The 125,386-nt window shown below is 43.2% G+C and overlaps 3 protein-coding genes across 5 annotated transcripts in view; 2 read left to right on the top strand and 1 right to left on the bottom strand.

The window, feature by feature from the left end:
• The first annotated feature begins 581 nt into the window (after nucleotides 1–581).
• LITAFD (LITAF domain containing) lies at nucleotides 582–4,633 on the top strand. The gene is made up of 4 exons (XM_041401371.1): nucleotides 582–684; nucleotides 2,709–2,774; nucleotides 3,895–4,054; nucleotides 4,525–4,633. The coding sequence occupies exons 1-4, from the start codon at nucleotides 582–584 to the stop codon at nucleotides 4,631–4,633; spliced, it is 438 nt and encodes a 145-aa protein (XP_041257305.1).
• Nucleotides 4,634–9,282: 4,649 nt separating this feature from the next.
• USP7 (ubiquitin specific peptidase 7) lies at nucleotides 9,283–80,448 on the bottom strand. Of its 2 annotated transcripts, XM_041401424.1 has the most exons (32): nucleotides 79,912–80,448; nucleotides 49,433–49,537; nucleotides 49,009–49,041; nucleotides 43,597–43,795; nucleotides 42,105–42,243; nucleotides 41,315–41,403; nucleotides 40,490–40,598; nucleotides 34,680–34,810; nucleotides 32,273–32,327; nucleotides 31,651–31,731; nucleotides 31,454–31,544; nucleotides 30,589–30,671; nucleotides 29,530–29,639; nucleotides 28,518–28,674; nucleotides 27,499–27,643; nucleotides 26,792–26,922; nucleotides 25,570–25,704; nucleotides 25,263–25,364; nucleotides 24,479–24,584; nucleotides 24,041–24,133; nucleotides 23,181–23,248; nucleotides 22,180–22,280; nucleotides 20,679–20,832; nucleotides 19,227–19,294; nucleotides 18,062–18,170; nucleotides 17,891–17,968; nucleotides 17,455–17,555; nucleotides 16,770–16,869; nucleotides 15,792–15,911; nucleotides 14,488–14,559; nucleotides 13,418–13,508; nucleotides 9,283–10,666 (listed from the first exon to the last, which is right to left on the bottom strand). In XM_041401424.1, the coding sequence occupies exons 1-32, from the start codon at nucleotides 79,991–79,993 to the stop codon at nucleotides 10,560–10,562; spliced, it is 3,345 nt and encodes a 1,114-aa protein (XP_041257358.1). In that variant the 5' UTR covers nucleotides 79,994–80,448; the 3' UTR covers nucleotides 9,283–10,559. The 2 variants fall into 2 exon arrangements, with proteins under 2 accessions (XP_041257358.1, XP_041257359.1); XM_041401425.1 differs by lacking the exon at nucleotides 49,009–49,041.
• Nucleotides 80,449–124,685: 44,237 nt separating this feature from the next.
• Nucleotides 124,686–125,386, top strand: part of CUNH16orf72 (chromosome unknown C16orf72 homolog) — a 16,601-nt gene continuing 15,900 nt past the window's right edge. Inside the window, exon 1 of one of the 2 annotated variants that reach the window (XM_041401430.1) lies at nucleotides 124,686–125,068. In XM_041401430.1, coding sequence (XP_041257364.1) covers nucleotides 124,849–125,068 — 220 coding nt within the window. In that variant the 5' untranslated portion in view covers nucleotides 124,686–124,848. The remainder of the gene's footprint in view (nucleotides 125,069–125,386) is intronic. The other variant, XM_041401429.1, reaches the window with a different exon arrangement.

Genomic DNA, 125,386 nt, shown 5'->3' on the forward strand with positions numbered 1-125,386 from the left:
GCAGCGCAGTCACCCGCAATAAGGATGTTTCCCAACAAAAGCCTGTCACCTACCGATGAGACAATAGTTTCACAGGACAAAACTGGTCACGATAACAATGCTGATAAGTTTGCACAATAACCCGAAGAAAGACAGGTCCGAATTGCCGCTGATTGCACTGACTTAATCACAGGGGAAGGTTTTTCACAGGGGCTCCAAGTGTGCTCTTCCTTTCTTTGATTACTTTGAAAACACATAGGAAAAAAAAAAAATTGTACAGTTAACTCTTTCAGTCCCGAGTTTGCACACTTTGAATAGTGTTTTTGTCTGGGGAAACACCTTTAGCTTCCCAGCACAAAGAAATACCGGTATTTCTTTTATTAAGATGGTATTTTCTGCCCTCCACCTTCCTCATCATGAAGTGTGACAGGAACTGACTGCTCTCCGCCCTACAAAAACCAACGTGAGAACTGCTGATTTCCCTCTGAGCACCACCCGAGCGTGAGAAGCAGGAGCTCCAGAAGCTCCGGCAAGTTCAGGGCAGGGAGAGTCATGCAGGGAAGGTTTTACTTTGCCCTTCTTTCGGCAGGCGAGCCGCGGAGATGTCCGGGGAGAAGCAGCGGCCGCAGGTGCCCATGGTGATGTACGAGCCGCGCCAGGAGCGGCCCCGGGCCGAGCCCTCGGCGCCGCCGCTGGGCCAGGACGGTGAGCGGGGCTCGGGGGCTGCACATCACCGAGCACATTTGGGGCCCAGCCTTGCCAGGATGTGATGGGTTTAGAAAGCGTCTGTGCCAGCATATAAACCTAGGGTTGGGATGGGATCTCCTCATAGAAACGTCATTAAAATGTTTAAAATTCTCAGCATCCACTACAATAATAATAATAATAATAATAATAATAATAATAATAATAATAATAATAATAATAATAATAATAATAATAAAAATAATTGTGTTGGTTTAGTTAATATATTTTTTTTTTAAAACCACCTGCTTTATTGTAGCTGTATCGCTACAATAACTTCATATTCCTAACGTGCAAGTGTTCAGCCAGCAAAGTCTGTAGGTGGATGGGCTATGTCCTGCTTAAATTGTCATCTCGTTTTAGAGTTCTGCCTTTTCCTACCGTCCCTGCTGGCCAAGCTGCCCGCCCCAGGCTCCTGCAGGGATGAGTGTCCCCTGCCCACAGTTCAGCTCCAGGGCTGCCGGAGGGTGCCAGGAGCTGCTGCTCTCCTGGGAGGGCTTTTCCTTCTGGACCCAGGCACTGCTCTCACACTACACAAGCACCCCACAGCACCTCACCTCCCTGTTTTCAGTGGCTGTACCTCTGTTACCTGCCTGCTGCTGAGGAAATTGCCATTTACCGGACAGGGCTGGAGAAAAAACCCAAAAGGAAGATCAGGCGGTAACTAACAGCTCGATGTGTCAGCCGTGGGCCTCTAAACCTGACTCATTTCAGAGCACTTCGCTCTGATCAGCTCTCTCTGTAAATATTTTTGTCCTCAAAGATCTCTCTGGGCTCTTTGTGAGTTCAGCAGAGCTTGCAAGAGGCTGTGGAGAAGGAGTCTCGCTTGGAGCCCCCCAGGCAAGGCACTGCCCACACCCACACTGAGCTGCAGGGTCCTGTCCTTGTGTGGGAGCTCACTTGTTCCAAGCACATTCCTTTTCTAAACCAGAAGGAAATTATTTCAGTTTTAATTATTTTACAATTTTCCCCCTTCAAGTAACACCCCCTAAAAACCAAACTGAAAAGTCTTCAAAACCAAAAACAAAGCACCAGCCCACCACCACGAAACCCAAATGCCATTGCAAAGCTCTACCACTTCTGGCAAGCCATTCAAGAAAATATTGCTAACATTTATTTCACCTTTGCCACTGTATTTTATCCCACTCTGGAAAATTCTGGGTTTATATCCCATTTGTATCCCTGTGTGCTCATTCCCTGGTTGCACCCACATAGTTTGTGAAAGGCTTGAGCACAGGCTGGACTCCCAGCTCGGGGCTAAGGGTTTCTCCAATGCTGTCCAGGCTTGACCAACCAAGATTTCCCTTAGGGACTGTCCTTCTGTCCCAGAGCAGCCCTGTGCTTGGTACCACATCCCCCCAGCTGGCTGTAAAGCTTTTTACATGGATTTGCTTTGAATGTATTCATGAATGTATTTTTTTTTTTAATACAGTCATTTATTTCACCTCAGGTAGGCTGATTGCATTCTTAATTTGAAAGATTAGCAAAAGAACTGAAAAGCTTGAGGTGTCTTAGTCACCAGCTTCCCTTCTCCCAAAGCAAAAGGAAAAAGATATTTAAACTTTTTTTTTTTCCTTTCTAGAACAGAGTGGGGTGAAATATCTTTGTTGAAAGCTGATAAAGTTTAAACCAGTAAAAAGACTCTAAATACTAAATAGTAAGGGTAATTACCACTGAAGGTAGAAGTGCTGTGGGTCCTTTATCTGTGAAGTCCTGAAATTAAGATTGAATATCATGGCAGTGTGATGCTGGAATGATGGAGTTACTGCCATTCCTAAGAAATGATTTGGTTTCTCAGCTTTTATAAAAGCGAGACCAGCCAGTCACTGCAGCTCTTCTGGCTTTGGAACCCCATGAATCAGTTCCTGCTTCTCCCTGTGCTGGACCTGGCACTCCCTGCAGGCTCCTCTCGTCTCACTCATGGGGTTTTTGGGAGCCAGGAGCTGTTGGCACTCACACATTTTGCCCTGTTTTTCTTTGCACAGGGGGCTATGAGTATCCTTCTCCCCCACCTTACTCGTACAGAGAAACCACCATCATCGAGGAGCCGGGTAAGCTCCTGGGGCTGCAGGGGGGACACGGGTCTGGTTCTGCCACCACACAGGGGGCGGGGGTTTCTGACCCAATCACAATCTCATCAACCAGAAAATTTCCACAGAAATGTCAGAAGATAAACTAAGACAAGGAACTCAGATTTGATTTTCCAGCATTAGCCAATCTACAGAAGTATCCATTTGAAAAAAACAAAACAAAACAAAACAAAACAAAACAAAAACAAACCAAACCAAAAAGGCCAGATGCCAGGGCTTTCAGAACAAATCATTTTAAGGCCAGTGTTCCTGTTCTAGTCACCTTTATGAAGTGGAGAAGCTCAAAGGATTTTCTGAGGAAAGGCTTTGAAGAACAATCAGTAACACCTCACACAGCAGGAAAGGAGACATACATTTTTAAATATCCCTGAAGCCAGAAGGCACTTGAACTCAGACGTGCTTTATCCTATCTATCTAACAGATACCTTCCCACTCCTCAAGTTTTGCCTCAGGCTACAGTGTGAAGTTGTACCCGAAACATGTTTTAGGATCATTAAAATGGTATTTTTTTACTGAAAACATTTCTGAAAAAAATATCCTTCGTGTGCCTACAAGGGGTGTGCCCCTCAGGGAATAAGACAGTCAAGTCTAGACTGCAAAAACATGAGCTAGAGACTAACTGAGGACAGCACCAGCAGCTGTTTGATGGCATTTAGGTGTAAGAATAACTGCTTTGATGAATTTCTCATAACTACTGAAAAGTTGATCCAGAAAGTTCCCCAAGCTCCTTCAAATCTCTTCTTCAGGGAGAACAAGGATTTTCATATCATTTTAGATATCAGAAAACAAACCCTCAGTGTCAGAGCACATCCAGCAGAGGGTGGTGGGACTGCCTGCCTGGGGGTTATCCCACAGACAATTCCCTGTGTGTGTCTTTATCCAAGTAAAGGCTGGCTGGTTTAGGTGCAGTGTGTTGGGATACACAGAATCAGGACAGTGCTTCTCAGGAATACACCTGAAATCAACAATAATAACATGGGTGCCACGTTAAGAGCCACATTCTCCCAATTTAGGCTTTATAACTTGCAAAATATTTCCTGTGCTTCTAATCTGGCTGCTTCTCCTCTCCTCCTGAGCTCAGTTTATTTGGTGCCCCAGCCTCCCATCATCGTGGCAGGGATCTTCTCCAGCAAACCAACATCCACAATCTGTCCTTCCTGCCGCCAGCACATCACCACCCAGGTCACCTACAGACTGGGCAAGCTGTCCTACCTCCTGTGCACCAGCCTGTGCATGGTTGGGTAAGTTTTCATGGGCACTGTGCAGCTTCAGCACAGCAGAAGGTTAAAAATGAGTAATTAAAAATCAAAGTTCTAGTTAGTGCCTATAGACAGTTTGCCCTTCTCCACTTGATGAGAAGCCATCCTGTCCCTTCTAGATACAGTCATCATGGCTGCAGGGGATGCAAACTTGCTAAATTTAACTCAGTATGTTTCACTTTTCATAAGACAAGCAGAAATTAGTACAACGTTGTCTACTTCCCAAGTGTAATTTAGAATCAGGCTCAGGAACAGACTCATGCATGAGACATCAGAAGCGAAGAAGATTAATTTTTTGGAAGATACTTTAAACATTAATAGACTTGGGAAAGAAGTGGATTTGCACAGTGAAAAGGCAGACAGAACAAGGCAGGGGGAAATCACAGCTGTGGCCAGCAGAAAAGGGAAGCCAGAAATCATTCTGTGCATGTCCATCTCCCCTTTGGCTCTAGGTGCTGCTTCGGATGCTGTCTCGTCCCTCTCTTCATCAGGATCTTCAAGGATGCAGATCATTACTGTCCATGCTGCCAGTTTCACATTTATAGATACAAAAGACTATAGAAACAAACTTTATGCAACGAGATGATGTAAAGCCTCTACTTCCTAATGGCATAAGACTCTGCACATAAAACTACTGCTAGGAAACTCATAGGACTATGCTTGGGTTCTGCAGCTCCCTTGCTGGTGAACCCACTTGGTAAACTCCAGTTTAGCACCACATGGTTGGACTGGTTTTAAAACAAAAAACACTTCAAGACTAATTTGCACTATCATTTAATTTATGCTCTATTTGATTCGCTGCCCTGTGCTCTGAAGTTCCAGCTGGTAAGTTCTTCAGGTCCTCTCAAATCTCCCACCCAGCTGGGACACAGACTCCTCCGGACCTCTCAGCCCACCACTAACCAAGGTTTGGACATGGATGTTTCAGAGAAGCTCCTACTTTCTCTGCACTGGAACTGACAGGCTGGGATTTCATTTCTCTCTGCTCTTCTCCCTGCAGGATCTACCCCTGCAGGGCTGTGGGTGGTACAGTGTAGATGATTATTTATTAACAAAACACAAAGTTATGAGACTGTCTTTACTCTGTTATGTTTGAGGTAAGAAAATAAACGTGTTATTGTTCACAGTACTGGCAAATCTGCTGTGTGCATTGCTGCCATGCCCCGTTGCACCCAGAGCAGAGATGCAGGTCACTGGGACACCTCCTTTAGTTTAACAAGCTACAATCCAAAAGGCAAACACGCAAAGAAGAAAAATCAGCAAACACAGCTTGAAAAAGGTCACCACAACACAAGGCCTTTATTTTACCTCTCAGCCTTCTCACTGCAGTGCATCATCTCCCAAAGCAGGACTTATTAGACTTTACCTTCACAGGCACTTATCTTGTGCAATCAAATATCTGCAATTACAATGCCCAGGAGGTGCCCAGACCCTTCTCAACACTGACAGTGGCTGCTGCAGCTTATTGCTGGCTGGAAAAATAAACAGAGGAAGAGAAGAAACTCCTGTGTTTCCATGTTATAACATCACCAATGCCTTCACATGGGCACAAGGATTGCCGAGGGCAGGGGGCTGCAGAACCGGGCACTTAAAGAGATCCTTATCCAAACCCTGTGCCGTGGTGTGACCAGTGTCCCTGTCCCTGCAGCGTCCCTGTCCCTGTGCAGTGTCCCTGTGCAGTGTCCCTGTCCCTGGTGTGACCAGTGCCCTGTCCCTGCAGTGTCCCTGTCCCTGTGCAGTGTCCCTGTCCCTGTGCAGTATCCCTGTCCCTGTGCAGTGTCCCTGTCCCTGTGCAGTATCCCTGTCCCTGTGCAGTGTCCCTGTGCAGTGTCCCTGTCCCTGTCCCGTCACTCACTGACCGGGGTCGCAGCCGCCCTCCCGGGGCACCGCCCGCCACCGCCCCCTGCCGGGCACGGGGCGCACTGCGCGCTCCGCCCGCGGGGACACCGGGACGGGGACACCGGGACAGGGACACGGGCAGGGACACCGGGACAGGGACACCGGGACAGGGTCAGCGACAGGGACACGGGCAGAGACACCGGGACAGGGACACCGGGACAGGTCCGAGTCCCCAGCAGCTCCTCCGGCACGGCCGGGCCGTCGCGCTCTGGGCGGAAGGCGGCTGCAGGAAGGAGCCTCAGGAGCGGCGCTGCCCAGCAGCCCTGTGACCCCAAGCCGGCTGTCACAGTCTGCACCACAAACCCCTACTGGGCTGGTCCCAGTTCAGTTAAGCTAGGCTGGGCATATGCACTGATTTTTACTTCAACACCTACACCACTGCAGCCTTTAGACCACAGAAACCTCTCTTCAGACCGTGAGACATGAAAAACCACAATCAATACATGTAAAAACTGTTCAACAACCATTTTCCAAGGCCTACATGAAAGTCAGAGCCAACGCTCCACAGCCCCCTCAACAGCCAGGCCATGCCCAGAGCAGCTGCCCCAGCTTTCACTCCTCTGTACCAAGGTCAGTGACGTCCCCCCAGTCACCCAAGCTCCTGTGACCTAATGGAACAGACCACAAGGAGGAAAGGCACACAGATGGCAGCACAACAGGTTTTACCAATTCACACATTTTTTTAGGATGTTAAGATTTTTCTCTATTTTAAAATCTGGCTGTGAAACCACAAGTGTTGCTGTTAATTAGTGGTAAATAACGCACCAAGTCAGTGACATTATTCAGGAAAGGTGCAAAACCCAAATTCACACGAATATACACATAGCAAAGAAATTATATCGATATATGACTTGAGATGTGCAAGAGGTATTTAACAGAAGTAGTTAGGACATTTTACACCACTGTTTATAAGTACAATAGTTTTACACAATTATTTAATAAAAAATAAAGTCTTCCAGCCATAACAAATTTAATTTCCTGCTGTGCTTGGTATACAGCTAACTTCAACATCACCCAGGATAGAAATTAAATAGAATACAGATTTGGAGCCAGATTAGGACATATCACATGTGAACATTTCCCCCTTATTCTGACCCCAAAGACCAGGCAGGTTTAACAGCCAACAATAAACGATACTTGCTGCTCTCACATCAAACAGTAACACTCTCCACCTCAGTACCAAAATGCTTCAGGAAAAACAAGGGCTCAAAATGTGGAAGACGATGTAGAAGTCAGAATTCACCTTCTGGCCAGCACACCTTACATTATTAATGCCATTCCGAACACACAATTTGGCTGAATTTTGTGAACTTCATCTACTCAAAATCTCCCTGAGTTCAGAGTGACGCAAGAGCTGTAATTCCCAATCCTCTCCAAAATGAAGAGTCGAGACACCAGTGCAGTGTTTACCCTGGGCTATTTTATTTACAATATGTACAGTTCCTACAGAAAACGATTTCTCACAGAGGATATCAAACAGCAACCCCCCAGCGTGGCTCCGATGTGGGCGCTGCCGCCTGCAGCCAGCGCAGCGCCCGGGCGGTCCGGGCTCCGGAGGCCGGGTCGGGGACTGGCACGGGGACGCTGGCACGGGGACACTGGCATGGGAACACTGGCACGGGGACGCTGGAGGAGCTCCGGAGGGCAGCAGCTGAGGTAGATCCGGGATGCAGGATGTGGGAGGCACTGGCTCTGCTCGTCCTGCGGGTCGCTGCGCCAGCCTGGGCGGGTGAAGGGCTGGGGCTGGCTGTCACTCCCTAGTCAGCAACTATCACTGCTCAGATTTCACAGAATGCTTTGGACTCCTTTAGGATAAAAGGCACTATGTAAATCTACAGGAACCACGCTCTATTTTGGTAGGGAGAATTCGGATGGGCTGTTAACACGTTGCTCTGATGCTGTGTACCAAGAAATTACATCCTTATTGCTTAACACTTATATTACCATTACCTTAATTTAATGCATTCACTGTCTATTACCCAGATAATTCCAAAATCTAAATAAAGAAGTGGAAAGCATGGCAATTTTGAAGACTGTATTCTTGTAAATTTTTAAAAATGAACTGAACAAACATACTGCACCTGAGAAACCCTCCTGTCCTCCTCTTCATAGGTGTTTCCACATTTCAGCAACAAGTTACTGGAGCTCCAAAACATTTTTTTTTTTCAGACAATCCTTCAGTAATTGAAAACTGCATATGGAATGCCTCAAAGTGTGGACATCACCAAACTAGTGTGGGAATAACACATATACTGAAGCACATAAAATCCAGTCATCTAAAGCCCAAAAGGCACCCAAAATCTGCTGTTAGTGGCTTTTTCATCTGAAATAGGAAGGATTGTGTTTCTTGAGACAGTCCCTAAAAGCTGCCACCATCTCACAAATTAATGTGAAAACTTAGTGACACTCAGATACAAGCTGAATTTTGTATCAGTCTAAACAACACTAAATATAATTAGGGCTTACTACTGCTGACCAGAGCCTCTGATGCACAGGAACAGTTTGGAAACAAATCCTGACATTCACTGAAAGCCTGTAGAGACAATCCAAGTACCAGTAAAAACACCCCTGGGATGGTGCAGTCCTCACCAGCCTGATGGGAATGCAAAGCAAAGGAAAGCTTTCTCCACTTAAGGCATGCCAGTTAAGCACTTCTCTCTATGCTAACCTACACACACAGACAGCAAAACAAAAGTAAACAACTAGTTTGCCTTGACTGGAAATAAGAGACAGTTAAAAGCACTGCAAGATACAAACTAAAAAGAGAATCAAACATTCCTAGAACTTGCACCTTCTGTTTTGGTTATGAATACAGGGAACACATTACGGAGGGAATCTATTACTCTATGAAGAGACCTTACCTTTAGAGACTCCAGATTTCACTTTACACCATTTATAATATTAGACTTGAGAATCTGGACCACAAAATTTTGTACAGGCAGGCAGAGTCCAGTCTACCACAAAGACTCTACTACAAGCTTTACAAACAAACTAGTAAAATAATTTTTCCATTTGTCTTTTTTGTACACGGCTCCTTTCCTGGAAAACCTTTTATTTGTTAAGCTCAAATGCAACTAGTTAGGACGTAAAAAAACCAAACCCCGCAAAAACCTCCAAGCCCCAAAACTATTAAACAGAAACCCCCCACAAAGTTTCCCCAAAACAACGAATGAGGATTATACAATTGTCAACACTTAAGGAAAAAGAAAACCACACCTTCAGCAAAATCTCATGAATGAAAACGTTTCCCAAAACTCTATTTCCAAGGAGAGGAGAAATCTTCTTCAATGTCCATGTCATCACTCATCAAAAAAAATTTTATAGAAAATTTTATTCAACATACAACATTTTCCAGCAAAAAAAGGCAATATACAGGAAGAGGAGTTGTACACTGCGGCTACAGAAACAAAATAAAATACTGGAAAAGAATGTAAAATTAAGTGTGAATTGCTGATTCTATCTTTACTGCACTCAAAACTAGACACGCGGCTGGCATTAGCTCCAAAGAAAAGGAAGCAGTCTGGGGACTGAAATAAAACTACACACAATGAATATCAACATCAGTGAAATTCACTTGCAGACTCACCCAATAAAATTAACCTCCAAGTGTTAAATTGTACATGTTCATTCATTAAATATACAATTGCTTTTTTCGGTTTTTTTCTTCTTTTTTCGTTTTTTTTTCCTCCTTTTTTATACAAAGTCAACAGCTTACTAAACACTAGTGAGCATGCCCTCTGTGCTAAAAGGCTAGTTCTTGTGTTTTCCCCATCTCTTCCCATGGTAACTAAATTAATGATATTTATAATCTTTTCACTTGCTTTTGCCAACTTTTGAGTGTCATTCTATTTGCCAGAGGATGGCATAATCAATCACAACGGTATTTCTCAATGGTTGGAAATTTCATAAAAAGACCCAAATATCTCTTTTTAGGACTCGGGGCATCCACTTGGTAAAACGGGATGCAAAGTATTGACTAAATTAAATGAAAACTAGTTTATTAAAAAAGATTCTATGAAGCTGGAGGAGACAAAAATCCCGAATAAGTGCCAACAATGTACACAATAAAGTAGAGATTGCTATTTATTGATGATGTGAGTTTTTCTTTTGCATTTACAAATGCACAAAAATGTCATTTAAAGTATAACTGAAGGAAATAAATCTGATGTGAGTCTAAACATAAGACTTACTAGCTGCAGTGATGGTGAACACCACATGGGAAGGGCAGCCAGTCAGCTTATGCCATCTATAAACGTACTACAGACAAATAATTTTGCCAATGTCAACTGTTCTACTAAACTCTTCCCTCATTATGCTGACAATTGCCTTGCATTACGTTTACCATAAAATAACTCTCATTGGCATCCAAGCTTTTATAAAAACACCTTCATTTTGCTCAAAAAGGGCAGTCAATAGATACAGAGAAGCCAAACTGAACAGCCTCAACAAAATAAAATTAACATCAGCAGCAAATCCTCTTGCTGAAGACTTCAGATATAGTGCACGTGTACCAAAGTTCTACAGTTGTTAAAAAGGTGCACACACACACTTATTTTTGTCCCTTGCCTTGACAATCTGGTTAAGTAAGTCAGTTATGGATTTTAATAGCTTTTTCAAGGTAAGTGTAGCGACTTCTCTTTGGGGCTTTATTGAAATGGTCAAGCCCTAGCCATGGCCTGGGATGAGACATGTTGCCTAGAAAAGAAAAGAGAAAAAAAATAATGAACTTTTAAGATTAAATTGGAAAAATGCTTCCATTACACCAACTATTCCTGTGTGCCCTGCCCACAGTGTGCTGGGAATCACGGGGAGGGCAGAGGAGTGCAGAGCAGCCCCACAGCCAGAGGGGCAGGGCTTCCTTCCAACAGCACATTCCACAGCTCCTTCTGCAGCAGGTACCTGCTTTTGTGTTCTTCAGTCACCTACAGGACTTTACAGCAGTGGAGGGTGTGCTAAAGCAAGATAACCACTGTTATGGCCAGAGGCACATCACAGTACCAGCTTTCACCAAAGTGCTGAGCCTGTTTCAAACAGGGAGGATCTGCCATCGAAACATGACAACCAACAGTATTTGCCATAATCTCTGCTATCCCTATCATCTGGTTTAAGTTGAAATATCTGTTTAACTCATGCAAAATGCAAATAATGCTAATTAAGAAATCATGAAACTGACCCTCCTCTTTATTTTCTAAGAAAAAAACCCTAGTGACTTAGATTGCAAAGAAAATAAACAGAATTTTTTTCATTTGTTCAACCCAATATTATTTATTCTACTGCCAGTTTTAATGAAAAACCACAGTCCACATTCTTCTTGCAAATAGAAGTAATTCTCTTTTACGATGTTCTCAATGCAGAGCATCCAATGTTCTTTGAAATGAAATGATAAAGCAGAAACTAGAGAGGCCCCCAGCAAGGAAAGTACATTCTACATTCAAAGCTATCAGCTGCAACCACTAAAGTATAAAACATGTGGCCTTGTTGGTTGCCTGTATCTGCATTTTGTGATATATTTTCTTCAATCAAAATTATTTTGGTTTTGTTTTTGTCTAGTTTGACATAATGGTCAATATCAAATTAAAAGAGAACTGCCAATCTTAGTGGGAGAATTTGAATGTTTCTGGAGAAAGAAATGAGATCCTACATGGTTGGTGCCAGCACAGTCACAGCTACAGTTAGTGTACCTTGGCAAAAGCAGAGGGACACTACTGACATCAGCCATGCCAACCAAACTGGGCAATGCTCCAGCTTTGGTTCCAGTGTGTGCTAAAATTTGGCATTTGCAGAAAGCATATTCTATCACAGGGGTGAATTCCATGAACTCTCAAATGAAAACCTTTTGCTCTCACATTCCCTACAATTCCTACAAACAGTTCAAGTTCTCCCTTCTCCGCATACTGACACGTTCTGTCAGAACGTGGAGAAGGGAGAACTTGACCTGGTCTTTGACCCGGTCACCTGGTTAATTTTTCAAGCTGCTTTGGCACCACTGGCTCTGCCTTGCTCACCAAGCCCAGTGGTTAATTCCACAATATTGCCTTTCCCTTCCTGACCCAAGAGGGATGACTCCCAGAACAAAATGAGGATTCTGCCTGCTCTGACCACACAAGATGGAGTTTATGTGTCTGTGGAGAAATGTCCACCTCCAAGCTGACCACTCAGAGACCTTTCACCAGTAGTGCACAGAGGACCTGCAGTGACCTATCCTGGGCTCTGGGGTGACTTGTGCAGCTGCAGGCACTCAGCTCTGGCAAGCCAAAGCCTGCCTGTGCCACACACACAATAAAAGTACTGTCTGCTAGGCTCCTGCAAGGCCCAGTAATAACACAGCTCTAACTCTGCAGCTTTTGAAATAAATGGACAGGTACAGGATTTCTTTACAGCTGTTGCATCAATCCAGAGCACAGCTGGGAAAAATTGGAGAAAGCTTGACCCTAGCAAAACCTACCAATAAAAATCAGAATTCCTAATTGTCAGAAAAACAGAACTGCAGAGAGTCAGTGCAACTCACAGAGAGGAACACTCAGCTAAGCTGGGAGAAGAAACCCCAGTGAATTCAAGGGTTTCAGTGGATCCCTGACTGTGGATCCAAAGGTGCCATTCCCAAACAGAACTCTCCAGAGAGGAAAAGGAGAGATTTGGATTTAGAAGCACTGGTGCAGGTTGCTCAGAGGAGCTGTAGCTGTCCCACCCCTGGAAGTGTCCAAAGCCAGGATTGATGGGGCCCTGAGACACCAGTCTGGTGTGTGGCATCCATGGCAGCAGGGTGGAATGGGGTGATCTTTATAAGGCACCTCCCAGCCCAACCCATTCTATGGCTATGAAAACACTCCTGTGGTGGAACTCCTGAAGGATTAACCTGGTTTCTCCCATGTGTAAATGTCTAAGAAAATAGAGGTTTAAATGTCAGTCAAGTAAACAAGAGGGCAGCCCATCCAGAGACAAATTTAGATTGGAGCTGCATTTGTACCTTGGTGACTCATTTCTTATGGGGAAAAAGAAATGTAAACAGCATCTATTTGACATATTTAATGTTCTTGTTAGAATCTTCAGATTAATTGAAGATATAAAGAATTATCTTTCCACAAGAATCAAATATGCAAGGGGGTAGATGGAAAATAAACACGAGGCGCAAGTGACGCTGTAAAATTTGTTATACTGACAATGGACCCAGCTGGTCATTCACATGCAATCTTATAGCTCAAAAGGAAACAGATTATTTATCTATATGCCTATAAAATACATTTTTCTTGGACTAACACATTCATGTAACACTGCTCAGTGTGCACACTGGTATATATGAATACTTGCTTGGTCACTACATCTAATGTATGTCACATAAAAAGAACAAACTCTTTGCACATCCTGAGTGAAGGATGAACACATTATAACAACTGGCAGAGCAACTTCAGCAGACCAAAAGAAAAGGGAGGTTGTCCAACAACTTACCAGGTTGGGACTCAAAATCTTTCAAGTTCACTTCATACTCATCTTCGTTGAGATACTGGTGTCGGCCCATCATTACAATGGCAAATTTAAACTATGCAAAGAAAAAAAAATCTCAAAAACCAAGTGGTAGGATATTACATTAAAATTAAGTCTTCAAGCCTAAGTTCACAGTCTAACTTGCAGCTGGTTATAAGCAGAAAACTTGTAACTTCAACTTATAAGTTTCAACTTCAGGAATTGAAAAAGGCCAATCCTGGTTAAAACCCTCATCAACAACCTGTATAATGGGACAAAAGAAATGCTCAGGAAATCATGAACCCACATCCTGGAATACTGTGTCCAGGTTCAAGCCCTCCAGGGAAAAAGACAGGGCAACAAACTGCAGCAAGTGCAGCAACAGTCCTGTGAGACTGTGAGAGGACCTGGCATTCAGGAACCCCTGGAAAATGGATTCTGTTTAGCCCAGAGAAGAAAAGGCTGTCAGGGTATCTATAGTTTTCCACCACCTGACAGGGTATCTATAGTTTTCCACCACCTGAAGAATGGTGCACATTCTGCAATGGTGCACATGCTGCAATGCAGGCTCTTCTCAAAAAACTGCACAGAGGTGACCTCCACAAGTTGCAAAATGAAACATTCTGATTACGTGTAAGGAAAGCAAAGGCTTCCCAGAGATAGTGGAAATACTCTAAAACACAGTGTCCAGAACAGGGCAGAATTCCCACCCTTGGGAGTTCATAAATTGCAACTAAAAAACCCTGCACAACCTGACTGAGTCACGTTCTGCTCTGAACAGGAATGTGATGTGGGGGTGGCTTCTAAAGGTCCCACACCAGCTACTTATATGGGTTACTTTAATGTTTTGCAGAATATCTCTCTTGATGCAGTACAGAAATACTGATCCTACCCATTGTAACTAATTAGTCCTAGAAAAAGCATTATTTCAGTCAAGCAGCTGTTCTGTCACGCAAAACCTACACTTATCCCAAGTCTGTCGTGTTCCAACCTACTACAATTAACACATTTAGGGTTTACAGTCAGCAATAAAAACTCTCCCAATTCGAAATTACCTTCTCAAATTCTTTTTCTTGTATGTCCAGCATTGTCTGAATCCGCTTCATAACCTCTCTGAAGTGTTCACCCTAATAATTACAACAAGATTTTTAATGTCAAAAAGATCTAGGAAAAAGAAGGGAAGCTGTTAGTATTTCCTCCTTTAAGCTTCATTGAAATAGATTGCTTCAATGTCTCTGTTATTTACATAATTACACAAGTGTCAACATCATTCCCTACAATATGGAACAACAGCAGGCAACTTGCTCTACATTCAGGAACTTTTAAGTCTTATTGATTTATTTTTATGCCAACTGCCCCATAAACTGACCAGGCACCGCCACTGATATGTGCAAATTAGGTTGAAGTAAAGTAGCAAAATTAGAAAATTAGCAGCAAAAATAGGAATTTGTAAAAAAGCCCCATATTCTTGCAAAGCTTGGGAGTGTGTTTCTGCTCCCTGTCTATGTAAAGTGCCCAAAAAAGTGACAGATACTGTGAATTTAAAAATGAATAATATATATTAACTGTCATAACAAGGAAATGCAGAACAAATGGTTTCCACCAAAAATCACCAAACAAGTTTCACTCTTTGATCAAAAACATGGAAATTAGTAAAATTATAATTTTAGAGGTAGAGAGATACATTTCTCATTCCCCAATTTTTAAGTAGGTAATTTTCATACAAAGTAACATGCATGAACCAGAAAAAGCTTAGAAGCAAATGGCTAACTGCTCCCAGAAATACACTTTTATAATAAAAGAATCAGGGTGACATTCAGCTGGAGCAGCACCACAGGAAAAACTTGAGAATTTAAATTAAGCTTTCAAAATTAGCTTTTGTTCTTGTACCAACTTTCAGCCCTAGAAGATAAAGCACATCAAATTACGAAGGGATGAAATGCAAAGCCATCTCAGAAAGTGATGGAGAAAGCAACCCCATTTTCCATAATCCTGTCTCAGTGAGAGCAACCATGGCAGGGCCACTTTGGCAACACTGCACTGCAGTTACTCAAGTGCTGTTGGAAATAGGGTTCTGGTTTGTTGGGGGATTCTGCAGGGGGCAGGGGATGGCAGCTGCTGCCAAGTGACAGCTTTCTAGGTGTTGCACAGGCTCACTGAAACACTGAACAACCTGGATATGCAAAAGGAACTGAGCTGGGAAATGACTGAACCATAAAAAGGCACAAATGGGGCAGAGCTGTTGATACAAGAGCTGTGTTTTCCTACACACTTCTTACATTAATGCGTATCTTCAACAGTACTTAAAGAAAATATCATCAGTTTAATCCCACAGGAGAAAAAGGGAGGCATACTGCACCTGGTGTATCCTCAGCAAGAATGGAATTCCAAATGTCCCGAAAACCTCTTTGTGGAAATGTGCCACTGTGATTAGCATCTCATTTTCTTTATCTATATCTACCTGGTCCAGAGGAATTTCCTAGATCCAGACAGAGAATGGTGACTCCAATCAGCTAAACTTCCACAAAAAGAAACTGATGTTTTGAAGTTATTTTTCTAGTTATTAAGAAACTGAAAGCATTATTGATGTACTGTTACTGATTTCAAACAATTCTATTTAAGAACAATTATAAGAGCTATGTTGTTTGACAGAGTCTTTTACCAGAGTCCCTCATCCCTGGCATGACAGCACATCAGCTTCCCCTACTCAGGAAATATTCTCCTGGCTTCCCTGAATGGCTTTTTTGACAAGAAATCTTCTATCAGTGCAGAACTAGCTGAGAGTAACACAGGCTTCTTGCCAGCTCCTCATTACAGTTTACACTGGAAACTTTTTTTTTTTTCATTTCTGATCTTTGAGGCAAGTTAGCAGATCTAAATGATGAGATGTTTAGAAAAAAAATCACATGTTAAGTATCAAATTTGCTTCAAGAACCTCAAGTGTAACAGAAAAGGAAACAAAACCTTCTAGAACATTACAGTACAAAAGTGGGTTCTAAACATAAACATTTCTATCATCAATTCTCAAACAAACCTTGGAATTATTGCCAAGACATTAAATGTCCTTTGGACAGGCTCTTGCCAAGTCTTCATGTATTGTTACAGAACATATGTAAAAATGAAATATTGAAACCCTTATAGGGAAGCAGATGGAACAAAGGATAATTTATCTTTTTTAAAGCATTATCTTTAAAAATACATATAATATCATCAGGTAATCTTAATACAAATATCACAGTATTTGAAGCTCAGCACCCAGAAAAAGAAAATTACCAGTTGAAAGAGTTTCCTCTCTCCAAGTCAGGTTTCAAAGCTCTCTGAGACAAGCACAACTTACCTCTATTCGAAACGTCCGACTTGTTGCAGGTGACAAACACTCTAACAGCTCATCCTCCTGATGGACACCAATTATTTTGTAACTTACAATTTCTAGCAGCCTTAAAGATAAACAGGAAAAGCATTTTTAAGAAGAGAATGAAAAAAATTCAATGCAACATTTCTTTCTCAAATCTTGAGAGAGATTAGTGTAGAATGTGCACTGATGCTGCTATTGTATTTATAAATTCAATCTTTAGTAAAAATTAAGCAGTAAAGCCATAAGAGGTTAATTATTTCTGGCTCATGGCAAAAAGCCAGGATGTGCCATAACAAAATATAGGTTTCTAGTGGAGATTATTTTATATATCCTCTTTAAATGACCTCACTTTTAACCCTGTAACTCCTGAGAAGTGAATAGCATGAAATGCTTGGATTGGAAACAATTAATAAGTCATGACTAACAAATGCAATTGATGAAACTCAAGGATGTAACTTTGTTAAACACAAAATAAATAACTGTGTAAAAATTATATTTATAGCTAAGAAGAATCCTTAACAGTGGCAAGCTGGAAGCTTTTAACACAGTATCAGATTTTATCTGTTAATAATAGTTTCTACAGTATTTTAAATTCTACAGATACTTTGCTGCATAAAAATCTACATGATCACATAGAAGAAATCACAGTCTTTCAGCTTTACCTTACCTTAATTTCCCTGAACCTTTTTCAGAGAGTTCTACAACTTTTTTACATTCTTCTAACAGGTCCCGCACACACCCATGCTTATCTGGATATACTGTTATTTCCTGTGGAATTTGAAACACAAAAATCATTAGAAAATCTGAAAAAGTAAACAACCACATTAAAGCACAGAACACACTGGATGGTTCCCCTTAACCACCCATCTTGAAAAGATAACTTAAGTCAACACCTATGTAATCTTCAACATTTTTGTTAACAGAACTGATTTTTTTTTTACATTTTTGTGCTCTTTGGGGGTTTTTTGCTGTTGTTTTATTAGGTCTTTTTACATCACGTACACCTTTCTTCTAATCCTGTGCTACTCAGGGGCAGACCCATACCCACAGCCATACCAGCTCTGACACAGAAATGACAGCAAGTGTGTAATGGCTTCACTCACCTCTTCCCTAAACTGGCTATTTAGCCATATGCATTTAAAACTTCTTCTGTTTTCAAAATCAGTTATCTTCATTTTGAGCTTAACAAAGAAAAGAAAAACACTTTAGGCATACTTTGAATGGGGCAGAATTATTTTTTATAACTCACCCCAATAAAAAGAAAAGACTCTTACCTGTTGATAGTAGAGTTTTTTCGGTTGCCTAGGCTTGAAGAACTGCAGAAGATCTCTTAAAGTACCTTCATAATTATGTCTAAGAGGATTACCAGGGCCATCCCTATAACTACAGAAGGAAAGAAAACAAGTTCTTAAAATCCATCTCTTCAAAATCCATTACTGCTCAGCAAATTGAAGCACCAAGAACATTTTTATTACTGGCTTTCAGTTTCACATAATTGCTAGCACAGACTAAGCAGCACAACACACAGAACTTTAGTGATTTTTACACACAGCTGGGCTGTGGGAACAGAAAACCATTCAGGGTGTGTGTTAACTCTCCTGGATGTTTACAAGCTCACTGATGTCAGGGCTGCAGGCTGGCAGACCTACATTCCTCTGAAATTACTGGCATAGCAGCACGTGCTTTAGATTGTGAAATGTTAATTTGTGGAGCCATATGACACAGCAAATTCCACAGTGAGCACAGCACTGGAAACTACAAAGAGCTACTCAAATTCTCACTGATAATGAAGGGAGACAGCCTCAGGTAACTAAAGCGATCTACACTTCCATTAAGACAGAGAGCTCTAAGTTTTGTGTGTGCATTATTCCTGAAGCACATACACAGAGCTATAATACATTACTTTCTGCTCTAGTTTTATACAGATTCAAGTCTACTTTTATACAAACATGTGTAAAACCACCACTTTAACCAGAAATATCCCTCTGAGCACCTGTGAACTTGTTAGTTTGTCATCATCTTCATAAAACCTCATTTGCAGACTTTGAGGGAGGAGGGGGGAATTCAGTGAATTAACTCCTTCATTTAAACTTGTAAAATCAGCAAAAATACTGCTTTTATGTGCATTTGTTTCTCCTCTCCTCCATTCTAGAAATCTGCATTCACTGAAACAGCACTTCCATTAGCTTAGCAATTTATCCCACAGCATCAGGCTTTGAAGTAATTAATGATTTTTAAAATGACATTTACCAGAACTCTTCTAAAACATGCAATTCTTTGAGGCTCTAGAGACAGACATTGCAATACTTCAACTGTCAAAGCAACCTGCTGTGCTTGCCAGAAAGGTAGCAACTTACTGGTAGAGAATTAGTTAATGACCTGGAAAAGCTAATTTTTGAGGAACAGCTTAGACACAGAATACTAAGGAATTTGTCTTACCCTTGGGACTTGAAAAATTGTAATAGCATTGGATCCGTGTTAAGCCTCTGAGCGACTGTCTTTGCAACCTGAAAATAAATTTTTGGGTAAGTTCTGAATTGTTTCACTCAGTTATGACATTGCTCTACAATCATACAGTCATTCATTCCGTGACAGGAACATTATGCTACTGAAATTCTGAGAGAACCCACTATGCCTACCTCCCCAAGGCTAAATAAACTTGTATTGTTAGCTTCTGAACAGTTGACACAGAATAAGATATTCTAAGGAAAAAAAGAGGGAACTGTTTTATTACAGCAAGTTACTGTTGTCAAAAGGCCACTAAATCCATAGCAATTGTTCCATTCTTATTTTGCTTGTTTTTGTTTGGTTGCTTTTTACTGGGTTTTTTTTTTTAATTATACTATAAGTAAAGTATGCAATACTTACTCTGAAGAGTCCCACTCCTTTAAATCACTCCAAGTTAGTTAGTTTGCTGACTAATAACACCACATTATTCCCATGAGTACACTTCACATCACTGCCTCACAAAAGGCAGGGCCATTCTGGTTTTGCCTTACTAAAAAACCTCAAACCATACAGATCTAACACTTCAAGTGAAAAAAAAATAAGAGAGAGCAATTGGCCTAAAAACAAATTATAAGAACAGTATAGCAAAACTCATCCCTGACTTTTCCTGTGTATGCAGATGCTCAAAGTTTCTGCCTTTGGGAACAGAAAATATAACTATCTGGGGTTTTAAGTAATTTTTTTGACATTGACAAAAGCAACTGCAGGAGAACTGTAGGGAGTCAAATCTATTCAGCCTCTTAATAGATCAGACCAACTTAATTTCAGTTTTTTTCTTATGTTTTCATGTTTAGTTTTCCTTATCTAAACACCCTAACCCATCTATCATCAACACAAGAGGTTTGATCTGCTAGTGTCACCAAGCATTAAACTTCATTGTGTGAAGAAAGCAAGACAGCTTGGTCTACAAAATAAATATTGTTGTTGATTATTACAGGCACAAAACTAGATTCCCAAGGTATTTTCCTTTTAATGGTCAAATAAGTTGAGCAGGTTCTGTTGATTATTACAGGCACAAAACAGGTAATCACTAGATTCCCAAGGTATTTTCCTTTTAATGGTCAAATAAGTTGAGCAGGTTTTACATATCACTTTGAAAGCAAAATTTAATGAGAATATAATTTCCCTGACAGTGCAAAATGGTCTACCAAGAAAGAATCCAATTATCAAATAACTCATTATTAATAAAACTCAGGGGTTTATAGTATTTTTTTCTCACAAGCCTTAGTGGCTTCCTTAAATTTTTCATTTAAAATGAAATGTACACAATGCAAAAAATGTACATAGTTTAAGAACTTTTCTAAAAGTATGTATAACGCATTTGTGAGCTAGTGCAAAAGTTCCTTTCCAAACAGGGAAATAAAAGAGAAACAGGACACATGCCTGAAAGTAATTCATCCTATTGGATAAAGTAACAACAAAGCCTGGGTCATTGGGGATGGTTTTGTCACAGAAAATGACATCCACACGGTGATAGAGGTCCCGGAAGTACTCCTTAGCTGTGGGGAGCTCGCTGTTATCATTTTCTGGGTCATCCCTACAAGAGCAAACAAATGATGATACCATTACACATCACACTGCTACACACATAGGCAGTTGGGGCTTTTAAAAACATGTTCTACAGTAAGTCAGCAACAGTGGAGAGATACAGAGATGAAGTTTAGAAACCTTCTGCAAGAGCCACCACTGGCACACAGGAGTCAGTGCAGTCAGCAGTGACCCAGAGCCCGCCGTGGCTGGGTGCTGCAGGGCCCGGCGCCCTCGCCTGCTCTGCTGCTCCCCTGGCAGCCTGGCCCTGCTGGGCTCCTGTGGCTTCACAGCACCACTGCAGCAGGAGCTGTCCCTCCCTCCCACCCTAGCACATCCCTGTGTGTCTGTACTGATGCTGCACAGCTTTTCGTGAACCCTTGTATCAATCACTTTGCACAAAGGACAGATGGACAGCATTCCTTGGCACAGAGAGGCAGAACAGCGGGCACAGGGGCTGGTTTGGGTCACTCCTGACTGGTACCCCAACTTCTCTGCAGAGAAATAGCACCAGGGTACAAGCTGTGCACTTACCCAGGAGTCAGCAGCCAGCCAAGGGTGCATAACACCAACTGGGTCAACTGGGAATGCGAGTTCCAAGGCATGACATGAGAAATACATTCATCTCACATAATCTGGGGTAAGAGTGCTGAAGATAGACTAGCTGGCTTCCACCCACTGTCAGCCCATGGAGAGAAACAGAGCAACACAGTTGGGTGTGACCATCAGGAGTGAGAGCATAGAAATGCTGATTTATAGCCCTGCCAAGCTTATGAAAGATCTCTTTATTGGATACAAGATGCAGGAGCTCCCCTTCTGCCTTGGAGAAACCTCCAGCTGAAGCACCAGTACACCTAAGAGTGGCACGTGCTCAGGCAAACTAGGAGCATCTCATCACTGCAGACCAGTAAGGACCTGACTGCGAGCACAAGGGAGAGGCAAAAAGGGAAAGCAGTTCAGTGTAGTTCCGGGCTGAAAGAGCTCCAAGAGCCTTGTCCAGTGGCCATGGTATCTGAAATGCTGGAAGGCTCTTCAGTGTCTGCGTTACAGTGGCTCCAGTACAAAGCTGCACAAAGCAGATGCATTGCTGAACACACTCTGGTAATATTATGAGCTGCTTTAGGTTATTGGTTTTGTAAACTAGGAGAACACCTTTTCCTTAAGTAATGTGGGACATGATACTCAGACACCACTAATACTTGCTCATTTCCCCTTTGAATAAACAAATGAGAACTGCATAGAACACATCTACTATTGGAATGTAATACTTAGCTCTTGATAAAAAAAGCTTAAAGGAAGTTCAGCTCTCAAAGTCAGGTGTTTTAATTGCAATAAGGTACCCCCTTAAAATACATACTTCTGAAACACTATGATGTCACCATCCATGAGTTCATCGAGAGCTTTATCAAGAGATACATCATAGTCTTGAATCCTTTCTGTTAAATTGGGTTTAACTTCCTGCAACAAAGAACAAAAATTATTTACCACAGAATAAAAGGCAAAAATAAAGGTCACAAATAAACCACAATATGGAAGAAATCATCAGATAAGGTAACCTGTACATTCTTTCAACTGAAACACATGGATAGATATGTATCTATACAAATGTATATAAAATATCTATATGCATATTTATACTTGCAGGCTGATCTCTGGGCTGACCCAGGGATAAAAGCACCCGTGTAAACAAACTGGAATGGCACTTAACCCTGGCCTGCCCAGAGCAAGGAATACAGTTTTGCTTTTTAGGATGGCACTGTGTGTGCTGCCCTGGAACCACCAGAGAGAGCAGCAGGACTGCTACCAGAAATTGCAACAAAAACCCAATTCCTTCTTCTTACTCTAGCAAGGACTTTGCCTTGGCAAGATCTGCACCATCAGCACTCAATAAATGTAGCACTTATGAAGATTCACTGCTTATGTGTTTGGGCAGAAACAGCCCAGCAGACTAAGGATTTTGTTTCCTGACTTTGGCTTGGGGAAGGAAGGAGAAGATACAACATTTTCCCAACTTCACTAAGGTGGGCACTGAAAACACAAAGGCCAATAATGTCAGCAGCATTCTCTCCTCTAACTCAGCAACATAGGTTTAGCACAACAAAGCTGCTCATATAGGACCCTCATGGAGACAATTTTTTGGTTTTAAAGCTTTACACTTTTATCTGTTGAATATAAAATCTGTTTTGAAGTTAACACTCTGCTGCAACTCTTTTGCAGCACTGTAGACTTCAAAGTTACAGATTACAGTGCTGGTAATTTATAAATCACCATTGTTATGAGCAACCTTTTTAAATGATTTTGTTTTTCTTTACAGCATGCAAAAGACAAAAAAGTTACAAAAAGTCTATCAATCCAAACCTCATAGAGGATAAGGTTAGTTTCTTGTGGAAATCCTGCTCTCTCACACATAACTGGAAGTAAGTCACCTGTTGGAGAAAAAAGGAGGAATGTGAAATGTGTAGCACTAATTGCTAGTGAAACCAATCACAGAAAGGAGAGAATCTCTTTCTGTACCCTGGGTAGATGGCTCTACAATGCCTAAGAAAGGGCCTTCCACACTTAAGTTTCCCTTGTTGACATTCAACCAGACACACATTTATGGTTCCTTTCCACTTTGACTGAACTACAAAAATATGTGCAAGTTCATTGAAAATCCAAGAGATTAAGTAACACTGCTTCTTCCCCAGAAAAAAGGTTTTGCATCTTAAAAAAAAAAAAGACAGCTAAAGTACAAAATTAAAAAATATGTATAAGTTAACAAAAAGAGACATTCAAAATAAAAAAACTAAAATATTTTTAGTCAGTGGATATTTGCTGAATTCCTTAAATGGACCCTATATGAAAATCAAGGCTCACATGTAATTCAGGCTGAGCAGCTGCTCAGGCTGCCACAGTGAAAGGTTATGGAAGAGTTACTTGAAAACCTCTTGGGAGGAAAGTATCACATCCCAAAGCTTTACAACAGGTCTGAAACAGCTGTAACACCTGGTGAGTACAGCAACAATGAACTGACCATCTGTGGGGATTTGAGGCTCAGACCTGCAGAAAATGTCACTGACAAAACATGGGGAAGAAAACTCTCACGTACTGGGGGAAGTAAGAATTTGCTTCTGTGGTGTACCTTTGGTTTCAGTGATGGAATTATTATTAAAGGAAAAGTATGTGCAATCTGCTTTAAAACTTCAATGATTACAATGAAATTGAAATTCAGAACTCACGTATTTTACAGGATATAGGGGTGTAGATATGTCCACAATAATTCAAACTCCGAGTTTTCGGATCATACATCTTCAGAAACAACATTACATCATCTACAAAGTAAAAAACAAGACTTAAAATTAAGTAAGGCTTGGGGAGGGGTAAGGAGATCACCTAGATGTTTTTATTTACACAGTAACAAATATGTCTCTTTATTAATTCAGTGCCCTTAAAATATAGAGAGAAATGCATTCAGTGAGTCTAAAAACATACAAAGCATGCCTTCCACTTCAAGAGAAATGAAGGAGAAACTGCATGAGAAAAACTAATTTCAGCACTCAAGTAGTTTGATGGATACATCAACAACATCACTGAAAAAAGAAGTGCACAGTGTCTCTGGAGATGCACCCAACATGAAAGCAGTTTGTATTTTAGAAATGTTTAGCCCATATGCTTACGATCTTTATCAAATTTGGGTAATGTTGCTCCAGTAGCAGCCATCTCTGGATCTACTGTTTCCAAAAATATTGTCCATGGATTCTCATTGTCACTGAGCTCAATCATCTATGCAGAAAGATGTGAGAGAAGAAAAAAAAAAGTCTCTGAAGAACTTAATACAACCTGATACCAGCATTTTGATCAGATACAAGGACTTCATGACATTGTACAAACAGGAGAGGGTTTTTTTTGAAGTTCTGTTAAAGGAAGTTTATGAAATTTATTAAGACAAACAAATATGGATCTAAAACTACCAAAAAGCTTTGATGAAGCAGTCACAGTAGGTTTTATCTAAAATGAACCCACTTCTTTATCTTTCAAAAGGTTACCAACAGCTATCATTATAAGGACAAGGACATGACTTAATTTTAGAATAAAAGGAGGGTGAAACCATCCTGTGGTATTTAGACACGCTTTACATTTTAAGCAACAGAATTCCTTAAATCCAGAGGGTTTGCCCCTTTTGTCAAAGGGACAGTTCTGTTTTAATCTAACATGAGAAATCATGTTACACCTTTTTTTCCACAGCAGAAAAATCATGCACCAACCACACTGCTGCTTCCTATCCAAATTAATCCATTAAACACAGAGTTTTCCCAAGTATCAAACTTCACCAGATACAAAAACATTAATTTTAAATCAAAAGCCTGAAAAATCTTATGCCTCAAAGTTAGATATTCTTCAAGAGAACTAAGAATCACAGGAGAGGTACAGAAGTAATATCATCTCTCAGTGACTACTTACCGTTTTATTGCCATCTGCTTCATTATCTAACATTGCAGGTCTTTTTGTTCCATTACTTCTAGCTTGCATTGGCCATAATCTGATTTGATCCTGGGGAAATCCCTAAAATAAATAAAAATTGTGACAGGAAACTATATCAAACCAAGGGAAAAATAGGCTAAGATGCTTTTATTAAACTGAAACAGATCTTCTGTGTTAAAAGGTCTAAATTATGATTGCTGTCAATATGTGGAGAAGGTAAGGGCTAGAAAACAACCATAATGTAACAAAATAAATACATGCAGGTATTCAGCTACAGAAAACTCACCATTGTTTGAGAGAGGTTTTGAACAAATTCTGTAAGTGTGGAGTTTTTTAATACTTTGAAAACAGTGTATTTCACTTTTTCTTCATCATACATATCATTGCCTTGGTGACCACAGAACTGATCCTCTGCCACTATCTGAAAAATGACATTTAAAGGTTACTTTTCAGATTAGCCCAGCTGCACCATGTAATACCTTCTCAGGATGCTTTACTATGCAACCTCCCTGGCCCTCTGGCACAGTGCTAACACTATTCATGTTCTCAGGGACCAAATTTGCAAGAACACAGATTACAATGAAATTAAAAAATCGTGATTGATAATCTCATCAGTGCAAGTAAATAAATACATTAATTCTTACAAATCCTGAGCAATTACAAACCAGTCGTGCTTAGATCCCAAGTCTTGGAACGTGCTCTAACAATCTTGGCACTTGGAGAAAATAAAAAGGCTACATAATTCTGGAGTGGTGCAATGCAAGGAGGCCACTGAACCCTTTCCCTGTATTTCCCACAGCTCCCCTTCACTCTTTGGTAACAGAAACACAAAGAGTGCAATGCTGCCAGTGTCCCACTGCAAACTCAGTGCAAATGCAGGGCAGAACAAGCTGGACTTCACCAGTATCTCTGCTTATCAACATCAGAGAGAACAGGCAAGGAAACATGGAGGCACATGGAAAAGGGGTTCTCTTTTCCTGTGCCAGATGGGCTCTGGAAAGAGCCATAAACAGGGTTCCTTAAGGCAATTCATAACAATCTAGCCCATCTGGCTTTTCCAAAAAGATAATTGCAAATATAAGCACTCTCTCCTTCTGCTTCTACTTGATGAGCTCCGTTTGGCAATAGCCCAGACCTGCAGCCTATGGCTAGATACATTCTAATTTTAGAAAATAATTCCTGAAGGAGATAGAAGTGCAGTGGCAGGGCAGCCATTTGAAATAACCTGGTCCTTTTCCCTTTCACCTGAACTTACTATTTTTACTTACAAGCACCAAATTCTAAAGAAAACAGAAATGTTTATAACATAGAGTACTGTGTGTTTTATTAGAATTTGTTGCATATGTAAATGTACCTAAAAGCACTAAAATTATAATTTCTCTTCAAACACTACTTCAGAAGAAAAAAAAAAAAAAAAAAGATAAAATCAAGGTTTGCCTCCAGGGTGGTTCAATAGTCTAAATTTTCATGGTAAAGAAGTTGTAACTTAATCTGTTTCAAAAGCTGACCTGCACTTGCATATAGAGGTGAGCTTCCTGCCTCTCCTTCCTCTTCTGAGCTTCTATCCTCTTCTCTTCTTGTAGCCTTTCTACAAGTTGTTGAGGAATATCATGGTCGGTAACAGGCTGCAAAACTTCACCTATAAAGCAGATTTTATGATGTTATTTCAAGATTTACATCAAACAATTTCTTTTTCATACATGCTTGACTTCTTTCTGATTTGAAGTCAAAACCAACTTTCTTCATCTTTCACTTAAAAACATGGTTTGATATCACCATGCTTTGGCACAAGAAGCACTTCTACAACAAGCCAAAATGCACTACTCCCATGAAATATATATCATAGACTTCTGAAAGAAATATTCAGTTCAGAATTAAAAAAATATTCGCCATCACTCCATTTTTAAAGCATGTATGTATCTACACATTTACAATCAATTTGATTTTATTCCATTACCCAAGTCAGTTCACTAAGTTCATCCTGTAAACCAGCCAAGGTTGAAGCACTTTGCAGGTGCCTTACTGAGCTAAAAGATGACCCAGAGCAGCACACACTCCCAAAGTGAGAGGACGGCTGGTTGATCCCACAGGATCGCTACATTCCGACTGTAAATAAGGCAGTCCTGTTGTGCAGGAACACTGCCAACAATTCAGAGGTAAAGCAGCCCTGCCTGCCTGCCTGTCAGTGCCCTCTGAGCACAGAGAGGACACGTACTGAGCTTGGACTCCCTGATGTACACCAGCATGTAGGCGTTGGTGCAGTGCCGCACGGACAGGTCGTCGTCGTGCCCCCCGTAGTTGTGCTCGATCGCCTCCTCCTTCGTGCACCTCGACACAACGTCGTCATCGAATTTACACCACTAGGGAGGAAGTTTTACAGAAAGGTGATTTTACATGTAAAAACATGTTCCTGAATGACAAATTAATCCTATTTCTGGCATGTCTTTCAGCTCTTTGAAGTAACTAAAATTACCTTCAAGCGGCATGACTTTTAAAAGGAAAACTAGTTCAGTATAATTTGTGCTACCTGCTACTTGTGCTCAGCATAAGGAAGTCCATAAATACCAAACCTTTACTGAGCATTTTACAGTGAGTACCAAAAGCACAATAATGATTCCAAGAAGCTTTTCTTAAGACTTCAAATATGTAATATTTCTGTAGGAAACAGAAAATTTACTTCATCTGTTTTAAAATGAAATAAAAAGCAGTGATAAACAAGGCAATGAGTAATTCTCTGTAAATTTAGAGCAATATACATCATATTTTAAATTACAACAATAAAGCCAATTAAGAATAAATTACAAATAGCAACAAATTCACAGTAAAATCTGACTTCTACTCTTACTGTGAACAACCACGTACACAGAAAACCAGTCAACTCAAGGGAAGAGGCACCTGACCTACAAATGTCCGATCCAATCAAGTCACCTAAACCTGGAACAGTGGGACATACACAAACATGCTGAACTTCTGAGTCACAGAAGCACTGGAAATGCTCATACTTGCTTCAGCAAAGTCAGTCTCAAAAAAATGCTGGATAAAATCTGATTGCAGAACTTGAATACATACACACACAAGAGAAGGGATTTCCTCAGTTTAAAAGTCTTGTTAAAAGGCAAGTGTGTATGCAATCTTCTTTTAGGGGAGGAAAATTCCGAAGATTTGCCCATTATAAAAAACTGCAAGTATACATTTACAACACACAAATACTTTTAGATGCTTTTTAATACTTACTTTGCCATCACCCTTTGGATTTAAGTAAACAACATAATGTCCACCATGGTTATCTCCACTGTGTACTAGAACTGCATGGAGAATGTAATTTGCAGGATCTTTAGGATCTGTTTTTTGCAAAAATTCATCTAGTGGCAACTGTTCAGGAAATTCAAACCTAGTTTCAAAAAGAATGAAGACAATTGTATTTGTAGTTAAGATAGACACACATTATCAGGCACTACTATGGAACATTATGTGTACTCCTAAAGCAAAGAATAAAAATTGAACATGTTACTGTTACAATGCCACTTCTAACCAGGACATGCTGCATACAGTGGCAGAATTTATACTGTTTAAATATGGAATAAAAATAAACTTTTCAAGCAGCTCAGGAAAGCACGCCCTCAGTAAACAAGGGCAAGAGCACTTCAACTGAATTAGGGCTGGTTTGGATTCACTGCATCAAGGCAAAAGCTTTAAAATCTGTTATTTTCTAGCAGACAAATGTAGCTTCCCTAGCACAGGTACCATTGGACTGGAACATTACTCTGAAATATCTCACCTTGGTGAGAATGAGATAATTGCAATAAACATTTAGTTTACAACCAACCATGTATCTCCTTGAGAAATTATCAGCCTCTACTTACAGTGAGTGGGCAAATGGCTCTCCCTCCATCCATGGAAACAGATGGAGGGCAAGCAGGTCCTCCTTACTCATCCTGCTTACTCTGGTGGCAGCCTAGCCATATACTGCACAAAGAATGCTACACAAGCCATTAAAAGATGCAGGCACCTGTTCATGGTCAAAACAATCACTATGGATTACCAAACCTTCAATTTGTCATTTTGAACTTCAACATTCAACCAGTGCACCTTTAGGGGCCTTCACTGTGAGGGACTGCACAAGCCTGCCTCTCAGAGCTTAGTCAAAACCAGGATTTTGGGAAGCCATTTTTTGCTAAAATACATTCACAGGTCTAAATTCTACAAAAAAACCCAACCCACACACTAAACCAACCAAGCCACTTACCTATCATTTATCTTGATGTTTTGGTCAGTCTGAGGATCATACATAAACCTCATGAGCTGTAGGTGCAATACTGGTGGCAGCGTTAGGAACTTCACACCTTTCTCTGCCTCCTAGACATTTTAAAGGAAATAGAGGGTTGAAATTGCAGGATTTTTAGCAACTCAAAATACTTGTTTGTTGCAGACAGTCTTCATATGGACTTTTATAGACTTGACAACACAATGTGCACAAGAATGGTTCAAAATTTGGGTGCAACTTGAGTTATCCTAATGCTGCGCAGCTCAACCTCCCATGAGCTACTCCACTAACACAAAAACTCAATTAAACGAAATTTAGGCCATACAAGAATATGTGCACATCTCACTGCATTAGGAGCAAGTTACCTGCATAAATAAAATTGGGAGAATGTGGAGGCAAAAGCTCATTTTTGATCAATTAAGAATTTCATGTTCATTGCATCCTGCCAACAAGGATTTGGCTACTGTGCTATGCCTTCCTAAGAACAGCTAAAGAATATCTAGAACATTACTGACAAAACCTGGTATGAAAAAACTGCAGAAATAAGCTTTAGTAAAACATTATTTATAAAGGACTTCAGCTTACTCCAGTGGGTGCAGCAAAGTGCAACTGAAGAGCTCAGAAACACGTGCACACACATAAATGTTTAATTTCCATGGGTTCACTTGGTGTGCTTGCTGAGAATACAAACATGAGCTCTCCAAAGTTACTTTTAGAGCTATGCTGTTTTTACTTGACACATGGAAAAACAGACTACTCATAGAGGAAGAACTTCTCAGTCTTGAGATTGGTGGAAAAGTAAATCATTCTAGCAACTGGAAGACTTGGGACATATAAAACTCACTACAAATTAAATTGCTATAAAATCTGAGCTCCATTTTAAGAAACCTAACACCAAATAAGAAGAACTATATAAAAAGCTTGTCTAAGAAGAAACATCACCAAAATCAGCTGATTAAATCTAGAATGGGTTTTGCAACACTGTTATTTTATCAAAGATAATGAAATAAGATTTAAAACCTGGTTAAAAAAAAATAATACCTGCAAGCCATGTTCTCCTGCATCATACTTGTTATCACCATCCAACTGCTCCACTGCAACGTAGTCAATGAAGGACTCAAAAACTGAAAGAAGAAAGATTAGGGAATTGTACAGAAGAAGGAAAAAATGTAAGTTTACTATAGCCTGCAACATATTAATTAAATGAAATATTAGGACAGGGAAGTCTCTGTTTGAGTACTTCTCTCTTTAAGTATAGTTTTATATTGTTTAAGAATATCAAGAAATGTACCATATTGCAGAGGCATATCTAAGAATACCAGCAGATTTTAAAATCACACAGCTACAGCTGTCTGCCACAACTCCTCACTTCTCAGCTGTTAAGCATCAAGCCAGATGCCTCTGTTTGCTGGACTCCTACACATGCTTTCCTGTCCCTTGTACCCCAAGTGCTCAGTAAAGATGTGATAAGGGACCACTGTTACGCTGTTCTGAGTAGTTAATTCTTTTTTTTTTCTTATTACTATGGCCAGGTCTAAATAAGCATGTATTTCTTCCAAGTTCATCTTTATATATAAATTATAACTACTGTGACAATACCACTGTGATCACCATAGCACAGTTTTATGACACCAGAAAACTCCTTAAGTTCTTAGTTTTATGAAAAGATACCAATGAGAGAATTAGGAAAGAAGGAAATTAGGGAAATGAAATAGGATAAGGAAAAAAAAGAAAAGTAATACAGGCAGAAACATTCTCTGCATTGAAAATGTTTTCAATAAGGTGTCCTAAAGCACATACTTCCAATCACTGTGCACCAAAACAAACCCATTTGAAAACAACAGGCACTAAAGTTGTCCAGCATGCTGAAGTACTGGATGGGTGCATACCACAATGTATCACTTACTATTTTTCTTTCCCTTTATACTTAGCTGGATGTCATAATAATCTTCTATTCGTTCAGATCGATAGTCTACGTGCTTGCATTGGATGTAAGACTGGAAACAAAACCAAAACAAGAACAGTAGTTGAACAGAAGTTCAATTTTATAAAAGTAAGGAGAGCTAATATAAATTATTTTTGAGAAAGATATAAAATACATACCACCATCTTCCCTCTGAACAATTTAGGGATAGTGCCTTCTACACATGTGCCTTTCATTTTATTTTCCACGTTATCAAGCAGCTGAAAGAAAAATCAGTTTTTACACAACATAAACTTGCAGTTTTTTAAATTTATTCATCAAACACACGACTACTTAACTGATTAGACGCTAAATTACTTGGACAAAAATGAAATGTTAGTCTATTTGTACTGGCACCTCCTTTCTAGTCCTTTAAATCCTCCTCTTTTCCCCAGACTGAGAGCAACTCCAGCTACTCCATTCTTTGAGTCTGGAAACCCCCACAGATGTAACAATGCATTTCATCTTCAAAACTTCACTTCTCCCCACGGCTATGAAAGTACCACTAGCACATGTTCCAGCAACTTTCAAGCTTCCCTACTTTTTACAAATTCCTTACCCATAAAAGGCCACAATCAATCCCATTGTTAAAGAGAAACCAAGGCAAAAACTCTGCCTTTGAGACCTAATTTAAATTAATCAGGACCACTATTACTCTGATAGTTCCTATACTGTATTATATATATATATATATATACACACACACAGAATATCAAGAGAAATTTATATATCAGAGACCAGCAAGAAACAGTATAAACATACCACTCGACATAATTCCTGGACATCATGTTGCATGAAGCTGTCTAAAGTTTCCCACCTTTTAAGGCAAATAAATAAAAAATTAGTAATTAGGAAAAAAACACCTCAAAAGACATTTTTGATTTCTTTGCAGATCAAGAATGTAATACACAGGTTCTCTAACTGTGTAGCAAGAAAGGGCAGTGAACTTGTAGGAGCTGTTCTGAGCCCACCCCACTTCGCCTGTGTGGGACTGGGGCAGGGACAGCAAAGGCACCCAGAGCCAGCTGAGGAGACCACAGCCAGGCTGTTGCTCTTCCAGCCTACAACCCAGTCTCAGTTCATGCCAAAAAACCTCTTAAATAAAGGCTTGGGAGCAATTCAATGCCATCAGTTTCCACAGCAGGTTTCCAGCTGCCTCTCTTTGAGGGCCCTTCAGGTGCAGTCAAGTGGCATTCAGGGATTATTTCAGCACAGGAAAGGAAGCAAATGGATTTGTAGGAAAGACTGGCTCCTTTGTGCTCATCTAAACAGTTAATCCTGGGCATGCAGTAACTCCAAGGAGGCATTCAGCTTTCTGAACTGTCCATGTGCAAACACACAGTGTGAAAGCAGGGCTGAGGGCAGCAGGATCTAAATGCCTCACAGCCAGCATGGCACACTGCAACAAGGGCGTTCAGCACTCCTGCCTTTAATAAAACAAGAAGCACAAAGTGTTTCTAGTTCCAGCATTAAGTACACCTGTGAGAACTGTGCCTTCAACTCAAGAAAGCTTTTTAAATTCTAAGTATCTGACAACTTTTTTGCAGCAGCCAGCACTCCCAGCTGTATAAAGTAAACTCTGCTGACTGTAGGCTCCAGGTTCAGTGTGATGCTCCACCCTGGCCCTGGAACCAGCAGCAGGATGATCAGGAGCAGCGCTGACTTTATCCTCCCTCCCACTCTCTTCTCAGTGACTCACCCCCACTGTCACATGGTAGCAAACTAATCTCTAAAGTGTGCCAACAACTGTGTGGGGTCCACATTAAACAAGCTGAATCAAGTGTCCTGTCAGATAATTAAGAATAGAAAATAATGCCCTGACTCTCTAGGCTTTAAACACTAGCCATCTCATAGGACAAAGCAAAGGAAAAGGTCACACACTAAAATTAGGATAAAGAAGGGCTCCTTCAGACATGGCATCATTTTCTACTTAAGGAAGTCAAACCTAGAAATACAGAACACTCAGTAAAAAGTAATACCCTAGTAATACCTGAGCACCTAGGGTTCACAAGGCCCCTTGTTCAAAAACCCCTCTCTGATTCAATGATGACGGAAGGGGGAAACCTAAATCTTCAAACACATTCTAAAATTCTTTTCCAAGAACAAAAGCAGGCATGAACACATTTTTAAAACTCTGCTGTTGGATACAAAATTAAGCATCTGCAACACCCTTGGGAACAGCTTCTTGAAGCTACTGAATATAACACAGTTGGGATCATAACTGGAGATGAAATATTTACTCTGTCACCAAGTCCTGTCCTGTAACAGGACAGCAGGGGCACTGATCCACCAAATATACAGTGTGCTGGTAGGAAGAAGGAACGGCCAGATAAACAGACAACACAGGCTACTGATTTCCTTTTAAGATTCCCCTAAAAGGGGAAGAGTAGTCAAGGTTGCAAGGAGGTTGTTTTAGGACAGAGCATGACTGCAGGCTGTAGCAGCAGATGCAGGATGAACACGAGGACAACTGTATGAAAAAGATGATACAAAATGTGTTTTGAAATAAGATGTGTTCCTAATGCGTTTTGAAATAAAACAGTGCTTGTCAGTACTGCTACAAGAGTAACCTATAAATACACTGAGACACAGTAATACAAAATGAAGTATTTTAGAATGGATTTTAATAAAATCCTACTCCACACTTACAAGACATGCAAAGGAAAGTCTTGTAAAGGTTATACTAATGTTAATCTTTCTGTCCTCACTTGTGTCTTCAGTATGTTGTTGGAAAATGTTACAGCAGCCATCAACGTTCAACAACATGGACATGCAAATACTGCTATTGCACTACATCTAAAACAGATTCCATTTTTTAAAGACAATAACAATACACAAACCGCAATGTTTCAATGACTATTTTCTTCTGAATTTTACTTAAGTCAAATGCATCACACAATGTTCAGGTAAATGACAACCCTGCTTTTAACAGTTTTGTTTCTGTACAATTCCCCTTCCCAAAAAATCTGACTTTTGGATCAGCTATCTTTAGTACTGGCTACAGATAAAAACCTATGCAAGTAGACTACCAAAAGTTAACAATTAACACCATATTGCATTAACACTTCTCTGCACCTCTCTAAAAGTCACCTTATTAAAATAGTATCATTTTAAAGAAAAGATTAATGAAGCCTGAGTCCAATAAATAGTCCAAGTTTCTGAAACTTACCCAAATGATTTTGTTAACTTTTTAGTTCCAACTGGTTTGTCACTATGTTGCAGCTCATAAAACACTCTTTGCAATGCTAAAGGAACACTTTTGGATGAATCATCTCCTTCTGTGGGCATCATGTACACAGCCTGAAAAAGCATTTAGTTCAATTAGTATCAGAAAGGTTTATTGCTCATCCTGTTTAATGCATTCTTTCCTCTTCAGTGACTTCCTTCATAGAACTCAATTTAATCACCACTTCAAAAAAGTCTGAAAAAAATCTTGTACTGTAGTGTAAAAATGTTAATTGTCTGGAACAACTCTTCTTAGAGCACAGTGGTTCGAAAAATGTGAACAACAGATTCCATTCATGGTTATTTTATCTAAATAGTTCCCTTATTCCAGCCTAGAACAGTAAATGCACTAAAGCATTTAACACCTTCAAATACCTTCTCATGCCCAGTATGTCTGTGCAATCATCACAGTAGGACCAGATACAGCAGTCAATACCACAGACTTGAAAATAACTGGTTTTGTGAAAAAGCAACTACATGAAACCATACAGGGCAACAAGTGAACAAAACCAGAAACGGTCCACATGGAGAAAGATGTCAGAGGAAGCTCTGAGAGTCCCGGATTCATTCATTCCTACTTAATGTCATCGCTGTCCGGCAAATAAACAGCTTAACAATTCAATTCACTGCTTATATTGATCTGGGAAAGATTGGGAACAAAGAAATTACACAAATAGACCAAACAGGGATTAGAAGAGTTCAATAGTCACTGAGATGAGATTTACTTTTTAAAAAGTGTACATCAATACATCTAGGGGAAAGGAAAAGCAAACAAAAGGGAGAAGCGTAAATATAAAAAGGAAGAGACAGCCCTGGAAGGAGATTAGGCAACAAATGAAACTAAAAAAGACTCCAATATTAAGTAGCATAGGAGAAAATAAACCTGTTAAAACCAGAAAAATTGCCATCTGAATTTCTGCCTGTGAAACACCGGGGAATGATCCATTTCTGTGAGTGAAGTGCTGAACTGTACCTCGGTGACTCTGCCTCAGTCTGTACATTAGGCAGAATTCCTGAGGTGTGCAGCACATCTGGCTTCCCCTGGGCTCCAGCTCCACACACACAGCAAGGGCAGCACTGCCTGCAGGCAGCTGGGAGCTCTGGGCAAAGCCAGGCACTGCTGCAGGACAGCTCAGTGCACAGGGATGGGAGCCACAGGGGACAGGGACCAGGTTAAGGCAACACTGACACAAAAACAATACAAGCGTGTGGCAAAGGCCAAAATAAGAAAGAAAAAGAAAACAACAAAAGAAGTGCCTAAAATGTTGACAGGCCAATTTTCTATTCCAGTTCTGAGGATTCACTACATTTTCCAAAAGTACAGCAACAGAAATACTTCAAAGAATAAAGAATATCATCAGAATAGCTACAGTAAGATAAAGTAAGAGAAACAATTTCTCTTATTTTTGCTTAAAGAAAGCAAATCCCCTCTGACAGAAAAACAATGGTTAATTATGTAACTGTAAACTAATATGATAATTCACATGACTGTATCTTTAAGGTTTTTAATTTTCAGAAGTTAACAGTTAATAGAGAAGACCTAAAACAGAATCATGAACACAAGTAACTTCCAAATTTTATTTCTCCTCAGTTGAAAGCTACACTGTTAGTAGTACTTACACGTATTAGAAGGAAGCATTAATAAAAATTTCCTGAAATTTATCATCTACTTCCTTCTGAAGGACAGTGAACAGAAATTTTTGCTAGGGTAATTTTAAGAACAACAGCCCAACCTCACCCTAATGACAACAAAAAAAAGTTTTCTTTTTGCTCCATTTTGAGATATGCTTAAACCACTTTTATAAATTTTATAAATCGAAGAATATTGCATCTTCAATTTTATCACTGGCAACAGATTTTAACTGTTGAAACTCAATAAAACTTCAACTTTTTTAATGTGTTAAGCACTGCTTCAAGAGTTTCTAGTGATGCAGTCTAGTGATGTAGGTTCTGATCTCTGTTTCTGCCTACAGGTGCCAAGTTCAGACCAGGGTCCAGTTGCTCAGGGTCAGATCCAGTTAAGTTCTGAGCATCTCCAGGAATGGAGATCCCACCACCTCTCCATACATCCTAATGTAAAGCTGGACCATCCTGATTATGAAAATCTCCTTCCTAAAATCAGAACATTCAATTTCAGAACAATTCATATAAGCTAATAAAGTAAATAATTTCCAATTGCTTTATTTTTATCATCCAAATGCAGAATCCCAGTTAACAAGGTCAATCTGGGCAAACCTCAAATATCACTAGACAGAGTTATACCTTCGATTTCACAAGCAAAAGGTTTTTTTTTGCTTTAAAATATTAAACCAGAACAAGTCAGCACCTTGAAGAGTCAACTTTAAACCTCTTCCTTTATCTGGTTTATGAATTTTTTTAAGAGTGGGTGTCACTAGCTAAAGGTAGAAACAGAAGTAGTTGAATGACCAAGTCTCAGATCTGCCAAAATTTTATCATCAGCCCCTATTAACTTTTTTTAACATCTTATAAATGCTTTAAAAAAAAAAAAAAAACAAACAAATATATAGATACTTGCTATGGTTAAACAAATAGAAACAAGGCGTGAAAATCAAGTCATGAAAAAATGCAAACACAGTCAGTGTTGATATATTCAAAAAATAAATACTAATATGCTAAACCTACAGCAGGCTAAAAATCAATCTTGTGATTGACTCTTCCTTCAAAAATGCAAAAACTAGAGTTCAGAATACCTTGATAATTAATCAAAATCAAATCCTTTGCCTTTAGTTCCCGTTTTTTTAAATGTTTTTCTCATATACCATCTGGACAATTAATTCCCTTCCTATATCTCTCAAGTAACTCAAATAATAATTTACAATTTACTTATAATTACTACATTCCAGCTGCCATTGAATAAAAACACCAGTTTTATTTCTTTGGAAATTCTACATGTGTTATGACAACGCAGACATTTAACACAGCCTTTCTTGGCTCTTCATTGTTTCTGTATTTAGGTAATATTGGAGCTCATTTCTCTGAGTTTAAGTGTTTCTCCACACTACCACTTTTTAAATATTATCCTCTTCAAACCTTTATTTTTTTGCCTTACCCTCCCAGATTCTGAAAGCTTGACCTTATGATAAAGGTGTGAAGCATTCTGATGAATGTAAAAAAGAGCCTGAGAAGTTCCCTCAGGAAATGAACACTAAAGAGGGATAGGGACATGTATAGGCATATTGAGAGATATGAGAAAAATTTGAGGTATTTATATAATAATAGAATGCTACAGGTAACTTTGAACACACTGCTTAAAGCCAGGAATTACTTAAAGACGGGAAATAAATACTGTGCATGGAACTCCAATGTTAGGTAAAATATACTGGATAACTTGAGAAGAGCCAGATCAGGGAGAAATGGACCAGCATTTATTATTTTAATGTATTTATATAAACATTCTGTAATGTTCTCATGAGTTGTAGGGACTTTTACAAGGGAACCAGTGAACAGATGCAAAATGGACTGAATGCAGCCACAGGCACTGACAGGCTGGAGGCACTAAAGGGACACCTCAAGTAGCAGAGCCCAGGGGCAGACCTGGACCCCTCTGGGAAGTCTCCCCTGCCCCTTGCCTACTGAATGGGGTTAAACACATATTTATCAGTCCTAAACAACAAATAACAATATGCTCTAATGTCAAAGTTCCTTTCTTTATTCCCTGCCACTGAAGCCACCTCGTTGCTTGAAAGGGAGGTCTCATTTCCAACACCCAGAGCCTCCCATGTGCAACGTGGAAGCAGAGCAGAGAAGAAAGGACCTCTCCATCAATCCTCACCCACGCTTCCCCAGGGCCTGACTTGCCATAGGTACGTGCCTGCCTTCGCTATTGTTCATTGCTTCCCCAGCTCTGCTCCTGACAGCAGCTTCTCTGTGAACAAAGCTCTAAGTAACAGCAACAGAAATCATTATTTCTTCCAAGGAAGGAGGATTCACTGAAATTATGGAAATGGGAAAAGCAAACCAAGGATGCCGCACGTTTATTTTACTTTGGTTTAAGAGGAACAAGTTTGGTCAAAGTGAAAACAAAAACGTAAAAAAATACTTGTTTCAGACAAAGCAACAGCTGATTCTTCCTGATCTGTACCAATGGCAGATAAGTGCTAAAACTGTCTAAAACTGCCACTGTCATCATGTTTGGAGGGGCTCTGAAAGCCTGAGGAATGAGCAAGGTACTAGACATTGCAGCTGATGTCCAGGAACACTTCCATAAAGGAAGCTGCAACTCTAGTAAATTAAGTTTTCTCACATGGTCACTAGCCAGATATTAAAAGATGCTAAAAGATGCTTTTATTTTGTGTCTGGGGAAGAAGTGCAGGGAATGCCTGGTATAATCAGTTCAGTTGAAACCAATCTGTATTACAAAAAGAACTTCATGGTACACACTGACTACAAGACAGTCTTGAACAAACTACCCAACTGCATTAGATGGAGCTATTACAAAAACACTTTTTTTCTCTCAAGAGCAAAGTGAAGTTGTCGAAAAAAGTAAAATGCACAAACATTGAGTGCTGAGTAAAAAGAAAAGGCACTATAATGAGTGATAAACTGAATGAGTAAATTATACCTTCTACAAAAAAAGGAACAGGTGCATCATGTAAAACAAGTGAAGTATTTATCTGTTGTCCATGGCATTGGGAAGATCTCAGTTACATTCTATTGGAGTTTGAGGTGGTTTTTTTTTTTGTTTTTGTTTTTTTTTTTGCAGTGCTTCAGAGTAAACAGCATTGCAAAGAGAAAGAATAAATACCAACTGGGACACTTACCACAGGGATATAAAAAGTAAGATGGTAGGAAACTACAAACAGCGGAAAGCAGGTACATTAAAAAGGGAAAAGAAAGCTTAACTGAACTGCACCTAGTCTACATAAGAGAAAGTCCAAGTTAGAACAGTTCATTTTCACTAAGAGACAGACAGTATGTGCAGAAATGCACAGAAGGATGAATTAGGATCAATAGGAAACTCCAATACACTCAATAGTGCCAAGTTGTTATATTCTCCAAGTACATCCCCTCTTCTAAACAGCCACCTCCAATATCTAGTTATCACTTCTGTTTTTAAAGCCAGTAAGAGTAATGCACCATTTTAAAATTATACATTATCTAGTGTATTTTATCCTGGCTTTAGATGAGATATTTATTTAAAAGGTACTTAAATAAGTTCTTTCCAGCAAAGAAATAACATCTACAGTAAACAAAAAATACTACTAAAGTAAATATAAAATTATGTTTAAACTACTGAAAATACAACACTTTCCATCACTACAGAATGGCAACCATAATAACAAAAAAATTCTGCTGCATAAAAGCAATTTCAAGATGGAGAAAATGTGTATCTTTGTGCATTGTTTATGGGCTGAGAAGCCATAATTCCCTATTTTAACTATTTCAGAAAAAGGAAATTGCTTCCACCTTTTATCTGCAAGATTAAACTGCTTCCCCCGCCCCCAGCATTCCTAGCAATATTAACATACAATACAGTCAAAGAAACACCCCCTAAGCTCAGGTCTTCTTCAGGTGCTCTGCCTGCTTCTACACAAGACAAAAGCTTGTGTTACACAAAATAAAAAAGGGAGCTTCCTATACTCTGCCTGTAAGACATGCACTACCATGCAAGTCACAACTCCTCTGAAAGGATAAAAGAAGCAAAAGGATCACACAGGTCTGCTTTAATTATCATTTATAAATGCTTCAAAACAGCCAATGTATTAATCTCATGTTCTTTCATGCATTACTTACCTTTCGTAGCTGATTTGTGAAAAATAAAGTCTGTAACAAACTGTTCATGTAACAAGTTGCTCCCTGGTTCTTTAAGCCAACATATCCTGTGTGCTTCTTTGAATCCCACCTAGAAAATAGTTTGTGGTTAAAAAAAAGGAAGTTCTGTATTCCAATAATAAAGAATGTTTGTTCTAAGGTGGTGCTGCTGGTAGGTATCAGCTGTTCTCCAGAGCTACTGAAGGTTCAAATAAACTCCACTCCACTGTTGCCTGCCAGTAACAACAGTCTTTGCAATTAGATGCTTAGTGATTTTATTACCTCTTTTTTAAAAATATGTTCTATATGGCAGAAAAATGATGTCCTGTGAGAGTGTTCTGGAGCTCAGAGCTGTACTTTTAAGGGCAAGTCTGCACCTCTCTACAACATCACTGTTTACAAGTGCCATGAAGGAGAACAACTGAGATGAAGCAGTTTTACAACAACTGTAAACCAAGGCAAGTAAGACAGCACTTGGCTGCACCTGAAACCCCATCAGCTCCCACACCACAAACGCTCAGGCCAGAACTGCAGAGGTGTTAAATCACAAACCAACTCACACAGAAGCTGAGGCTCCACAGCATTTTGCTGACTGATGCAAACATAAATTTAAGCTATACAAAATCTCTATGTGACTATGAAGAAATTGCCATGTGAGAATTCATCAACTAGTAGTGACAAAGGGAGAATGTCTGATGGGAGCTACAAATGACAATAACACAGAGTACTTGAATGATAACAAGCAACATAAAAATACTAGAATTAAGAATTTTTAACACTGCTTTGTTTTTAATCAAAGATACTTACGCTACTCCGTGTGGAGCATCTGCTTGAACATAGACTTCAAAAGTAACTTTGTCCTCTTCTATAAAGCCTTTTTCAGGATCAGTAACTTCCTGTAAAACATGAGTGACACAGGAACATGAAAAGTGGAACATGCAACATGACAGCAGTGAAGCATCCAGCTAGACATCACTTTCTAATTGCCAAGCCTGAGCAATCAGCAGTAATCAACTGAAAAAGAAAAACTGAAGAACACCAAAGCAGTTGTTTTACAGCTTACTAGATTTTAATTCTTTTTTAGTGTCTCAATGCAGAAAACTTGTTCCTGCATTATAAGATTTTGCAGTAATTTTTTGGTTTCCAATGATGTAACAGTTGGTAATCAAATGTTCTGCTTCTTCTGGACAATACTCCAAAACCTTTGCAAATGCTTAAAAAGCTCTTACAATTCAAGAGAAACCTTAGTAGCATTATTACGGCATTAAATAGACATGTACATATACAAAAAGAACATATGGAAATGCAAGCAAATTTATGTTGCTTCAAAATGTCAGTGAGTATCACATAGTGATAACAAAACCCAAGCACTTGGGCAGAAAATAGTAATGAAGGAATATTTAAATTACAACATAAGTAAAACCACTCTACAAAAATCAAATTAACAGAGTAAGAAATTAAAAGGAATTTACAGCAATGACAGAAAAAAAACAACTTGGAGGAAAAAACCTTTTGCTATAAGCATCTCTGTATGCAGGAGGACAGGTACAAAACTGCTCCTACCTAGCAAGAGATTAATATATGTCCAATTACTTACACTCCAGGCCATGAAGTTAGAAAAGCCCCAGTCATTCTCCTTATGAAAGAACAAGTGACTAATACGACGACTGAATGATTTTTCATCATCCTTGTAGTTTATTATCTTGAGAACTGCTTGTGCATGACAGGACCATGACCTATAAATACAGAGGAAACACTTGAAACTCTTTCAAAACCAAGCTTTTTATAGTTGTTACATAATTTTTTTTGTTAGGGATTTTTGGTACATTACTTTCACACATCAGATTTTTTTTCCATATTAGATGTTAATTGTTACTGAGGGCATGAACCTCTGGGGCTTTCTGAAGCCACATTATGAACCTGGAATGGAGATTTTCTTATGGCAACAGTGTTGACAAGAAAGTGTGTCAGTGACTTGCAGCCTGGTTTACGAAGCAGACGGCTCCCCCAGGTGAGGTAGCTCTGATCTGGGATGGGCCAGCTCCAAGTGCTCTTAGTGTCTACAGAGTGGGAGGTCCCAGCCTTTGGTAAGCAAAGGATGAGGAGCTTCTACCCTCCCTCCCACAAGATAAACTCCCCAACACTAATTGTCTCAGCAGCACTTCTTTGTGACAAGTGGTGTTCAAAACCACCCTACTTGTGCAAGGCAATCAGTCTGGACACAGCTCGGACAAGCTCCTGTCACTGCCTCAAGCATGGCACTGCTTGCTTGGCCCCACCAGCTGCACCTGGGTTGGTACTTCTGAAGATCACCCATTTTCTGTAAATGCTTCAATGTGAATCACATGTCCTGTGACTTTTTAATACACTTATAACTTTTTCTTTACATTCTGCCCTGAGCACTCACCTCTAAATTCTAAAAATGATGAAGAAGTGGAATTTATTATTCAGGGTAAACAACAAGAGATTCAGTGCCAGGATGGAGTTGCCCTATTGGAAAGGACACCTGAGAGTTCTGCATCCTTCCTGGATAAGCTACAGGAATGCTCCAGAAATGTGCATTATATTTTTAAATTTTTATATTATTTACAAAAATGGTCAAATGTTGATTAGCATGCAGGACCCCAAGAACACACACGCTCAGATCTTTCTGGATGAGGGATGGACTCCACTTAAGGAGAGCACTCATGCTCTGCTCTGCCTGCATTGGTAGCAGTTACCTGTTCACACGCTTCACAGGGCAGCGTTTATAGCTTGGCATGGCTAGAGAAGCTCCGTCTTCATTTGAAATAAACCCAGAACTTTTTCCATGCCAAGAAAACTGTCAGTCAAGGGTTTCTCCTTCAGCAAGCACATGTCTAAATTCTACCACAAACTTCTAGTCACACAAGCTGATTTTAGCTCATCCTAAAGAGGGGATTATTCTTATGCTTTGAGATTTAGAAAGGTGGGGGGTAAAGGGCACTCAAACCCTTGCAAGAATTGTCTTCTCTTGCAGGAAGCAAGGGTTTTTTTGTAGATGTTTGTATTTCTTGCAATAGATTAACCAGTATCAAGTGAGACTTGTACAATAATTAAAAGGGTCTTACGTGGAATCAGACTCAGCATTGCACTGAAGGAAGAATCCTACACTTTTTTGGTGTGGTCTGTCCGGGTAGAGCCGTGGCATTACCATGATCTTCCATGGCAAATTCCGAACGAAGCAGGGAGGGCTGAGCACTGACTCACTCAACCTGTTGAAGCGTTCCACTGTAAACTGAAATGTTGCTTCTGATCGCCAACTTGTATCTGTAACACACACACACCATTGTTTGAAACACCTCACCTTCTTCACTCCAAAATGACCAACATCATGTAACATGAGCATGTTTCATAGTGGAATATTGGCAGCAACAAAACCATCCCCATCCCAGAGGGACAGTGAACTACTTAATTACTGACGTCTCAATTTTTTCATTCTGAAAAACATTGCAACTCCATTCAGACAAACATGGCACTGCAAGACACGTTCCTTTTGTACACTATTTCCTTAAATGCTTCTTCAGGATTTGTTACCAGTCCAGCTTCTTCTAAAGCAGCAGGTGCAGTAAGACAGAGACATCAAATGCTCTACAACTAAATCACAGCCCACTCTTAACTCTTCTTGTTGTGTAGCATCTCCACAGCCCAGTTTAAGTCACTTCTCTTTGTGAACCCATATGCACAACGGAGTTTCACAATCTGTTCAAATGCCCTGTTGATATCATGCCACCATTTAGTTGGTTTTGGCTTGCAATAGTATATTTTAAAACAGATGAATGCCATAGGATGGTTGTTGGATTTTTGTAAAATCGTATCAATTTGCTGAAAATCAACTCAAGAACGCAGTCCTGTTTCCTTTGTGCTGTGCAAAGACTTTAGAGATTTTTAGTGGTCTAGCACTAAATTAAATGAGACTATTTTTTTTCAAAGAGCTTATTTTGACACACACAATTAAAGTAATTTTGCCTTCTTCCCACATACCCAGTTCTTCAGCTACCACAATCTGTTCTGCTTCTGTAGTACACAGCTATAACAGGGTGCTGGAGACTGCGACAGCTTCAGCAAGACGCAAGGCCAGGCTCTCTTTACTGTGACACGCCTCATATTGCACTCAGAGGAAAAACCTGCAACTTATCCCAGCAACTCTACTGGCCAGGGATGCACAAGACACTCCCACTCCATGATTCCAGTCTGACACTGGTGTAACATGGAATCCTCCTGGCTAAGGAGGTTGGACAAGCACACAGGGCAGCAGGCAGCACCCATGGTCACCCTGCCGCTCTCACTGCACCCACGAGGATGCACAACCGAAGGTGTGTCACACGTGCAGTGGCACCCAAAATCAACGAGCACTGAGGGACAACAGCACTGAGGCAGAAGTCAGAGTGTGAACTGTGACAAGGCACACAGTACAACAGTGTCCCTGCCATACAGGGACAGCAGTGGTTTACTCAGCTTGGCACAGCACCAGACACAGTGCTGAATCATTTTTCCAAAACACAGGTGAGTCCTGATTGCTACCTTACTTTAAAAATGGAACACTCTTGATTACAACATGCAACAGGGTGACGATTATACATTTCACACAGAAAATTACCAAGTTTTAGCCACAACTGCCAGGGAGCTATGACAGATTTCATTCTTCTCCCTTGTGAAGCAGTTTTCAAGTAGTTGTCCTACTCCTGAACTGCAACACAGAATATTTTTTGTGTATGGTCTGACAGCCCTAAGCATTCCAATTATCTCTTGAAGGTACTACAGCCCAAATCAGCTTCCTGCCCCCTCCACTCCTGCAGAGACCTTCATGTTGCCCCATGCTGTCAGCTTCCTCAGTAACACAAGAGTTCAAAGGATTACTTTCTCCTTTTTCCCTGCCTGGAAGTGCAGCTAACTAGCAGTCTGTCACCTACTTAAAAAATGCTCTCTTCCCAGTTTCACTACTCACTGCCCATTGACACAGTGAAGAGCTGATCTTCTACACCTAAGAACCTGACAGGCTGCAGACAGAGGAGCTCTAACTTGGTTTGCAGCCAAGATAAAACAAATCTGTAACACACTTAACAATTTAAAATCAGTCTTGTATCACACGTGTATATCAAACCAACTTGAGGCCACCTCCCTACTCACAATCATGATATCCGTGCTTCTGGGCTCTGTCTGAGCTTCTAAAAATCGAGCCAAGTTTGCTTTCTGCCTCCTTTGATGCAGCTTTCAAAGCACTTCAGCACAAGGATGCAGCAGTGCTGCTACAGTGTCAGCTAAAAAATGCAGCCCACGCAGCATCTGCAGATGCTTCAGAGAAAGTTTGCCTGTATTTCTTGATTTCTTTTCAGGAAAGCCTGAGCATGAGAGCTCACCAGGGAATATTTGAGCAAGCATTGGTAACTGCTCCATAAAAATGCAGCCTTGTAACACAGGTCAACCCTAAAATAGAAGTTTCTTTAAAAATAACAACCTTCCTTTCCTTCCAGTAAGCCTATTTTTTCTTAGGAAGTATAATGGATTTTATTAGAAAAAGAAGTTTACATAGCAAACGTGAAAATTATTTGGAGTACACCAATAAATAAAGCCTTTTTGTGCCATCATGAACATGTCCTCCAGATGCCGTTAAAGACTGCAACTGGCAGCAGGATGATTTAGTAGTGACTGGCAAGTGAGACTTTTTTAAATCCCAGAACTACAAGGTCAAAAGGACTGATCCAGCTGACAATACTTGGAGAAATTACATGCAATGGACTGTCTCTGCTACGTGGAAAACATTTTTTTCATTGATGTGATGAATGACACATTCAGCATCTTCACAGAAGAAAGATCCCTCAAATCAGAGATCCAAATACTGAATAGGATCCATTTTAAGGATGAAACACATATTTAAATGTGGATACTTTTGGGAAAAGCAGATTTTTTTATTCTCTTAGTAAATGTTGCTACCTTGAAAGTGCACTGGAGTTATTAAAATATTCTGAACCTGAATTATTAATGGAGAAACTTGCTGAATATTCTATGAATATTTTAATAATGATCCAAATACAGCATGTAATACCAGCATATGGCTAAGACTGATGCTTCTGAAAGCCTTCTTGCCTCTGCAATTCTTCACAGAAATGAGACTTCAGGAGGTAATAGCAAAGCTGTGAGTTTATGTTCAGCTAGGGACCTTCTGTTTGAACTTTAACTTCTAAGAGAATTTACTCTATGTGTTGCTTTGAATACTGATGCACTTGCAAACAAGTTTTGATCAGAGCCTTGTTTTTATTATTTTTTACTTTATTTGCAGAGGCTGCTATTCCAGCTTTTAAAGTCTGGTTCATTTAAGTCCTTCTCCATACAAAGCACAGCACAGTCCTTCAGCTGGTTCTTTTTAATTGCTAAGACTTCACACAGAGCAGCAACAGGTACTGGTCACAGCCTTGAGAGAACACAGCCTTATCTCAAAGTCCTGCTGCTGGTCCACTGCTGCTCCAGTTGCCTGTGCCTCACAATGCCTGCAGCCTGTTGCCTAGCAAAGGGGATGAGAGCTGCACGTTTTGGTTTTTTTCCCCCAATCTTATCAGTCATTTCTTTATGTGCTAAGCTGGAAGAACAAAATCAGCTCTAAAGTTTCTTGAAGTCAGAAAATCACCAGAAAGCTGATTTCTATGATCCAGCTGGAAGCATCAACCTTTCATCTTACTGTTCACCTCTCTTACAGGAACCATTAAACTCATTAGTTTTGCTGAAGAGGTATCTAAATTCTCCTCATGCATTCTGTAGCAGCTCAGATTGATGCCCCTTTCTATGAGCAACAGCAAAGGAAAACTGCATGTTTATCAGAGAAGCCCATTTTCCCTGTCTTTGGAATCTCTGAGCTGTCCATTACCCATGCACATCATGCTGCAAACCAGGTTAGCAAGAGCACAAACAACAAGAGAACAATTGCACTGATGTGTAAATAATGCAACAGCAAGCAATTAATCTGATTTACAAGACTTGGAAAAGAGGCATCATCCACTTACGTGATGCAAGTCTTCAGGAATGTTTTTGCAACTCTAACATTTTGCAATAACACTCTATCTGTGTCAATGCACAGCTGTAGCAGCACCAACACGTAGCCAGACACTCCTTATTCAAATATGATAATGAGGAACTATTAAGGTTATTGCTTAATAATCACACTTGAAGCCTGAAGGATGTCCCACTGCAGAGTGGGCCCAAGCTCCTGACCACGCTGGAAGTCCACAAAGACATGAGAAACTTTCACAAACCTTCTGACAAACGCCTACAGATACTTTTTCTCCCTAGTGCAACATCTTCAATACCCAGTTCTGAGAGGAGTCAAACAGTTGGGAATTGATGCAAACAGGTTCACAGCAGTTTTTTGGCTAAAGGGTCAATGTTATTCTGAATGAAGAGGTGAATATCTGATTACTTGCCAGCTCTGATATAGCCTGGCTTTCATCAGCTATTTCTGCAGTTTAAGTCCCTGTTTTGGCTAATTTGTGCATGTACATACAGACCAACTAATGGACAAATGATTTTACTAATTCACCAATGTGCTATGTCCTGGTTGTATCAACAGCAAACACTACCAGACTTTCTACATATAAACATCCTTACCAAGAACAGAGCTTAAACAGATCTGTTCTAGCCAGTTGGTGTCAACCCACGTGGTCTTCTCTTGCCACCCTCTAAATACCATGGCCTGACAGATATTTAACATCTTTTATAACAGCTTTTGATAAGAACAGTGTCTGAGCAATAAATCAAAACCCTCTGAATGAGATTAGACAATCACACAAATAAAATTCACATGGTAATATTACATTTTTCTTTAACTGCAAGACTCTGGTCATAGAAAACTTTACCACTGCAAATAATACAGAGGTGATTCAACCATGAGATGCTTTTGTTCTGAATTTAAACCCTATTCTCTTCATGGAACATTACTATTTTCTATCAGTATTCTATGTTCCTTGAACTCATGAAAGTAAGCACTTTTTTCACCTTTAACCTCGAACTCTGATTTTTCTGGAAAAAAAAAAAGAAAAATTACTTAACATGTTTGCACAAATCTAACCAAATGTTTAAGCCTAGTCCTAAATGCACTTTCATAAGACAGCATGGAATATGGAACAAATCCCACTTATAGGTTTCCCTTCTCCCAACTCAATTTTACATCATTCTTCAAAATGAGCAGTCCCTGCCCATATCCTTTCCTAAGAAAAGAAGTATCACTGCACATTTTCCTCACTAAACATAACAGATTTAGAAACTTGTTACCTTTTTTTAAATATACCTAGAGTTACAATTATTTGATCCTCTGCAACAAACTGTACATCCTTATTTTCATTTAATGGACCAAGAAAAAGACTTTAAAAACACATGTCCCCTTTTATTAACAGGACATTAATACATATTTTTTCTTTTGCCTTTGCAAGTAAAATTAGGTGTCAACTGAGAGCAAAAGATGTTCATCAACAGAATAGTTACCACTGACTTACCACACAAAGACAAAACCAGATCACAGCTGCCACCTGACAAGAGAGCAGGACAGATAAGGATTCTAAACACCCTGAAGGAATTGCATAACTGATAAAATTACTATTCAGCAAAGCCCAGCTGCAGCACCTTTAAAGGGCTGTATCACAAAACATAACAACCAACAGTAGCACTTTCAGCAATTTTTAAATGAGTACCTAGAAAGAGTACAAGAAAAAAACCCAAGCCTTCAGAAGTCTAATCCTATTGTACAGCTATGTGAAAAGGATGCCTGCACAGAAAACCAGCAGCCATAACTACAGAGGGATTAATTTTTTTAATGAGCTGCAGATCACAGGACATAGGTAAGAGATGGACTATTTTCTCCTCAAAATCATAAAACTAAAGAAGGCAAACAAACCATGCATTTATCAAATATTCACTTACCATCTTCCATGTCTTCCTCAGTGTTGTTATGTCCGTCAGCCATTGCTACATTGCCATTAATGACAGGATTTTGAGTAATTCTTGGAGGATCATCTGTATCTCCAGCTAAGGCAGAAAAAAGTATGCAAAAATTAAACACATAATCAATAATCAGAAATTAACTTTTTTGTCTTTAAGAGTATTTATGAGACAGACAAATAGTGCACACTTGCACAGAACAGCATTTAATTAAGTTATTGCTCAAAAAGTTGTACTGGTATGTGTCTAACAAAAATCCCCCATATAGGTGACTAATTGTGTACAAAGAAAAGTCCACATTAATGTGGAATACAGATGCAAAGAACATAAACCAACTTTTAAGTTTCCAGACTGCCTTGCAATCAGTAGCTCATAATCAAGTCTCATTAAATAAGAACTTTTTCCTTACTTTTTCTTGCATTCTTAGAATGCAAGAAAGTTTTACACAAGTTCAAGTTTCTAATAGCAGACTTTCTAAACCAACAAGTTACTTTAAGACTTCTTCAGTGTTACTGGTTTTTCAAGAAAAAACCTGAACCTCTAATCAAATGCAATGGTAAGATGTAAATCTTACTTGGGGAAAATTGGAAAGGAGATCTTTTAGGATTAAGGAACATTTTAGATATAACATTTTCCAGTTTCTAGCCAACACTGCCATTAAGTTTTGCTCCAGTGACCATTATATATGTAAATGCCACTAAACCAAGAGATATGAGACAACTTGATGAACTGAAACCCCACTATTTCTAAGTTGCATTGTCTTGATTGAACAAGCACCTTCTTGATTCCTCCAACAACTGAACAACACCTCCTTCCACTGCTTCCACACCAAAAGCCAGTGGATAGTTTCAGCACGACTCCAGAAAAGTAGATATATTCTTGGATAAACTAAACTGGCTTGTATCATCAAACTGTAAAACCTATAAGCCCTTGCAACTATCTCAAGGACAAACACTACTTAAAAGACACTCTAATTTAAAAGGTCTGATTAGCTATACATTGCTATACAAATCATGCTGTTAACTTATATATTCTACTACCCCTCAAAAGCCCCAAGGTTGATTGGTGTAACCAGGAGCACTTTTATACCCAAAAGCTCCGCACAAGTTACTGACCGTGGGCACTGCTGGGGATGCAGACAACCTGCGCCACAGGACGGAAACCGTTCCCAAGGGACACAGCACGATCCCAGCTCCTGCACAGCAGCCTGGCCGTGCCCTCGCCCGTCAGCACCCTGGACAGAGCTGCCCTCGCCACGGGCCCTGCCGAGCTCCCAGGCGGCTCCGTGCTCCGCACGCAGGGATGCCCACGGGCCGGCGTGTCCCGGTCCGTGGCTGCGGCTGTTTGCAAGGTCTGCCAACTAGCCCGGACACTTGCCTTCTACCAGACTGCAGCTGAGTTTCTCCTCGGCAAAACAGACAAACACAAGCGACAAGAGGAATCGCTGTGTGATCGCCTCCCGAGTCTCTGTAAAGCCAGCGAGCCCCCACCAAAGGCAGGATAAGGCACGGGAGAAGTGCAGCAGCCCCAGTCACCAGGAGCTTCAGAGCGCTCCCTCTCCTCAGAGCACACCACACTTCTGCAGCCTCATTCCAATTCACAGCACACAGGAAGATACTTTCACACCCAGCACTTCTATTCTGATTGTTTACTCTCCCAGTAAATCCGCACAAGTAGTAACCTCTGCCCTCAGCACGACAGAAACAGCTCAGGTTAGACTTACTCCTGGATTAGAGCTACGCTAGATCACGAACTTAATGCACACCCACGGCTTTTGGACACTTATCAGGGTGCAGCAGATCTCACTGAGTACCGGTGAAAGGGGTGCTGTGAAACACACACTGCAGCACTAACACATGCACTTTTCTAAATTCTCAGCTTTAGAACAAAAGCAAAATCAAGTAGGACTTGAAGTTTTGGCTTTGTAAGAAAAAGGTTTGTAGAAGATTAGCTCGGGTGTGGTAGAGCCTCAGGGGCCCCCTCAGCAGCAATTGGCACTGGCAGTGCCACAGTAGAACAGCAAGTTCAAGATTTACTACAACAAAATTATGGGGGACAGGTTTGAACTCCTGCAACTTAAGAGCAGGAAAAATGACAAAAATCAAGAGTGAGAAGGAAAGATCTCCAATTTCATTTCAACATCCTGCCTTCCCCCTGCTTTTTTAATCTTTTAACAGCACGTGCTGGTCTAAACAGAAAGCTGTCCTCTGGGTCACTGCATTCTAGAAGCATATAGCATGTTCTCAAAATGCAACAATTGTTTACTAAATTAATACTATTTTTTAATTATTATTATTTTTCTTCCTAAAGTTATCATCAGTGCAACTTAGTGTCTGGAAACAAACTGAAGCAAACACCTGAGGAATGGTTCTATTCTTCACTAAAAGCATAACGGATGTTATCTTTAAAGAGGGAATTTAAATATTGACACCATGTTTTATGGGGAAAGAACTTAACTAAGTGAGATACGGCTCTACATTCTCTCAAAGCATGAGAAGTTAGAGATCATAGCAACACAACAGCAATCAACTTAAACAGAGAGATTCTCAGATACTGTTTAGTGATAAGACAAATGAACCATGATGAATGCCCCTGCTGCTTCTTCTGACACAGATGGACACAAAGTTTGTGATACAGCTTTCAGATATGGAAACCAGATAACACCAATCAATGTTTTTGGCTACTGTGAACAAAGGAAATGTTTTAACTGCTAATAAAAGTCAACTAATCCTTTACACAAACAAAACACAATCCCTCTTCAACAGATGTACTAGGAAGCAGTGTAACAAATACATTTTCTAGTAGAGCATTGAAAACTTTTTTTCTTAATTTGTATTTTTCTCTCTTGTCCTTAAGAGCTCATAGGAAAGAACTGCAAAATCATACCAAGGTTTAATTAAGAAACATGTTTTCCTTTGCCTCAAGCAGAGGCAGTGCCAAAAACTTAATTCAAATTATACATTACAGGATTAAGAAAAAGAAAAAATACCTGTCCACACTGGCCAGGAAAACCTTCCTACCAAACATACTACTTAATACACTGCTGTCTTTAATGCAGCTTAAGCCACAGTGTGTCAACATCACTGCAGTCATGTCATGTGTCCATTCCCACATCAGAATACCCAGTTTTAATGATACCTCTGGAATAAATCTGAGATGCAGTCTATGAATCAACTGAAAGTTAATATAAAACACATTCATTAAGGAAGTATCACAACAAAGTGACTTTAGGAATAGGAAAATTTTTTAACTCTTTAAATACATTACTACAATATTCAATGAATACAGCTTTCAATAGCAAAATTGTAGACACTGTAAAAGACTGTTTTGTAAGCATTCATTTTTCACCGCCTCAAAATGCAACACAAACCTCTGTAGATACTCTTTTGTTACAAAAAGGAATGCAAGGCAATGCAAAAATAGTGATGACAATTTCTTCTGAAACATTTAACATCACATACATCTCTGCCCATGGCACTGTGTTACAAATGAAAAATACAACTTGAAGAGTTTACAGGGGGTGTCTGAGTTTGGAGGCTAAGACAACTTCCAACAAGAGACATTTCAGATATTAGTGAGTTTGTGCACAAAAACGAGCTTTCACTTAGCTACCGAAATACCACGAATGCTGAAATAAGTCTAAACACAGAGATACACAACTGGAACAAAACTGGAGCGTGACGCCACAGTTTGGGAAGCTGGTAAGAAGTGTCAGTTATCTTACACAAACAAATTACTGGATTATATATAAGTGACTCTGCAGGTGCACGCTTCTCATCGCTCATTGACTAGATCTGCTGCTGAAGTGCTGAGATGAAAGCCTGAAAGCAAAATGGTTGTGGCAATTGCTGCAGGGGAAAGAAGGAGAAAGAAGGAAAAAACCCAACTAAATTCTCTGAAACTATAAACTTGCCATATAATGACAGACCCTACAGAAAGTATATATATGAAAAAAATCTGCTTGTTATGGACTATGAGATCAGTATTACCATATTCAAATACTCATGCTAGTAAGCAATCAGAATTAGAACAACACCATTGATTTTTTAAATTACCTCTGTATTAAAAAAATAAAAACTTTTCTGATGGATTCAGCCTGTTTAATAATATGAACTCGTTTGTCACAGTAAGATTGCTCTGTTGTTCTACTGTTTACAACAATTCAAATCTACAAGAAAGGAATTTCAGTTTTCCATATCTTTTTCCTACTGATGCGAAAGTGGAAATTTTGTCAAGTTCATGTGGCTTCTGGCCTAACTTAAATGCAGTTCTAAGACAGGAGCAGTGCAGAGTGCTCTGTCCCTAAGCTGCAGGACACGTTGCTCAGCACAAACACGCGTTTACAGTCACGTGTGGCCAAAAGCTACAGCAATTCCACTACAGCAGAAATTGCCTCTATTTAACAATGATGACGGCGAGCTATAACTTCACTAAGCTTTCCGTCATGACTCACACCACAGCCATAGTCAAAGTCTGAAAGCTTATCCACAATGTTTGTCATTAGCTCTTGGAGCTGGCAGCCACAGAGGAGAAACTGAAGCAGTGTCGGCAGCACGTTATGAAACATTTGTTTCCTTTTGAGGTTAAGGAGACCACAGCTGAGGAGTAATAGTGATACTAAAAACTTGGTTACAGTTATCACACACATCCGCCTCACGCTGGAAATCGCCGGGACTGAGGGCTGGGACAGTCCCTGCACACAGCTTGCACAGCTCTCCATGCAGCAGTGCCACAGCAATCCCAAAATGAGCAGGGAGTTGCACCAAGGGCATCTTCAGCAGCATGAAGGGAGTCAGTCATTCACTGCTGGCAGCAGCTTGAAGAATGCCATGAACTTTCACATCCAGAGTCTTGCTTTTAGTGGGGGAAAGCAGAAAACAACACAACTTTCTCCTCTTCTGCTGGACTAAATGGACATTCCAGAATCAAAGCCTTCATGGAAGTTTTAAAAGGGCAATTTTTTTTAAAATACAAACACAACACTATATACAGATATGATAAAGGGCTGTGTGTGTGAATTCTAGTGTATGAGTGAACCTGCAGTAAACACTGGGAAAAGGACTTACTGAGCAAAACTATCAGGTGGCAGGAGATAAGAATAAAGTCAGAGAATGCAAATGAGCAAAATCCATGCTGTAGCAGTCATCCTACAGCAGCACAGTCCAGGTCTAGCTTTGCACCTCAGTGTCAGGACTGGAAGCTGCCACACCCCCTCAGTGCAGCCCAGCAGAGCCATGGTCCTCTGCACTCACTACAGAACATCTCTTCTATTGTGGAACAAAGCACAATCCCTTCAAAAGTTTTTTTTTTAAAAACTTTTTTTAAATATATCAGTATTTTAAACAAATAAACATCTAAAAGTTTACTTCAGTGCGTAGTTTAAATACCAGCCTGACATGCATAATAGCACACAAGCTAAAAAAAATTAAGAAATCATCACTACTAGAAATCACAATGAATAAACATTCTGTGATTTCAAATGCTATCATAAATGTCACCTCTTGAACCACCAAATTGATCCTTGCTATTGGGCAGCATATCAAAACATAAAATTGAGAAATTCCTAAAGCAAGCAGTAAATGCCACAGTTTCCAAAGCAGTTACCAAACTGTGGGGGTGCAAAGAGGACACTCAAAAGTCTCAAACAGAAAGCAATAATCTTACTTCTTGAAAGCAAATAAAGTTTGAAAAATGTGCAGAAGATGATGAACAAATACTGCCTTGAGCTGGAAGTAACAATGCCAACAGGTTACTTCCCAGCTCTGGAGCACAGACTGCCCAGACCACACCTGGCTGCGGGGGGCTGCAGGCACTCCCGTGCGACTGGATTTCATGTGGCTCTAACAGCTCACAGGAAAACTTTTGGATTCCAGCAGCTTGCTTCTCCCAAAGTCTGGAAACCATTGCTCTGAAAGCCAGATGAATAGAGTGGCACCCAGGAGGGGAGGGTTTGAAAATAATCAAAAACCAACCAAACAAAAAAACCAAACGCCCAAGCCAAAAAATAAAACCAAAACAACCACACATACCGAAATTAGCCAAACAAGCTACCACCTCCATGGTGTGAATGGAATTCATTTACATTAGTCAATCTTTGAACTACTAGAAGTGTTCTGAGCAAAAATTTATCCTCACTTGCTCTGAAACAACTCAGCTTTTCCAATAGTAAGAAAAACTGTTTGGCCTCTAATCTCTACCTGCAGTTAAAATACAAACACCACTTATTTCACAAAGGGACTCAAGAGAAAAGGAATTAAATGAAAAGCATTCTACACAGTTTCATTTTTTCAAGACAGTCCTAGGTTGCTATAATGAAAGATCTGAAGAGGAATCAAGCAATTTCTGAACTGTGGCTGCCTTTCAAAAGGCATAAAAAAAATAAACCAATTCACCTAAAACATTTCCAACGTATCAAACAGTAACAGAGACTGAGATTAGTTTGGCCAGAAGAATGGGAGGAGGGACAAGGGAAGTACACAAACCCCCATGATCCTATGGATCAAGATGTAGATAACTGCTGTCATGGATGTTTCCATTACTTGTAAATATTATGTCATTTGTCTTAGTTAAAAGTTAATTCTCCCATTAGCAAAGCTGGGGAAAATTTGCTTTGGTTTCATTTATTATTTTTCTTTTTTCATGGCTCATTACTTGAATCAGTCAAAAGGTGTATCTAGAAATGTATGTACCTTAACAAGAAAGTTATGAAGGACATTGACTAAGTCTTAAGGGGAAGAAGCTTCTAGAGAAGTATCAGGAGGCAGAGCCAAGCTTACAGACTAAGGGAAAAAGGTATTAGGGGCATAGGAAGCGAGGGGACTTCCAGCTAGGGAAATAACGTTTAAAGATCTTCAATCCTTTCAAAATTTGCTCTATTACATTTAGAAGGAAAGGAGAAAAGACATTTATTTATTAAAGAGCAAGCAGCCAATGTTAAATACTAAAAAAAAAATAAAAAAAAAACCCACCAAAAATAAAGTAGTATTATATGGAAGTCTCTTCCTCTCTAATTGTCATCTGAAACAAGTAATTATTGCATTATTGACTGGGAATTGCAAGTCTCCCACAGAAGAAGATGATGTTACACAAGACAGAGAATGAAGAACTGGGATGGGACAACTTCCTGGAAGCAGACTCATCTCTGCCATGCCCACAGAATATGTAGCAATGACTAGACAGACAGTAACAACACTGCAGCCACCACTTATTATTACACTGATCAATCATTATGCTGCTACTGCCTTGCATTCCCATCTCTGGGTCTGCCTGGCCAAAGAGGACATTTTGACAAAGCACAGGATGGCCAGACTGGTTTCTAACTGCACCAATGTAACTAATGAATGGGAACAAAATTGTATTAATAGATTACATGATTATTCTATTCTTAGATAAAACAAAGCAGTTACACTCTAAGATGCCCCTGAACACCATAAGTCTGTAAGATAAATAGTATCAGAAGCTTCATCCCACTGATACAGTTATCTTCATGTGAAAATAAATGGGAGGTACAATGTAACTTTGTGGACAGAAAAATAGCTGAGAAAAAATAGCCTAGGCAGAACCTGCTCTATAACTAAGCAGTTTGCTGCAGCAACTTATTATCTGCTGATCTTCAAAGACAGGAACAGTCTGATGGCACTTTACAAAACGAAACTCTTAAAATGTCTTTAAAATGCAATTAACTTCCTACTGACACATTTAGAGTATTATCAATACAACTACTCAGTGGACTTTAAGCTGCCACTGAAGAAGTAACCCCAAAAATTTACTGATACCAAGAGTGACTAAATTACCTGCTTTAAGCAGTTTAACCCTTTGCTTTATGAATAATTCAGTATCAGATGAAAGACTGCATGAACCAGAATTCAGTTTGCACACTAACAACACACCTGTAATTATCCAACAAAATTACAACTCCATGCTCTTGGTGAAGAGTGTGTATAGGCAGCCTTCAAATTTGAAGGGATCTTTCAAAACCTTTTTAAGCCCCAGTTGTTTAACAACTGAGGTAGACAGCAGCATTGGCATGAGTTTTTCTTCGGTACAGTGGAATTATTTAGCAGAAGATATCAACCTGCCTGTCTCATTATCCTGGCTTTTATGCATTGTACAGTGTCACAACCTCTTGGCAGTCATCAGGACCAGAGAAGGTCTGCTGAAAAATCTTTCACAGTCCCTTTTCTTAGTCTGAAGAGCTTTTTTAGCTTAGGCTATGCTTCCAGAAAACTATCAAATCAGGAAGAAAGGCAGGAAGACTGCCTCTGGCTACCCTGTAATACTCAAAAACCAATAACTAGAACAGTTGACAAGATAAATTATTTTCTTCCATGATCAGGAAAGGCCAAAACATCAGAAGTGTCATGACCTATTATGGCAGCAGCTCCTGGACTTGCACTACCTTCTCCTTGCTGTATCTAGAGCAGCAAGGCTACAGAAGCAACATCCCCAACTCGTCATGTCTTGTCTCTGCGCATTCCAGAGATGGCAGCGTGATTACATCTCTGCTGCGGGTCGGGCACTCGGTCCCAACCTACCGAACACACCCTGAACAATGTGTTTTTCCAGTATCACACCCCTCTTCATGTTTTGCTGCTCTACTAAGTAATAGCTTTCTCTACTGCAACAGTAAAAGCTACCATCTATGCCATCATTAGAGAGGCTGCAAAACTACTCACAGAAAAAAATGAAGTTCTGAAAGAGGGAAGAAAAGGATGCAGCCTCAGCTGGAGCCAGGGCAGTCCAAAGGCCGGAGAGTATTTACGAGACACTATACCCAGCATGCTACAGTGCTGTGGACATGTTCTTGGTGTGTTTAAGACAGACAATTAAAAAGCAATTAAATGAGTATATTTGGATAATAATATACGCACATTATGTAATTAGTGATTCTGCTCCCATTAGCACCTCCCTCTTTCCTTGTGGAAGTCCAGAAAAGCACACACCTCCACCACCTGGACCAGCACGATTTTTATTACTCAGACATATAAATTTTTCAGAACTCACTCCTATATCATTTTGGACGAGTGCAACCCACAGTCTCAGCGAGTCTTGGGGTATATCTATTTAATTAAACACAATAACTGAACACTCACCATAGGCTTAAGCAGCAAAAAGGTTTTGCACGTTTACCAGTAGCACAAAACATTGCCTTACATGGGTATGAGCACACACACCGCTTGCCCAAACCAGCTCTGAAGGTACGCTGCTTCTGCGCAGTAACTTTGCTACAGAGTCAAAATATTATTCATCACAATTCAGATTCTGTAACTCTGTTTTGAGACCAGATTCATCCTTAGAGCAAATGCTAATTGCACTGCTCACTCCTGGACTCAGCCTTGGAGCATGCTGAGTTTTGCTCACACTAGCAGTAGCAAGGAAGGTAGCTTGACTGTATTTTCCTAATAGTGACATGATTTTTAAACTGTTGAAACACTGTTGATCTGTCCATGTTGGAGTTTAAAAGCAAAATTAATTTCATAGTAGAGAACAACACTGGATAACAATATGGATTTGCACTGGAATTGATTTTATAGGCGCGAGGAGCAAAAAATACAAATCACCTACTTTAGCCCCATCTTTTAATTTATCTTTTAACAGAAAAGATCACTCCAAGCAACAGAAACTGTGCAATATGCCCAAACCCCTCACATTTAGGGATCTAACACCTCCAGCATTTCTTCCTGTTATTTTCAGTAATGCTTTTAAAGGTCTTCCTTTATCATTGGAGATTTGCTAACACTGATCTTGTTTTCCCTCTGCTTCCTTATGCTCCCAGCTGTGCACAGAAATAGACAGATACCTAAGGTATTCCAGGCTCACAGAATCTGACTCAGATTCCTATCTGGTTGCAGGTAGCTGGTAGTTCTAGACTATGCTCTGGTGAGAAGAGGGAAAGACAAGTAAAACAGATTCAGGAAAATAACATTAATAACTATATAAACTGTGAAAAAGCAGGCAAGCACAGTTAATCATATTTCCTTCTCACCCGACAACACAAACAAGCTTAAATCCAGGCTTCTTTGCTGCATAGTAAAGGAGTCAACATCAAATATGCTCACAAGAAAGTACTCCTTTGAGGATAACTATGGAACGTGCTTCAGAGGTGGCTGTTACAGCAAAGCAGCCTGAAATCCCTGGCCAAAGCATCTCCAAAGTTCATCAGTTAGTCCCATGGTGAATCTAGAAAAATGCAAACACACAGTCCCTGAGGACACAAGGAGTGGTGATCTCTGCCATGCCACTGGATGCACACCCTGCCCAGCTGGGATACACAACTGGAAGATCTCAGTAGCACAGTACCTGATTACATTTTCCTTGAGGTGGTAGCTTCTGCAACCAAGGACCACTCCAGGCTCTACTTAGCACAGTGCACTGCGTACCAGAGCAATCTGGAATGCAATATGGAAGCAGAAAGGTATTGTTTATACAGAAGAACTGTAAAACAAGACTCGTGTGGGCTGGTTTGGCTTCTTCATCTTTTCTATTACTTATAATGCACACGGGACTTCATACTAAATTACCAGAATGCAAGCTTAAAGAAACAATGTCTGTTCTCCAGACTTTTAGCACATCTTTCCTCAGTTATCCAGGACCCTTCCTAGTCCACTCAGATATTACCTCTAAACAGCCACTTGATACCTTGTACCATCTTTATTTTCCTTGTAACTTCTTTACTTCTCCTATATCTTTTCAAGATGGAGGAGGGAAGCAAGGCTGTTAACCAGGTCGAAATGCAGCAGCACAGAGAACTTACACAAAGCTTTTATTATTCCCAGTTCACTTCCAAAGGCGATGCAGTGAATGGAAGAAGATTCTATGAGGAGCAGTGAAAAGGTACAGAGGCAGCGTGGCCAGGCTCAGACACCCTCGGGGTGTGCACAGCAGCAAAGGAACTCTGCCACCCCTCCCTGCACTCATGGTTAACATCAGCATCTGCCACTCACAGACCTCAATACACCAGGTTAAACAATTTTTGTTCAATCCAGGCTGGCTAATCTTATGCAAATATTCAGGGTTTCCATAAGGAACTTTAGAACATTCATACAAAAAAACTGTTACTAGACTGAAGTATTAAAAAAACCCCAAAATTCTTGACTGAGAACAGTTTTGCAGAATCTATAAAACTTTACTGTAGACAAGACAAAGTGTTTGGCACTTTTCATCCAAAACAAAGAGCAAGCCCAAGTCATCCTTCTCTTCCACTTCAGGAAAACCATTCCCAGTTGTGGAGAAGCATCCAGGGCTGGGAGCAGGATCAGCCCCCCACACCCAGATGTGTTTCCTCCTGGTCTGAGCAGGGAACTGCTCCGAGCAGCACTGCTCTGAAGAAGCATCTCAGCAGTGAAGGGCAGAGCTGAACCAATTAGTGTGGGGTGCCCGGTGCTGATAAATCCTAACCTCACACCAGGGTCGCTTTTACAAGTGTAGATTAACCGTGGGGAAAATGACAACAACAATTAAACCATTCAAGGCCTGAGGTTTGAGGTTGCTTTGTTAAGTCCTTTATGTGAACTGATACACATGCACACGTACACAGCCTGGTAACACAGGAACATTTACTGCTTCCTGCCAGCCATACAGGGAGCACTGCTGACAAAATCATTCTTTTCTACTGAAATTCAGTTTTCACTGTGTTTAGTAACAAATACATTTCAAGTACAATAGTAAACCATGATTTTAAGACATTCCTACTACAAAAAAAGAAATCTACACTATGGGTTAATTTTAACATTTGTTTTCGACGTGATTAACACGAAGTAATTACGCTCTCATCTAAAATTAACAACTGCAAAATGAGCAAAACAAAAAATGTTCCTTTTTTCAAATGGGATGATCTGGAAAAGAAGCTGCTTTCTTGTTCTCCAAGACATATATTTCAGAGCTCTATTCTCCACTAGTTTCCTAAATTCCTAAAAGACACAGTTCCCAGGAGCTTTTGAGGTTGCTCCACAATAAGCTCAATTTTCCAGCCTCGCCTGTTAGCAGTGTGCCATGGCCTACAAAAGCTTCCCTGACCAAAGAGGACGAACACAGAATGACTGTGCATGGAAGGGGTGCCCAGCTGGGATGGGAGATTTGGTGATGTCCCTGCCTTGAACATGAAAAGGGCTCAGGGCTGGTGCCCCAGGGAGCAGACTGTGGGGTGGTTTACTCCATCCTGCTCCCATTTGGAAATCCCCTTCCCTCAATCAGTGTCCCCTTTTGACTGGAGTCTCCATGAAGATTTTTGGGGTCTAGACACTCCCAAGAAACTCCAACCACTAAATTTCTGGCCAGCCTTAATCTACTTAATAATCTGCCAGGTGGTTTGCTTTCTTCTACTTTGTAGCATGAACACTAGCAATCATTAAAATAATTTTAGAAGCCTTAACAGAGCATTGATTCAAGAGTTTTCCTCAGTCTCTAACACAGAACCATTAAATCCCAAAGCAGTTTACACTTTCTTCAGCATTTGTTTTAACTAAGATTTAACCTTTATTTTCCCTTTCTATTCTGACAGAAACCCTTCTACCCATAAGTGTTAATGCAAGAAAATTATTACTTAGGCTCTAAGAAAGAGCTGCTTATTGTTGTAAAATGTTCTGAAGATCAGCTTCACTGCTTTGAAGATGAAAGTTACTGTACTGAAAACATCCAAATGTTAGCAGACACCAAAATTAGCACTAAACAGTGTTAATTATTTAATACTGCATACAAGGAGAACAACTTTCTTCAAACAAATAACACAGCTGAAAAACTGTTTCGTATGGAATGTCGGGTGTCAGTCTCCACTATTTACCATGGAATTCTTAAAAGAATGCAGAACAGGAACTTTATAATCCTCAGTTAAGCACTCCACTGACAATTTTATCACTTTTTCTTTGTCAGCAATTTTAAGTCGCATTCTTTTCTTACTGAAAACAAAAGAAAACTTTTAAGTGACTGAGAAAGCTTTTCCTGTTTAACCATTCAGTGTTAAATAGCCAACCAGCTGTTCTGGTGCCAAACAGGCTGCCATGGGACCACGGAACCAAGTCCCTGCTTCCCCAGGCCTATTAGTTAAGCAATCACAATCAGGAATGAAGTTATACTCTGTATTCTAGAGAAAACAGCATACAGACCCAGCCATATACAGATTTTGAGGCTAACTTGCTTTTCCAAATCCTAACACAAACACACTGAAATCCAGGAGGCAAAGAAACTGCTGTGTACTCCACAGGCACATTAGCTGTGAACAGCCAAATTCAGATCTGCAAACCTGAGCAACTCCTAATACAAGCAAGAATAAAGAAGACCCTACTGATATACACTGGAACACCTCTAAACCAGCAATCTTTTAGAACCTCATCAGAGACAGAGTTTCTTGAACCCTGTACCTCATACAGTAACATCTGCAGCTGCAAACTTCAAAACTACACGGTTTATACAAACAACTATTTCAAAAACAGAAATTGGAGCGATGTCGTCAAGAAGGAAAACCTCACACCTATGTAATTTTATTTTAATTTCATTTTAAAGAGCAACTAAATGGCAGGAGTGGAGGGATAATGATGCTTCTGATGGAGTTTATTGTATATGGTGGGGCTCTTGAATATTTTAGTGCTCTCAGTAATGTCCTGATGCGTCACCATCCCAAATAATCATCCAAATTAGTTTTCCCTTGTAAAGGGAGACAAAACAAGTTGGTCAAAATTCTTCTCCTTTTTCTTTGGAAAACCTAGTTACTTCACATGTGGCAGCAATTATAATTAGGACATTTTTCACCAGAAATACATTCTGAAGAGGAAATTGTATTTCACTGCTCACATGTTTGTTGCATATTTACTTTCTTACTACATATTACATTTATTTTTTGTTTCATGAGCCAAATCCTCAGACAGTATTTCAATAGCTTTCTGGTCAACTATTCTTAGACCATAAAAGCAACAAAACAAACTTGAAAACACATTTTAGGACAGTCGGCTGCTGCGTGCCACTCAGTGAATTACATCTTTCTTACGCTTTGCAGAACACCCTAATTCCACAAACACACTCCCAATCTCAATACTCTATTCTTTCCAGCAAATCTTCCCAGCTACTTCTATTTTCACTCCACTGCTAGTGCCACTCATCTGAAGCAAACTTTGAGGACTTCCAAAATTAATTACTGCCTTCCTGCTTTACCTCTGGCTAGAAGCTGGTATAAACACCATCGCCAAATTAAGCTATATCTCAAATTCCTTATTCTGTTGATGATGAATAATTCCTCCTTTGTCTCAGGACAACGCGAAGTCCCTTAAGTTTACTCCACACCCTTTATTTTTCTTTCCTAATAATGCAGTGTTTTGTGACCTGTGTCATCATCAGCCACTACAACCTCACACACAGCTGGGACGGAAAACCTCACTACTTGCACTTTTTTTGCTCCATTCACATTTCCTGCTCCCACAAATGCTCTCACTATTTGGAGTATATCTTTGGAGCATGTCCTTTGGTCAGTCCTCCCCACTACTGGATCCTCACTGCCCCTCTTTTTCCTGGACTACTTTTCTATGACTTTAAAACTGTGAACAGTTTTCCTTGAAGGGATGTGAGCACGGGATAGTGCATGGCAGTGGATCACAGGGGAGAAGAGAAAAATAAACCCAAACACAGAGGTACACCACAAATTGTCTAGTATATAATTCCTGGCACTTCATTAGCTCCAGACCTTTTTCACCAAAAAAATTCAATTAAGAAGCCATAAGGATGTTCCTTATTTCAGAAGCAGAGAGGATTTGATTTAAGCGATCTTGCTGAAGAAATATAAGTACAGAGAAAAAAGAAGTATCTGCAATTAATGTGCATTATTTGCAGGTTTTTCCACTGAAAAGTAACTAATTTTTTTTTTTTTATTCATTAAACTAACTGAACTGAAGCAGAGACCTCCAATTTAAATGCCATTACAGTCAGGTCTGACCCAAACCTCAAACAAGCTCCAGATGTTACTGGTCAAAATCAGAATTAGAGCAGGATTTAAGAATTACTGAGACAGTAATAATTTAACTGCAACTGTTATCCCTTCCGGAGGGGGAAACTTTTTCTCTGAAAGAAAGGAAGAGACACACTGTGCTTTTGCAATAAAGAATAAGAAGAGATACAAAAGACAATTCTAAAAAAGGAGAAGATAAAATAGACAGGGAGTGAAGAGGATGGTTACTTTAGTGGTTATTTTGCTGGGGGTTATCAGGGAGAAGCTACTCTCTGGGACAGCTCTCAGACCAGCAAAAGAACCAAACCAACCTTTTCAAAGAATATTCAGTTATTTTACTTACAGAAGCCAGGTGGCTACAAGTGGCAGCACTGTGTTTATCTGGGGGGTAACACAACACTGGCATACTTCAAACAGCTAAGCTACACAACAGGAAATTTATCTGTGCACATGTAACATGAGTCTTTACCTGTTTAAGCTTGTTCACAAACCCCATCAGACACAACATATTGTCTAGATTTCTTCCTAGCAGATGTACCTTTCCCCCCCCAATACATCTTTCCACCATAAAAATGTTAAAATAAACATACACTGTACATTCATATGGCCAAGCTCAGGTATTTTAATGTCCCTGTGGATGCTTTATTATTGATGCATTTTCAACAAGCTTTAAGATCAAAGAAACCCCACAAGACCAGAAAGAGAGAAACACAGACAAGAGGACAGGATGAGTACATCTCTGGCTCACTTTGACTTGGACAATCTGGGTAAACAAAATATTTCACTAAACATCTAGATGATAATCTGTGGGATGCTAGAGATCTCTGGGATTTTATCAGAAAACTTCTGTCAAGCTGTAGGATCTCCCCATCCTGCCCTTCTCAAGGCAGGGCCCTGGGATTTAAGCCACTTGCAGCTCAATTGCAGGAGAGAGGCAATGCACCCTAAGGACCAGGCTGCACACACAGGAAAATACCACATCCACTACTGCTGGGCTGTACAATACAAGATAAAAAGGTGCTCCTTCAGTGTTCAAAACATTGCAAATGCCACTCTCTTCTTTGAAAATTAAAATATTTACTTCAAAGTGCTGTCACAGAATAAATGACCCCAGAACAAAGAGAAACACCTTTCAATTAACTTAGAGGCGCCTGGTTTTAACTTTTGCTATTGCCATCATACCTAACACATGCAAATGTTCACAGCCAAATTTAGGTTTACAACTGGGGGGAAGAGTATTTTCATTATTTTCTGCAAATCCTGTTAGCAATCAACGCCACAAATTTCTCAAGCAAACAGAAAGGTCACAAATGTATGGATTTCAATGCCAACATGTTGTGCTTATTCCCTGCCTTAATGCAACCCAGCACCCCTTAAGTCTGAGCACACTCCCAATCCCTGCAAGCTTCATTCTCGGGCACAATTCTGAACTCACCCTGCTGAGCTGTACAGGGAACTTCCACTTGAATGCTCAGCTCCAGCTACTGGGGAAGAGGAAAGATTATTCCACATCTACCAATAAATGCATCATTTGCACACGTGCAGACAAACTCAAGACAGTGGTCCTAAGCACTCCAGCAGAATCCTGGCATCCCTCTGCACTGAGGTTAAGAACCAGCATGGAGTGACAAACTCCTGTTACACAACAGCACTGCATGTTACAACTGCTGTTCTAGGGACAATTATGACTTTTTTTTTTTTAGAAAAAAAGTCTGCTGGATGTACAAGAGTTTCCATGAGATTTTTGTTATCACTTTTAACAACTATACAATCAGATTGGCTCAACAAGATACAGCTTTCACATTTTCTGTTCTGTAAGTGAGGACTAAATCAGAAACAGCAGTATTGGTATTATTTATAGAATTTAGGATTATTTTAGTATTACTGGCACTATTATTGTAATACTTGATTTACATAAATACTTTATCTGAGATCAAAGAAATGACCCTACATTTTATTTCATATACTAGTGTACTTGGTCTGGCCAGATCTTGAACAGGATCAGCAATCCAAGTGCCAGCAATACAGTTTCTCACCATCCAACAATCAGAATCTGTGCTTACACAGGTTCATAACCTTCATGATGTTTCATCTTCAGGGGGAAACAGAAAGAAAAGCAGGCGTTCTAGGGCATTAAGGGTTTTCAGTTTTTGAGTTTTGTTCAGAAACACAGAGAGGATGAGAGAAAACCTCAGCAGGTACGTGATGCACAGAGATGGCAGGTACATGATGTGCACTCAAGAGCTGTTCCTGTTACTGCTGGCTCCTGCTACCTCACTGGTGCTCCACAAACTCTTTAAAATGGTAACATGCACTTCAATATAGCTCCAACAACTTAACTCCAATCCTTGTATTTATCGTTGCTTGAAAGAACACATCTCAAAGAGCTGGCAGAAGTCTGTGGAAAGGAGAAGGCATTTCTCACCACTAGAAGTGGTATATTTACAGCAATATGTATTTTCTCCCAAATCTTACAACACAGAAAGTGATTAAGCAATCTGGGGAGGCCATAAATCAAATTATCCAGGTATATTCAGGTGCTGGACTACCATTAAAAACAGCATCTTAAAATAGCTTTTGCTACTGCTGAAGATTACAGAAACAGTAGAAATTTCCCTGCAGATCAAGGAGGCAGCTGCATACATTCAACCACTACAGGACTTACAGATCTTGGTGAGTGAATCAACATGGGAAAGAAAAACAGTATGGTGAGGAAAGCGTTCCAGCTCCCAGAAAATTCAAGGCCACTCAACACAGCCAAGTATACAGCTATCTTTTGAATATAAGCTGAACTTCTGAAGTGAACATATACCACTAAAAATTCCATGTGAGCTGAGTGCTGGCACCACTCCCTGCCTGGCAGGCAGCTAACACACCATCTTCTTTCTCCGTGGCAGCAGGAAAAAGGAGCAGGTATCCCTCCAGCCTCTCCTCTGCTCAGTGCAAGGAGCACCCAGACAAGGCTGCAGCCAAGAATAAGGCATTCTTCTTCCCAGCTGCCCGCTTCTCCAGGTGCCCTTCTGAACTGGACCAGAAGGGAGGGCACAGCTTTTCTTCTGGAAGCAGTTACACCTTTTCAAAGCTTCTCCTCCCAAGGCAGCCCTTCCTCTACCTTTGGGGCACCCTCACCTGGGAAACACAGGGGCACAGAGCAGTGTCCTGTCATCCCAACAGGACACCCAGGTGGGAGATGGCTCCCCAGGAAGGAAGTGCTGTCAGGAACAGGACTGCTATGGGCTGCAGTACATCCCCACTGGAGAAGCAAGTTACCGAATGAATAACCCCCCCAAATTTCTGAGCATGATGTAGAAATCAAATTGCACACTACCAGCAGCGGGTTTACAACACCAAGGGTTTAACTAGCTTCTCACAGAAGGCAACGGTCGGTCCATATTTAGGGTAGAAATCAACCGTAATTGCTCAACAACTCCACTTACTTTAAAAAATTTCTTACTCCAGTAAACACGAATATCTATTTACAAAACTGTATGCTGCCAAATTTTTAAATACTTCTATTGTACTCCCATCCTTTGATTTAATAAAGCATGCATCTGAGGTGGTTAATGTGCATTTCAAGGTATATTAAAAATGAGAGATCAAAAATTAGCATTAGCCCAGGTAATCTCTGCCAACATTTTGCTCCAGCAATGCTAACTAGACCCTGTCTAGTATTAAGCTCATCAGTTCTAAGCCACTTTTACCTTCTTAGGTCTAACCTGTGAACGTGACGCTAATAGCAATAGGCACACTTCAAGCTGAATTCAAAATGACAGAAATTTCATGCATCTTCTTCTGAAAACCTTCCAGATCAGGAATCAGGTTAACTCTGAAACTCTCTGCTTCTAGCACACCTGCTAAAAACCTTTATTATCCAACCATCTTTCAGAAATCAGTGTCCCATGTTTAAATTAGTACCATTACACTTGCCAGAAACCTTGGCTGATCAAACAGCTGCAATAAACACCAACTCCAGGTTTGAATGCAAGCTGGAAATTCTCAGCCCACATGAAAAGACAACTTGGACAGGAGACTAAAACTCCCACAAATACATTTAGATCATAATTTAATTTAATTTATTATTTAAATTTATATTTTATATTATTATTTAAATTTGTAATTTTATATTAGGTAACTGTTTGACTTTTTAATGTGTACTTGAATCAGAAAATAGCAACCCACTTTATACAGGTGAAAAAACAGAAGACCCTTCAGATGTATCTCCAAGCTGGAAAATGCAAGAAACTATATTAAGCAACAAGGAATACCCTTGTGAGAAGAAAAGAAAAAAATAAGTCAAAGAAACGAAGACATGCACAAGCAGACCTGTAATAGGAACAACTTCATCCCCAGAAGTGTTTGCATCTGAACAACATTCAATTTTTGTAATGGTAAAACCATGTGTCTGCACCAAGAGCTCTGTAAACTTGGATTTTATACCTTTGCAACTTTGCTACGGCCCTGCAATGCATTTCTTGGGGGAGCCAGGTACCCAATAAAGGGTCTTGGGTATGTTTTAAAAACAAGTTCTAGAAGCCATTAATGGCTTAAGAATCTTCTCATCCTCCTGCCTCCTCAGTACAGTTGACCAACTTGTCTGTGGGGCCAAATAATAAAGCAGACCAGTGAACTGAGCTAGGTTAAAAATAAACACAAAATAAGGAAGTTGTTTTAAATTCAGATCTCTTCATTCATCTCCTTATGAGCAAGGAGGCAAAAGGAAAGCACAGAGGACAAAAACCCTGCTCTAGAAGACACCTCTTTTCTGTAGCAGTGTTGAAGTGAATTAGACACTTTTCCCCTGGCTCTCAGCAGCATGTAAAAGTCATCTGATATCATGAAGTCTGGTGCCCAGGCCAAAATCAAGGACCCTCTGTGCAGCTTGTGCTCAATTTTGGGTTAAGCTCCTCTTTCCTGCAGGCATTATTCTCAGCTGGACTGCTGCACAGCCACCTGACACTGTACCAGCCAAGAGACTCCTTGGATGCAGGAGATGCTTGATGCCTCTGGCTCCAGAGGTCAAGCACACACACCTGCTAAGTGGCCTTCTGCTGGACTAATTTAAACAAAAGCCAGGTGAGAATAATAATAATCTTGAACAAAATGGGCCTTCAAGATGCAGTCTGAGTTGAATTCAGTGCTACTGGTACAACTTCACCAGCAAATGCAAGTGTTTGCACATTTGGATAAGTAAGGCTTCCACAGCTCATGTTCAGACTATGAATAAGCTTTACTTCAAGCAATCACATACTATTCTTGGATTTGACCTCAGTTTTGTTCTTCAAAGGTGGCATGAAGTATCTAAATTTTTATTAATCTTAATTATTAGCTGAAATACAGATTTACACAATTCTGGGGTATGTATGATCTGAAAGACAACAAAGAGATAAACACACTAAGGAGAATCACTTGAGGCATGGGCTCTCACCACACTCAGGTCACTGTAACTGCAGGATGCTCAAAGGTCTTACAGAATTAGTTGGAATGTTTTCTTAATCCATCAAGAGAGGTCACTGACCAACAAAGCTGAAGTGTTTTTATGCTGAGTTGAAAAGCCTAAAGACACATGCTGAGGTTCCACACACACACCTCTCTCCAGTGGCAATGCCCACAGGCTCAGTCCCACCTCCACACCCAACCTCCCCGGAGCCAGCTCAGCTCCTGCTCTGCTGCAGGGACTGAAGAGCCCCTGGGTCTGACTCCAGATCTCCAGCCCAGCACAGGGGACACAGCAGCCATGGCTTATCAACAGGCAACTGACACAGGCACTACGAGATCCATTCTTGTGCAACTTCCTAATTACTTTCCCATTAATCTGTGCTATTATCAAAATCAAGAGGGTTTCCCCAGCAGAGCTCTGCTGATAAGCAAAGGAGCTGCACAGCTCTCCCTCCTTCAGAGGGAAGCCACAAGAATCCTTTCCAGTAAGGACCACATCCTTCCACCACATCCACACCAGCCCCCTCTCCTGCTCTGGGTGACACACTCCAGGGCACAGGTATTAGGTCAAAGCATGAGCCTGATGAACAAAATAAGTTGAAAAAACAAGAAATGTTTTTAAATCAATATGAAACTGAATATTTGAAAAAAAAAAAAAAGCAAGCAATTATTATAAAATTCTGTGGTTAAGCTTTCAGAACTAACTACTTTTAAAGAAATTATTAGTCAGTTTTTAGTTCTGGCAGATTTGGGGTTGATTTTACTGTTGCTTATTTTTAACTCCTCAGCCATAAGGACACTTTTAGAAAGAAGAAGAAAAAAGAAAAAACCCAACACTTAAGCTTATGGTTACCTTTGTGGCATGACAAAAATACTACGAAGTGTTATATTAGTTTTTAAGGGGACTGGTTTTTTGATGTAGAGTGCAAGAAATATTTGAAGCAGTCAGACTGAAACAGAGGAGGTGAAAGCCACACAGGAAGAATGAGAGGAAAGCAGATGAAAACTGAAACACCAGTACTCTAATTGCAATTAGCAGGAAGGGTTTTGCATGTGCCTTGTGACACAGTATTTAATTCATATCATATACAGACACATTTGAATTATCTCTGTGTTCAACTTCTAATAGTTTCTCCTGTTCTCTAGGATTAGGTTCACCCCTTGATATTACTAAGCAACTAACACTTAACCAGGTGAAAAATTCTTTAGAAGAGGTCAGTTCCTTGCTATTCCCAAGGGAGAAGGAAATCTAACTAATCCTTAGCTTGATTTAATGAACAATAAAAGGTTCACACAGACTCTGCTTAAGCAAGTTTTCTTTTACAACAAATACACCTCACACTGTCTTAGGACCTGAAGCCTGTATACCCACACAGCAGCATATGAGTGTCCTGTCAGCTGCATCTGTAACAGAAGCAAATTAATCATTTATCTAACTGGAAGAATTAAGATATGCTCTGAAGGAAAACTTGTGCCTAAAAATTGGTACCTGATTGCAGTTACCAGAAATACCCGGTTATAAGTAACTGAGACACATTTCACAACTACTGAGCAGCAAAGAGGCAGCTACATCAAGAGAACTGTCTGGATTTGTAAGCAGGAAGGGAGAATTCAGGTTCTGCCCAACATCCAAATGAAGTGATCTCGGGTCTTGAAAAAAACCAAAGATGATGGAGAAATCACCATGGACCTGTACCAGGATACAGAATTCCACCTTGACTAAGACAATATGCATTTTTAGATGAGAGAGGAAGGAAAAAAAATAAAAAGAAAAGAAAATGTTCACTCCCCAAACATTTCTTAATCTCTTCATTCTTTTCCAGCAATCAGAGACTGACAAGACTAAAAAATGCAACAGGTTACTGTCCAAAAACTGCACACTGCTAAAGAGCACAGTCTTACAGGGGGCTGAGGCAACCTGGTAGGACTGGCTCCATCATGGTCCCTTATCACAGCTGATGGGCAAAATAGCAATGAACAGAAATACAGATCCAGGCACAGGGTGACCAACCTTTAGACCCTAATACCTGCACACTGGGATATAATATTGCTGGTATACAAGCCTCTGCCATTGCCACAGCCAAATACCTGCACACTGGGATATAATATTGCTGGTATACAAGCCTCTGCCGTTGCCACAGCCAAGATGATGGAGAAATCACCATGGACCTGTACCAGGATACAGAATTCCACCTTGACTAAGACAATATGCATTTTTAGATGAGAGAGGAAGGAAAAAAAATAAAAAGAAAAGAAAATGTTCACTCCCCAAACATTTCTTAATCTCTTCATTCTTTTCCAGCAATCAGAGACTGACAAGACTAAAAAATGCAACAGGTTACTGTCCAAAAACTGCACACTGCTAAAGAGCACAGTCTTACAGGGGGCTGAGGCAACCTGGTAGGACTGGCTCCATCATGGTCCCTTATCACAGCTGATGGGCAAAATAGCAATGAACAGAAATACAGATCCAGGCACAGGGTGACCAACCTTTAGACCCTAATACCTGCACACTGGGATATAATATTGCTGGTATACAAGCCTCTGCCATTGCCACAGCCATGTCCAGCACGGGGGGAGAACTGCAGAACGTGGGCAAGTTCAAAGCACCTCCCCAAAAGTCCTCCTCCTCTACTGAGGGATGAGGGCTCAGCTGCACACAGGGGCAACAAGAGAGGGTGGCACAGCTGCCCCAGTGCCTGGACAGGGTGGCTTCCTCCCACAACAATGTGTTGGTCTTATATTGGGAAGTCTGTTTCTCTTCTTAAAAATGTAATTTCTCCCTTCTTAAATGTCATATATTAAAATAAATAACATAATTTATTACCTTATCTACTAAAGATAGATGTAATGTCTGTACCTTTTTAATTCACTGTCTACGTATTTTATGAAACCAATTTACACCACTAATGTCTGATCTATTTATCAGAAAGAGTATTAACTTCCTAAGCTGTATTTGCAGTTTAAAACCACCACCAAGTTTTAATGTAGTCTCACACTTCATCAAAATCTCCATCAAAGTTCTACTGAACAGTATCAGGAATATTAAAAAACTCACTGAAATGCACAGGGAGGAAAATCTCTGTTGTGGGAATGCAGAACCATTCCTTTTTTCAAACACGGCAGAAATTAATCCAATTGTTGTATTAGGGTAACCCTAAACCAGAACTGCCCTTAGACCTTTACCAGAACACACATGCACAGCTGGAGATGCCACATTCTTAAAAAACATCCTTACATAGTGCCTTGTGAAATCATCAGATGATCAAGATTAGAGCTCAGTGAACACCAGTGATACTCCTACATATCCTCTGCTATTTACACTAGGAAAAGGGAAATTATGAAAAATGACCTTAATAATTTTCACAGATTTCTGCATTTAAATCAAGTTCTACTGGAGTGCATTAAACCACTTAACACAACACATAAAGCTCCAAGTTCTGTTTCCCAGCTATTTTATGTTTCATATCAAAGAGATGTTACTACATTAAAAAAACTCATCACCTCGCCTAGGTTTCAAAATACTGCAGTACTGTTAAAAAAAAATCTATTTTGAACTTTCTCCTCATATGACATCCCAGCTTACTATCCACATCATCTTCCTCTGGCTTGTAATAAGCTTTGGAGTGCCAGCTGAGGGGCTGGTTCTGCTGCAGAAAAGCTGATGCTGTTCAGGACACCTGGAAGACTGTCTAGATCCACACACCAGCACATATGCAAGAACAGGCTGAGGGAACAGTGTTTTTCCTTCCCCAAGTTAAGTAGGATGCTCCTGGCACACCTTCTCTGAGTGGCATCACTCTGGAGCTCACTTTACAGCTGCAGTCAGGGAGAACTCAGGTTTGCAGACAGTGAACATCCTGTTCTCCTAAGACGTTTGATGCTACAGAGCATGATGATTTTGTTTAAATCTTCACTATTATACGGGTCAGGAATGACTTATTTTGGTAATGTTTCAAACAGCTGCCAAATAGCAATTAAAAACACTAACTGAGCTATGCTGTATTGATTACAGCATGGAATTTTAATTTTCTCAAAATTTATCACTTAATCTCCATATTTTTAATACATTTTGCCTAACAAATATGCCCATGCTGTTACAATGGACAATCAAATTGCGATATTCTACACCATATCAAGTCCAATATAAAACATTTTCATATGTATTTTTAAGTTAGGAAGAGAATCCCCAAGATTCTTAGACACTACAGTAAGAGTAACACTGTCTTCCCCAAACTGAAAATAGCCAGCATGGTATTTTCAAAATCCATCTACTAATTTCCAGAAGCCTAATTATTTCTAGTGGACAAAATCTCAGCCTTCTAGGGAATCTAGGCAAATCAAAGAATAAGACACTATTTCCAAGCTGACCATTCTTCATTTTGCTGGCAAGTCATTCAAACCCTATTCAATGTTTCTAAACTTATAGAAATAGTTTTACTACAATCAGTAAGGCAAGATGAAAAATAAATGAATTAGCAGAAATGTTAAAATGTTGCAGTCTAAGTCCGCAACAGTATGCACAGATTATGCTACAGCCATTGCCACTTATTAGGTGCACTTTCACTCTTTTTGCTACTATATGAAATTAAATTGCTATAACCACTGCAACAAAATACATTAGAGTGACCAATGGAAATGTTTCAGAAAACAACACTATATATTTCATAACCTGACAAATAAGATAGCCCATCTCCAGCCCCCCTTCTACTTGTCAGAACATTTTTTTAATAACTGTTAACCCTGTTGCTGGTAATGTCAAATCAGTCTGTAGCAGATTTTGAATATATTAATACACATATGTATTTCAGGGGAAAAAGCATACTTGCTATGGATTACTAATAGCTTGTATTGCAAGCCACCCAGTATTTTACTGCTTCACAATCAACAGCCCCAAGATACAAAGGCAAACTAAAGCAACTGATCTGAGGCACCTCAAAGCACAAACTAAAGCAAACAATGCCCTATTTTAAATTTATTATCATTCAAGAAGAATTGGATGCTTCACAAGATTTAAACCAGCTCATTTTCACCCTTACCCCAAATATCAGATGATGTCATGCAAGATGTACTGGCTAAACTGGTTTAACTGCTACAGGCGGGATGCACTGTTTAGATTTTCTTGTGATAAATTACTTTGCAGCAATGAAACTGATTCGGGTAGTTTTAAATAGCTATCTTCACCTGCTTTTTTAAAGCAGTTTGGGCTCTTATTGCTTCTCCTCATACAACTTGACAGCTTGCTACTTTACTTTGTTTAACTCCCTAGGAACAACAGGGAGTAGTTTTTACCACTTTTGAATTCAGTCAACAGCATGGAACAACTGGAGTGCTGTAAGGAAGTTTGACATACACAGCTCATCCTGGGGAGTGTGGGATCTGCACTTCCCTCTGAAGCTTGCACACATTTTCCACTATCCCACTATTTCCACATCTTCCCAGAGAGTTTACTAAATCTGACAACTTACTGAGAATCCACAGTGGAGATTTATGGAGAATGCACAGAAGGAACTCCAGACATAGCCTGCACTCTTCGGAAGCCACCAAGGCTGTTTCCCTGGTTGGCATGAAGTGGCTACTTGAGAATGATCCAATCCACATCTTCTCCCAAGGCCAAGCAAGCTGTTTCCAGAGCTACCAAACATGATCATTATTGCAAGTAAGAGGCCAGGCCTTGTTCTTTGCAATAGGTATAACCCCAGAATTAACCTAACTTTGCTCCTTGTCCACTGCATCAGCATTTTTATACCCCCTCGCTTGACCATCATCTATTTCATGGAAAACTCTGGAGAGGGGAAGGGGCAGGAAGAACATATAAACAAGCAAATACCCACAACTGTATAATGAAATTAGTCTGCATATTCTCTCAATTTTATCACCACCTGGCTAAAAGCACATAGAAGACAGCAAAGGAATGCAGGGAAAAAGAGGGATACAGGCCTTCAGGAGGAAGGCATAGAAGCAAGCAGAGAAAGAAGTGAACAATGGGTTATATATGCAAATTATATTAGATTGCCAGGAATTGAGAATACTAGTGAGGACAAAACATGAGAGAGAAGCAAGCATTCAGAAGTCAGGCAAAAATAAGTTAAGTATTTGAGACCAGTATTCCACAGTGGGTCTGAAATCTAGCAAATTCTGTCAGTAATGAGCAAAACAGGAATGAGCACGGAGCTCAAACTTTCAGCTGCATGGAAACAGCAAAATAGTGTGATTTTAAACTTTTTGCATAGACACAGACATGTTGAGTTTTTTCCCGGGTTTTTCTGTACATATGTTGCATCATTTCACCTGCAATTCAAGTCTCAATTTTAAATTGCCCAAACTAAGGGAAAACTTAAAAGATGGCATTGCCTGAGAGGCCGCAGAGCTGACACAAGGACAGGACACAAGTGTGCAACCTGAACTACCAGTCACTGCTGTTCCCTGCCTGTGACACTGTGTTGCTAAGCCTGCGCTGGCTACTTCAGGAAAGAAACTTTCCTAATGAGAAACACACGTACCTATGGAACTATGGGCAGAGGCCGAACCTACAAAAAACCAGATTCAAACTATAAACAAGGGAAACTTACAGTTATTAAGCTGCAAATGAGAGACTTTTCATTAAAGAACTCTATGCAACATGTAACTGCAGATTTGTATGAAGCCGAGTTCTTTGAAGCTCACGCATTTGTGAAAAGATGTTACAGAGGAAGCATATATAAAGTATCAGACTTGGATTCAATTACACTTTATAGAGCAACTCACTAGCAACGCTAGAGCAGTAACTCTTTGCATGATAAAGCAAACTACACACCCTACTTACAGTACAGAAAAAGCTATTATTTATTTCTTCCACTAAATTTATTTAGCATACAAATAAACTCTTCAAAATTTCCACAGGATAATTTACTAATCACCACCCCAAACTGTTAATTTATCTAACACCCAGGCACCAACGGCTCATCTGCACACTCCCACTCTGTTTCGGCCCAAAGGCAGCCAAGGCAGCCAGAATCACATGCTCTTATGCAGCAGTGAATAAATGAGGGGTGCACACAGAATGCAGGACCAGTGACAGAATTTGGCCAGGTAACTGCTGGCACCTGTGCTACCTCAAGCTGCCCTTCTTGGTCCTTCCTGCCCCAATGCTCTCACCACATTCACACAACGCTAAATGGAACTGCAAGGTGAACCAACAACCTGAACTGCATCTTAACCCCCCACTTTCTGTTTGTAATAGTCCCAGGAGGTGCAGTAGCCCAACTGCTGGTGTGGCACATGAGGGGACAGCCAGAAGCAGCAAACACTGCGCTGTCCAAGTGTCCTCTAGACTTTGGAAGTAGCTGCCTGCAGCTACAGGGACACAATCCCTACTGTGCCCTGAAATTTAAAGTTTCTGTGTCCACATATCACTGCTGCCAAGCCCCAGTAAGTCTAAAGCTGACTGCTAACACCCACGGGTACCAGCACCAAATACACAGAGGGGTGACAAGTAACACACAGCACTGCAGCGAGTACTGCAAGCAGGTGAGGCTGCATCCCCCGGTGCTGTTGAGCGTGTACCTGGCCCTTACCGCAGCTGCTCTCCTCCGTGATGCAGAGATTAAGTTTTCTTTCTAAAGCGAATGTCTTCATCCCTTGTGAAGTCCAAAAGCCCTGTCCAGTAGTACTTTCATTTACACAGTGCCCATAAGGTCATCAAGGAAGAGTATATTAGTCATAAGGGAAAGGGGAGAGGAAAAAATAGGGGCATGAGAGCAAACACTCAAAATACCGTATCTGATTCAACCGTGAAGAGTTTAATTCCACACTTCGATTACTACATCTAAAATTGTTATTTCACTCTTTTAAAAATTGTTCATCTAGTATAGCTGTACACAGACGAAGCAAACCTTCAAGTAATTTCAAATCAAGATGTGCAATTTTCCACTGTGCATTCTTCACATGCCTCCTAAATCTAATGTGATCACTCACTGAAGAATGGCATCCAATACTGCTCTGTGCATGTTAAAATTAAGCTAACTACATGTTATTAAGCCTTTTCCTCACTGCTTGAAAACATCTATAAAGAAAGCACTAACACCCATATATTAAGATGACAAACATTGTTTTACACATTAAATTAATATATACCCATGATGTCAACTTTTAATAAAAGTTAGCAATAAGCTGATCTCTGCAGTCCGGTACAATTAACATGTCTCTCTAAGAAAAATCAAATATGGGAAAATCCTCCACAGGCTAAACTTTTCTGGTTTAAAACAAATGGACAGTTCTGTAAAGTCTCAAAAATTACCAAGTTTGTCATATCAGTTGGAATCAGCTGTGTGTGGTCTAATAGATTCAAACAGATTTCTGAGACAATGATGTATTCTTAGTGTCACTATGTTGACACGTTCAGAGATTCTTTCCTCCAATGGAGGTGGCCACCAGCATGATTTTCACAACCATCAGTGATTTCTGCATTTATTTGGGACTCCTGTATTCCCAGTGGCAGAGGGGGTGCAATCCAGAGAAGTTCAGGACACCCTTAAACTGCATAAAAATGTCCAGCATGTCACAGTGCGCCCAGAATGGCAGAGCATCCAGCCCACAAAAATTCAAAATAAACACAGTAAATACAGTCAATATTCTAAAGGACTTAAAAAGGACACTGAGAAAATGCAGATTACTAAATGCAGATGACTGTCAAACAATCTGCTGGAAACTGTAACTCACAAGACACTAATACTTGTATGTATACAAACAGGAGGTATATTTTGAATCAACTCCTTTTACATATCTGTCCCATTGTACAGAAACATCGCTCTGGAGATTTTACTAAAACAGAACTGAAGAGTAACTTAGATAGTAAATAAGTTTTAGCCATTATTATATGAAATAGACACCTATAAGCCAGGCTTTATATAATGACCTTCTAATATTGAAATGTAATCTCACAGTCACTGTGACAAACTTCCACTGAAACACCTTCACTCCTCCCAATTTCAATAGTTATTATTTAGCAGAAAGGTACATTTGCTAAGTCGATTGTCCCGTTTCCAAGCAAAATATCTTGTGCTGGTGAGTATTTATGTCAGTCTTGACTAAAACGGCTGAATAAGAATTGTCATCTTCACAGCCAGGCGTTCTAAAAGATATTTAGGTAGTTGGTGATTTTGACCTCAAAGTCAATCGGTACGAGTAGCTAGCTCACTGTGGCCGTCCTTCCTTTCGGAACGAAACCCTGCCGTACGTTTGCCCAAAATAATTTTACAGCGTTGAATTCAGATGGAATGTGTTGCTCAGACGAGGGAAGGGCGTGCAAAAACAACACCACAATGCAAAAAAGAGAAAGAAAAAAAAAAAAAAAAAAGGCCCCGCTAAAGGCAGCACTGGAGACTATACCGGACGGGGGTAGGGAACATGCAAACGTAGTGCCTCCTTTATGGAACCAGCGCAACTGCATGACGGTGCAGGATGCGGGCCGCGGGCTGTGCAGGCGCTACACATGGCCAGCGCTGCCCGCCGACCCGCGCAGGCCCGGCCGGCAGCGGGTTCTGTAAATAACCCTCGGAGGAGGGTTAATTAAAAATGGCGAGCAGCGTAGCTGCCTGCATACAATGAGCGGCCGGGCAGGGCAGGGCTGCAGCCCCCCGCCCGCCCCGCCGGGGAGCCCCGCGACAGCCGCGTCCCCTTCGCCCGCCCCAGGCAAAACCCTGCCCCGGAATCACGGCAACTACTTTGACCGGACCCCCGTGCCCCCCTCCCAGCTCGCCCCACGCCCGCCGGGAGGCTCCGAGGGTCCGGGGGCGCGGGGCTCCTTTTGTAGCGGCGCTTCCCCCGCGCCCTCCCCCTCCCGCGGTGCAAATTCCTGCGGAGCCCCCCGGGCCGTCTCCCCCCGACCCCGCACCGCAACTTTCCCGGGCGTGCCCCCGCAGCCCCGCCGAGCAGCGCTCCCCGCGCCCCGGAGGTGCCGGGGCAGCAGGAGCGGCCCGGGCAGAGCGTGTTTACCGCGGAGAGCGGCCCAGGATCCCCGAGGGGACGCGGCGGTGGGGGAGCCCCGGGAGCGGGGCAGAGGGGCGAGGGGGAAACTCTCCGCGGAGTTGAGGGCGCGGGCCCTGGCCGGCTTTACCTTCCATCTCCATGTCCTCGGGCTCGCTCAGCTGCTGCTCCCCGGGCTTCTGGTGCTGCTGCTGCTGCTGATGGTGGTTCATGTCGGGCTGGGGTTGGGGCTCGGCGGCGGCGGGCTGGGCCTTTCCCGCGGGGGGCTGCGGGCCTGTGTCGGGAGGGGAAGGGGCGGAGGAGCGGCGGGGCCTCGGCAGCGGCCGGGACTGGGCGCCCGGCTCGGGGGGCTGCGGCGGGGCTCCGGCGAGTAGGGAGCGGGGCGCCGGCGGAGGCAGCGAGACGCGCACGTATTTACTCGCTATTCGCCCAATCTCGGCGGCGGCACCCGGTCGGGGAAAAGGGGCTGGGAGGAGGGTCCGGCCGGGGGCGGCGGCTTCCCCGGGGGCCGGAGGGGAGGGGACCGGGAGGGGGGGACGGGAGACCCGGAGTCAGGGCCCGGCGGCGCCCGGCGCTTCCCCTTCCCCCGGCGAGGTGTCCGCGGCGCTGCGAAGTCGGGGAGGCCCCGCGGGCCGCCCCCGTCGCCCGAGCCCCGGCGCGCTGCTGCCGCTCCGCCGCCGCCAGCGCTCTGTGCCTCAAAATGGCGGCTGCGGTAACGCCGTGAAATGTCACATCCGCATGAGGGGGAACAGCCCCGCAGCCGGGGAGGGAGGGAGCGAGCGAGAGAGGGAGGGGAACAGCGCCGCCGCGGCCTCCCCGCAGGGCCGCCGCCACCTGCGCGGGGAGCGCTGCGGCCGCCGCTCTGCGCTGCCCACCGGGCCCTTCGCGGCCGCTGCGGCGGAGACCCCGCTGCTCGCCCCGGCTGTGCGCTGCTCGCCGTGCGGGCCCGGGCGGGGAGCGGAGGGAGCCGCGCACGGCCGCGCACCGACACCGGCCGCCTCGCGCGGGACCCGCGGGGCTCCGGCGGCGCCCCGTGGGCTCGGTTGCCTCTTGCGCCCGGGCCCGCGGGTGTGTGGCTGTGCGGGGGCTCATGGCGGATCCTCCCCCGCACGGGGCTGGCCGGGCCGGGGTGGGCCTGGCGCGGGGCTCGGCCCGGCCCTGGCAGGCACCCACTGCCGCTTGTGCGGGTAAAGGACGGATTTGTGTCATGTGTGCAGAGGGAAAGATCTGCTGTAAACAAGACTGTTCCTCGCCTGCATGCCGCTGTGTTTTTCATGGGCCTTGTCCGGAGGATGTAGTGGCTTCCAGGGAAGAGACCTGTCTGTTTTCCCAGGATGGATGGAGAAGGCAGGAGTGCGGGTGAATAAATAATATCTGGTTGGTCCAGGCTGTGGTTAGAGCAATGAAGGAAGCAACTTCATTTAGGGACGAAAGTGTAGTTGGAAGGCCATGCAGAGTTCCATTAAACAGTCCAGTGTTTACTTCAGGATCTTGGAAAGGAGGGAGAAGGATAGGCTCCAAAAGGAAGGACTAAACATGCAGAATTGGGCCTCCTGAAGGGACTGAAAGTGTACCTAAGCAGACAGTGCTGGTCTGCCTGCAAGTAGATAAATGGATTTTAAAAAATTACTTGTTTTTCTAGTTTATAAAATGAGCAAAGCAAAACCAATCTGAGGGGGAAATTCAACATATCTGGCTTCTCAGCAGCACAGGAGTCTACAGGGGAGGAAAATAATTTCCAACTGTGGTGTGTGAAACCCTGCCTTAAGAAGTAAATTCCAGGTCTAGAAAATGGAAAAATAAGTGATGATGAGGATAGTAGTGGGAGGATCAGGTTTTACAAGCACTTAATTTGATAGTTTGCTTCTCAAAAAGTATATTCTGCCTTTCCCTGTTGTTCCTCTGAATTTTCAAAAGCTTTGTAAAGGAAAATGAATTGCAGATCTGGAAATTATTTGTTGGCATTGACCCAGGCAAAAAAACATGACAAATCTGCCAAATCTGGGTTTACAGTGTCTCAGCAAAAGAGGGAGATTAGGACAGATGTTCAGACAGAGATTGATGCACGTATCTTTAGTCTCCTCGTGTCCTAAACTTTGAATTCCCCACTGCCAGTCTTTCCCTGTAATTACCTCTCAGAACAATTACTCTTTCCTAACGACTTCCATTCCAACCTCCTAAATCATACACAGGTTTAAACTCATCCCTCCATTCTCCCTTCCAAGTGATCCCCAAGACAGGATGAACCAGTATGTCACAACAAGAAGGTGGCTACAGGTTATTGCCTGATCTTTCAGCCACGGACACTGGGCTTGTGGGCAAGAATGAGTGCCTAAAATTAACTGTGGGTTGATGTTATCATAAGCCTTAAAAACATTATTTTGTATGCAAAAACTTCTCTGAGCTTCAATTCATTTTAAGGTAGATAATTTTCCAAAATTGTTGAAATAATGTTCCAAAATTCCTACTGTTTTAGGGGAGTAAAAATTGTGCAAAATTCCCCTGCACAAGTCCTTTACTGTGGAAAAGTGTAAAGTGTAGTTTTGAAGAGAGAGGCAGGAATTTTCCTGTCATTAGCTGTGTGAGGGAACAATGCATCATGAGTTTGTGAAGGCAAAATATCAAAATCCAGCACTTGACTGTATATTCCTAATTTAAGTCAACTTTATCTTTTGAGAGTCCAGCTACAATAGGGTCTGAAGTAGCTTAAGATGTTTTGAAAAGACATATGAAAATGTGTCATTTATACTGTGCAAAAATAGCAAAATTCTATTATGAGTGGATTCAAGTATTTATATTTAAGAGGGAATAAATTTTAAGTATGGGTATATAGTAATGTTAAATGCATTTGTGAAATAATTAAATAGGCATTTTCTACCATCAGCCAGTGATCGTAGCAGTGTGATTTGATTGTTTCTAAGCAGGAAATAGAAATCTTATTAACTGTTGAGCCTAAGGTGAAGTCCAGATCTCAACATATGCTAACACTTTATCCTAAATACATGAATAATACGTCTGCTGAATATTCCTGACCCTTTAGCACTCCCTCCTGAAATTTTCTGCTCTCCAGCGCAGGACAAGAAGGCTCTGTCCTTTGAAGGAAAGGATGGTCACCTTTGTATAACCACCTGACCATGTCGCTGCTGCCAGCACTGCCTCCATTCCAGCACTGATTCCAAATCACTTACTCATCCAGCTGATCCAGAAATGCCTGCTATTTTCTTACAAATCTGTTTCTGCACTGCACACCGCATCCTCCAGTGACTCTTGTCCACTGCAATTCTGATGGCAAATTCCTTGTGCAGGAAAGTTGGGCAAATCTCTGGCATGGGTTACTGATACTTACAAAAAACTAAATAACATTAGCAGGACCATTGTGATGAGAGTCTAGGTATCCATTCCTTTCATTCTTGTCCTTGATTTTTCACTCCTTCCTTTCACTGCTTACACCCACTAAAGAATCTTCTCTATAGTTTGCCCTCTAGCCTGTCTCCCAGGGCTGCCCCTCTTGGCCCTGGAGCCCCACAGAGCACTGGGCCATCTGGTGAAGCTGCACCTGAGCACGGGATTTCATCTCCCAGGCGCAGGCCAGGGGCCAGCAGGCAAAGGGGATCCCCTTTGTGTGTGCCCGGGTCAGCAGGGCTGGGACTGGCTGCCGCCTCTCCACATTCCCTCCACATTACTCATCCTAATGAGATGGAGTTAGAGGTGCTAGTCTTTAAAATGCCATTGAAAATACGGGCTTTGTTTTGCGAGGCTGACCTGCCCCCCCAGCCTCCCTGAAATGTAAAAATAAATCCAAGTCGGGCTGTTTATTTTTAAAACACACAAGCCCGTGTTTGTGCACCAGGCTGAGCCTTCAGGACGCAGAGAGAGCCCCGTGTCTCCCAGTGCCTCTGCCCTCCAGGAGAGAGATCCTGTCCATGGCAGAGCCAGAGGGGTTCATCCTGTCCTGCTCTGGGGTACCCTCATCTTCAGCAGGGCCTGATGGTCACAGCTTGGAAAACTGGGAGGGAACTGCAGAAAACTGAAGGAAAGGAGGAGGGTGCTCAGCCCATCCTGTGCCCCGTGGCAGAATCAGCCAGAGCAGGCGTGTTTCTGCCAGCCTGCTTGTTTCCTCCCTGCTGCAGGAAATCTTGCTTCCCACTTGGCTCCGTTTGCTGCCCTGGCTCCAGCCTAGAGACGGCCTCTCCTGGCCAGTGCAGAAGGCATTTCCAGCACCACGGATGGTGCTCCATAATGTGTGCAGGTGGCCGTGTCTATAATTAAGAAGATGTATAGCCATTTAATGACAGAAGGGCAATTACACCAGCACACACCCTTAATACAGATGCACTAAACCAGCAGAACTGGGGTTGCTGCTTGTGCAGCTCATTCTGCTATGTTTGTGGATGAATATCCATTAATGCAGACGTGCCTGTGTGCCAGCAGGCACTGACACACACTCATGCCACTGAGTGTGCCCCATTCAGGCAGCCTCTTCTGGTCTCTCATAGTTTTTCTCCTCCATCTCACATATGCACAATCAGACACTTGCTGCCACAGTAATAAAAGTAGTTTGTATTATCTCATGGTGGCCAGAAGCCCCCTATTCCATTGTTCATGGTCCTTCTAATGCATTGCCCCATTGCCTGTGCTGCCTGGCTTGCTTTGTACCTGGAAAGAGTGAAAGGAACCTTTATTTAGGGACCCAAAGAATCATATCCATTGTCCCAGGTGCTCTAGATCAACATAATTGCAAACCAGAGACTTTCCAGCTGAAGCAGGTGATCAGTGGCTCTTGCAAACACCTTCAAGCTGAGTGTGAGGAAAGAAAAGATCACAAGCCTCCTGCAGCACATGAGACATGAAGCCAACAGGCAAAAGCCATAAAATGCTGTTAGAGGTTCAAAATGAGCTGGGAAAACTGGGTTATTTGTTTGACTGCAGTGTATGGATTTAGCTATAGCAACTTGTTCCACAAGTAGTGGGATGGATGGAGTTTCATGCCCTGTAAATGTATTTTCTACGTTTTGTAGCACTCAATATCCTGCAATAACCTCAGTCTTTTATGGCTTTTCTTTCCAGTGGCAAATGGCTCTGAATAACTCCAGTCTTTCTCTGAGCAAAGGCTGGACTCAGTGACCTCTGAAAGTCGCTCCAAGCTGCAATAATTCCATGGTTCTTTAATGTGCCAGCAATTTCCACAAAGTATGCAGGTATTTCCCACTTCAGTTTTTTATCCCTTTACTGATTGGTGGGTTTTTTGAGACTGATGTACAGGCAGACAGTGCAATAACCTAAGCTTTGTTTCCTCAGAAAACTGGGGTAAAATACCTAATTACAGCATTTTCAGGGATGTTCTCAATACAGAGATCTTTGGTTTGATGATTTCTCTTTGATCACACAAACATTATATTTTAAGGAGAGATATAAATCCTTGTTCCTTAGTAATGAAAGGTGGTGAACCCATTCCAACTGAATACACCATAATTCAAAGATTTACATGATTTAAACTATATTTCATAGTAGTTTCTCAAAGCCAAAATTTTGATATGGCTTTCACAGGCAATTGAGACATCTAATGTCATAACTATTAAAAAAACCCAAAAAAACTGATAAGCTTTAATTCTCACAATAAAGCCAGGACTGTTTTGCACCTAGGCTGGTAGGTGGTAATCAGTCTCTGTTTACCATCTTTGAAAAGTCCAATGATTCTTTTTTCTCATCATATTTTATTGGACACTGTAAAGTACAAAGTCAAGTATTATGGCGATAGACATCCAAAGTAAAAAGGGAATGGAAGGTACTTTACCAGTCCAGAATGTGAGCTGTGTGTATATTAAAGTGAGTTAGTGGCCTTTTTAGAAAAAATAATGGTTTGTATGTTCTGTCCATCCCTGTATTGCACACTCCAACAGAGTAGTGGGATCAAAATGAGGCGAATGCTTCATTTAGCATAGCAACTGATCACCCTGCTGCTAAATTTTTTTTAATTTTTAATTTTCCAGATTTTTGACATTAAAAGCAATGATCACCTGTTATGTCATTTGGCCACTTTTCAACTGAGAATACCAAAGAATTTCTGTGCATTTTGCCCAGAGAGTTCTTGAACACAACAAGAACAGAAACTTTCCAGTTAAGGTACCACACTGAGACTTAAGAGACACAAGACACACTTGTCTGTGTCACACCTGTGACACCTGCTCTGCAAAGCACCAAACTGCTGACCCAGATGACAACAGCACACATTTAAGTTGGCCTTGCCATCTAGAAGCATTAGTTGTGTGTCCACAAATGTATTTCTCTGCTTTGATTGCAGGGAAGGGGCACAGAGATAGGCAGGTACTGTCTCTGCTAAACTAAATGCAAATTTTTTCTGCCGGTGCTGCTAGGCAAACAAAGCATCAAGGAAACTACTGTGTTAAAATGAAAATGGATATAAAATAAAACATGAAAAATCCGAGTTTTTAAAATTTGAGCCATTTCTTCTCCCTGAAATCATCTCACTTTGCCTGACTGCACATCACATCCCAGCCTGGATGCTGAGTTTAGCTTTTGTGTACTGTGAAACTGATGGCAGCCCAGGCATCAGCCTGAGACTCACCTTGCCATCTAACTCCAGCAATTTCCTTATCTCCTTCCTATGCCTTCTTCCTTAGAAGAAAAATCTGCCTTCACAAATCCCTTCCTACTGTCAATGCTGCACATTAATGATGACCTCCTCTCTGACCCTGGTTCCTCTTCACCCTGGTCTTCACTTCATACCCACACTTTAACAAACCAATGCAGGCCAAGGACAGCATAACCAGGGATGCCATGGCTGCACCCAGTCTGTGTCTGTCACAGTAGAATAATTGTTGTACACTGAGGGGTAGATTTGATTTCTTTTCCAATGTGTTATTTACAATCTGGCAGAGTTCAGTACAAATGTAGGAACTGATCCTGCAATTTGATCAGACCCAATGAAGTCAGTGGAGTCTGCACGGATGGATCAGATTCCAGTATTGAAGATTATTCTTGTAAACTGTTTCACAAGCAAACCTCACAAAATCTGTAGTCAAGAATGACTAAATAAACAAGGCAAGTGACATCTGTAGTTGGCATTTTTACTTCATATGAGTGTCACAGCATTGGCTGAATTGATCCATTTTTAAGTGGCAGAGAAAAGACCCTAGAGAGAATAAAATAGAAGTGAAACTAGGAACAGAGAGAAACTTTTAAAATATAAGCTTGGGAAGACACACCTTTTACTTTGAAGTGAATAAAACTAGGTCCTAGAAGACAGAACTCTCTTTCTATCACTTTCAAATGAGAGCTGTGATCCTGCAGGGACCTCTGGGCAGGAAGATCCAAGAACCAATGCAGTGTCCTTCAGAGTCTCAAGTTTTTATTTCAGGTCAGAAATTCCCACTAAAATGAACAAATGAACAAAAGTATTTACCTTTTATTTTTTTTTTTTTTTAATCAGAGTTATGATGCTTCATAATTCCTAGATGAAACTCATGAAGTAAAAGCCATTTGGCTTTTGATAAAGATGTGACTGCTGAATTTAGCCCAGAGTAAATTCTCCTGTTATTAAGAATTAGCATTCAGTAGGAGAAAGAAGTAATTTGATTAGATCCCCCTGCCCTCTGTTCAGATATCAGCCTTATTGCCATTGTCACCTTCCTGTTTTCCTATGCTATCTGCCAGCCAGCAAAGCTGGAGATCTCAAAGTGCAAGCCAGCCAAAAACCCAGGACAGAATAAAAAAGGTATCTTTAGACTTTTGTCATAAAGACCTTGAGAAACAAATGAGATTTTTTTGCCACCTCCTCCTTAAGGTAATATTCAGAGGTAGATGCTACAGACATTTGAGCAGGAACTGAGTACTAATTCCTAGAAAACTGCTCCTGATGTATTTTTTGAGAAGGAGTAGGAGTTTCTCACCCCAGCAATGCCTGGGTTTTGCAGCATGTTGCAGAGAGGAGGAAGATACCAATTAGAGTAACAGAGAGAGCGGGGCTAGGGGCACAGAGATAAACATCTGGAGAGCTCCTTCAGGCAATTGCGTTTGAAGACTTGAAAATAGGAGGAATTCATTTAACTGGGATTCTGAAATGGAACTGAAACTGGAGTTGTTTGGTGGTGGAATCACGTAATTGTACTTCTTCCTCTTGTCAGTGGCAGTTTACATTCAGAGGAGTTTGGGAAGATGGACTTTCAAGAACAAAGAAGGAGAACCGACAATAGTGTAGGAAGAAAGAATTAAGCATGAATTAACATTTCCACAAGTGGTGAAGTCAAAGCCAACTGTGGCATCTGACTACCTTTATTTGTCCTCAATATTTAGCCGTGAATATGAATTGCATTTAGTCAAGCTGGTTTGTTATCTGACTAGGAGACATTCAGCAGGTGCTTCAGCACACCCTGCTTTCTGGGCACTCCCTCCTACGGCCACTGGAGTGGGAGTGAAGTGGCCTTTCACTCACGCTACATTTTGGTTGAGCTTTGGTTTTAACAATAAAAAACCATTAGATTCTATAGAGAAAACTTGTGGGGAGGGTCAGAGGAAGATATTTGGAGCAGTTTTAGATATACTGTATTTGAAACACCTCTCATGCATGCTGTGGTCAGTAGTAGAAGGGCATGGGAAGGAAAGAGAATTGTCACTTTTATTTTTCAGATTTGCTATGCACAGAAAACAAACTGATATTTTTTCAGTAAAAGTCACTTCTTATTCTGGGATCTTTAGGACTTTTCAATAGATACTTTTCAATAACTTTTTGGCTTGATCCTGCAGTTGCTGCATTAAAGAAAAAGCAGTATTCTTATGATTCCTATACTCTTTCCAGCAAGCATATGTACATGTATGTGTGTCTGTATATGTATATGAAAATTTCATGTCCTCATAATTTCTTCCTGACTGTGCCTGACGAGGAAGTGCTCACCAAATCACCACAGCTTTGCCAGTGCTGAAGGCTGTTGCCTGGAGTGTTATGATGCATGTAGGAACCTGCTTGGACACTTGATTTCCCTGGCTGCTCTGGAGGCTACTCTGGTGTTTTGGCAGACTGGTGGTGCTCATTTTACCTCTTGCCTCAATGCTCAGAGTGCATTGATACTTCAAAAAGCTTTTCTTTAATAGCTTAACAATCAGAATCTTCTAAAAAAGCCTTAATTTGGTGCTTCTAAAGCCTTAGCAGCACAGCTTTTTCATGTTTTGGTCCATAGGCAAAATAAACTCTCACCATCAAACCGGATGTTTCTGTCTAGGGTTTACTCACAGAGTCATCTGAATGCTCAGGGACAGGGGTTTTTATTTATTAATAGGATTTTATGCTTCTGAGTAGCTTCAAGGAAATCAGTCTCAGGGATCCTCCACAGCAGAAGCTGAAGGAGTAAACCCCATCTTTCAGCACAGCCCAAAGCCCAGGAGATTGAGATATTTAAAGTTCTTGTCAATAGCTTTCTATCAAAGAGAAATCTTTTGCTTCTGCCCTTCGATCAGAATCAGATTGGTGATCAGCTGGGTTTCAAACTTGGGAAGATTACAGCTGCAAGTGAAGAAGAACTGGTGCTTTCATTTGATGATTCCTAGGTGATTTAGCCCATCATAGCACAAAGTTAAGGCACTGACCTTCCCCAGTGCATGTGGGAAGCAGTACATCCAGGCAGTCTGGCTCCTTGATGTAAAAATGCCAACAGCTTTTACCTGAACTGAATTACTTGAAGGTAGAGTCTTAAGACTTTGTTGTGAGCTCATATGGCAATGGGTATTTTTGAAAACTCCTACAAAAAGCTCTGTTCTAGGGTCTTTATGAGGGTCTGCTATTGCTGACTTCTTTGGAACCAATCACTGTCTGGTTTCTCAAAGAGTTTTTTGCTAACAGTAAGTGAGTTTCATGCATCAGCCACTTCTTTATCATCTTTTAGATTTTAAATGGTAGAATGCTGCAGAGAACTTATCTGAGAGTCCCTGCAAAGAGGAGACTTGAGACACTTTGCCATTTTTACCCTGAATCTTATAGCCAAGCCCTGTTCTAAATTTTTGTTAACAACCAAAAGTAGAGTTGTAAAGGCCACTGAAGGTGAGCTGTGTGGACTTTCTCCATGCCTCTACAAAACCATTATGCTTTAGATTTGGTCTACAGCAAGAAGTCCTATTTTAGTCATCCAGTGCTGTGGAAATTATTTCTGATATTATAGAAATCAAACTTTTCAAGCCAGTAGAAACTTCATCTGTTTCAGGATAACATTCTTTAGCTCTGAGTTGCTTTTGCTGTAACCTTGCATACATCTTTCAGAGAATGCAATGTTGTGATGGAAATGTCTCAGAGCTGCCACACCTTTTGTTTCAGATATGACTTGGCTTCTGTATCCATCCCTTTCTCCCAATAATTCCACCCTGACATGGTTTTTCTCATAGTTGTAGCTTCTTTTTTGTTTTACCCCTGATACTCCAGGGGTGAGAGTCCAGACACCCCTCTGGAAAGAGCAGCCACTCACTAGAGCTGAGTTCCCTGAAGAGACTCTTCACTCCTGTCCTTCAGCAACAGGAGAGTCTGAGAAGATACTGATTTTGTAACTTCTGTATTGTTCTGTCAGGCTTCCTTCCCACTCTCATCCTCTTTTATTTTTTGCCCTCTGATTTATTTCTCTGGTATAACATTGACTCCTGCTCAAACTGGGAGGTGCATGGAGCAGCTGATCCAGTTGTGGAGGCCACCAGTTTGTGCTTGGCTAGCCACCAACTTGTACCCAGCCACCACCTCTCTGGGTTGTAAATGCTTGTGTTTATCTCATTCTGAGAAATCGAGATATAAAACTGAGAATCTTCACTGAAATGAGGATCTGAATGTTCTCCAACAGTAACCTTTTTTTAAGGAGTTGATATTCCACAGTCAATACTGTTTGGGTGTTGCTAGTGCACTATAAGATCTCACCAGGCATTCACAGCAGTAGCACTTCACCAGAATTAAAGAACAAACCAACAATTAAGAAAAACCATGCATACATTAATTCAGAAATGGGTTATTCTATGGAATATTTCAGATTTACACAGGTACTAAATAAAAAAAGATCTATTATTTGTTTTGGGGATTTGAGTAAAGGTAAGAGAGGAGAAAGAGTATTTTCAAAACCTTTAGACTAAGTATATGAAAAATGCCTTATTAGTGCTAGGTACTAAATCATGGACATACCTTTCCAGAAAAAAGGTGGAAGCCCGTGCCTAAAGGGGTTTAAAATAGTAGGAAGCAGTTCTGCACAGGTTACACAGACACTCAGGACCTGAGGAAGGCAGGCAATGCCTCAGCCAGCACAGGTACAGATGGAAGAAGGTGAGCTCTGATGCCCTCAGGCTCACACAGCTTTGCCAAGGGGATATTCCTGTGCATAACTTCACACATGGCCATTTGCAGACCTGCAAATCTACTGCAATTGATTTCTTCCACTCTGTAGCCTATAATTTGAGAGCTGAAAATTGCTTATAGTAGAGGGAGTGCTGTCTAAATGTGAGAGCAGCTTGATGTGTAAATAGGTTGTTTTTCAAAGATTCTTCCAACTTGCTACTGATCATCTCTCAGTCCAACAGCTCAATGCTGGTTTCAAGAGGGTAGGACACTTTTTCCAGTCCAATGTCCTCATTTCCTGTGGGTCTGAATAATAATTTATAGCAGTGTCACACAATCCCAGAAATATTACATTGCCAAGGTCAGTGTGTTTAAAGATGTCACCACTGTGCTCACCTTTCCCATCCTCTTGCCAGGTGTCACTGCCCTCAAAACAAGGACAATTTCTTGTGAGTCAGCACTGGGCCTGCTGCAATTCTGTATTAAGGCCAATCCAGGCTGGAGTTATTTTCCTTCAGTGTACTGGGCTGACAGTGACAATCTAGGGCCTGGATCCCCAGAGGATCAGATATCTCTGCCTTTGAGAGGAGCAAGGCTGAAGGTGGTGTAACCTCAGACTGCTGATTTAATCTGCTGGCCCAAGCATGCTGGAGTCTGGTTCAGCATCAGATGGTGGCAGTGATGGAGAGGTTCTGGGCAATGCGGCAGGGACTAGAGGCCAGGTAGATTGTTGGTCTGATTTGGCTGCTTGTGGAGAGCTTGTACATGGTGATAAGCCAGTTTTGAATCTTGCCAGGCAAAAGCTTGAGGAGTGGCTATCTGGAAATCCATGGGACACTCTCAATCTTCTGCCCCAATGGGGAGACAGAAGAGTGAAGTAGATACACAGAACAGCAGGGCAGAAAGGAAACATGGAGGAGTCATAGCTGGGGGGACTCCAGCTCACTCTTGGGGACTGGTAGGAGCAGCTGTGATTTTGGGAATTGGTGGCTGAGCAGCGGGAGCTTCATCTTGGTGTGGAGGTGGAAGGAGGCAGGAGTGGAAGCCCAGGCCTGAAGGGAAGAGAATCTCCAAGGTTAGGCTGAGGTCCTGGTGTGGATGGGCTCCTGAGAGCAGGGCAGCCTGGGCAGTGCCCAGGGGCTGTGCCAGGGTGCAGCTGCAGGAGGGATCTGTCCATCTGTCTGTCGTGTCCCTCCTATGGCCATTGTGAGCCCAGCCTTGGCTCTCTGCCTCTGGTGGTCTGGGCACTGCCAGGGAGCTGCAGCTCCACATGTGCTTTGTGCCCTGCCACAGCCACCTTCTCCTCCTTCAATGTTACATAAAATTCAGGCTCATTACTTTTCTTTCCCTGTTATTTTGATTAAAAATCACTTTTTTGGTAAAAAAAAAAAAAAAACCAAAAAAACCCAAAACAACGAAAACAACAAACATTTTGTAACTGTCAGGAAAGCCAAAACTTTTCAAAGCTTAACACTTCAGAGTACTTTGGAAATTCCCACCAGAAAACATATGAAGCAACTGGAAGGAACCAAGACTGGTTTGGGAGTCATTTCTTGGGATATCGGACTTCAAGGAAAACAAAACAGCAATAACCTGTGAGAAGGACAAAGGCCTATTGTTCCTCCTGTTCTGGCTCCATCAGCTCTCTGACTGTTGTGCCCAGAGGAGCTTCCTCATTTTTTCACAGCTATTTTTCAATCCACTTCTTTCCATTTCCAAAAGACAGAATGTGGAGTGGATCAATTAAAAAATAACAAATCTCAGCTTCCCTAACACCAAGCAAATACTGCCAGAGCCCATCTGACAATGTCCAGGACTGGAGGATCCCTTTGGGAGCACCAGCTGGCACCAGAGGGGAGCAGGAGATGATCAGACCCAGCAGCAGCAAGGCTGACAGAGCACTCTGTCTCCTCTTGAGACTGAGGGAATTCAGTCTTTTTACAAAACTTTATGGAGAGAATCTTATTTTCATTTGTTTTCCTAGATTGATGGTGTGTGATTCTTCCTGGTTTATTTATGGAGAGATGATTTAGCCACATGATTAACTAACAGAACAACCAATTACACACATATTGTAGTAATTGTGTGTTTGCATACAGAAAACTCACCATGGAAATTACACAAAACAGGCTCATGTCAGTGAAAAGGAGGAAGACTGCCTGTTAGAGTGTCAACCACATCCTCCCATACAGACCTGTCACCTTGCTTTACTTTAGCACTCATGGAGATTCTTTTCCCAAAACCACTTTTGGTGACATTTTAAACCCCCTGCAGTTTAACAGATGCTCACATTTGACATTTATTGTGTCGGACAGTGACTCACATAAACTCCTTGTGTCCTGTGTTCATTGCTAAATGTTTTTACTGTGCAAAAGACACTTGAATGGGGACATTACAAATGGGAGGTGTTTGTGTGGTGGCTTACAGCCATCAGAGCCAGTGTGGCCTCTGCTGCTTGGGACACTTCCTTAACCCTTACACTGGAAATAAATGAATACATATAGGTATTACAGAGGCCCCTTAGAACAGCTGCTCCTAAGAAATACAAGTCTTTGAATATCAATGACTTCCCTGTTGGGAAGTTTGAATCATTCCTTGAAGGACTGGATAGCTTAATGGTCGAATCCAGGAAGCAGAAAAATAGGTTAAGCAAGTGAAAGAAGCACAAAATGATAGCAGTAACCTGTAGGCAATCTCAGTTTGTCTCAGAGGAATGTTGTCACAGAAAGGCAAAATGGTTCTGAGATATATCTGGAATTAAAAATTCACAAATTCAGACTACCTACACCCACTCCCAGATTAATTTGCTGTAAGGTTTATCATCATCTCAGCACACTGATGGTGAGCTAGGAGAAATGCCAGCTGATTCAAGAACAGAGGGGACTGGGCAGCAGCATAAAGAAAATTAAGAGTTCTGTGATTTGTATCTCACTCTAACGAAAAAGGCCAACACCAAAATAGTAGTTCTAAGTCTAATTTTTCTTTATGGATTTAAACTCATCGTTGTACACCAAGGAGGCAAATACATGTGTATCTACACTATTACTGTCAGTGATACTGAGAGAAGGAAAGGCATTTGTTACAGTCACCAGAAATATAAATATACAATTAAGGTTAAAGATGGATGCTCAAAACTGATAAAGGGAACCAATAAAATTACTAGAGCATGTCCTCTGAATATCCTGGTCTTTCACAGAGAGCACAGGCTGGAGCAGCAGAGCACAGGATCACACAGCAGCTCACCCTCCAGCTGCAGCTCATCCTGCAGGAAGAGCCCAGGACAGCCATGGGTGGGCACAGGCCCCCTCCCAGGAGCTACAGGAGACCGGTAACAAAATAAATGCACAGCTCACATAGCTGACATGCTATAGGCTGTGCAAGTGACCTCCTCGAGTTCTGCAACAGGAGCAGTTCAGCACAGCCAGTCCATGGATTCAGTGCACTGGAGGCTTTGGGGCTGTTACACACCCCTGCGTGCATCCTGCAGACCTCAGGTGACACCACATTCCTGGAGAAGCACAGCAAAGGGGAAAGCAGTGTGCCATAAACCATGGTCATGTTGAGCCACCAGCCTCAGGTGGCTTTTCACGTGGCCTTTACAAGAGCCATAAAGCAGGCTGTGTCACCCACCCTGCTGTGGGGACCCTGTGGGGACACAGACACCTTCCCTGCAGAGCCAGCCCTGCTACTGGGTGTTCATTTACATACACAGGGGTGATCTGTTCACTCGGAGCTTTACAAGGGTGAGTGCTGGGGTGCTCATTTGGTGAGCTGAGGTCTGCCTGTTCTCAGTGCAGGATGAACCAGGAGTGCTGGGAAGGCTCCCTGCTTCCCTGGCCGGCCACGTGTGGTTGGAGAGGGGCCATGGGAAACCTGTTAGGGAAAAGCTTCCTGTTTGCCTTGTAAAAGCACAGGTGAGCCCCATGTTAGGCACGTGGTGTTACTTGTAATTGCCTGGGACCAAGGTCAGGTGTGTCACCCTCCTTCCAGCAGCCAGGACGTGCCCTCTGTGCTGGTCCTCAGCGTGTCTGTGAGGGGTCTGTGCCCTACATGTTTGTCATTTTTTCCAAAAGCAGCAAGAGATTAGCTCCCAAATGAATACATCCAGAGTGCTCCATGTGTCACTCCAATAGTGTGCTGGGCAGGGGAGAAACCCATCATGCCTCCCCAATGATAAAAGCTGCAAGGAGAGCACAACTGTGCTATCAGACATCAGAGAATCTGATCTGCACGGGACTGTGCAGAAACCATGTCTCATAATTTCTGTGGTTCCTAGAGCATTGTTTATAAGCAACATTTCTCCCTTTTGTAGGGTCCTTAGACATAATTGACTGTATTTTAGCAAGTTTCTTGTCTGTCTTCCCTTGTTTCTCAATGGGTTGCCATGCTGAGAGCATAGGAAGCAGCCTCCTCCATTCCTTTCCCTCCTGCTCCCCTGGGGATCTCTCCCTCCCCAAATTGCAAGCAGATTGAGACGTCTGGCATCCAGAGAAGTGGGAAAACAAACGACTCTCTCACAGTCCCCATTCCACTCCCTGTGAGCCCAGCTGGGCTGTGTGTGCTGGCTGTGCACGGCCATGAGCTGCTGCAGCCAGCCAGCCCTGCAGGGCCATGGAGGGCTTTGTCCCAGTGCTCCTGTGAGAGACACGTGCTTTGACACTCATTCTGGCCCCTGTGAGAGAGGTTAGACTCCTGAGAAACTGCCTACCTTAACTTTACTACTTTTTATTTTTTCCTGTTCAACAGGCTGCAGCATAGTGGATTAAACATCCAGAAAAAAGTGCTGTTGGAATTTTTTGCAGCTTTCAGTGGTTCAGATGAGACAAGCAATCAAAGGGCAAGGCAGAGGCATGGCTTTTCATTGCTGCTATAAACAATCAAACTCAGACTTTGCACTATGTAGAAGGCTGTGTTATAAACAAGCACGGCTGCTATCATATTACCATCCCCAGGCTGATTTATATAAACTGCCTTCTGAGCTCTGATTAGCTTCAAACACACGTGCTGGATAGGCAGAGCAGATTGCTGGAATAAAAATTTCAATAAGATTTCTAATTATTCAGGTGCCTACTAGTGAGAAATTTCTGTTCCAGGGAAGTTGCATGCAATTTCTGAAGGGTTTTAGGAGGAAGGTAGTTAAGCAAATGAAGATGGACTGGTATTTCTCTCTGAGGAGGCTGTATCTCTGTGCTGCTCAGGCTGTGCACGAGTCAGGAGCAGTGATTGTTCTGTAGATTGCTGGAGGGGCAAATAAATGCGTTATAAAGTTAAGGTAGAATGCAAACATCTGCATCAGGCCCTTTTAATTTATTCTATGAAAGGAATATTTACAGCTAGTGGAATCCAAGGAGTTTTCAGGCATTTGTTCAGAGGTCATGATCGGGACTGCTGTAAGTGAGCATGCACAGCTCAAACTCTACTACAAAAAGACTTTCTGTCAAGGCATGTCATAAATAGAACACACTTCCACTCAATAGTTCAGAAATCACACAAGCCCTTGATTACAGACTTATATCACATGATACAAACCCCTCTTCCCCAAAAAGATTTCTGAGGCAAAGGCTCTCTCTGTTTTTATGTGCAGAGCCGGACCTACCTATGGCTGAGAACATATCACCTCCTGCCTGTTCAAATGGCAGTGCATTGAGGCTGGGGACACAAGGATTAAGCTTTATAGTGGAGGGGTAGCTGCTTAGAAAAGTGCTGCAAATGGCTAGGAAACAGCTGTCCCAAAATAAACTCGGGAAGGTGCAGCGCAGCGCTGCAGCCGAGCCCTGAATTACCCGAGCAGCGGCGCAAATGTGCGAAATGGGCGAGCCTTTATCAGGCAGAAGTCCCCGCTGGCCTGGATTCCCCTGCAATTGAAAGCAGAGTCATCTGCAACAATGGGAGCTTTATTTATCCCGCACAATTGCTGCCAAAGCAGTCCTGGGACGTCCATGAGACTGCTATGAATATGTTTGGAGCGGGATGGAGCTGGCAGCGCGCTGCGAAACTGCTGCATCACCAGTCTCAGGTCTGCCGGCTGGCTGCACTGACTGGCAGGTTTTGTGCAGGGTTGCTAAGGAAATTTTAAAGCTTTTAGGAGCCTGAAATGGCACTGTCCAGCCCGCCTGCCCCTGTGGAGACTCATGATTGCTCTACCCTCTAGAGGCAGTGGCGAGGATGTAATCGCTGCTGCTCGGGGAGCTGCTGGAGACTGGGAGTCGGGGCTGGGATGTGCCCGGCCGCATCCCCCACCCGCTGCCAGCCCCCGCTCTGCTGGCCGGTGTTCCGAGCACTAATGCAGAAAGAGACAAGCCAAGGGTGAAATGGGACTCGTTTTACATCCTTTGTCTGAGGGCTCCCAGGACCCCATCATGAGATTGCCCGGTGTTGTTCTTTATTCAAGGTAGAGGTAGGTATGTACCAAAGGAAGGAGTAGTTAAGTTTTTCCTTTGTCAGGGATGTTTGGCACTCCTGATGCGCTGCAGTGCTTGTCAGCAGGGCAGAAATCCGTGGCCATCTGAGTGTCCTACTGAACTGTGCTTAATCCTGTTAGCCTCGCTAATACGACCTACTTCTTCCCAGGACTAAGAGTCATCCGGGTTTCATGGGAAACAATCACGAAACTAAATCTTCTTCCAGCATGTAGGACTCCTGGAAGAAGAGTCACTTGCTGACAAGCCTGGACTCCATACCAGAGAGGCAGCAGGACTGATAGGTTCACACCAGAGAGCAGCTCAGCAGGTTGGAAGACTTTTCACTGGACATTATTACCAAGCTTGCAGGGCCTAGGGAGCAGCGAGAATTTGGGAGAATCAAACTGATAACTTATCTGAAAGACCACTGATTGCATCAGGAAAGATGGAGCCCTTACAGCAGAAGGACTCAATGTTCTACAAGAGCTTGGGAAGAGACTTGGGAAAATACTTCACTGCCTCGTGCCCAGGGTCTTTCTGTAGGAGAATTTTCAAATCTTCACTGAAAATAAAATGACAGAAAGAATTTTAAGGGGAATAATCTTTCCTGTTTTGTGAATGTGCCTTTTCTTTATGCAGTCTTCCTGGCTCCTCACTACACAAACCCTCCAGATGTGAGGGTTGGGGCAAAGCTCAGATGAGATCAGGATGGCTTTTGGTGAACAAAAAGTAGGGGACAGCAAAACAGCATGACAGGTACTCTCTGAGGTGATGCTGACCTTATTTCCTAATGGGCTGAAAAGAGAGAGGCAATAAGCAAATATAAAAGGGTAAAAGGAAATTTTATATTAACTGTCTACTTGATCTCTTCCCAGAGTGAAGGTGAGAACCTTCTTGGCAGCTTCCAAGTACCCTTTGTACTGCTCCTGGACAAATGTAAATGATGAATTGTGGAAAAGCCACTCAATTCTATGGTTTGAATTTGGCTAATTAGAGGAAGCCTGTTTCTTAACATGTGACCCTTCCCACGAGAGGGGCACACTCAGAACTGGTACAGCAGAGCAAATGTAGATGCCAGGTACAGCCCGAACCTGAGAACCAGAGTCCCCAGAGCGTGGCTACCCTGCTCCTTAGGAGAAAGGCTTCTATTGTGCACTGCAGTCCAAGCCACAGCCAGGTGGGGGACAGAAAGGCAAACTTGGGGATGTACTGCCCAAGCACAAGGAACTTGGATAGACCCAGAATGAAAGCCTGGAGTATTGCAGCGGCAAGCCCTGAACATGCCAAATGTCACACACCTCTCAGCAATGCTCAGAGATGTCACCAAAGTTTCTGTGCAATGTTCAGTTGTCATTTCTCTCTGGAGACTGTCACAGCCTGCAGGGCCACCAGCGTGAGCTGTGCAGTGCATGGGAGACCATGGAAGAGTCTCCCTTGTTAGGGAGGCTCAGATGCTTGAGAAAATCTTTGTCATCCTGATATTGTGAGCAATAAGGTGATAAATCAATGGAAGGCAAGGTTGTAGGTTGACAGTGGCCCAAAAAATATCTGGCAGCCCCCAAAGTGCTCACCCTCCCCTCCTATCATCACCTCCAGTTTGCTTAGTGTTATTTGCTTCTCATTTTGGTTTAACCTTCCATTAGCTCTGGCATAGTGGCAAACTGTGAGACCATTCCAAATCAACCTGCTCACCTCGTCTGGGCTCCTAAATCCCAAACTATGAGACATCTTGCAGGGGGAAGAACAAAATGTGCTGCTTTATTAGGAGACTGCAGGGATCCACAGTGCTCCAGGGAAAAAATGAGAGGCAAATCTCAGCAGTGGACGAGGGCTGGCAGGAGTTTGTGGGAAGGCCCAATAGCAGAGACCAGAGCCCATCTCTTCTCCCTTGTTTTAGGCAAATCACTCTCTAAATGTGTGTTGCAGGGCTGTCCTGAGCAGCTCAGTTTGTGTCACAGGCAGCTGTGAAGCAACACTCAAATATTGCTTGACAGTGATAACACAGCTCAGTGGTGGAAGTTCTCAGTGGGGAAATGGATATGTGGAGTGGAATGGCAGGGGAGAGAAAAGGTCACAAATGCTGAACTAGAAATGTTGCTATTGGTATGCAAAAGGATATAAACCAATCTCTTAGTATAAAAACATGATAAAATAATGTAATTTTCATTAAGCAAAGTAACACAGGGACCTGTTTGGAACCTATCTCCATTCCTCCCAGGTTCAGAAGTATTAGACAAGTAATTTTATTTCCCTGTCACAGCTCATTATGAGAGGACATGGCATGCTCTGTACCCTCTCTGGTTCTAAGATTGGTCTTTATCTCATAATGTTCTGTATGTGAAAGTATCCTGATCTTTGATCAGCATTAGACCTACATAAACAAAGTTAGAGCAATTTCACTGGACGTTATCTCCAGAGAAGGCAGGATTAGGAACAAAAGATCAATTTAAGGTGCATTGACAGGGCTGGATGCTGAGCTGTGTCTGAGTGTTTCTCTGAACTCTGAGCAAGAGCAACACATGGCTTCTGTGCTGCTTTCCAGCTGGTTCTGCTCTGCGTGGTGACTAATGTTACACTGATCTGGTGGAATAACATCAAGGATCATATGAAAATAGTCCTTTAAGTACAGTTTGCTACCAAACAAGTGGCAAATGGGGTGAAAAGCTTGAAAGAAACATTGACTCACCAAGCCAAAGCTGTTTGGGCTTCGCCCAAAAGTTCCTCTAAAAACAAAAACTGTTTGAAGTGTCCTCAAATCTTTGTGTGCCCCAAATTAAGAAAGTGTACAGAGTGTTACAGACTCTGCTGTAGCAGGGTTTTTTTGTGTGTCACTGCTGCCCAGCAGGCAGATTGGGTCTGCTCCTCCAGAGGCTGCCCCGGTGCTCCTCTGCCACCCTGCTCTGGATCAGTGATGCTGCCCAGTGCCTCAGAGGCTGCTGTCAGGGACTGGTGAGATAAGTGGGATGACTCACTCCTCTGCTCTGTTCAGAAGGGTGTAAATATTATACAGCTTCTCTCGATTCTAAAAGAAAAAAAAAAAAAAAGAGAGTTTTTAGGGTTTCTGAGCACAGCACATGGCAGAGCCACAGGCAGACTGCATTACATCCCTGTGAACTTGCAGATTCACTTCTTTTTTATGGGAGATATCTTTCATTTCTTCTACCAAGTCAGGGGAGAATCATCTTCCTGTCCACCTCCCATTCAGTCCTCCTCCCATTCTGTCCTCCACAAAAATGTTTCACTAGAACTTTTCTGATGGTGCCAAAACCTGACAAATGGCCCATAAAATGCAGCACTATCAAAGTATGAATCAGTCACGAAGCACCTTGCTCATGGTAGGTGACAAAGATTAAAAACCAGGCTGGGGAATTTCTGATGGATTCTGGAGCTTCATCTGGAGCTTCAAACTTCTTTTACTGCTATGCAAAGAATAAAACAATGAATATCTTTATTTGTGGAAGGTATCAACTTGCTTAAAACAATACAAGCAAATGAAAACACAGCCCTGCCTCCTTTTTTAGTAAGTTTGCAAACAAGCATGGTCTAGCCATTCATCCAAGAAAATTCAGAGGAATCTGAAACCCATACCCTCAGCAGCAGAACGGAGGACTGGATTAAATGGGAAAGCCAGTTCTTGACAGCTCTTCTGGTATGAGACATAAAGTTCACATCCTCAGCTGCTAAAGCGGGGGTTTATACTACACCAGGAAATGTCTCTCTTTCTCAGGTTGACTCCAGAAGTGAAGATGAAAGAAAATAGGAACCAAGATACGAATAGAGTTATTTAAGCACTGACCTGTGACTAATTTGGACAAATAAACTCCTGTCACCAAACGTCCTGGTGTTTCCAGTGAAAGGCCACTGGCTTTGGGCTGGAGCTGTTTGTGACCAGAGGCACAAGAAGACACCCAAGAGACCCTGGGCACCCATAAAGCAGAGCCCTTGGCCCCTCCTGCAGGTGCCAGGGGGACTCTGTGGGCAGGAGGGAGCTGTTCTCACTGTCAGGGAACACCCCTGGCTGTGTGCAGCCTGGCAGGACAGGCTGGCACAGGCACTCACTGAGCTCTGAGTCCCTGCAGGACCTGGGTCAGCCGGGCACTGGGGCCATTCCCACCAGCCACACCCCACTGGGGAACCAGGCTGGAGTGTCTGAGCAGCGCTGGGAGGGTGGGGCTCCACCTCAGCCTCGCTTGCAGTCCCCTCTCCTCTCCAAAATCTCACTCGTGGGTGACCCAGTGCATGGCAGTCATCAGGCCAGGCATCCTTATTCACTCCTCTGCAGTTAGAATCTGATTGATTTCCATCTGGTGATTTCAGAAGTGGCTGCCATATCCAAATTGCCTCAGGTCATACATTTTGTTATTTATATCCTTGCAAAGGAGAAATAAATACAGGTAGATGACATGGGAAAGTGCCCTGAACCAAGCAGAAAGCTTCAGTGATAGCAGTTTTATCATGTGTAATGATAAACTTAATATTGCAGAAAATGCTAAAAGGGAAAAGAAATGAAAACAATTTGTATCTTTGTGGATGATCTGTAAACTACAACACCAGGGCAGTTCTATCCAGAGAACAAAACCCCACCCCCCTCACTGGTTTCTGTTACACTCAATGGTTAAAAAGGATGCTGGTGGGTAAATCTTGCAGCAGACAGAATAAAGCACGGCCCAGCTGCAGTGCAGAGCTGTTTCCCTGTCTGTGTGTGCACAGCGGGCACTCTCTGTAATGAAGGATAATTGTGTCAGTACATAATTAGAGATAAAAAAGCAGGCGGGTGAGATGCCAGTGATGAGATCAGCATGGCAATCCTCCTAAAGAGATGGATATCTCCTTGCCACGTGGTTTGGGGCAGGACTGGGACTAGGGTCGAGCAACTAAATCTCTGTCTGGGCTGCTGATGAACCTGAGGGGAACATCTAACTTTTCCTTGTCCCATTTCCCACGTGGTGCAAATGAAAGCTGATTGTTCAAATGAATGTCACCTCTCTGCAGAGGACCCATGAAAAATTCAGGCAATATTTGAATCATTTAGAGGTTCTTTCCAAGATGCACTGGAGCAAAGTTTACAGAGCAGTTCAAAGGCTGGAAGACTTGCAAAAAGAGTTGAGAGAGATTATTTATGAGTTAGCTAAGCATTGATTAATGGACAGTGAGTCTGGAGGCAGCCAGGATCCATGTCTACAGGGAAAGAGGGAATGGGCAGTAGTGAAAGCATCAGTTATCTTCTCATAGGTCAAGCTGTTGACACAATGACTGGGAGAAGTCTAAGCTGCTCTGTAAATTGTGGTTCTGAACATGAGACTTATTTTAGAGACACAGTGTCAGAAGAGTTAAGGTAGGGAGAGGGATTTGGGAAGAAAAGGGGTTTGCAGAGTTGGATAAGGTGGGAGAAAGGGGAGAGGAGGCAGTAAGAGTCAGACAGCAGGGGCAGAGTTGGCAGAGTTAGTTGCCTCTCCCTGGGCATCAAGGATAGCAGAAATCTCTTCTGCCATCCCTAGGAGGTGGTGGGACCTCAGAAGTGAGACCCCAGCACGGCTGGGATGTTCCCTCCTCTCCCTCCTCTGTGACTGCAGTGAGCATTAACCACTTGGTCTGGGCAGCACCTGGATCTAAACTCCAATATTCTGTTGGAAATGTGCCAGGTAACGACCATCAGTGCTAGAGCCCCAGACAAAGGGCTGTTTTTGCAGTGCAGGTGGTCTCATGGTCAGTGCCATGAAGAGCAGGGCCCGAGGAAGCCCTGATGGGCAACATTGCTCTGACTTGTGAGGAGCGCCCAGCTGAGTGCAGAGAGAGCACTTGTCAAAGCCACTCCTTTGTGGGACATTCCTTTTTTTAAAGGCCATTCAATGAATGCTGGAACAAGAATGGGAAATGCCTTGTTTTGGGCTTCCTGTTGTCAGAGCAGAAAATGATCCAATATCCTCCTGCACGGCTGGCCTGGGCCCAGAGCGCTCAGGATCACGAGCAGGGCTGGGGCTGGGGCTGCTCCTCCTGCCCCTGGGCACCGTGCCTCCTCCCCAGCTCATATTTTATTTTTAATTCAGCTGCTCAGAGGGATGCAGAGAGGAAGAGGCAGGTGCTGCCCTGGGTGGAAGTCCAAGAGCATTGTTTTCTCATTATGAGCATTGTGTTGCCATCATGGATAATTATAATCTTACATCTCGTTTTGTTTTTTTTTGAAAACCACACAAAAGCACCGAAGCCAGAAACTTCTTGGTGACAACCTAGGAGATGTCTGTTGTTCTTCCTGACTGTATTTTATCTTATGGGGATTTGAGGGTATTGCTGTGGAAATGCCAGATATTAAAACCTCATTATACTTCTGTTTGCAAAACAGATCTTAATCGCTCGTCATCCTAAACAATTACCCTGGCAGGCAAATTCTGAAAAAATTACAGCCAAGAAGGATGAAAAATCTTTTCTTTTTTCTTTGTTGAAACAGCAGAATCTGCATGCAAATTCACTTAATCAGCCAAAACGCCCTGCTAATGCAGCCCTATTCCCAAGGAGGCACTTTTCCAATTTTCTAAAGTGGAGCTACTTGTGTTTCCTAAACCTTGTTCCAACTATAGCTGTAAAATAAGGTTCAATGTTTTTCTGCAGCCTGTCCCAGCACATGGAGCTGTGCTTGAAGCAGAGGGCTGCACTCCATCCTTGCCCTCCCCGCCTTTCCCGTGTAGCTCCCAGGAGAAGCGGGAAGGGCAGAGCCCCACGGGCCCTGGTGGCCAGCACTGCAGGTCAGCACAGTCCTGGCACTAAGGATGAGCAGGGCAGCCCTGGTGATTTCTGCTCTCTCCTTGTCCAACAACAAAAAATCTCATGCACTTTTGCTGAGGCTCCTGAGTGATTGCCACTTCCAAAGATGATGTGGTAGGACTGCCATGGATTTACTGGAAAATAAGTAGGGAAGTCTAATAGGATTGTCTTGGTTTCATGGGGATCCAGTCCTGGAATTCCTGTCCTTGTGTTTGACTGAGTTCCCTGTGGTCTCTGTTACCCCTTGGGGTCTCAGTTACATCAGCCACAGGTCTCCTAATTGTCAGTTCAGGCTGTGCTTAAAGCAAAACCACTCTCATGAGGTTCAGAGGGTATTGCTTTAATGGCAGCCATTTCACTAAGTGATGAGTTTCATTTGAATGCTTACTTGCCTCGGAGAAGATTAATCTCTTTTGCTGATCCCCCCTGTAGAGAGCAGCCATCCCTCCACAGTGGAGACCTGACTTGTAGAAAGCTCCGAGGGGACGCTCCGGGCGCTGCTGCGGGCAGGGCTGGGCAGCGGGCATGGCTGGGAGCAGGGCAGGGTCCCCTCCAGCCACCTCCCCCAGCATCTCTGAGGGACCAGGGGAGCAGCAGCACAGGATGCTCTGAGCCCCCGCTGCCTGCTCCTGCCCACAGCCCTTCCCGGGGCTCCGGCAGAGCCCCCAGCAGCACCCCCTTTTTGGGTGGCTCCGTGGGGAGCCTGGGGTGCCCTGCACCCCCGAGGGGAGGGCACGGTGTGCTCTCACTGCCCCCGGGCCATCCAGCAGGGTTCTGCCATCAGTTACACACACCCGGGAGCTTCTGGAATACCTGAGAGCTCAGAGTCCAGGAGCCGTGCAGGTCCTGGGAGGGATGAGGGCGAGCGCAGGGCTTGGGCTGGCTTTGGTTCAGTGGAGGCTGATGACGGGAGACAGAGGGGGTGATGTAACTCCTCTGGAAGACTCTTCTCGCCTCGTCCAGGCTGCACTTCAGCACAGCACTGACCGTGGGGTTAGGGAATTTCTGAGATCACTCTGCTTTAGGGGCTGTAACTATTGAAAACTGCCAAAAGATAAATGGACATTACGAACTGTGTACCTTGATGTTTCATGTCTCAGCTCCTGGTGGCCAATAGTCATTTATTTCTTTATTTCGTGAAAGTTTAGTACCTGGATGGGAAACTGAGGCCAGGTGTGAGTGTTCCAAGCACAGAGCCAGGACTTTTGTGGCTGCTGAAGGCTCCAGGAGGAGCCCAGCACAGGGAGCTGGGCACAGGGAGCTGGATGCTGGGAGCTGGGAGCTGGATGCTGGGAGCTGGATGCTGGGAACTGGATGCTGGGAACTGGATGCTGGGCTCTGGGGGCAGGGAGCTGGATGCTGGGAGCTGGATGCTGGGCTCTGGGGGCAGGAGCTGGATGCTGGGCTCTGGGGCAGGGAGCTGGATGCTGGGAGCTGGGGCAGGGAGCTGGACGCAGACACCTCCCCGCCCCGCTCTGAGCTCCGGGCGCTGCTCAGGGCGGCGATTTAATGCTAATTTGAGCTGATGGCCGTGATTTCCAAAGCACTCAGCGTTATTGTGCGCACCTTTTCAATCTTCTCCCTTCGCTGAAAGCACAGGCTGCGGTTTGCATTGGCTCCCAGCTAATCCCGCCGTCCCTGGAGGGGCAGGCAGTCTCTGGAGGCTGGACAAGGAGCAGGAGCAGGAGCCGAGCCGGGCCAGTCATCCCTCCCCGCCCTCGCTCTCCCTGCACCCTGACCTCAGCGGAGATTCTGTTCTCCTGAACAGGTGTTGGACACAGGTTTTATGTGAAATAGCAGCATGAAGGTCCCTGAAAATTATTTATTTCCAGGAAGAAACACATCCACTTGTTATCCCGGGAGCGTCTGCTCTAGAAGCATTTACAACATTAGTCATTCAGGGTCTGGTTTGGTTTTCTTGTTCCATTAGAAAGACATAGCTGTTAAAAAAAAAAAAAAAAAAAAAAAAAAAAAAAAAAACCCCAATTAGGACCATAAGGTGCTCCATTTGAATTTGGGCTGTTGCTTTAGATAAACTGCACAGGGACAGAGGCACCAGACACAGGGATCATGCAGCACCTAAAGGCAAGCACACAGGACAGTGTTTCTGGTGAGAAGGTGCCTGTTGAGACCTTTCCCGCTCCTCTAAAGGCAAAGTGCTCTTGTGTGAGGTGACCAGGTCAGCCTGTGCTCAGTCTCTCCGGGAGCCCTGGCTCGGGAGCCCAGCAGCCGTGCAGCATTCCCGGGACAGAGCCGGCTCCCCAGCGGCTGCCACGGCCTGCGATGCACGCACCTCGCTGACATCAGCTGGAGGGATTTCCCGGGCTGCCGTGCCCACGAGGAACAGGCTTTTATCGAAACATCACCCTGCTACCTTCAGCCTGCTCCCCAGGGATGCGGTAACAGCCCGTGCCATGGAGCAGCTCCCTCCTGCCCCGCAGCTGTGCCCGTGCTCTCTGCCAAGCACCGGGCACAGCCCAGCTCTGCCCCCGTGCCTGCCACCGCTGCCCTCCCCAGACCCCCACCCACAGAACTTCACTTCTGCTGAGATATTTCCAAGGTGAGAACAGTGATGCAGGAAGGGGACCTCCTCAGACCTGCTGAGTGCATCTTAAATCTGCGGATCTCGCTCTGATGTTAGACAGAGAGAGCTCACAGAGGGGCATCTCTGCTCCCACTTCTGGAGAAAAGGAAATTTCATTGTTTTGCCCACAGGCGATGGCACTGACACAAACATTTAGTGTGCACAATGACAAATGCTCTCTATCTGAGCACATGCATACTTCAAGAGTCACCAAGAGGGATTTAAGCACATCTGAGCGCCCAGCAGGAATGGGAAGGACAGAAGATTGTGCTTAAAACTTTGCAGCCTTGCCTTAACAAGAATTTCTGACAGTTAGAGTCAGCCTGCAAGGAGCTCCTGCCAGGTATTGTATGCGAGTCCCCCTTGCTGCAGGAGGCTTTTAGGGAGAGAGACAAAAAAAAAAAAAAAAAAAGTCCCTTTATATCAAGCGAGTGGATGCTGCCTGTCCGAGCAGAAGGATGAGGCACAGCTCAGGCACAGGGACGCAATCTCAGGAGCGAGTGAACCATGATCCAGCTCGGTGGAAGCTAAAAACAATGCAGAGCTAAAGCTCTGTAAAGGCTGCAAGTCCGAGGGGAGATTTGGGGCTGAAAAGGTGAATTTTGTGTGGGAAGGGCGCCGGGGGGAGGGCAGCTGCTGACCCAACCCCCAGCCAGGATGGGTGGGAGATGTCTGCTTAACAGCCCACATTCCTGGCTCTGCCAGCTCCCCTAATCTCCCGATTTTAACAACAACCAACTATTTGTCCCTAAAGTGGGCTGGCAGGCGACAGAAAAGGCCTTTCAGGTACACAGATTCCTGCGGCGTTGCTAATTCTCAATTATTATATGGGGCATTTAGCAATATTTGTGTAGTTGTTTGCCTTATTTTATTTTTTTTTAAAGCTTCACACACTGGAATTCTATCAACGTGAGAAATTCAGCCCAGGTTTTAGATAATTTTTTGGTAACACGCATCTTGCTCTTTCAGAGGTAGGGACGGTGATTTGGGAACCTTTGTGTGTGAGAATTTCAGCCCAGGTTTTAGAGAATTTTTTTCGTAACGCGCATCTTGCTCTTTCAGAGGTAGGGACGGTGATTTGGGAACCTTTGTGCTTTTAGAGGCAATGCCCGACAAAATTGCTCCTAATCACGGCCTGAGCTCGGGATCAGCCCCATCAACCCGAAGAGCAACTTCCCTAAATCCCGGGAATGTGAGGGATGAGGTGGGCAGACACAGCACGGTGTCTGACAGAGACAAGAGGGAAAAAGTGCTGCAGCTTCCCTGCGTGCTGTAGGATGGAGGATGGAGAGCGGAGCGGGGCAAGGCGGGAGCCGAGCAGGCGGCCCAGGGCTCCCGGGCCGGCAGAGCGCTCCCGGGCGGAACGCGTCCCCCCGCAAGGACAGCAGCCCGGTTACTTTGTCCTGTCCGGAGTCAGTGTGCTGGTAGGAGTGCAATCTTCCTTACGCCCAGAGGAAGGTATTTGGGAAAACTTTCTTGGCGCTGCCAGCACATCCTCCAGCGTGAGGAGCCAAAGGCGCCGCAGCACGGGCTGGAACGAGAGAAGTGGACGCAGCAGTTCGAAATAAGATGCAAAACAAATGCGGGTCAGAAGCTGTGCTAAGACCTGCTCCCAGATGCAAATCCCAGGGAACGAGGGACTGCTGCTGATGCCAGCGGGACCCTGAGGGACCCTGAGGGACCCTCCCTCTGCCCCCCCGCCACAGGCACTGGCGGTGCCAAGCACTAACGATGCCAATCGAGTGCTAACGCGCAGCCCATCCGTTCTGTGCCCCACACAAAAGCCGCTGACCTTCCCTCATTAACAGCTGAGAGGGCTTGGATGGCCCTGCAAGTAACCTGGAGCAGTGATTGATACTCCGGGATTTCTCTCTGTAGTATTTCTCTAAGTCACTCCTCACACAACACCTTATTTTAACTCCAAAAGGCTTTTCTTTCCTGGAAACAAACACTATTAAACGGGTTCCCGAAGTTAGAGCTGAGTTAGTGTTTAATAATCTTTGAGGGTAAATTGAATCCCCTCTCTTAAAGCAGCAGGGAGAATTTAATCTGATGGTTTCTATTAAAGGAAAGGCTCCCTGTGAGATTTTGCCGATGCGTTCAGCGGAGTGAGAGAGTCACATTTATGCTTAGTTATTCATGTTTTCACTTTGAAGTGCAGGGTGATGGTGTGGTAAACCCCGCAGCGCTGGGAAGGGTTTCTTTTGGAGGAGAAGTTATTTGTTGGAATTTCTAAATATATTTGGGGTAGATCTTAAAATAATTAACCCGCGCTGGAAGGTCAGTAGGTGGAAGCCTGCGGGGAAGCGTGGCCACCCTTCTCCTGCCCTGGAGGGGGGCGTTAAGCTAAAGAAAGGAGGAAATGTTACTTAGACTGGAGTTACATGAAATAATTTCGAAGTCACCAGAGAAACACTCTTCTCACAGGCAGCGTGTGGCGTCGGGGACATCAGCGCCCTGCAGCCATCCCTGGGAGCTTGGGAAGCGCTGGGCAGCGGCTGGGACCGGGCTGCGAGACGGGGCTGGCCGCGGGCAGGGGACAGCAGGGGACAGCAGCGACAGACAGGAGCTGGCAGCAGCGGGAAGGGGACAACAGGGGCATAGGGGACAGCAGTGATGGGCAGGGGACAGCAGGGGACAGCAGCGGGCTGCGGGGACAACAGGGACAGCAGGACAGCAGTGACGGGCAGGGGACAGCGGCGGGCAGCAGGGGACAGCAGAGGACAGCCAGTCCCTGCCATTCACCTTCCCGGATCCCTTTCCGAGCGCAGCAGTCGGCATTCCCAGCCTTCCCTTCCCTCCTGCCCGCTCAGCGCTCCGGGCCCCGGGGCGGCTCAGCTCGGCGTGCTTTTACCCACGCAGGAATCCGCCCTGAGCGCTGAACATCAATCCGCAATTTCTAAACTGGCGCAATAACAATTTATTGCCGGTTCCCCCGGAGCGCTGCGGGGCCCGCAGGGAGCCCGGACAGGAGGGCCCGGGGCTGCCACACTCGCCGCGGTCACTGCTGTGACCTGGGGGACACCAGCAGGGTGCAACTTAACGATTCCCATTGTCTGCTTTGGCTTCACCTCCCTGAGAGCTGGGAGCGTCCCCGCATCCAGACTGCCCGCCCAAGGCAGCGGCACAGCGGGCAGGGAGCCCGGCGTGCCAGCCCCAGGTGTGCCAGCGCCAGGCGTGCCAGCCCCAGGTGTGCCAGGCGTGCCAGCCCCAGGTGTGCCAGGCGTGCCAGCCCCAGGCGTGCCAGCGCCAGGCGTGCCAGCCCCAGGTGTGCCAGGCGTGCCAGCCCCAGGTGTGCCAGGTGTGCCAGCCCCAGGCGTGCCAGCGCCAGGTGTGCCAGGCGTGCCAGCCCCGAGTGTGCCAGCCCCAGGGGTGCCAGCCCCGGGTGTGCCAGCCCCAGGTGCGCCAGCCCCGGGTGCGCCAGCCCCAGGTGTGCCAGCCCCGAGTGTGCCAGCCCCAGGTGTGCCAGCCCCGAGTGTGCCAGCCCCAGGTGTGCCAGCCCCAGGCGTGCCAGCCCCAGGCGTGCCAGCCCCAGGGGTGCCAGCGCCAGGTGTGCCCCTGCAGCACGCAGCGCTGTCCGGGCTGGCAGCAGCGCCCTGCCCGTGCCCGGGCTGCAGGGACACAGCCCGGGGCTGGCACCACAGCACTCCCTGCTTGTTAAATAGGTCGGGTAATCTTCGAGCACCGTGTGCCACATCAGACCTTCCCGTGCAGGAGATTTATTTATGGCTGGAGACACGGGACAGATACAGACTGCGCCTTCCACCAGGAGTGGCTGCTCCTCCTTGGACCCTTGGACCCAATTTCCTCCAGGATGTGTCATCTTAAAGCCTTGCCAGAGATTTATGGATTGTATCTGGATAGAAGGTGACAAGCACTATACAACCGTGCCAGCCCCAGGGGTGCCAGCCCCGGGTGTGCCAGCCCCAGGTGTGCCAGCCCCAGGGGTGCCAGCCCCGGGTGTGCCAGCCCCAGGCGTGCCAGCCCCAGGGGTGCCAGCCCCGGGTGTGCCAGCCCCAGGCGTGCCAGCCCCGGGTGTGCCAGCCCTGGGTGTGCCAGCCCCAGGTGTGCCCCTGCAGCACGCAGCGTTGTCCGGGCTGGCAGCAGCGCCCTGCCCGTGCCCGGGCTGCAGGGACACAGCCCGGGGCTGGCACCACAGCACTCCCTGCTTGTTAAATAGGTCGGGTAATCTTCGAGCACCGTGTGCCACATCAGACCTTCCCGTGCAGGAGATTTATTTATGGCTGGAGACACGGGACAGATACAGACTGCGCCTTCCACCAGGAGTGGCTGCTCCTCCTTGGACCCTTGGACCCAATTTCCTCCAGGATGTGTCATCTTAAAGCCTTGCCAGAGATTTATGGATTGTATCTGGATAGAAGGTGACAAGCACTATACAACCAAATTATCAAATGAATCAAGCCAGTTGTTGTTTGAAAGAAAAAATGCTTCTCCCAGAGCTCATAATTTATTAAAATCTGAAATCAAGAGCTGAATATTTATAGTTTACTTTTGTTGCTCTTTCTGGGGCTCTCTAGACAGACATTTTGTTCAGTTGGCCTAAAAAAATTAGATCTGCGCTCAGAATGAAGAAATCTGAAGTGCTCACACAGATTTCTTTCCTTCTGGAAGATATTAAGAGCTTTGCCCATGATTTTTCCATTTAACAAGCCTTCTGGCCTTTAGTGACTTTGGGCATAGTTTTTGACAACATTGTCCAAAGCACAGCTCACAATGTCATGGCAAAGCTGTTTTAAATTGCAGTGGTAGAAAGAATAATTATTTCTAGATTATCACCTAAATTTGCATCTGCCTAAGAAATGGACTTATTTGTTTAAAAATCTCTTTCAGGAGTTTTTTCCCAAATCACAAAGAATAATTCAACACCCACTATAGAAACAGATCACCTACTATCATAAGCACATCTGGGCTTATTACTAAAGGCTGCTTATTCAAATTATGCTCACAAGTAGTTCCTTAAGGAAATGGACTGAAACTAAATCCAGGTAAGAGAGCTATAGCAATCCAAACTTCTTGTCTTTGTGCTATTTTAAAGCTTAAACACTAACAAATCCCCTCCAAGGTTAGCTTGTGTCCAAGGGTGGGCAGCAGCTTCATTCCTTCTGCCCCAGTGAAATCCCTACTGAGGAATGAAGCAGATTATATTGAATCCATGGACTTTATACTCACATTCAAATTAATGGACATGGGACAAAATGAACCTCATCCCAACTTTTAACCCTGAGTCGAGAGCTTTGCATACATGGGGTGAGACACACACACACAACCCTGGCTCTGCAGATAACAGCATAATTCAAAAGGTGAGGGGGAAGTTTTGATAAAACTGGTATGGTATGGGGCAAAAGGCCAAATCAGTAGGAATTCATCTCCTCAGCAGAGGCTGGTGCTTGGAGCAGGTCCTACAGATGTTCTTTAACAGTAAATATTTTATGTCTTTTGGTGCATGTCAAAGTCTCCTGACACAGCTGGAAGTTTAAATCAGAAGAAATCTCTGTAAAGGCATCTGCTAGGGAGAAAAAAACAGCAGCAAAAGTGACAGCTGAACCTTCAGTCCCTCTCTGCACTGCTGCAGTTTGGGAGTTCTCGTGCAAACATTGGAAAAAAGCTGTTCTATTTACACAGACAGAAGGCCAAGGCCCTGGCTGGAGCTGTGTCTGGCATCCCCGGGGGCAGGACACCAGGGAGGGCATCAGCCCTGAAGGCAGAGGTGGCAGAGGGACAGGCAAGCACAGCAGGATCCTGGCTCTTGTGTGAGATCCAGTGCCCAGTTTCCTCACTGCTGGACACGCTTGTTTGGCAGGGTTTAGTACTGTGTGACAGCTAAGAGTCATCCACGGGCTGGCCTTCCAGCTGGACACGTGAGGAGTACAGGGCTACAGAGAGAGGCCTGACAAAATGCATGCAAGGACTGCACTCCTTCTCTGGGACACAGACACCTCCAGTGGCAAGCTCTTCATCCTGATGGAGACACACTCAAAGTATGGTATTTTCTCCCTGCTGTTAAGATTGTTGCTGACTTTGACAGATTTTTTTTTTTCTTAAATAATATCTTAGGTCAGAAGACAGCACTAAGAAAATCTGCTTAGCACTCAGCAGCAAACTTCTACCCCTGAGTTTTACACAAGGAAGCATGAACTGCCCAGAAATGCAGAGGATCAACACTTATGCTCCAGGGTAACTGGATTTTCCTCCCAGCACTAAAATGCTCATTTGCCCGTGGGTTATTCGGCAGGGAGGCAGCCAGTGGCTCGCCATAGGCTCCCCGCAGCCTCTGCAATTATACAGCAGAGCAGCGCTGTGCAATTACACAGCCTCTGCCATTCAAATGCCGCAAATCATTTTGCAAGCACTCATTAAATAACTTGCACAACAACCTTGCTGATAAAGTACACATGCTAATCATGCCTGAGCATCACAGGCTGAGGCACAGAGGACTCAAGGACTTGCTCAGGGTCACACTTTGAGGATCAATAGAAGTCACTGGTGACTTCCCTCTCATTACCCAATGCCAGTTTTTATATGCAACATCCTCCATTTGGATTTTAAATACAGATGACTGATCCCTTCTTTCTATTCCTGTTGGAAGGAATCCACGTGTCAAATCTGAGTGTAAAAATACCATATTTTGATACAAACACATGCCATAAAAGGAGATCATGCTAGTAGGGCTTGCAAATTCATAGCTCTTTAAGTCCTGAAGCATCTCAAAGAGCTCTTCCTGAGTATTTATGTGATTTTCACTTTACCACCTCTCAAGTGGAACATAACATTCCCTTAATAGCACACAGCAATACCCAGCATAGAAAGTGAAGAACCACATCCAAGGATAGGTCTGAAAATGAGGAGGGATTTAAACTCAGAAATAAGGTAGTGCTTCAACAAAAAGCTTGGTCTAGAATCCCAATTTATTTTCCCTGCTTACCAGAAACACTATTATGAAAATCTGATTTTCTGCATATGGCAGAGTAGAGGATCCCAGCCACAAAGTTTCAGACCAGAGGAGTGTCACGTGTGCTGAAGGGCAGGGTCCCCACACTCACACCTTGGTACCACAGCATCCTTCTGCATTATCAAATTGCACTCACTCCTGGGTCAAACAAAAGGAAAAAAGGCTGCTTACAGTCTGGTTTGCTGAAAATGGTGCCATAGTACATAACTTCCCAACAGCTTTGTTTTTATTTGTGAAGGGGCAGATCAGCATTATTATTATTATTATTATTATTATTATTATTATTATTATTATTATTATTGGAAATGGATGGAGCCATGGACTCAGGAAGTCCATAAACCATTGCTGTGGGAGTGTGCACCAGGGAAGAGCTGCTCTGGACTTGCCTCACTGCTGAAGATGGTTGCCACATTGCTGCAGGTTTGTAGTGGGAACTTGGGGAACTCCTAAGTCAGAAGCATCCAGACCACTGTGATGTTGGTAATGAATCCATTAATTTCTTTAATCCCTTTATTTTGTTTCTCTTTATTCCTGATGAGACCCTGGCAGTTTCCATCTCCCCTGACTGCACAGGAGCAGCCTTTCCCAGTGCAGCACTCCCAGTCCAAGGGGAGCTGTGGCTCCATAGCCCAGGGCAGCCCCACGGGCTGGGGTACCCAGGCTGCTGCTGCTCTGCTGGTGCCAGGCTCACTGCCCAGCTGATGTGCCCTGGGCATGCCAGGGAATTCAACCCTGGGTGAAGGGTATGGACACTGAGGTGATGGGAGGATCAGGGAAGGTGAGAGAGAACATCTGGAGGGAACATCTGGAGATTCAACTGCTCTGCAGCTGCCAGCCTTGCACAGAGCTCAAATCATAGTTCTCAAATCTATTTGAGAAAGAGAAATGAGTTCAAAGCTGGTTCAGAAGCAGTGCAGAACCAACCCCTGCTGTCAGCGACAGGGAGAAGCTGACATTTACTGTCAGCTGTGTGACTTGCACCACGAAAAGCCAGGACACAGCCCTGCACAGAGCAGAGGTGAGGCCCCATCTCACCCAGGGCTCAGCCTCCTGTCAGTGCCTGAGGCTCTGCAGGAACTCTGCCATCCATTCCCTTCTCCCCCTCAGATGTCCTTTCCCAACACTTCTGCCTTCCTGGCCTTTCTGATGAGCAACATCTTGCACAGATGGGCTTTAGGGGTGGAAGACACCCCCCTACAGACAGAGATCCTCCCCCTTGTAGCTGCTCCTGCCATGCAAAGGCTTGGTGTGCTCCCTGCCCCAGGAGCGCAGCACAGGGGGAGGAGGCACCACTGCTCCCTTCTCCCTCCCACACAGCCTTGGTGTAAATGGGGAGTTTCTGTTCTATTTTTTTAATCTGGTGTCCTCCTGTGAATGCCACTGGGAGTAGAAATTCAGGAAACCAAGTTTTAAATGTTTGGATGTTCAGATCCTGTTAATCAAGGCTGGAGTTTCTTAATGAAGGAAAAAGAGCAGCACATTCATTTCGTTTTCATTTCTGTGCAGAGAAGATGGCTCCAGAAATTGAGTGATAATTTCATTAAATTATTATCCATAGAAATACACCCAGATTAGTGTGATAACTCAGCTAATGGCATCTGTAATTATTTGATTACACATGCTGAATTACGGATCTATGAATATTAAATATATTAGACACTAATATAAAGCCAAGGGATAATCTAACTGTCATGAATTTAGATAAAACAGTTGTAAAAAGCATATGTGCAGTATTAAGCCCCCCAAATTAAAACCAGCAGTACATCCCTTCCCAGCTCTAACTCAATGTGATGCTTCTAGGCTGTTCAGAGAAACATATTGCTTTTTAAAACAGAATAATTATATTTTTCCCCCAAATATTTGAACATCTGTGCACTGACACACACTTTCTCCTTCATCCTCAGCCCTAATATCCCTTGAACTGCCAGCTGTGGCACAACATGAGCCAAGACAGTCTGCTCCACAGAAGAAAATGTTAATACATATCCCATATGTATTTTTACATATCTGTTTCCACTGATTCAGAGGGAAGGACCTGGCACACTGACCTTAAATTGACAGAAATAAACACAAATTAAGCTTTTGAAAGGGATATATGATGATATATGATAGTTGCTCTCCCCAAAATGGAGGAAACATTATGTAGAAAACATGATGTGCCATGTGGACTAGAAAATTCAGGTTTGAAAAAATCTAACAAAATAAAAGAGGTGGCAGCAGGAAAGCACAACTTCAGAGGAAGAATAGTAAGAATTCCTGGGAAAAAGGGAAATGTATCAAATAGCTGATCTCATTGCTGTGCTCTGTGACAGATGTTGGGTTTTGGGTACAGGAAAACCCCAGACCTAAAAACACTATAAAATATCCAAGAAGACCATCTGCTGCCCCTGAAAACACATGATAGGTACCTTGCAGGCAGGTCGAGCTCACTGTACTCGTTACAAACACAAAGGCACCAAAACTGCTCCGCTCTGAGTGGGCAAGTTCAGCCTCTTCAAACCTGAGGCAGACTTGAGGCAGCACAGGAAGCCAACCCAGTGCTCCAAACGATGATACAGCCCAGCAGTTCCCAGCCTGAGCAGATCCCACAGGCTCTTGTCCCCCTGGAGGAGGGTACTTTATTCCAGATAAACACCTGGATGGATGGCACGATCACCCTGGGCTGGCAGGGCTCCAGCTGACACAGCCTGCTAAAACCAGTGTGTGCCACAGGGGGCACAGGGAATTTAAAACAAATTTCAGCTGACTTTTAGAATGCCTTATTTGTTCTACAAGTTGTACTGGGGTTATTTATGATTTTCCCTCACCATTTCAGCAGACATTTTTACCTCAGGGAAGGCTGATGTTTAAAAAACTCTCCTTCCTTTAGCTTATTCCTTCTTCTTTCCTCCCAAAAGGCAAGCTAAAGGTGAAGGAATTTGCTGGCTAATATTTCACCTGCAGAAGAGAAGAATGACACAGAACACAGTATTTTGCTGCTGCTGCTTGATGACTTTATATTGATTCATATCTGCTCTGCCCCTGTAATGTATCTCAGCAGCTCCACACTGCATGAGGTTCCCCAATGACCAGCTTGGGGAACCAATCTGACTAAAAACCAGTACTTCTACACCAAGATGAAAAAAAATGCCTTCAATCCGATCTCTTTTGGCTTGTGATGGACAATTGGGAATGCTGACATAAAAGAAATTGAGGGAAACTTCTGTCTGAGGACCTTTTGTTGAGTGCCTGTACTTTGTCCCTGTTTGGCTGACACTGCCCACAATCAAATGGGGCGAGCTGGAGCAGCAAAAGTAGGCAGAGATGACCCAAAATTCTTTGATCTTCAAGGCCAGAACAAGAACTCCAGATCTGGACTAAAAGGCAAAGAGAATACAAGGAAAAAAAGAAGTCTTTAGAGAAAGCATACTCAATTTCCATGTTTATTGGATTTTAGGGTTTGTTTCTGTCCATTCCCAGGAGTAAAATACAGGAAGAGTTACAGATCATTTGTTGACAACAACTGACTATAGCCATGGGGGGAGAAAAATGTGCTTTGGAGTAAGTGCTTCAGTATCCTCATAAATCTGCACTGGAATAGACTCTGGCCATTGTATTTCTGAGGCTGTTACAACAGAGCACAGCGTGGTGGTTGCCCTCACCATGGCAACCCAGAAAACTGCCCCATCACAGAAGGTTTGCACTCTGCAACACCCATCTCTCCCTGCCCCTGCTTCTCAAAGCAGCCTGATGCATTCAGGACTTGAAGTAGCACTTGAAGCCCGAGCCCCAGCTCCAGTGGCACTTAAAAGTCTCCTGCACTCCATCCAGCAGCAGCCACTGGGAACAGGAGCAGCAGCTCTCATGCTGCAGAGAGCTATTGAAAAATGGGGTCAAACCTGGGAGAGAGTATTTCCAATTTCTTCAATACACAGCAACCTTTTGGGGCCCAGCACTTGCTCTTTGTGGAGAGTATTGGAGAGGTTTAATGACCTGAGCTGAAGTTTTGGTTGGGTTCCTCACAACATTGCCCTCTACCACTATACCACTATGAAGAAGGGGGCACAGATCATGGCCTGAGCCCTGGGGGAAGTGGTTTTAGACTGATTTGGGGGAGCTGGTGCTCCTGCCACCTCCTGTCACCCCTGCCACAGGCCTGCCACCCCTACTGTCCTGGCTGAGGCTTCTGGCAAGTGCCAGCCAGGCAGCCAGAGGTGATAATGTCACATTACAGATACAAACCAGAAGTTGTCTGTTAAACTTTATGTTCTTTAGTATTTTCATTCTGTTTCATTTGAAACATTTTATTAACACCTCATGGTAAAAATCTTATGCAGTCTGCCTGGTGAGACAAGGTATTTCATTAAGCACTTCTGGAGTCAGTAGGACATCACCCTCTTTTTCCCTCAGCTGGAAAACCATCCACTGAAGGAGAGAAATCACATACATTATCCACTGAGACTGACTCCACTGCCTTCCCCAGCTCATGTTCTGCTTGCTCAGGACAAATTGTTAAGAAGATTTTCAAGAACTGACACTATGGGGATCCCTGAAGTGCAGGTATTATTGCATACTTTTGATGGAATAGAAGTGTATTATCTCCTCTGTATAGGTGGAGAATTGAGCTGGAGGGCCCATTTTGGGAAGTTTTATGCATCCTACTGCCGTACAAACTAAACGAAGCCTTCCCTGGCCAGGGTCCCAAAAGATTACTGGTATTCCAGCTGCTCTTGAATTTTCCAATAGCTGAGCTGCAGGACTGCACTTGAAATTCTTTAAACTTGAGCAGTCAGTCATTACACACATAACAACATGGGAGTAGGTGGTTTTGATTTTTCCTACTCAGTTGATTAGAAGAGTGTGGGGAGAGATGCACTTTAAAAAAAATAATTTGGTGAAGACCTGAAAGGGCATTGGAGTTGGTATCCAAAATCCAATGTCCAACCTCTGTTCATATTGCTGCCCACAACTATGCACAACAGATCCACTTGCTCTTTTAAAGAAAACCTTCATATTTGTTTGTCCTTCAGCAAGCAAAATGTTCAGTAGCTTCAGTGGGGGTTCTGCTGAGCCTCAGAGGCTGGATCAGGGAGCTGGCTGTCACAGCTTACTCAGCCATCTAATCCTGCTCAAATCACTCCCGACAGAGCTCCAGGGGTACAAGTGAATCAGAGCCTGCAGCACTCCTGTGTGTGTGTGTGTGTGTCCAGGTCAGTGTGGAAGAGGTTTCACAGTGACTTCTTGGAGCTTGAGAGAAGTTTGATAAGAGGATCCATGTTTACCCTGAAAGAATTTCTTACCAAGGCTGTTGACATAGAAACCAAGAAAGACAGAAGGATAAATAAGAGAAATCTGCAACTCTCTATTCCAATAAGCACTTTGTTTGTCTCTTCTGACCGATAAGTATAGTGTGAACTTATGAGCTTTGTTAAGAATGTATAAAAAACATGCATGCTAAAATAAAAACAGGTTTTGAAGCCTTCTGAAAATGGAGTGTGTTGTTTGATATTGTCTCAATGTCAACCATGACTGTTTCAACTACAACAGGCCAGTGTGAGTTAGTCAGCCAGGCTGAGGCAGGCTCTGCTCTAGCACTGGTGTGGGTACCACAGAAAGGGAGGGCATTTGTTCTCATTTGCAACAATATCAGGTATGAGAAGATGCTGCTCTCCAAATCCAACTCCAGCAGCACAAAATGAGTGTTTGCATGACTGCACCCACCAAAGCAAGTAATAAACTCGTGCTTGCCTATGAGCCCATTTCTTGGTTTCAGAAGTGGCAGGTTATGTGACATTACTGGCTGTGTGGAGGTTTGCTGACAGCTCAGAGAGAAAGCCATTGGATGGAGACTTCCTGCCAACAAACAAACAAACAAACAAACCCACGTCAGGGTTAGCTTTAGAAACACTCTCGCAATCTGCAATTCCAAAACACTCTGCAAAGAGTGATACAGCAAATTATGTTTTCTTTCATAGTCTGTGATGCTCTATAAAAAGAGAGCAACTAAATGTTGCAGTGACTCAGAACTGCCTTTGGGAGCATGCAGGCAACCTGCTGGAGACCTCTGGCATCCTGCTCCTCCTTCAACTAACACATGACAGAAAGTGCTGAAACACCTGCCAGCTGCAGTAATTTACACAGTGCCAGATATCCCAATATCCCACCACGAGTTCACATGCAGAAATTCTGCTTTCATTAAGGTATTTTAAAACCCCCTGGTTTCCTGTCTCGTGAAGGTACTGGAGTAAATAGTCTACTCTACTAGCAAAGGAAACACTTAGATGACCTCCACATTGTTTTTTTCCCAAGACTTTTTTTTTTTCCAAACCAAATATGTAGTGAGGTATTACCCAGTAAAACTGAAAACTGTGTCTCCTACTCTTTTTGGCAGAGTTTGAACTCACACCTAAATGATCTGTATCTCATAGGAGTCATGTGGTCTTTCCTGCAAAAGGAGAGTCTTGCTCCTTGTCTGGATTGTTAAATGATTTTGATATCAGAGCCCTGACATGAGGTATGGAGAATCTTGTTCTCGCAGAGTCAAACTGCTTTCCTTCTCAAACGGTGAACAGATTTTGGGCAAAGTCCCTGGATCACTATTTTAGGCAAAACCAAATTGACCAAGTGTTACTCAAGTTGCTTTTATGTGACACCATTTTGATCATGGTCTTAGAAGTGCTGTTACAAAAGTGCTCCCAGAAAATTGCAGGAATGGTGCAGATGATGTTGATACATCTTTTATTTAAAGTTATCAACATTTAAAAATCCAAAACAGCATACAACTAACCTTTTTGCAGTGCTTACCAAGTTTTATTTTCTCAGAGCAAACCATTACCAAGGAGCACACATTAGAAAAGAAATCCTTTAATCCTATTTCCTTACTTTTCTACTTTCCTAACTCAAAACCAGGAGAATATGAGGCTCTTGCAACCATAAGGAACCCTCATACTTTGATGGTCTCTACCTTTGTCAATCAGTTTCTGTTCCAGACTGATCAAGTGTTTGCACTAAGGATGCTCTATCATCACAGTTTTCTGTTAGGAACAGCAGTAACAGCCAGCAGACATAAAAACTCATCTGAGCACATCAGGAGCAGCTTAAACTGTCTCGATTATGTGATTTACAACAGTCAGTGCACGGCTGTTCTCTGTGAGCCAGACTTCTCATAAATACCGGCTGCTTGCTTGCTCAGCCACACTAGGTTGGACTTCCCCAGGATGAAACATTTTGTCTGAGAAACATTACAATTTGCAGCTGTATCCATCTTCCCTGCTGACCTGCTTTTCTGGAGGACAGCATACTGAGAGTCTGATCCCAAAGGACAAGATGCGGAAGAGAAATGAAAATATTGTCACTCAGATGTTTTTTTCCTTTGCTGAAAGGAATACCTACTCCCTTCAGTTCCTCCTCTTAAAATATAATGAAATTCTCTTATACAATTGTCCAAGTTTGGCTGCAGCACTGTGAAAACATTCCCATGTCTATATTCAGCCATCTACACATTCAGATAATTTAAAATGTTAGTTTTCACTTTGGATAGATTGCATTATCAATAAACCTTTTTCTTCCCCCATTCCATATTTTCATATTTAAAAAAAAAAAAAAGTTTTCCCTTATTTATCATTAAATTCAACTCCCAGTAAGAGTCTGCATAAGGGAATAAAACAAGTCTTCAGAGCCTTCTACAATTAGCATATTCTCATCATGCTCCAGTAATTATCTCCCTTGATACTTCAGTTGGGATGCCACACTGCTCTCATCACTGCAGCATTCCCATGGGGGAAATTAAGAGGCAAAACACTAAGATTACTCAGATTCCACATTTGCCATGTGCATATCAGTGCCCTCACAATCTTTGTGCATCTGACTCTGGCCAACAAATCCCTTACCAGCAACAAAAACCAGCACAGTTGTGTTTGTGCCAGGCCACCGACAGCAGGTCAAAAGCACAAAACTTGTTCTTTATTTTGGGGAGAAAAGATTGTTTAGTGAATCAGTGTTGCTCAGAGCTGCTTAGGAGGTGTCAGGGAGATGAGTGTTTGGGTGTGCTAAAAGGTTCTGTGCACAGTGCTTTAGTTCGTTTTTCTTCTCTCCTTTGCTGCCTCCTCCACAAATAACCTCAAAAAGTCACTCAATATTGTCTTCAGTCTCCATTTAATTCTGCTTCTCTACCTGCAGGACTCATTGGGTACATTATTCTTCTAGTCCCAGAAAGTGCTTGGCTCCTTTCCCAAGGCCCTAACACCCTTTTTATCCTCAGGTGGCATAAAGAAGTCTGTAGACCAAGTTAAATTTCTTTATTCTACCAAAAAGTGACATTTTTCTAATTTCAAAATTCAGTATGCCTATTTTCTCAGCTAAGCTGGTCTCCATTACTATCCCAGAAATCACCAATGCCCACTTCACAAAACTACAAAAACAATTCATACAACAACTGCAACATTATCCACCCCACCTGGTGCAACGTGTAAACCCAAAACAACCCTCAGAATCCAAACAGTTTCTATCAGTTGTAGCTACTCCTGAGAACAGTGTGTAGCCAGGTTTGTCTAAATTAAAGCAGGAAATTCGGTAAAAGCTAAGCTTTTACCCAGGATTGCCCAGAGATGCATCACTGCATCCCTGTTTGATTTGCACTGAATGGGCATCAGGCATAGCCAAATTTCAGGACAGGCTGCCTGATAAATCATGACTGACACGACATTGTATTGCAGGAATGAACTGTTTATTTCACAGCTGCCAACATTATGCAACTCTTTAGAAATAGTCAGAAAAACAGATGTGTGGTACACAAAAAGCCATGTCTCCTCCTCTTCCATCAAGCTCCCTGCCCTAACTTCTGGTCTCAGAGAGCATCTGCAAAGCCCATGAAAACTGACAGGAAATTCTGCTATGTTTCTGATGAGGGAAACGAATTTCAGCACTTGATTTATTGGTAAATACTAGAACACAATCCCATCACACATTCTTGTGTGATGCTTTACAATATTTCAACAATTTAAGAGTTAAGGAATGAGTATTTCCAAGTTGTAGGTACTTTATAAGAAATCCTATGCAATAGAGAAGATCTCCTTTTCTGTTCTTTGCTTTTCTTAAACCAGTTGCACAGGAGAAAAATCCATGTTGCACCACATTACATACTTACTGCCCTTCTGATCAATGGATGACTTACAAAGCCAGTTTGGCTGAAGTTCATAATCTTGAACAAGAATTGGACAGAGCCTTACCTAGAAAGGAAGGGAATATCCATGCCTTTGTGTTTGTGCATTAGTGTCATATATCTGAGATACTTATATTAAAAGTCGCTGTCACAATTTCAGTTTAAGGAGACATGCACAAAGTTACGGGTGCTCTTACCATTTCTACTCCCATGGAGTGCCCAGGCATAACCCACAAGTAGGAGGCCCTTAGTAATTAGTCTTAATGGTTTAGGAAATACAGTAGCTGCAGCTTTAGCTTTCAGATGTCCTCAGAGATAAAAACCCCCAACCCATCAGTTCCAATTATACCCCCACACCATTTCTTTCCCCACTATATATGATTTAGGCTTGAATTGCTGAATGTTTTACGAAGTTGTACGAACATCCAAGTTCAAAAAGGGAACAAGCATGGACTGGCTAGAACAGCCTGTCGGAGGAGGGAACAGAGCCGGTGAGCGCTTCTCCCGTGGGGCGGGATGGGCAGCAGGCTGCAGCGCGTGTCCGTGCTGGGTTTAGCGACGCGGGCAGAGCCGCACCCGGCTGACCGCGGGCAGCGCAGCCTGGGACAGCGGCTGCAACCCCGCCTGTGCCCGGGCCCGGCTGCAAACCCAGCTGTGCCCGGGCCCGGCTGCAAACCCGGCTGTGCCTGGGCCTGACTACAAACCCAGCTGTGCACGGGCCCGGCTGCAAACCCAGCTGTGCCCGGTTCCCGCTGCAACACCGCCTGTGCCCGGGCCCGGCTGCAAACCCAGCTGTGCCCGGTTCACGCTGCAAACCCAGCTGTGCCCGGTTCCAGCGGCAAACCCGTCTGTGTCCGGTTCCGGCTGCAAACCCAGCTGTGCTCGGTTCCAGCTGCAAACCCAGCTGTGCCCGTTCCGGCTGCAAACCCAGCTGTGCCCGGTTCCCGCTGCAAACCCAGCTGTGCCCGGGCCTCGCTCCGCAGCACGGGCAGGTTTGCTGCGGCCGAGGCGCGGCTGGAGCAGCTGGGAAGTGACAGATCGCGAGGCAAACGAGTGTTTCTAAACGTGCGCAAAGCAGCTGTGACTTCAGTCTGCTTGCTGGGACCGTGCCTGCTACGGTCAAGAATCAAGAGGCGGTAAATAATGTGTAAAACAGGCAGAAAGTGATGCTGTCGGTTTGAACTCTCGGGGCAAACCCCTCAGCCGTTTCTGGCGGACGCTGGACCCGGGCCCGGCCGTGTCACACGGCTCGGCCCTCGGGCCCTGCGCGGCCGCCATCTTCCCCCGGGGCCGGGAAGGGAACCGCCGCCCGGGCGGGCTCTGCCCCTCAGCGGAGCAGCGGCGGCCGCTGCCACCTCCCGGTTCGGCCGCGGACGGCGCCTGCCGGGGCCGCCCGAGGCCGGGAGCGCCTCGCCAGCTCGGGGCGGCCCCGGGGCCGCTGCCGGGGGGCCAGGGCGGGGCCGCCTCACGCCAGGGGCGGGGCCAGGGCCGGGGCCGCGCGAGGTATCGCACTGCGCACGCGCACCACGCCGACGCCCCCGGCACGGGGCTGTGACGGCGTAACCAAACCTGCGTTAGCCCCGCCCCCCAGGGTGTCCCGCGTGACGGACACGCGAGTGAACCAATGATCGCTGGGAATCCCGCACGGACCGGCGGTGCCGGGGCGGCGGTGGCCAATCGAGCGCTGCGGGCGGGACGGGCCGGCTGCGCGTTCCCAGGCGCCTCGGCAGGGCTCTCAGTGCGCTCGGGGCGGTGCCGGCGCTCGGAGTGTTTGGGGCCGGCGGAGCGACGGGCGGGCCCGGCATGGGGGTGAGGTAGGGCCGGCTCGGCGCACGGAACGAGCGCGGCCGGCTGTCGGGACCGGGTGTACGCGGCGGTGGGACGCGGAGCCGGGCGGAGGATGGAGGACAAGAAGGAGGAGGGCGAGGCGGAGATCCAGGAGCACGGGCCCGAGCACTGGTTCAGCAAGTGGGAGCGGCAGTGCCTGGCTGAGGCCGAGCAGGAGGAGGCGCTGGCGCCGGAGCTGCAGGACGAGGCGGCGGCGCAGCCCGAGCACAAGCAGCAGAAGCTCTGGCACCTCTTTCAGAATTCGGCCACCGCCGTGGCGCAGCTCTACAAGGGTGAGTACGGTCAGGGGCTTGGGGAGGGCACAGCTGGGGCGGCTGCGACCAAGAAGCCGGTGGAGCCCGAGCGCGGTGGGCTCGGGGCCCGGGGGGTGGGGGCGCCGAGCAGCCGCGGAGCCGTCGGGGTGGGGAGGTGCCCGTAGCGGTACAAAGGGGCCGAGGCGGCGGGAGGAGCGGCTGCCGGCCCGCGGCCGCCCTCGGAGACGGGCTGGAAAACAAAATGGCGAGAGGGAGGGGGAGCCGCGGTCGCGGCCCGGACAGCGCCCGGCGCGGCCTCCGGGGCGGCTCCTGCGCCGGGCCGGCCGCACCCCCTCC

This window comes from Onychostruthus taczanowskii, unplaced genomic scaffold (assembly GCF_017590055.1).
Source record: "Onychostruthus taczanowskii isolate IOZ18803 unplaced genomic scaffold, ASM1759005v1 scaffold19, whole genome shotgun sequence".
NCBI lineage: Eukaryota > Metazoa > Chordata > Aves > Passeriformes > Passeridae > Onychostruthus > Onychostruthus taczanowskii.

Bases quoted from the DNA above. Each gene is read 5' to 3' on its own strand.
- LITAFD (XM_041401371.1), top strand. From the start codon at position 582: ATGTCCGGGGAGAAGCAGCGGCCGCAGGTGCCCATGGTGATGTACGAG. The intron at 685-2,708 runs GTGAGCGGGGCT...TTCTTTGCACAG, and splicing joins GCCGCCGCTGGGCCAGGACG to GGGGCTATGAGTATCCTTCT. The intron at 4,055-4,524 runs GTAAGTTTTCAT...CTTTGGCTCTAG, and splicing joins ACCAGCCTGTGCATGGTTGG to GTGCTGCTTCGGATGCTGTC.
- USP7 (XM_041401424.1), bottom strand. From the start codon at position 79,993: ATGAACCACCATCAGCAGCAGCAGCAGCACCAGAAGCCCGGGGAGCAG. The intron at 41,404-42,104 runs GTAAGTAATTGG...CATGTTTTACAG, and splicing joins CTAACTTCATGGCCTGGAGT to GAAGTTACTGATCCTGAAAA. The intron at 14,560-15,791 runs GTGCAGTATGCC...TGTAATTATTAG, and splicing joins TCTTGCTGAGGATACACCAG to GGTGAACACTTCAGAGAGGT.